Genomic DNA, 117,399 nt, shown 5'->3' with positions numbered 1-117,399 from the left:
AGTACACTGCTGAGGATGTGGTTTGGGGGTAGAGCTCTAGCCTCGCATGCCACGGGCTGTGGGTTCAAGCCCCAGCACCACAGCGGGGAGAAGAGAAAGAACACAGGTCTTCACTGTCTGCCGCGTGTGCTCCGCGTCAGTTAACCATGACAGGAAGGACTTTTTTAGTCAGTGTTCTTAGTGAGCTCCGTAAGGAACCACAACTTTTAGGAGACGGTTCAGTCAGTAAAGTGCTTGCTTCACAAACATAAGGACCTGAGTTCGAATCCCCCGACCCATATAGAAGCTGGGTCCAACAACCTTTCACCTACACACACACACACACACACACATACACACACACACACACACACACCACAAAATAAATAAAGAAGCCTGACTCCCAAGCCTCTATCTAGCTCTAGCGCCTTCTTAGCATAAACTCTTAGCACTTAATGGGATGAATTGATGACCTTTGAGATGTGAGTTCCCACACACACGACTACTTTATATGCTTCCAAGATCGAGGAAAAGCAGGTTCTCCCATGAGAAGTGCAGAAGAAGCTGAGAGGGCTGGGGACATCACAGGGGTCAGGAAGGAGATGGAGACTTCTTGCTTTGTCCTGCCCAACTGCCTAATGAGACCTGATCTGTAGCATCTCCTGTAAGCGTGCCTGATCGGCACAGACCCGCCTCTCCTAACCTGCCTCCAATTCATTACCCTTCACCCGAAAGTGCAAGCCATGCTTACATGAGCCCCTTCGTTTTACCCCTGGATCTTAGCACTTGCTCAGTCTGCTTGAGACTGTCCTGCCGCATCTATCAGAACTTCACCTGTTCCTTACATGACCGCTCAGCTGGGCTTCCGATACACCACCATCTACTTCTTTCTCTGTGGCGTCCTCCATCTCCCATGCTAGTGACTCTTTTGGAACTTCAGTCGTTGCCTCCTACATGGTTTTATTTGGATGCTCAGCTTTCATAGTATGCCACTTTCAGACTTAACACAGCAAGTGTAGGAAGGGTAAGAAGAAAGTCACAGAACAATTGCGAATACCTCTATTTATAATGTCCCATGTGGTTATAGTCTAGTCTTGGCTGTGACACATAGCAATGTGAGAGAATTCTCTGGTCCAGTTAGGTTAAGTTGTTCTGTCCAGACTGAAGTATTCAAAGACTAGTGTGTAGTTTTCATTTGGAGACCCACTAAGTCAGACTTGGCCTTCGCTAGAGTCCACTCAGAGCGAAACTGTCCTCATTACCCAGATGATCTGGGGGCCCTCAGGAAAGAAGCTAACATGTTCCTGGGTACATTACTCCTACAGGTGGTGAACCTGTTTTGCTAACACCCTGGCTTTAGGATAGAGCTGAAGAGCCTAGGCGAGCCCTGGGAAATAGCAGGTGAGACCTTGAACAGGGAAATGGACTGCCCGGGGTGTTGTGCGCATCAAGTTATCTACTGGACAGTTAGACCAGGAACAAGGGGATCCTGAGACAAGTATCTATTTAGTTCTTAGGGTTTTTGTTTGGTGGTGAGGGAGGAGTTGACTCGCTACACGTTTTGTAATTCCATTTCCCCCTTTCATTTCTAGATCTGGGATGAGAGTGAAAAGCTACCAGACAACCCTTCTTTTCTGGAACATTGGTCAGTGTTTCCGTTTCATTTGGCTCTTATCTGAAGATGGTTCCTTTTTACTCAAACACCTGCCTGGAAGAAGTAGCTGGGCAGCTGTCCCACAGGGTTAAACCATTTGCCTGCTAAACAGGTGGATGAGACCCCCCAAATAGTAAATGGTTGCCTTGGATATAGTCTTTCAAATTTGGGCTCAAATGTCCTATGCTCCAGAACCCCTGAGCATCCATCCTAAGAGTGAGATGCTCTCAGCACTGTCTCTGCCTGTTGTCGCCGCATCTCGCTCTGAATTATTCAGTCACACCAGGTCTCACCCTGCTCAATTTCAAGGCCAGCCCTTAGAGATGATGCTTATCTTTGGCTCCTAGGCCTTTCACTGTTTCTCATCTTGAGTGGATGTTAAAGGAATTCTAGACTTTGGAAAGCCTCAGGGAAGGTCTTGTCCTAGCTCTGCACTCCAGCCAAGTTTAAACCTTCCTAGCACAAGGTTTCCCCACCTCTGCAGGATCACAAGTAAGGCACACTGTCTGTATCCCTCCAAACACCACTGATTCTCACCTGCCCTCCAGCTCACTCCTCTTCGTTTTCAAACTTCAGTAACTACTCAGTGGCTTCATCTCAGCCAAGTTCCCTGTGTATCAAGCTGTGTTAGTAGATTATTAACCTTGAAGATGAGTTAGTGAATTTATATTGCTTATGACTACATTTTGAGATAAGGAAGAGAGAAATTGGCTTTTTTTTTTTTTCCGAGACAGGATTTCTCTGTGTAGTTCTAGCTGTCCTGGCACTCGATTTGTAGACCAGACTGGCCTTGAACTCACAGATCCACCTGCCTCTGCCTTCTGAGTGCTGGGATTAAAGGCGTACGCCACCACCACTGAACATTGGCTTTTGATCAAGATCTTTGATTTCTAATCTAGTAAAAGTATTCACCAGCATTTGAGTGGTAACAACTAGGACTTAAATGTTCATATACTGGGATGTTCTTAAACAAAAAGATCCAGACTTTTGATCTGCAGCTATCAGATTCATTTTAGTGAAATATCTCATCTATATTCTACTTTTTTAAAAAAATGATTTATTTACTTTATGTGCATTGATATTTTGCCTGCATGTATGTCTGTTGATGTCGGATCCCTGGAAGGTAGAGTTACAGGCAGTTGTAAACTGCCATGTCGGTGCTGGGAATTGAACCTAGGTCCTCTGGAAGAACAGCCAGTGCTCTTAACCACTGAGCCATCTCTCCGACCCCTATTCTACTTTTAATAACAAAAACATTGATCATTTCATTTCCTCAATTTTATGCTCATCAACAATTTGGGAAGTTAGGATTCCTTCAAGATCACAGAAGGTGAAATAATTTGTTGAAGATTAAAAAACACACACATGGAAGAGGTAAATGGACACCAGCCAGTCTCAAAACTCAGTTCCTTGTCCTCTGTGGGACCAGGCCTGGATACTCTCTGTCAGGCTTTGTCTTGGGCTAGTTATCTTTGGCTCCCGTGACTTTCACTGTATGCTTTGGACACTTCATCTGGAAGGGATGTTAAAGGAACTCTAGGCTTTGGAGTTACACTGCTTAGGAGAACCATGGCAGGGTTTCGAGAGCTTTCCAAGGTGAGGGTGAGGCCCCTTCCCATTTTCTGCCCTGTAAGTACCCCAGTCTCCTATACTAGACCCCTCCTTTGAAGGCTTTTCTCCTCAACAAAAATCTACATGGCTGCCAGTCATCTGACATCATCTCCTCATCTGTCTCTCCTTTTCATCAACCCCCACACCAGGGAAGTCTCTTCTACCAGAGACTTCTTTATTGCTCTGGAGATTTTGACCCACTCAAGGATGTCTTCTCTGTCACTGGGATGTCAGAGTACAACAGACCAAATCCTTGCCAGGATGTATGTTTTCCTTGTACAGACAGTCCTCATGGTTGAGCCATTAAAGCAAGACACATTCACTCTTCTCTCGTCATAGACTCTTGTTACTGTTCCCTAGAATTGGAGGAAACGAAGAAGGCTCTCACTTCAAATTTCTGAAGTAGAAAAACAGAATCCATGTTCTGTTTAAAGAATATGTTTCCTGCTTGCTTGGGTGGAGACACATTGTTCTAGTTGATTCAATGGGTAGAAGTCATTCACCGATTCAGACTTATTGGCCACTTATCAATCCAAGAGACATCCCGAGAAAACCCAGCCTCACCTGTCTGGGCAGAGTTAAGGGTGGAGGGTCGGTAGAAAGTGCTGAAGATGTTCCTGAAATAGATATTGATAGCTTCCATCATGACATTCATTGTTCTGGACTGGGTTCCAGCCTGGCTGGGAAAGGGTTGTGACCCTCAGAGCCCCGAAGAGGATACACTCTGCTTGTCATCTTCTCCAAAGGATGCAGTCACTGCCAGGGTTGTGACAACCCCCTTTGGTTTCAGCATGTTGCAATGAAGTAAGACAGAAGACAATTACTAGTGGCAGTACCATCTTGACTGAAGTGCCAATCTGTCCTGCAATCTTACATCATGGTGCCTCTCAAAGACATTACTTCTTTTTATGATGCTCGTAAAGATGCATATGCTGGATGAAATGAACCAGCCTTCTTGGTTATTTGCCTCCCAAGTAGGAAAAAAAGGCAATGGAAAATATTGGTATACTTCTGAAAGGGATTACTTTCCTATTTATTGATAGTTTAGAAAAGGAAATAATGGGGTGAAACTTCCTTCTTTTTTTCTAGAGTTAATAGAAAAACAGATCTCTCTCTCTCTCTCTCTCTCTCTCTCTCTCTCTCTCTCTCTCTCTGTCACACACACACACACACACACACACACACACACACACACACACACACACACACACACACACACATTTTCCATGGGAGCCTTTGCCATGAAGGGTCTTGCAGGTGCTAGGAAATTCCAGCAGAGGGCAGAGTGGAGTTATTTATTTCTGAAACCAATGGGATCCCTGGAGCAGTTGGTGTCCCCACCTGGCTTCTAGGATAAGCTGCAGCTTTGGAGGTGAATTGAAGTCATCTGCTCCTCCATGCCCCTTTCCAAGTTTCACACTATGTATGAAAACCAGTCTGTACTGGAGAAGAGCTTCAAAACCGGTAAGGTATTCTCTGCACGGACATCAGATTTCCATATACTGAAACATCCATTTTATACCTGTAATCCCAGGGCAAAGGGCCCTTTGTGCTCAGCCTAAAGGGGAAATTGGGAAAGCCTTGCTCTGTTCATTGGGGTCACCTGAAAGCTTTGGCCTAAATTATCTAGTTCAAATTTCTTTCTTCCTTCCTTCCTTCCTTCCTTCCTTCCTTCCTTCCTTCCTTCCTTTGAGTTTTGATTAAAAGTGGTACAAGAGGAAAAGCAAATTTGCAAATTTTCTGAAGAAGAGAAGCAACAGGAGTTGTGTAGGTCAGTGCAACTGTGCATAAATCTACATGCTTGCATGGAGGCCTGAGAAATCAAAACGATGGCAAGCTTTAAGTTGTGCAAAGATCCTCAGTGTAAACACAGATTCATAGCAGGTAGAGCCAGGGAGAGTTCAGATACTGTCCCATTCTCTTCACAGTGCATTCAGAGAGACCAAAGCTTGGACATCCACCCAAGAACATTCTGTGTATTAACCGTGGGCTTGATTCAGGTTGTCTCTTTGCTTATAGTCTGAAGGGTTTCAGTGACATTCCCCAGTATGTCTCAAAGATGTGAGCCCATTGCTTTGCTGAATTGGCCACCAGACAGCTCACAATGGACCATTCCAAAATGATGACACGGGGACCTAGGAGCCCAGTTGAGACTGGGCAAATAGTTCAGTGATTTCTCTGTCTTAGGGTGATTCCAGATGCTTCCCATGGAGACCATTTTGGAAGGTGCTGGGTGGTTCTGTGTTCAGCACAGATTCTGATGTGTCCTGGTGCCTCCTGTGGTCACCCCATTCACCTGGTCTTGAGTCAGTCTGAGCACAGTAAGGAGAGGGCTCCATTGATTATTTTCTGTTACAAATATCTGTTACCTAAATAAAGGGGATAAAGTGCCACTGGAAAGGACTGATTGCAGCCTCTCCTAAGATGCACAGCCCTGGAGTGACGAGATTCCTCCTCTTGTGCTGAGGAAGATGCTCACAGCTCCACACGCTGGCATCTTCATACTGAACTCTGGCTATACAAGGCCATCTTCACTTTTCCCCACTTCGAACATTTTTCCGGTGGGAAAGGACAAACCTCAGATGAGAGTCGCCCACTCACGGGGCTCCCACTGCTCAAGATTTCCTGTAAACAAAGGTCCTGTGCCCCCTTACCCAGAGTTGAAATGTAGATTGTCTTTTTGGATCTCACAGTCCAAGAGGAGGCAAGGCACGGACCGGTTGACCTTGAACCTGGCGGGATACCAGCAGTTCAGTCTCATCCCTCTGGCTGCACAGTGCATCTTTACTCAGAACTCATGGTCTTTGTCTTGGCTTCCTCTGTTTTAGACCCATCTAGGCATTAGCTTCGATGCCACAGGGGAGAGCGGAAAACTCCCCAGGGAAAGTGCATGGCAGGGGGCAGGTAGGCATCATCTCATCATTCCACTTCTCCATCCTGCCCCTGAGCTCCCTAGCTGATTGTCAGCGATCGATCTCCATCCTACCTCTAACTCTGACCCAAGGCCAAGACAGTAAAGTGCTAGGACAGAAGTGCCACGCCTGTGCCCTAGCCACAGGCTGCAGGACTGGGACAGGCTTTGTGCCATGGGTAGGATGGTTCTGTGCATATCCAGACCTGTCAGCGGGACTCCTTCTTCCAACTCAGTTCATCTCAGTCCCTGTCTCTTCCCCTGGAGTGCCCTGGCTAGTCTGGGACCCTTCTGGCACTTCAGAGTTAGAAGGAAAGAGAAATATTTGTCTAACTTTCCTACATGTTAAAGCTGTGCAAAGCATCTTAAAAAAAAAAGACTTATAAAAATATAATGGGGTCATTCCCCCAAGCTTCCCATGTTATGATATATGAAATGTCAAAATATAATGAGTGGACTTTCTAAATATCATTGTCTCTTCCCACCTGTAAACAGAATGGGCAGCAGCAGCAGCAGCAGCAGCAGCAGCAGCAGTATCGGTGGCTTCCCTTTCACATCTTCAAACTGGATTCCTGCCTGGCATTTGGGGCCTGTTTCAGCCAGACCCACCTTTCCCATAATGCGCCTACTTGCAGTTCCAAAGAGACTCTCCAAAAAAATAGACATTTGGAAAAAAGTTCATGGGTTTACACTCAGTCTCTCCCCATATTGTTTCTCAAGATTATTACTTTTTTTTAAACAATAAAAAAGATTGCATATTGGTAATACAACGAGAAGACCATGGCGGCCGTAGAGCTGGCACTGAGTTGGGCTGGCGCTGAAGCGCAGAAGCAAGAGGGGCAAGCTTGGTGCCCTGTGGGGGGGTTCCTGGGTTCTCCATCCCCAGGCTTCTGCAATGGTCCTTCTCCTCAGTCACTTCCTGCTGTTGGTCCACCTTTATCCATCTCCACGACCCATGCCTCTGTCATGTGACCCCCTCGAAGCAGAGTCGGAATGGCTTTTTGGCATGTGTCCACCGGGGTCAGTTTGAAGACAGACATGGCATTTGTAAGGGTGTGATGTGGGCACATACCACAGCAAGCTTATTAGTGACTGTTTCTACTCTGGGAAAAGTTGTCCATCACTTTGGGGATTTTAAAAGTTTAAGCAGTTACTAGGCTGATTTAAGAGACGCGTCTTTTGTTCTTGTGGGATTTGCATTAACGTTAAGCATGGTTATATGTCATATATTACACTGCTTTCCTGCTCTGGGGCAGGCGGCACTGACCTCCAAACAGGAGGACCCCCCCCCCCAATCAAACCAATGGACTTGAATTTTGAAAGCTGTGATTCCCCAATCCCCCTCCCTCACCCCCACCCCACCCCTCATGGTCCTCAGTTGCTGTATTTGAAAAGCACCCCCCAACTCATGCCCTCGGAGGCTAGATGAATATTGCCATACCCTGGAAGTATCCACCCCTGTGGTCTCTATTGCACTTGGTGGAGGGAGATGGGTGTGCACTCTCCCTCTCTCCCTCCTCCCCTGGCTCCCAGCCTCGGTGCTCCTCCCACCACCCTCTCCCAACCCCCCACCCCACCCCAGAGCCTTCACTTGTTGTGGACATCCTCCCTTCGGACGATCTTGTAGATGATCCAGTAGAACATGTTGAAGATGAGGAAGGCCATGGGGAACCCAATGCGCGATATCTTGTCGATCTTCTTGGCTCTCTGGATGAAGAGTTTCCGCATCTCCTCCGGGGACTTGGACGGTGCAGGAGGGGGGTTGGTGGTGTTGTTGTTGTTGGCACCCTTGACAGAGATGCCATCCTTGGCCTGCAGACAGGCTGGCCCCATCCCATAGGCGGAGAAGTTGAAGCGGCCTTCTCCACCCTCATCATCCTGAAACAGATTCAGCATGGGGCTCTACTTAAAATAAGACACGGGCTGGGCACCCTCCCTGCAAGGCACTCCCCTGGGGGACCAGGCCATGCCATCTGATCCTCCCTGTCTCTTAGGCTTTGTGTTCCCAGTTGCTGGAGGCAGTCTGGCTGGCTGGGGAGTTCAGCCAAGTAGAGGGGCGCCACTCGCATGCTGAAACAGATGCAAGCCAGGGGATGGGAATGGGTACAGATTCTGAGGCCCGAACTCCACACCAGGCTGTGGGGCTTTGTCATTTACTGACTTGTGACCTCATACTGGTAACTTCCTTCCTGGTGCCTGAGAATGATTTCAAGGTTTCTTCTCAAGGCTTTTTAACCACTGGAGACTTCACTGAGTAGGTGGCTCCAAGCTGGCCTGGGTTTGGGTTTAGAGTTTTGGAGAGCGGTTTGCAGACATCCCCTGCTTTGCCTCTGTTGCATCCTTCCTATCTTCCCCACCCCGTGATGGCCCGGGAAGGAGCAGAAAGCTCCTGGCTTTCCCATGTTATGAGTCAGGGAAGCCATGGCTTCTTCCTGCCTCAAGTTCCCACGCCATCACCTCTAATAGTCTTCTGATTTCCATAAGCTTGTCACAGGCTCTTTGTCATTCAGCTCCAACTTACCTTTCCAACCCCACCCCACTTCCCATGTGATCTGTACCCCTGCTGGCTTTCTTGGCCTTCTCCGCCTTCGTAAAATGTTTGATCCCGGATCCTAGTGGTTCAGCCCTTTCCCAGCCAGCTCCATCATGCCCTGGTCAGTCCCCTTCACCTGCAGTTCCACAACAGGACCAAAGGCCAAGGTGTTTGTTTTGTTTTCTGTGTGTATGTGTGCTCACAGGTGTGTGGGTACATGTGTGCATGTGTGTGGGACATGTGGAGGCCAAAAGTTGATGTCAGGTATCTTCCTGGATTCCTGTCCTTCTTTGTTGAGACCAGGTCTCTCAGTTGAACCCAGAGCTCGCCAGTTCAGCTAGTCTCGTGCTGGCTGGCTTGCTCCTGGGATTCCGTGTCTGCCTCCCTTGAGCTGAGATCACAGTCAGGTTACCCCACTTGCCTGGCACTTCTGGTTCTCACGCTTAAGCCAGAAGCACTTTAGTGGCTGAACCATGTCCCCAGGCCAAGGCCAGTGTTTCAGCTGCAGCTGAGCCACCAATTCAGTGTGTGGTGCTGGCAAGGTCCACCAGCTCACATTGCCCTCCTGGATACCAAAAACTTCCAGGAAAGGAATTCTGTCTTGCTTTTCCCCCAAAAGACAGTGCCAACGAGAATAAGAAATGTAATACAGGATCTAATACCCTGGTCTTCCCATGCCTCTGCCACCCTTGGGCATGCCGCCATCTGGCTGACCTGGACGTCTCAGTCTTCCCGCCTCAGTATACCAAATGCTGGGATTATGGGTGTGTGCAACTATGCCTTGTTCTACTAAGAACTTTCTAGCAGGCTGCTGCTGACCTCAGGATAATTAAATTCTTCCAGTGCTTAAGAAGGCCTCAGATTCCCTGGCGTGTGTCCACCTGTTCCGTCTCCCTTCATGCCATTTTCTGTGTGACATTATTCTTCAGTCACCCTGAAACATTTCCTCACGTTTGAGGATGTTGGGCTGAATTCCTCTTTGGTTCAGTTCAAGTTATTCTCTCTGCTTTGCCTCTGCCTCCAAAAATGGGAGCCCTGGCCTCCCACTTAGGTGCCCCTTGAGCGCCCAAAGACAGGCTAGCTGTCATGGAGAGTGCCCTGTGAGTGACCCTGAGGAGAAGCTCCGATTCCACTGGGTTCTAATTCCTTTGCTAACCTTGCCCCTCCCATTAGATCAGCAGTTCTCAACTTGTGGGCCTTGACCCCTTTGGGGGGTGGTTGGAAGGAGGATGACCTTTGCACAGGGGTCGCCTAAGATCACCAGAAAACACAGATATTTACATTAGGATTCATAACAGTAGCAAAACTACAGTTATGAAGGAGCAACAAAAATCATTTTGTGCTTGCGGGGTCCCCACAACATGAGGGACTGTATTAAAGGGTCATGGCATCAGGAGGTTGACAACCACTGCCCTAGAGAGTAAGCTTTGGGAACAAGCAGCTGTGGTGCAGCCTGTCGACCCAGTGTTTGGAAGCAGAAGCAAGAGGATCAAGAGTTCAAGATCGGCTGAGCCACACAGACGGAGGTCAGCTTGACGTACACAAGGCCCTGTCCCCCAAACCAGCAACACCCAGCTCACAAAATGCACCCTGAAACAAGCGCTGAACAGACAGACATGTTCTTTTGGTGCAGAGGCCCAAAACCTAGCAATATTATTACTTCAGTAAATGGAATCTTCACCAGTCCCAGCCTCCTTAATTGTTTTTCTTAGACTTATTTTGTGTGCATGGATGTTTTTCCTGCGTGTGTTTATGTTCTAAGTGTAGGCTAGTGCCTTCAGAGGCCAGGAGAGTGACAGGTATCCTGGACCTGGAGTTACAGACAGTTATGGGCTACCATTGTGGGTGCTGAGAATCAGACCTGGGTCCTCTACAAGATTAGCAAGTGCTCCTCAATGTCTGAGGGAGCTCTCCAGCCCACCCAGCCTCCTTTGACATATTTTCTTCTCTTCATTCCTTTGGTTTATCTAAGTGGGGTTGCATTCTGCATCAGACACATGACTAATGACCGGGAAATGTTCCGTGAGTGCATCTGGCTCAGCATTCACCGTGGAAGAAAGAGAACGTGGGTCACATACTGAGGGCAGACAGGTGCAAAGCCAACACTGGAAGGTGGTGGAGGCTTCACACCAAGGCCAAGAAGAGGAATGTGGGAGCCAGCACATTCCTGGACCCAGGGGCTGGCAAGGGACCTGGGACTTCATCACATCTAAATGTAGCTGAAGTTTTTCTGTGTCCCGTTTGGTCCTCAGCCACTCAGACCCAAGTAAACACATGGAGGCTTATATTGATTAAAACTGTTTGGTCATTAGCTCAGGCTTTCCACTGATTAGCTCTTACATTTATACTTAGCCCATTTCTGTTCATCTATGTGTTGCCATGTTTTTCATGCCTTTACCTGTGTGCCATTATATGCTGCTCCCTGGATTGCGGGCTGGCATCTCCTGACCCAGCCTTCCTCTTCCCAGAATTCTCCTTGTCTGCTTATCCCACCTATACTTCCTGCCTGGCTACTGGCCAGTCAGTGTTTTATTAAATCAGTGTACAAAAGCATTATCCCACCGCATCTAAACATAAACTTGCCCTTACTGTTAGGAGGCAGAGAATAGAGACTGTTGCTTTCCCTTTTTTATGGCTGTTTTCACCACACAACACAGCCCCAGTGCTGACAGCGTGGTAATGGACGACACAGAAGTGTAAATGGTCTCTACACGTCTGCAGCTCTAACTCAGAACTAACGCAGCTAGCGCTGAGCATCGCTGATGCTCTAAGAAAGCAGTCAGGCTGGAGAGATGGCTCAGCACTCAAGAACACTGGCTGTTCTTGCAGAGGACCTGGGTTTGGTTCCCAGCTCCCACATGGTGGCTCACAACTGTCTCTAACTCCAGTTTTAGAGCCATTTTTTTTGTCTCCTTTGGCACTGGGCACATACATCCACACAGACAAATATTTATAGACATAAAATAAAAATAAACTTTAAAAAGATTTAAAAATGAATAAAGAAGGTATGGGCTGATAAGATGGCTCAGTGGGTAAGCCTGGAAAACCTGGGAATCCCCAGGACTCACACAATAGAAGGAGAGAACAGATTCTTACAAGTTGTTCTCTGATCACTGTATTTCTGCATATGTAGACATTCATGGACATTTGTGAGTGTGTGTACACACACACACAGACACACACAGACACACACAGAGTATTCAAGGCCAGCCTGGGCTACATGAGACTGTCTCTAAAAGCAAATAAAGAAAAGGAAAAACTTGGAGTGACATTTGCAGTAAGTGAGTAGTAAGTACGTCGTGTACATAATTAACCGTCTCTAGACACAGAGGAGTACCACCACAACATAAATCCCTACCATATATAACAGACTCTCTTGGTATGGGAAACACCATATTAGCTTTCCCAGACATTGTCGGAGATTCATGCTCCACCTTCCTTATCTGTTACTCATTGGCAGGGGAAGAGGTTTGGCTCCATCTAGATAGACAGCGGCCCCTTGTATCCTGGAGAAAGGAAATGCCTGAGGAATGACGGGCAAAGGCTTGCTATTCTGACTACAACCAGCAGATGACAGGACAAGCATGTTCATCTGCCTGGAGATGCTTGGGGATGGAGCAAGAAACTGGGACATAGACTGTGGAACCCACCCGAGGGATCTGGAGCATCTGCTGTGTCTGGGCCCCACAGAAGCTTCCTGAGGACCCTTCTAAAGAGGTGGGCTAGGGACTTGGAAGACTGGATGCTTTCTGCCCAGCAAATGAGGTAGCCTTTGAAAACATGAAAAAACAGTGGGTGTTGGGGAGCCTGGCCCAGATCACTGGCCGAAAGAAATCCAGCCCAGAGCTAGTTCCTTGCCACTCACCAGCAAGAGCTCCAAAACCTGCTCAGGCTTATTACTCAAGGGAGGTTTCCGCAGCCCAAATCTGCAGGACTTCAGTGCAAGCCACACCCAGATGCCAAAGGGAGGTCTTCCGTAGTGTGGGCCCAAGTAACCGACATTGGTCTCATTTATTTATTTATTTATTTATTTGTTTGTTTGTTTATCTATCTATCTATCTATTTATTCATTCATTCATTTATTTATTTATTGGTCTTATTTATTTATTTATTTATTGGTTTTTCAATATAGGGTTTCTCTATGAAGTAGTCCTAGCTGTCCTGGAACTCTCTCTGTAGACCAGGCTGGCCTTGAACTCACAGAGATCCAATTGCTTCTGCCTCCTGAGTGCTGGGATTAAAGGTGTGTGTCTCCACGATCCAGCTCAGCCTGTGTTCCTAACCACTGTACCAGCTCTCCAGTTCCTCTCTTCCTTTATCCCTTTCTCCCCCTTTCTATTTCTCCCCTCCCTCCCTTCCTTCCCTTTTTTTTCTTTCTTTTCTTGTAGCCAAGGCTAGCCTTGATATCTCTACCTCAACAGTGATGTTATTGGGCTTACTTACAGGGCTGGGTGAAGGGTTACTCACAGGAGCATGGGGGCCTCCAAAGCAGCCACAGGGGGAAGTCTTCGCCCAGTCTGGATGATGGCTTCCCCATGGCTGCCTAGAGGATTTCCCTCCTTCAGTTAACTTTTCCTAGCTTTTAACCTTGAGCTTTTGATCTTCCTGCCTCAGCTTTCAGAGTGCTGGGATTACAGTGGAAATCACTGCACCTCATTTTATCTCAGATTTTTTTTTTTTTTTGAGAAAAGATCTCATGTAGCTCAAGTTTCCCCTTGAACTTGATATAGCAAAGGATGGCTTTGAACTTCTGATTCTCCTCCCTCTACCTCCAAGTGCTGGGGCTACAGATGTGCTTTCATGTCTGGATTTATGCAGTGTGAGGTATGGAATGGGGGGAGGGGCTTCGCAAATGCTAGGTGAGCACTCTACTCCAGGCTCCCCCCCCCCCTTTTTTGTGACAGAGTCCCATGCTGTAGTCCAGGCTGACCTTGAACTCCCGATCCTCCGGCCTCTGCACATCATACCCAAGTACTGGAATTGCAAGTATGCACTACAGTGTCTACAGATGATTACTACTCCAAAGGAGGGACTTGGTGCCTAAAGGGCAGTAGGTAGGGCTAAGCCTTCTAGGAGGTTCCACCTAGCCTGCCAAATCTTTTCCAGTATAGACATAGAAAGACCTTGTTGTCTGGACCCGCCCTAGAAGATCGTCCTATGGTAGAGTTAATTGAATCATGTTGCCAGTGTTTAAATAACATACTAGTGGGGAGCCGTGTGTGTGTGTGTGTGTGTGTGTGTGTGTGTGTGTGTGTGTGTGTGTGATAGTTTTCATCCTTGACGCTGGTGTGGCAGGGACAAAGTTGAAAGCTTCCTTGGAACCTCTGACTTCACCCTCAGCACAGTCTCCCACCAAGCCAGTCTTTGTAGATGATGAAGAAATGGAGCCCAGAGCCAGGCCGGCTTGACGTCACATTGCAGAAAACCAACAGCAGGCCTGCCCCAGCCTGCCCTGTCTGCAGGATGAAGCTGGTTATCGTCTTGACTACGGGCATTTGCTTCTTGATGTCACATGATCCCTACAGCACCGATGCTGTGGTTAAGAGAGGCTCTTGATAGCCAACTAGGTCATTATTCACAAGGGGAAAAGTCAAGCTTTTCAGGATCCCTCACACTTGCCTTGCCCATGGGGACAGCCCAATGAAGCAAGGGTCACCGGACTGCTCAGAGATCTTCCTCTGTCCACCGGATGCTCCTCCCTAGGCCACGCCCCAAAGGCCTACCTTGTGATGTCGCCGCTTCCTCCTAAATCGCAGCAGCTCCTTGTGTTGCCGAGACACGAAGTTCACCGCTGCATATTCCAGCAGAGCCGAGAACACGAAGAGCAGGCACACAGCCATCCAAATGTCAATGGCTTTCACATAGGACACCTGGTGTGAGGATGGGAGAGAGCACAGGGAGGTGAGCGGAGAGGATAATGTTCTGAAATATTGCAGCTTGTAAGTTTTAAGCCATACACCGTTCTGAACAATGTGATGAACTCTTGCATCATACTCCTCCATCCTGCTAGTAACATACGCTGTCCTTTCCCAAGTGTATCCACTCTGTATACACTGCAGACGTCTACCAATCACTGAGTAGGCATGCGCATTATCAGATTGACTGTGGCCAAAGCACAAGTATTATTTACTTAATAATGGCTCCAAAGTGCAAAACAGACAAGCAGGGAATTTGGATATGACAAGAAAAGCTACAAAAGCCTCTTTTTTGTTTGTTTTTTGTTTTTGTTTTTTGAGACAGGGTTTCTCTGTGTAGCCCTGCGCCTTTCCTGGAACTCACTCTGTAGCCCAGGCTGGTCTTGAACTCACAGAGGTGCACCTGGCTCTGCCTCCGGAGTGCTGGGCTTAAAGGCGTGCGCCACCACCGCCCGGCTTACAAGGCTTCGAAGTTCTCAATTTAATACGGAAAGAAAAATATCCTTTGCTGATATTGCTAAGATCTACATCAGCAACAAATTTTTATTTAAAGAAATTTTTAACCTTATTATTATTATTATTATTATTATTATTATTATTATTTTTGGTTTTTCGAGACAGGGTTTCTCTGTGTAGCTTTGTGCCTTTCCTGGAACTCACTTGGTAGCCCAGGCTGGCCTCGAACTCACAACGATCCGCCTGGCTCTGCCTCCCGAGTGCTGGGATTAAAGGCGTGCGCCACCACCGCCCGGCTTATTTTTTATTTTACATACTTAAAAAAAAATTTTAAATATGTAAAATTTTATTTGCATATAGGTATTTTGCCTGTGTGTATGTCTATGCATGCAGTTCCTGAAGAGGCCAGAGAGGGCACAGGATCCTTTGGGACTGCAGTTATAGATAGTTATGCGCTACCCTGTGGGTGCTGAGGATTGAACCTGGGTCCTCTGGAAAAACAGCCAGTGCTATTAACCACTGAGCCATCTCTCCAGCCTAAGAATGCATTTTTTCAAAAAAAGATTTTTTGTTTTTTGGTTTTTCGAGACAGGGTTTCTCTGTGTAGTTTTGCACCTTTCCTGGAACTCGCTTTGGAGACCGGGCTGGCCTCGAACTCACAGAGATCCGCCTGCCTCTGCCTCCTGAGTGCTGGGATTAAAGGTGTGCACCACCACCGCCCAGCTTGTTTTTAGATTATATGTCTCTGTGTATATTTGCATGTGAATGTAGCATATGAGGAGACCAGATGGGGTCACCAGATCCTCTGGAGCTGGAGTTTATATAGATAGTTGTGAGCTGCCCAGTGTGATGCTGGGAACTGCACTTGGGTCCTCTGCAAGAGCAGCAAGCACTCCTAACCACGGAGCCATCTTTTCAGCTCCGCAGCAGAACACACTTGTCTACACAGTTATGGTGTGTATAGGAAAAGAACACGGCACACAGGGTTTGGTACCACTGTCGTTCTATGCAGTGGCTAGAGGAAGAGTATAGCGGAGTGTCCCTAGAATATGACCCCTGTGGATAAGAAGAGATTGTTGTGCCAGGCGTTGTGGTGCACGCCTTTAATCCCAGCACTCGGGAGGCAGGGCCAGGCGGATCTCTGTGAGTTCAAAAAGCGATTGTTGTATTGAGTGTGGATGGGACATCGCTGATCTTCAGTAACTTTCCCCACTGCCACTGCTCCTCAGCTGGGGTATTTGGATGGAAGGAGCAGAGGAAGCTAGGAAAAGCATATTGAACAAGCTGGGCAGAATGTCAGGGAAAAGAGATGATGCTTACGAGAGAAGGGATAAGAGGAGGATGGTGCACCTCCATCGCTTCCGTTTGTGGAGTGGAGCATAGCATGTAAGTCTGAGAGGATGCTGGACTGAGCGTTAGCGCGAGAGGAGGCTGTTGGTAAACAGCACTGTCAGGACCCCGGGAAACTGTCCCTTCACAGAATCATTGAGCGCACTGGCAGAAATTGCTACAGTCACGTGACCTAGAGCTCTGTTAACTACCAAAGGCTCATAGCAATCCTGTGAGAATTTATTCAAGAAAAGCAGTTGATGGCTGAGAGATGACTCAGCAGGAGAAAGGGCACTTGCTGACAAGCCTGATGACCTGAGTTCAAACCCCAGGACCCATGTGGTGGAAGTAAAGAACCAACTCCCCTAAGTTGCTCTCTGACCCCCCCCCCACAGACTCTGTTGCTTATATGTGCCCCCTCACACCCCCAAATGAAGAAAAAAGTAACAACAACAACAACAACAGCAGCAGCTGGATTTTGGAGAGAATAGCAAGTTCATAGCATTGTTTTAAAACTGTTGAAAACTGGTGTCAAAGCTTCTCTACTTCCCCAACCCTGAAGATCAACATGTTTCTGTGGCTTTTCTGTTCTGAACATTCCAGAATTTCTTTATGAAATAATATTAGCAGCATGTGTCCTTCCGTGACTGGTTTCTCCCACTTATAATACGTTTGCGGTTTATCTTACTGTTGCATTCAACAACAGCAGTTTATTTGCATTTATTTATTTTTAAAGATTAATTTTATATTTATTTGTGTGTATGTGTGTGCATTTGTACGTGTAGACGCACATGTGCGCAGGGTCCAGAAGATGTCATCAGTTCCCCCTAGAGCTGGAGTTACAGGTGGTTGTGCACTGCCCTACCTGGGTGCTGGGAACCCAATGGCGGTCCTCAAGCAAGAGAAGCAAATGCTCTTAACCGCTGAGCTGTCTCTCTAGCCCCAGCAGTTTATTGTTATGCCTTAATAATATTCTATGTATGGATACATCGCACTGTTTTTGTTCATTGGATGGTGGATATCAATCATCTCCATCTTTTGGGGGAATAAAGAGTGATGCTATAGAGTGGCTGTATGCATGAATTCATTTCCCCTGGGGCTTCGGGCGCTTTAACTTGCTCTGCTCCTATCCTAACCCTCCAGACCACAGCAGCCTTGACAATCAGCAGCCGGAAAAGCACAGTAATAACCAACCACCAGGCAGCCACTGGAGAGGGCAGAGGAGCCACTTCAAACCGGTTCCCTGGGCCCTGCCCTCCTCCTTTGACCTCCTTAGCTGTTCACTTAGAACTACTCACAGGCTGCCTTTATTTGACCTGATTTGGAGGGGGCCCAGTGGGAACAGTTTTCATTTGTATCTTTTTAATCGGGGGGACATTTGTTGAAAACAATTAGTGGCAATTGCTATCAGAGGCACTGAGGCAAAACGACAGGTTAATCAAAAAACTAAAGAGGGGACTGGGGACGGACATAGCTCAGTAGTGGGGCACTTGCCTGGCAAGCTCAAGGGCCTGGGTTCAAGATTTTGCAATGTTAAATGAAAAGTTCAGGAAAGTGAGCTGTGTCATGAGATGCCACAGCAGACTAGTCTGAGAGGGCTCACAGAGGACCCAGGCCTCCCTGAGCCCTGAGCAGGAAGTAAAGGCTGAGGCCAAGCTGTAAAGTGCCTGACTAATACTGACTCTAACAGACTCTCTCAGGAAGAGATGGGGATGCGCATAGGATCTGGACATTCCCTAAAAATCTGTGTGGTTTTTTGCGTGGCCACTAGGCTGAGTGAGCCAGACTTCAATGGTTGACATAACCAAGAAGACAGGGTTCACAAAAACAGTTCAGACAGAGTTAAGAACAGACATCAACAACAAGTCCTTAGGGGGTAGAACCTGAGTTCCAAAAATTGCCCTGTTGTATTATGTAATATGAGCAATTTATAAGATGTGCAAACAAACAAACAAAACAAAACAAAAAATAACTCTCCCACCAGAAAAATGACCCAGTTACAGGAAAACAAGGTGGGTCAAAGGGGTGGCACCTGAGGACACCAGATCTCAGACGTAACAGAGACTTAATTATTTTATTTTATTTTTAGTTACATGTATATATTATGTCTGTGTATAGGTATGTGCACAAGAGACTAGAGACATTGGATCTTCTGGGGTTGGATTCCTAGGAGATTGTGTTGTGGGAACGGGGAACTAAACTCAGGTCCTCTGTAGGAGCAGCGAGTGCTTTTAATCTCTAAGCCATCTCTCTAGTCCCTTTATTTTATTATTTTTAAAGACAGGATATTATATAGCTGGCCTTGAACTTGCTGTGTAGCTGAGGATGACTTAGAACTCCTGATGCTCCTGTCTCTGCATCCTAAGGGTATGTGTGCCACTATCACACTGGGTAGACAAAGACATTGAATTAGTTAATTCAATTAGCTTAAATATATTCAAGCAATTGAAAGAAACTGAGTATAGGAGTCTGAGCATGGTGACACACACTTGTATTCCCAGAACTAAGGAGGCTGAGGGTGGAGAATCGCCCATGTGTTTGAGGCCAGCTTGGGCTACAGAGTGGATTCTGTCTCAAATAAAACAAAAACAACACAAAGAAACTAAAGGAAAATTTGAGAACATTCTCTCACCAAACAGAACACATTAATAAAAAGATAAAAATGATAAGAGAACCAAATGAAAACTCTGACGTTGAAAGTAAATAATGAAGATGAGAATTTCACTGGAGGAGACAACAGTGAATCTGAAGAGGCAGAAGAAAGATCCAGAGAACGTGGAGCAGAACCAGCAACTTGAGATCATGAGTCTGAGGGACAGAAAGAGGGAAGAGGAGCGGAGCCACAGAGACTCATAGGAAACACCAAAGCCACCAACACATGGTGACCAGGGCCATAGAAGAGACAAAAAGGTAGAATAATTGACCAATTATCTACCCTATGCCTATCATCTATTTATTAATCATCTATCAACCTATTAATAACCTATCATCTATTTATATATCATTGATCTTTTATAACTTCTTCCAACTGTCTACTTACCATCTATCTATCTGTCTGTCTCTCTATCTATCTGTCTAGCATCTATTTACCTATCCAATTTATCTTCTATCCTATCTCTATCATATATGTATTTATGTATCTATCATCTATAGACCTATCTAATGTATAGTCTGTCTCCCTCTCTCTTCTATCTATCTATCTATCTATCTATCTATCTATCTATCTATCTATCTATCTATCTATCATCTATCTATCTATCTGTCTATCTATCGTCTGTCTTCTGTCTATCTGTTCTTGTTTCTTTATTGTTGCTGTGACAAATGCTCTGACTGAAAGCTACTATGGCTGACACTTTCAGTTCACATTTCATTATTGAGGGAAATCAGGGTGGGAACTCAGAGAGGTTCTTGAAGCAGAAACCATGGAAGAATCATGCTTGCTCTCTGCTCACTTGTGCTCAGCTAGCATTCTTATAATTTATTTATTTCTATTTTATGTGCATTAGTGTTTTGCTTGCATGTATGTCTGTGTGAGGATGTCGGATCCCCTGGAACTGGACTTACAGTTGTGAGCTGCCATGTGGGTACTGGGGATTGAACCCAGGTTCTCTGGAAGAGCAGCCAGTGCTCTTAACCTCTAAGCCATCTCTCCAGGCCCTAGCATTCTTATATAGTTCAGGACCACCTACATAGGGATGGTACTGCCCACAGTGGGCTGAACTTTTCTACATCAATTAACAGTTAAGACAATCCATCCATAGACATGCCCACAGGCCAATATGATCCATGCATCCCTCAGTTGAAATACCCTTAGATGACTCTAGGCTGTATCAAGTTGACAGTTAATGCTAGCTAGGAGTGTATGTATGTATATAAGTATGTATGTATGTATGCGTGTGTATGTATATATTTATGTCTGCATATATGTCATTTAATATATCTTATCTTGTTTACATGTAGCATCTATCTATGCTATGTGTCTATTTATATATTTCTATCTCTGTATATAAATAAAACAAATGTGGCTAAGTACTAATAATTGGTGAATGCAGGTAAAGGTCATGGAATACATCTTGGATATTCTTTCAGTGTCCCTGTGCTACATCAGAGGTAATGTGTGGTCCTGACTGGAAACAGTGAAGACACTGTGTATCACCAGCACAGGTGTGGCATGAATAGCAGAATACAATGCTGTGTTTGGTGCTGGTGGACAGAGTGGGAAGTGCCTTGGACAGTTAGAGTGAATGCAGCAGAAGTTGGGCCTGGCGTTAGGGAAAAGCAGAACAGGATGAAGCAGCAGCAATGGACATCAGTGGGGAGCAGCATGGTACTTCACAGGAGGGTGTCAAGGAGTAGGGGCATGGCAGTACTGTTATTCCTCGCTAGGAAGATGTGGAGGGACAGCAGTGTAGGGGACAGAACACTATGTTTAGTGTTAAGGGTGAATTAAGCAGAGTCTGTGTTGAGTCTGGTGGGAGGACCGATGAGCTAGAATGCTGAGTCAGGCGAGCACGGACTAGCTTAGCAACCTGGAACTCCACACACCCTTCCCCAAACAATGCATCTAGCAACCTAGGGCCCCCACCTACATCATGTTGCATGCCCAGCATTATCCAACTGTGGGCAATGGATAATGGTCATGAAGAACTTCCCTTTTGTGGATAGTTCCTATTCAAATATCCTTCTGGATGTATCTGCGTACAGGAAGGAGGGGGCTGCTCCAGTCTGAATTGGTTTGGGAAGCATGAGCAGTGAGGCATACTGCGTCTTCTGAACAAACTTGTAGGGAGAATTCTCCATTTACCGTATTTTGTTGCTGTTCTTTGTTTTGAGACAGGGGCTCACTATGTAGTCCTGTGTAGTTGGGAATTCATTATGTAGACCAGGTTGGCCTGAACTCAGAGATCTACTTGCCTCTGCTTGCCAAGTGCTGGGATTAAAGACATGTGCCGCCACACCCTGACCCTTATTTACTGCTTATACCTATGCATAATTGGGTGTGCATAAGATTAAAATCAGATGCATCATGGGAAAGAGCATCCACAATAAAGCGTATATAACTCAAATCTGTCAATCACAACAGAGAGCCACCCAGATCATACTCTTTAGCCATCAGTCCCTCCTTCTTTCAGGCTCCATAAAATTAAGTCCCAAACAGTAAGCATACCCTTGAGTTCTCTCTTGCTCTGGTGGCCTGCTGCTGTCTTTAGCAGGATGCCTGATTCATACTCTTCATTTTTTGTTTTGTTTTTGTTTTTTGAGACAGGTTTTCTCTGTGTAGCTTTGGAGCCTTTCCTGGAACTTACTCTGTAGCCCAGGTTGGCCTCAAACTCATGGAGATCTGCCTGCCTCTGCCTCCCGAGTGCTGGGATCAGAGGCATGCGCCACCACTGCCTGGCTCTGATTTATACTCTTGATTTGCTCATGAATAAAGTTTTCTTGCTATTTTGCAAACTGTATGCATCTTCCCTCACTCCCCAATTCTTTGAATAAGATGCCAAGAACCTAGAAACTGTGGTCCAGGCAGCAACTTCTGGAAACAATGCCATACGCAGTATGTATATACATGGTGACATACACTATATGTTCTCCATGTCTTAGGCATGGATGAAGGATGCTGGATTCTTCTCTGTTCTGGGGTTCAGTACTCCTCAATGGTGCTACTCACCTTGGGTAGGGAGGCTCGGGAGCCAGAACTCTGTGTGGTCATGGTGAGCACAGTGGTGATGCCCAGTCCCACACGAGCTGGTGCAGCATCCATGTTGATCCAGAAGGAGATCCAGGACAGGATGACAATGAGCAGACTGGGAATGTACATCTGGATCAGGTAGTAGCCCATCTGCCGCTCCAGGTGGAATCGGGCCTCAATGCAGGTGAATTTACCTGCAAGGAATGACAGCAAAGGAGCCATGGAACATGCTAGAGAGTGGCAGTGGTATTAGGGTCATCTTGACTGGAGTTCTGGTCCAGCCCCAGGCCATCTATGCTCATAAACAAGGGCTTGACTTGTTCTTTGCCTCAGTTTCCTCACCTAGGGTAAATGAGGTAACACAGTTGACCCTCCATATCCATGGGTTCTATACCCATGGTTTTAGCCAAGTGCAAGTAGAAATGTTCAGGAGTTCATCTCTCCTGAACACATACAGGCTTTGTTCCTGTCCTCACACCCCAGACAACAGGTGAACATCTGTCCACACAGCATTTACACTGAGTTAGGTATTGTCAGTCATCCTGAGATGACGTATGCAGAAGGGTGTGTGTATGTCACATACAAACACTGCCCCCCTCTGCCAAGGGGACTTGAGCATATTTGGCATCTTTGCATCTTGGTATCTGAGGGGGTCCTGGAGACAACCTCCTGGGAATACTAAAGGATGACAAAAATTAAAAAAAAATAAAAAACATACTTCATATGGTTACTCTTTTTTTTTTTTTCCAAGACAGGGTCCCTCTGCGTAGCTTTTGGAGCATGTCCTGGAACTTGCTCTGTAGACCTGGCTGACCTCGAACACACAGAGATCCACCTGCCTCTGCCTCCTACGTGCTGAGTTAAAGACGTGCACCACTACCACCTGGTTTGGTTACTCTTTTTTAAAAATTACATGTATTTATTCATTTGTGGTGTGTGAATGCATGCACAAGTGGACATGTCATACCCTGGTCCTTGTGTGGAGGCCAGAGAACAACTTGTGAGAGTGAGTTCATTCTTCCACCATTTGGGTCCTGAGGATCAACCTATGGTTGTCAGGCTTGGCGGCAAGCACCGTTACCCTAGGAGTCCCCTTGCCAGCCCTTACGTAGAAGCTCTTACGGTTTTTGTGGGGTGAAATGTGCTTATGAAGAACTATGACAGTCCTCACATGTCGTGAACGCTCAGCAGCATCATTTGCCACCACCACCATGACCATTATCCCCATCATAATTATCACCGCCACTATCATTTCTGTCACCATTGTCATTGCAACATCATTACCATTATCATCATTGCCACCATCACTGGGATCAGCATCATTACCATCTTCATCATCACCATCATTTTAATTATCTTCACCATCATTTGGGTTCTCCCTTCACCCACCATGGTTCACCGAGAATGGGCTGATTTCTAATGGTTACTAGTTACCAGTTAGAACCATGGCCTCCCAGCTCCCTCTTGCTTGGGTCCAAAGCAAGCACTTTGCTTCTGCACTATCAGAAACACAAGTTTCTGTGTGGCAGGGCCCACCCTGCATCAACCAACTCCCCCTCCTTGCCTCAGCAGTAGGACCCCTTGCCCAGAATAAAGAGTGTTTACTAGCTTCCCTGCTAATTAGGTGTGGCCCAAGCTTAGGTGAACATCCCCAGGACTCACAGAAAGGACATCTCAGTGGCATTTTTTGTTTTGTTTTGTTGTTGTTGTTTTAAACCTATTCCGTTAACCACCAGGTAATAAACACGGAGCATGCAGTTCTGCAGCTAAACGGTGTCTGAAACGACCTGAGGTCCCGGAGAGCACGGTGGCCACTTGCACCCACCTGTGTTATAATGCTTGGTGCAGTATCTCAGGTCCTTCTCCTCTTTCAGGATAAACTGAGGCAGGGTCAGTCCATCTGCCACCTGCACGGCTCCCTGCTCCTGCCACTCAAAGATGAGGTCATTCATGGTGTATCCAACTGGGAGGGATTGGAAGAAGGAACGGGTCAGCAGGTCTCCGCGATATCCTTAGGGTCGGGGGTTGGGTGAAGCCCCAGACCGTGGTGGAGGTCAGGGAACTCCATTGCCTTCTCTTCTCTACCCGCCTCGTAAAGGAGGTGAAACTTGGTAAATTGTAGAAATTTATTCCCCAGCCCTCCCACCTAGGTTTGTCCTGGGGCTCCACCCCTCACCCCATGATGAAGGGTGATTGACACCAACACTTCTTGCACATGCCACCTCTCGAAAACGTCCCCCTTTGTTCCCCACAGGTTTTCCTCTGGGGAGTGAATCTACCACATGCATATGTTGGAAATGGTGGCCTAGTCGAGGCAATCAGATTTCTGCTCCAGGACCAGCTCCTTTTTTATTTTCTTGAGACATGGTCTCGTGTAGCCTAGGCTAGGCTCAAACTCACTATGTAGTTAGATCTGTCTTCAAACTCACAATCCTTCTGTCTCAGCCTCTTGTGGCATACACTGTGTAGCTATTTCCTACCTTGTGTGTGTGGTGTGACATGTGTATGTTCCGGTGTCTTCCTCAATTGCTGTCTGTGTCATTTATTTTTAGAAAATATCTTATTGTTATTTTAAAATGTGTGTGTGTGTGTGTGTGTGTGTGTGTGTGTGTGTGTGTGTGTGTGTGTGATGTCACATGTGTGCAGATGGCCTCAGAGGCCAGTGGTGCCAAATTTTCCTGGAGCTTGATTTTCAGGTGGTTGTGAGCTGACCAGTGTGGGAGCTGGAAACTGAATTTGGGTCTTCTGCAAGAGCAGTATGTGTTCTTCTTTTAAAAATGTTTTATTTATTTTTATTTCATGTGGATTGGTGTTTTGCCTGCATGTATGTCTATGTGAAGGTGTCAGATCCCCAGAAACTGGAGTTACAGACAGTTGTGAGCTGCCATTTAGGTGCTGGGAATCCAGATCCTCTGGAAGAGTAGCCAGTGCTCTTAAGCGCTGAGCTATCTCTCCAGCCTTGCAGTATGAGCTCTTAACCACTGAGTCATCTCTCCAGCAACCACCTTATTTTTTGAGACAAGGTCTCTCACTAAACACGGGACTTGTTGATTCAGATGGGTTGGCTGGCCAGTGAATTCCAGAGATCTTCCTATCTCTGCACTTCTGGCCATGCTGGGCTTTGACATGGGGCTGGGGATCCAAACTCAGGTTCTGATGCTTGTGTGGCAGGCACTTGCCTGGCTGAGCCTTTCTCCTGGCCCTGTTTCTGCTTCCACCAAAACACTCCACTGGTTCCCCTTTGCTAGAGTGACCTGTGCGGTCAGTTGTCTACCTCAAGTGAGCATCCTCAGACATGATTTCTCTAGACTATTTCCCTTCATTCCTAGCAGGCACATTCACAAGGGACTTGGCATATTGCTTCCTCCTGGGAGGATGCAGCTGATGACAAAGTCTGCGCCCCAGTGAGACAGAGCAGGGTGAGTTATATTTCTAATGTGTATTCTCCAAGGAAACCCTCTACTTGGCACTTGGAGTCATAAAAGTACTCTCCCGGGATTCAGTGATTAGGGAATTTCTGCCTGGCAATGGGTAAATAGGAGCCTGGCTCCTTTAAAAAAAAAATGATTCGGGCAAGGGACTCACAGCTTTCCAGTTGCATGATACATGTCTGTACATCCATCGGGAAGTTCTTCAGGTCCATGGGGCAGGCCAGCGTCAGGGTGATCCTGAGAAGAGAAGGGACTGGGCTGACACGGGCACCACATTCAGGGAGTCTGTGTCTCCAGGCTTTTGCCAGTTGAAATCATTGTTTCATGTAGGGACCAGAGACCAGGGGACCAGTGCTTATAGAATAAGCGTGTGCACATTTCCAAATTCCTGGGATGGTAGAGGAGGCTCCGTGATGGAAAGGAGGTGTCCCAAAGCCATCAGTCAGAGGGACTTCTACATTTCTCTGGAACTTTCTTGGATGCTAGTGATTGCTTTTTAGCAGATTGCTGGGGTGCCGGGTGTTGCCCCTATGCCAACTCTTCCCTTAGGGAGATCCCAGGTTTTCCAGAGTCCCCAGACTCAGGTACTCCTATGCTTCAGCAGTAAGTGTTGAGCATGGCTCTTGGCTGCTTCTGTTCACACACTGGGCCTGTCGAAAGCAAGCCCAGAGCCCCCACCCACTGTTGGCTGTTCCCACACCGCTGACTCACATCTGTGGCTTCAGGCAGGGGCAGGTGTAAAGCAGTGGGTCAGTTATTTGTTTTGGGGTGTTCAACCCTTATAAAGGCTTCAGCCCCAGAGCCAGAGGGAGCCCTTCTGTAACACCTCAGGCTGGTTGTTGAGTCCAGATGGAGTTGGCTGTGGGACTGGCTGGCGTGCTCCCTGTTGTCTGGAAGCCAGGCCCACTTCTTGAGGTACCCAGTTGGAGATGTCTCCATTGAACATAGCTACCGCCACCACCACCCCAGCTGCACACCTGGCCCTTTGTGAACGTCTCTTCCAGCTCATACCACAGGTGTGTGTACTCTCCTCTAAGGACATCAAATAAACAAACCGGGGGTGGGGGTGGGGTGGAGAGGAAGAGGGGGGAGATGGGAGGCAGAGAAGGGGTGGGAGGAGTGAAGAGAGAACGAGCGAGCGAGGCCCATTTCTGAAGCTAAAAGCTCTGAAGTGGGGCAGCTGTCAGGCTGGGTTAATTTCCAGCTGCTGAACGACCTTGGGACCATCACTTTCTGCTGACCTGTCCTTCTGTCACGTTGCACTGGGACTCTGCTTCCCAGAGACATGAAACTGTCCTGGCAGCAGCGAATTCCAGGCAGAAGTGACCCTCCCTCCAGCAGCCCACCAGGGCCTTGGTGGCTGACGCCGGGCCCCATGCCATTCTTCATCTAGATGTAGCAGGTAGGGCAAACTCAATCAGCAGAGCTTCCACATCCCTACCCCTCAGCCTGTGGAGGGACTGAGCCCAGTCCCCTCTGAGGCTCAGAATCAGGCAAGCCTTTTCCCTTTCCGCCCTGTCCCATCCGGGATATGTAAGGCTCTCTCTGAATGGGAGATAAGATTTCTCTCCCGTTGAGGAACTGAAGGTGGGGGGTGGAGGGCATGGTCATTTAACACTTTGAAGCTTCTTTAAATCAGAATGCATCCATTCATTATTATGTATTGATGTGCAGATGTAAAGTGGTGGCCGGTGGCCATTCTGATTCTCCAGAAGTCCCGAGACCCAACCAGAAAGCTGTGGCTCTTTTGATTCTTCAGATGGCATGGGACCCACACTGGTACCCCCATCAGAGCTTACTTTCTGACAGAAACCATGAAAACTTGGGAAGGTTTCCTAAATTTCCAAACCCACACTTTTCTGATGTACATAACGGGGATCATCAAACCTAGTTCATGAGTTATATAATGATGTAATACATGAGAAGTGTTCTGCATAGTCCATTCTCCGAGTTGCCAATGCTGCAAGTGTGAGTCCATTTCTCCACTTGTATTGTCCACTGTCCCTGTGTCCTGGGGAAGGAGGTCAGGGACTAGGTGTGTGTGTGTGTGTGTGTGTGTGTGTGTGTGTGTGTGTGTGTGTGTGTGTGAGAGAGAGAGAGAGAGAGAGAGAGAGAGAGAGAGAGAGAGAGAGAGAGAGAGAGAGAGCTGGTGTCACAGAACACTCTGAAAGCTTAGCACCTATCTAATGTCTACAGGCTACATACACAGGGAGGGGTCCTGCCTCCCGAGGCTTAATACAAGGTAAGTGGAATTCAAAGCAGGGAGGCAGCAACCCTGGCTTATCCTCTCAGACTGTGCCATTTACCTGGTGGTCCCATTTACTGCCAAGTCGCCGAATCTTGCCAACTTTGTCCCTCTACCCTGGCTACTGATCATGTCTGAGAAGTCTATTTTGTCTTCGTTGAAACACAGGGTGACTGAAACTCCACCTTCCCTCACAAGCCTTTCCCATCCTCTCTTTGTGCTTATGATGAAACCCACTCCTGGGACTCCCTGACCTTGTTGTTGTCTCCGGAACTCACCTGATGCTGTAGAGGACATTGCCATTCCTGGAGATTCTCAGCAGTTTGTTGTCAGTGGTGATCTCATGGAAATGGGCTCCCTTCTCATTGGCAAAGAACAGGTCCGGCTTCCAGATGGAATCCAACATGGACGGGTCAAGGTCCAGAGAGTCGTCAGGGTATTCATTGTAGGCCAGACGGGGGTCATTCCACTGCTGCCTCAGGAAGATGTTGACCCTGTAGTCCTGCAGCCCCAAGACAGCAGTGGTGGTGGGGTTAGGCTCTGGGTGCCAACTCTCAGAGGTCCCGGGTGCTTATGGCTCATGGGCCCCCCCAACCTGGAAGAGGCTGAGTGTGGCTGCCTCCCCTGATGTGACTGGGCACCGGGGGACCAACAATTGCTCCTCTCTATCCTCAGCTAAGTACACTTAAATCTGACCTTTAGAAGAAATGTTTTATTTTGAAGGAATTTCAGCTGAGCGTGGTGGCTCACGCCTGTAATTCCAGCATAGGAGGTTGAGGCAATGTGTCTCCCTTCCTTCCTTCCTTCCTTCCTTCCTTCCTTCCTTCCTTCCTTTCTTTTCTTTCCTTGTGTGTGTGCAGCGTATATGTGATAGCCTGAGGACAACTTGTGGGAATTAACTATCTCCTTCTACCATATGGCTCCAGGGGACTGAACTCAGGTCACCAGGCTTGACGACAAGCACCCTTGCCTTTTTTTTTTTTGACACAGGGTTTCACTGTGTAGTCCTGGCTGTCCCGGATCTCACTCTGTAGACCAGGCTGGCCTCAAACTCAGAGTCCACCTGCCACTGCCTCCTAAGTGCTGGGATTAAAGGTGCGTATTGACACATCCAGTTTACTCCTCCACATTGTAAATGAATAAGTGTAAAAAAGGAAGTTCAAGGTCATTCATAGCTCTGTAGTTCGAGGTCTTGCTGGGATACAGGAGACTCATGCAGGCCAGGGCAGGTCCCACTCCAGCTTTGCTCCCCAGCTCTCACTGATTGGAGAGTTGTGGAGAGGCCATTTTATTTCCATTCATGCCTGGGAAAACTGTCAAGACACTGAGCAGATGGAGCTAAGGAATATTCCCTAAAAAAGAAATATTTCAGTAAGAAGTCTTTTAGGGGCTAGAGAGATGGCTCAGCAGTTAAAAGCACTGACTGCTCTTCCAGAGGACCCAGGTTCAATTCCCAGCACCCACATGGCAGTTCACAACCACCTGTGACTCCAGCTTCAGGCCAATCTGACATCCTCTTCTGGCCTCTATCAGCACTGTACACACTCACTCACACACACACAAACACACATATAAAAACGAAATAAGACTTAAAAAAAGGAAAGTTTTAATTTTGCTGGAGAGGTACTGTAAACTTGGGGTCCATTTGGGGTGTATTTCTGTTTCCCAAGGCAGAAAGGAAGAACATTAGTGTTGGGCTCCCCAAAGGGCATCACTCTCCCAAAGATTAATGACCCCAAGTCTAACTTTTGGTGCCAACCTTCAAGAAATAATACACACACGTACATAGTACATACACACACACACACATGCACACACCCACATGTGTGCATACACCCCTCTTACATGTACATCCCCCACATTCATGCACCCACCCATACCCCACACCCATGCACACCCCACACCCTTGTGTGCATGCACACACATATGCACACACCCATATGTGTGCATACCACCCATGCACATCCCCCCATACCCATGCACCCACCCATTCACCCACGCATACCCACACCCTTGTTTGTGCGCTCACACACACATGCACACACTAGAGATATCACTCTTTCCCTGGGGGTGCCACAAAATGAGGCCCCACTGTATTTTCTTTTGGGATGCTGCTTCTGAGCCCCCATTAGTCTTGATCAGTCACTAGCAGGGATGAATGCAAACAAACGATCTTCCCATGCTCACTCCGCCCTGTCCACTGCCTCCCATGTGCTTCATTCCAGTGGAAATATCGACAGCTTCATAAACGTTCCAAAGCATTTTATAGGATTTTCCTATAATTTAATTGCAGCCTGTCCCTCAAGCCTCATAGAAGGTGACGTTTGGTCTCATAATCTCAGGTCTTATGAGTCCCAGGATGGGGGCTAGGCCTGCCTATTGTTTAAAAACTCCAGTTCCAGGGTATCTGACACCCTCTTTCGGCCTCCACAGGCACTGCATGCACAGATGTACATGAAATGAAACACCCATACTTATCAAATAAAAATAAAGAAATAAAAATGAAAAAAATGTCTAATTATATTTGTTTAGTCTGTGTGTGTGCGTGCAAGTGCATGCATGCGCGTATGTGTGTGTGTGTGTGTGTGTGTGTGTGTGTGTGTGTGTGTATCTGTGTATGTGTGTGTGCATGCACAAGCATATGAGTGAAGATGTGGGGGTCAGAGGATATGTTCCAGAGGCAAATTCTTTCCTTCCCCTATGTAGGACTCTGGTCTTGAACTCGGGTTGTCAGGTTTAGTGGCAAGTACCTTACCCATTGAACCATCTCACCAGCCCTGGAGGTTGGGTTTTGTTTTTCTTGCACTGGTGGTGGCATCTCTGAAGCTCGGCCCTCCTCTCCTACTCCTTTGGAGCTTACACAGAGAGTGTGTGTTAGGATGGGTTCTGGGAAAGTCACCTGGGAAGTGAACAGACTATGAATGACTGGGCAGAAAAAGCCTCCAGTCCCCAAATCCCAGTCATAATTTTGATGTTCCTGCTAGTGACATGTCAAGACTGTTCATGTAGCTTCGAGGAAGAAAAGGAAGTGACATTTCTTAAAATGTTTTCCATACTGTCACACACATTTAATTCTCACTAAAGCTCAGCAAACAAACACCCAGATTCCTCCAACAAGGGGAAGAAATGGGCTTAGAAAGGCTGAGGGATGTGTCCAAGAACAGGGTTTAAGAGTTGGGGAATCTAGGGCTGCAATCCCATTGACCTAACCCTCCAGTGAACACTTGCCTTGGATGGAGGAAGTTGGTTCTTGCTTTGGATGCTCTGACCCTTGTTGCCTAGCAAATTCTGTGAACTTAACTTAAGCCCCACCCCCTTTAGGAGCTAGATGCACTAGGTACCCCCTGGTTTTCTTGCTGAGCTCCCAGTAGGATGGAATCCTCAGAAACACCCACGTGGGTGCTTCCTCCCCGAGAGCGGCTCCTCTCCCAACCGTGATTGGCAGGAATTGGAAAGGATGACACTGAACTTGTGTTTTCCCTGCAGCATCTCTGCTACCCCAATAGTCCTCTCTTACTTTCGTGTCTTTTTTTTTTTTTTGTCTTTTTGCAGAAATAATGCATGCAAACAAATAGAATGGTGCATCATTTGAAAGAAGGAAATAAGCCCCACAGGATCTCATTATAAAATGACTAGTGAGAGTCACAGCAAGAGACTGGGACAGCATATCGTGGGGTCCCCATGCCTGACTTCTTTTCTGGCCCATGGCCTCCAGGTCCTGAGAGCTTCTCTGGCTTCTGAGTTCTCCCCATGACCATTGGCTCCTCTTGGAATCTGCTTCCCAGACAGGTTCCCACCATGGAGTTTTCCCTTCAGGGTTGGTAAAGAGTTGGGAATGAAGCTCAGAAGGGATTGAAATGAGTGGTTCAGTGGGTTGAAAGCCAAGTGCTGCTTCGGTTTCTTAGCCTTACACTTTGCTGGCTTGGTGTTTGGCATATGTGAAGTCCATGTGCAAGTTCAGGAGCCAGAGAGGCAATAGTGGAATTCTCCAGCCAAGGACTTAAGGTCTCACTTTCATAAAGGCAGCTCAAATCCCTGAAATGGGGGCACTCAGAGGTACAGTCAGTCCAGTTATCTTCAGCATCAACTCACCCAGATTGCAAGACTTGAGATTCCTTGACAATCTTATCTCTGGTAACTGGATAACTAGTTGCTTTGCTTATAAGACCAAGAAAGATATTAACTCACCCATTCATCCACCCATCATCCATCTGACCATTTATCCATCCATCTACCTACCCATCATCCATCTACCCATCATCCATCCATCCATTCACCCATCATCCATCCATCCATCCATCCATCCATCCATCCATCATCCATCCATCCACCCATCATCCATCCATCCATCATTCAACAATACTTCATCTATCCATCTATTCATTGTTCACCCATCCATCATTCATCCATCCATCCATCATTCACCCATCCATTTATCCATCATCTATCATCTATCCACCCATCCATTCATTTATACATTCATATTCTAAACATGTGATGTTTTCTATTTGTCACTTATAGTTAGATATCTCCTCTTTCCTTCCTTTTGTTGTCTAATTTAACATTCTAACATCTAATAAGCTCCTTTAAATTCAGAATTGGGGTGAAATAGGAAGCTCAAAATGTTTGAACAGGAAAGAGCTCGGAGCTTGTGAGGGTGTGTTATTAGAAAGGAGATGTGGAAGGCAAGAGGCCCACTTGCTATTGTCAGAAGCAAGAGACACAGCAGTAAGGGGTGGGTGGAAGAAGCAAATTCATGTTCCTATTTTTCTTTTTATGTGTAGCCCAAGCTGTCCTCAAACTCTCCATCCTCCTCCAGCCTCCTGAGTGCTGGATTATAAGTAAATGCCACTATACCTGACTCATGTACCTTTTAAAAGACAGCATTTTATTACTTTTTTGGGTGCATATGTGTTTGCGTGTGTGTGCACATGCTATGGCATGGATCTTGAGGTCAGAAAACAATTTGCAGGAGTTGGTTCTCTCCTTCTATTGCATAGATTCTGGGGCTCTAACTCAGTTTGCGAGGCCTTGTGGCATTTGCCTTTACCAGCTGAGCCGTCTGCGGCCCCCTGTGCACATTCTGAAGTCTTAGTTTTCAGTTCTCAAGGAGACAGCTGAGTTTTCCTTTGCTGAATTCAAATAAGCTCTTACCATTGATTGCGCTGAACTGGATACAGACTAGCAGAAGCAGAAGGAGAGGCAGAAGGTTTTGGTTTCTGCACTTGGGGAACTTAGGTTATCAAGCACACAAGGCAAGATGTGGTCACAAACATCCATTATAGGAAGCTCAGACTATCCGTGGTCTCAGGATATACTAACAAGTCGTTATCAGATGCAGCCCTCAAACCATAGGGGCTTGCTCCCAGCAAGGTTAGATGAGAAGGTGGCACCTGAGATGTCCATTTCAGTTGGTCTTTCCTCTTGAAGCTTGTGTCTCAGAGCAGCTCTTGCACCAAGATAAGGACAGCGACTGCTTATGGTATCTGCTTAGCCGGGAAAGGAGCCAACAGCGCATGAGGACAGAGGTGATGTGTGAACACTGAGAGCAGCCATGAGGAATGGGGCCATAGCTTCAGGGTGTTTAAGATTAGAATGAGGAGAGTAATCAGGGGTAAAAGGGATCTCATGCAGAAAACAAAAAACAAAAAACAAAACAAAAAAAAACCCCAAAAAAAGCCCCCCCAAAACCCAGCACAGACAGAGCTATGTAGGCAGGGGCATTCACGTTTACTCAGCCTAGCATAACAACAGCCTCTCCCTACTGAGCACCTCCTGTGAGCCGGGCATTGTGCCTAAGCATGCCACACAACTTGGTTGTTTTTTTTTTTTTTCCTTTTGAGAATAATCCCATGGCATAAGTATTTTCTAATCCAATTTAAAGAAAGTGTGTACGTATTGGTGTATGTGTTTATGGGTGCATATGTGTGGCCATTTGGATGACAAACATCCCCTACAGGCTCATGTGTTTGAACACCTGGTCCCCAGCTGGCGATACTCCCTGGGAAGGTTATGGAACCTTTAGGAAGTGAGGCCTTGCTGGAGGAAGTATGTCACTGGGCTTTGAGGGTTTATAGCCTGACTTCACTTCCTGTTTTTTTCTGATGAGTGTGGATCTAATGTTACCAGCCAGCTTCCTGACCTTGTTGTCAGCACGCCTTCCCCACTGTGATGGACTCCATACCTCTAGAACTGTGAGTCAAGATAAATTTTTCTCCCTTTTGCTTCTTGTCAGGTTATTTTATCACAGTGACAGAAAAGAAATGAATAGTGTGTGTATGCAAGTGCAGTTGTGTGGAAGCCAGAGGACAACTACCATGTGTTGTGGAATATGAGTGTAAGATGTGATACATTCATTTATGCTGTGGAATATTTGTTTAATGATGCAAAGATATGTTGCATTTTTTAATGGTGCATTTGTTTAACTCTGTGAAGCTGTGTTACTTTGTCTGCCTAAAGCAACTGATTGGTCTAATAAAGATCTAAAGGGCCAATAGTTAGGCAGGAGAAAGGATAGGCAGGGCTGGCATGCAGAGAGAATCAATAGGAGAAGAAATCTAGGGAAGAAGAAGGAGGAGCAAGAAAAGGAGAAGGAGAGGAGGACGCTAGGGCCCAGCCACCCAGCTACACAGCCAGCCATGAAGTAAGAAGGAAAGAAAGATATATAGAATAAAGAAAGGCAAAAAGCTCAGAGGCAAAGTGTAATTAAAGAGAGATGGGATAATTTAAGTTAAGAAAAACTGGCTATAAACAAGCCAAGCTAAGGCTGGACATTTCTAAGTAAGAGGAAGTCTCCATGTATTTATTTGGCAGCTGGGTGGTGGGCCCCCAAAGAGTTTAAAACAAACAAACAAACAAACAAACAAACAAACAAACAAACAAACACCACTAACCACCATGTTGATCCTCAGGTGTTATCCACCCTTTCTTCTCTCTCTCTCTCTCTCTCTCTCTCTCTCTCTCTCTCTCTCTCTCTCTCTGATTTATACCCCCCTCCTCTGTCCCTCTGTCCCTCGATCTCTCTTTCATTCTCTGAGACAGGATCTCTCACTGACCTGGAACTTGTCAAGTAGGCTAGGCTGGTTTACCAGTGAGTTCTAGGGATTCACCTGTCTCTGTCTCTGTCTCTGTCTTCTAAAATGTGCTCTGGGGACCATCCTCAGGTCCATGCTTGTAATGCAAACACTCCGCTATCTGAGCCAGCTTCTCTGCTCTCAATTTGATTTCAAAGACAAAGAAGACTCAAGGAAATAAGTATGCTCAAATCACATGGTTGATAAAGAAGGGTTGAGGGGGTGGAAATGGCTGGAGTTTGAACCTAATTTGTCTGATGATATAAAATTCACACTCTTATTAGACAAGAGAAATTAGACAAGGTATATGAAGTAGGAAGTCCAATTGTTTCTGTTTGCAGATGATATGATTCTATATATGAAAAACCCAAAGACTCTAACAAAGGTTATTGGAAGTAATAAATGAATTCAGTACTAGGATACAACACCAACAAACGAAAGTCAGTAGCTTCTCTATATACTAGCAATGAATCTGCTGAGAAAAAATAATCAGGATAGCATCCTATTCATAACAGCTACAAAACGAAACAAAGAGCAAAACCCTAGGAGTTGGGTAAGTAACTCTGCAGATTGCTTCCCTAATATACACGAAGCTCTGGGTTCCATTTTCAGCACCGTATAAACCGGGTGTGGTGGGGCACACCTGTAACTTCAGTACTAAGGAGATGGAGGCAGGAGGATCAGAAGTTCAAGGTCGAGGTTGGAGAGGTGGCTCAGCAGTCCAGAGCACTGGCTGCTCATGTAGAGGATTCCCAGAACCTGCATGGTGGGTATCCACGGTCTGTAACTCCAGTTACAGGGGATCTGATGCCCTCTTCTCACCTCCTAGGGCACTGCATGCATGTGATACATAGACAAACCTCAGACAAACACTCATACACATAAAATAAATTAATTAAAAATCCAAAGAATTTCAAGGCCACCCTTTACTTCATATAGAGTTTGAGGACAGTGTGGGCTACATGAGACCCTGTCTCAAATATAGCACGCGCTCCCATTCCAGTTTCAGGAATAAACTTAACTAGGATGTGAAAGAACTCTTCAATGAAAATTACACAACTTAAAAAAATAATCTGAGGATACTGAAAGGTGGAAGGACCTTCCATGTTCACAGACTGAAAGGACCATTGTTAAAAGACTCCTGCCACACAAAGCATTTACAGAGGTAATGTAACCTTCATTGAAGCAACAGAGACAGGCTTCACAGAACTTAAGAAAAGAAATCCTAAAATTTATACGGAAGCACAAAAGCCCAAACAGTCTTGGTTGGAAAGGACAAAGCTGGAGAGTAATGGTACCTGATTTCAAGACATCCCACTGAGCAATAGTTAAAAATGGTGCGATATCGGCACAATTACAGATGCTTAGATCCCTGAGGTAGAACGCAGTACCCGAAATAAATTCAGCATCTTCAGCCAACTGCTTTTGAAGGTGCCAAGAGTGTACTGGAGAAAAGACAGCTTCACCAACAAATAGTGCCGGGAAACACTGGACATCCAGACGTAGGACACTGAAATCTCTTTGTTTGTCTCTCACGCTGCTAAACAAATTAGCTCAAAATAGATAAGAGACCTTCATGTAAACCCTGAAACTTTGAAACCACTGGAGGAAAACATTGGGGGAATATGTTGAGATTGTAGCATGGGCTGTGGTTTCCTGGACGACTCCAAAAGCTCAGAAAACAAAAGCAAGAACTGACAAACTACTAAATTAAAAGGTTTCTGCACAGCAAAGAAAACTGCCAACAGAATGAAGAGACAGCCACAGACTGGGAAGCATTATTAACCACTGAGCATCCTCTCTAGCTCCTAGAGATCTTTAAATATCATTGCCACCATTTGCACAGGTGTTACTACTAGCTGTGGAGACTTCGGTCTCAACTGCATATTACACATAGTCCAGGGGAGCTAAGCAGATTTCCCAGGATGCCAAGCAGTGCCATGACTAAGGCAAGGCTTACATGATGTGATGGTTAGTGTTAAATGTCATCTGGACAGAATCTAGAATCATTTGAGAGAGGGGCCTCTAGACATGCCTGTGGGGTATCTCATCTTGATTGTGTAAATTGAGTTGGGAAGGCCTGCCCACTGTGGGTGGCGCCATTCCCTGGGGAGAGCATCCTGGACTGTGGAAGTGGAGAAAAGGAACTGAGCAGCAGCATGCATTCACTGCTCTCTGCTTTTCTTCTGTTCAAAATTATTTATTTTTAATGTGGATGTGCAAGTGCCCGCATATCTGTGTATGCACCATATGTGAGCAGGTGCCCGTGCAGGCCAGGAAAGGGCACCAGATCTCTTGGCACTAGAGTTACAGGTTATTGTGAGCTGCCATGTGGGTGCTGAGAACAGAGTCTGGGTCCTCTGTAGGACCAGTAAGCTCTCCTAACCACGGAGCCGTCTCTGCAGCCCTCTGACTGCTTCTTGATTGTGTGCGGCTGTATTTTGACTAGGTGCTCTTATTACCTTGATTTCCCCACCATAGTAGACTACACTTTTGAAGTGCGAGCCAGAATAGAGCCTTTCTTCCTTCAGTTGCTTCTGTCAGACTATTTTATCATAGCAGTGAGAAAGGAAGACACATGGGCATTTGACTTCCACCTCGCTGCTTTTCCTTCTCTGTGTTGTGTAACTTTGGAAGTTGTCTCATGGTCAGGACCACTTGGTTCCAGTCAGTGGCAAAGCTGGGATTTGAACCCAGGAAGTTAGTGCCATCCAAGCATTTAACCAGGCCCTCTCTCTGAGTTCATGAACCCTCAGTGCTATTGGGTATGACAGGGAAGTGACACAGAGGGCAAAGGACAGGAAACCTCTGTCCTGGCTGTGTGCCTTCCTCAAGTCCAGAGCGGATGGGTGCTCCATCTTTTCCTGGTGTCCCTCCAGCCTTTCTTGATGTCCCTCATCCTTTCCTGATCTCCCCCATTCTTCCCTGATGTCCCCCATCCTTTCCTGATGTCTCCATCCTTTCCTGGTATCTCTGCAGTCTTCTCCATAGTCTCTATTCAAGAGCGTTAGAGGCCCATCTCACTGTTGTGCCATGTGCTGTCCCCTTTCCAGAAGCCCGATCTGAACCTTCATCTCCTCTAGGACACCACGCTACTGAGCATTTTCCCAGTTGGTGATCACACGCTCAGAGTTACTTTTTGCTGTCAAGAGCCAAGAGCGTGCTTTGGATAAGTGAAGCTAAGGATCCTTGCCTGTCTTTATGGGATCAAGAAATCCCAGTATGACTCCAAAAATCGTATAAAAATACTGACAGCATCTACTTTGATTGGATGTTGAACATTTGTTAGAACTTGAGATGAGTTGTGTCTCTAAACTTTTTATCATGCAGGCACATGGGCCCTGTGATACCCATTTCACAGGCAGGAAACAAATTCACTGGATTAAAGCAGAGCTCAAGCTCTTGTCTAGTTTTTAAAAATACTTATTTGTGTGTGTGTGTGTACATGTGTGTGAACATATGTGTGCCACAGCACACACGTGGATGCCAGAAGACAACTTGGGAATTGGTTCTCTCTTTCTACCACATGGGTTCAGGGAATTGAACTCAGGCTGTCAGATCTGCCTGCAGGCACCTTGAGCACCTGCACCATCCTGAGGTCAGGTTCCTACCTGAAGCCACACAATTGCTGAGCACTAGGCTGTATATATGGGATCCAAGACTTTTGGTTTTCAGCTCCACACTATCTTGATAATTGTGTAATGCACTTTGATCTCTTTTTCATAAAAGTAAAACTGCCAGGTGTGGTGGCACACACTTTTAAATCTAGCATTTGGGCTACAAGGTAAGACCTTGTCTCCAAAATATTTTTTTAATGGTTTTTTGAGACAAGGTTTCTCTTTATGGCCCTGGAACTTGCTCTATATGCCAGGCTGGCCTCAAACTCACAAAGATCCACCTGCTGTTGCCTTCCGAGTGCTGGGATTAAAGGCATGAGACACCACTGCCTGGCTCTAAAACATTTTTTAAAACTAAAAAGTTTCGTCTACTTAATCTTAAATCTATTTTCAATATTGATTATTATATTAAAACATTTAAGTGTTTTAAAATTAAATATTTGCTATTTAAATATTAAATATTCTGTTCAATATTTTAAAATGTTACTCAATATGGAATGGATGTAAAATTTTTTTTAAAAAATTTCCTGTCGGACATGAAGGAAGGAGTTGAGTAGGCAGGGTCTAATGGGACCCAACTGGCTGTGTCGCTGGCGGGGTCACAGTGGCCGATAGTTATCGGGGACTATGGGGGTCCAGCCCCTCGATAGTCCCCTCCCAGGGTCCGGGAAGAATCTACAACCAGCTGATAATTAATCTTTGATGAAAAGAAATGAATCTATGTCCACGAAACTCCTTAGTCTATACACTTTATTATTGTCAGTTCTCTCTACAAGCTTATACTCTGCTCTCGTTTTTAGCTCCTTTTTAACCCAATTTCTCTTTACATTTATCTGTTGTTCCCTCCAGGTTCTATCTTAATTCCTTCATCTAGTTCTGCCCCTTCTAGGTTCTCATCCATCTTGTTCCTTCCCATATCATCTTTTCTCCCATCTCTTTCTCTCTCCTCATCTTGTTCTTCCCCAGCTAGTACTTCCCCATCTGGCTCATCCTCATCTTCCATCTCATTCCTCTAGTACTCTCTTCTAGCCCTTCAATCTAGTTCTTCCCCATCTCAGTTTGTTCCTCTCAAGTTCTTACCCATCTAGTTCTCCCATTCTCTTTTCTATTCTCCATCCTCCATTCTCCATGTTCTACCTAAGTCTCTCCAGAATCCAGTTATATCAAGCCCCTGGTTGAGCAAGGTCACCAGGCTTGAATTCTACAGGGTCATAAAGGCAGGTAAGAATTTTCCTCAGGTAGTGACTACCAGGCTTTCTTTTACAACCCCAAATGGGAGTGGTAAAAGAGGAGGTCAACTGAGTGCTACGCAAAGGGGATCTATGTGCTCAGTCTACATGGCTAGAAGTGGTTAGGTAAGAAGTTAGGGGTCTATTAGCAAGGTTGTATAAGAAAGGAGGGTCCAAGCTAAACTGTGTAAAGCTATTATTTAACATCCACCTGACCTAGGTGGTGTCTCCTTGTGGAATTTATCTTAAATCAGGAGACTTGCATGTGGGCAATTATCACTGTTAGTCCTTGGAAGTGGCTAAGGGAGATATCTGATTCCAGAGAAAGCCTTTCCTGAGGCTGTTTTCCAAATACCTGGAATGTATATGTCCAGAAAGTGATCAGTCCACACTGTTAGCCCTTCTTAGGGAAAAGTCAATTGGGAAAACTATGAAGGCACACATGATTTTCAATAACAGAAGACAGCTGATATATAACAAGCCAAATAACACCAAAAACTCCTTGGAATTTGGCTTCCTCTGGAGGAATTCCCTGATCCCTCCAGGTAGTGACTTTGCCAGAACCAGCTGAGTTCTTATGATATGTTCTTGCAGCCCGCAGCAGATGGTCAGTGTCAGGAGAACTTGTTTGGGAGACTGAAAATATGGGTGGATTTGTAAGTGGCTGTTGAAGGGTGTAAAGTGAAGGTTTGTTAACCTTGAAAGACAGTCTCCAATGGTGAGACGTGTCACTGATGCACTTGGAAAGGAAATCACCAAGAAGGCTGAATGGAGGTCAAGGAGGTTGCTCGGGAGGTACGGTGTTTGCTTCACAAGCACTAGGACTTAAATTTGGATCCCCAGTATCCCTGTAAAAGCCAGGCACTGTGCTGTCCATCTACAACCTTAAGGCTGGAAGGGTGGAGACAGAAAGATTCTGGGGATCCACTGGCCCGCAAGCCGAATTCTAATGGCAAGTTACAGGGTCATTGAGAGGCTTCCCAGGCACTCACACCGGTGAGCACATGTATGGGTGCTGCCCATTTCCCCAGGGCAGAACAGAAGTGCCCAGCATTCTTCTCTTCCGTAAAGAAGGACCAAGACATACTTGCTCTTGTAAGGAGGAAACAGGAATTAAGCAGGGGAGAGATGAGGGTCTTGAGAGTCATAGAAACTCAGGAGGACAGTCTAGAGAAGCAATGATGTCCTGATCTGTGACCCTGTCTTCCCAGTCAGGATTGGCTTGGAGTCAGGAGGAAGCCAGGGCTCAGGGCAATGGTCAGCAGATCTCTTGAAGTGGCTCCTAGCCACAGGGGAGTCCCACAGTCCTCAGCTTTGGAGTCTATGCAGCTTCAGCACAGCCTCGGAGGTGGAGTTCCTACAGTGTCGGCTCCACGCCCTTGGGCTTGAGCTGCTGTGTTTCAGCATCATCTTGAAAACAGAGCCACCACTTCGGTGTGCCCTCCACTTCGACAGCACCTCTTCATTCCCAAGGCTTCACCAGCATCCCGTCATGCTCACACACATGATGCCGGCCAGGTCCAAGACGATAATTGTGACCCTGGAACCCAGCCTTATATGGTGCTGTGCTTTCCAGTGGACAGGTGGTCCAGTTCAGCACTAACACCAGCCCAAGACTGTGGAACCTGAGCATCCGAGGTCTGAGGTCATGCTCAGCTAGCAGCCCCCACCCCTGCACAATAGTGCCCCCTATCATCTGGAGCCCAGGCCCTTGAAGAACTTACTAATCTCAGCTGGTGTTGTTCTGAGACAAAATCATGTAGCTCAGGCTTGACTCCAGCTGGTTGTGTAGCTGTGGATAACTGTGATTTTCTGCCTCCACCCCTGACCACTGGGATTGCAGATAGGTATCACCATACCTAGTTTATGTGGTGTTGGAAATGGAAGCCAGAGCTTCAGACACTTAATCAACTGAGCTCCATCCCCAGCTGAGTTATTCTTGGGGGAATCACATTAGGGAGGTGACCCAGAAGCAAAGCCTAAGCACCCTAGACAAACCAAATCCAGTACTCTTTGTAGGACAAAGTCTCTACACAAGCTTCTCCATAGAGCTGGAAGATATGGCTGTCCCATACGATGTTCAGATATCGATGCAAAAACTGAAGAAACAGGCTGAGCAAGGGAACACGGCAGGTCTAAAGGAATGCCACGAGAAGCTAGTGACTGCCACCAAACACAATGAGGCTCTAGTTACTGCCACAAAAGAAAAGGAAATCAATGAAATGCCTGGGAAAGGGATACAAAATAATGACCTCGGGGAAATGCAGTGGCATGAGAAAGAGCACAGATACGTAATGTGACCAACTCAGGAGAATAGTTTAGTGTCTGGGAGATGGTATGAGAAAGTCCGCAAAGAGGAAGTGGTCCTGAAGAAAGAACTCAACTGCCGTCTGTGCTTTGAAAGATTCCATCAATAAGATGAAGATGTGACTGAATCAATAGCAGACTCAATGTACCAGAACTAAGAAAGAGGAAAAAGGAATGACAGGACTTATGGGACCAAGTCAATGAGCAGAAATCTGCAATGTGGGCATTCTGGGAGGAGGAAAAGGCACAGAGAGGCTGTTTAATGTAACACCAGCTGACGCTCACCAGATCTTGGGAGAGATGTGGACTTCCAGATCCATGAAGTTCCAAAGTTGCTAAATAAGAGGCTGGGGATACAGCCATGCAGTCGAGAGTGCATACCGCTCTCCCAGAGGACCAGAGTTTGGTTTCCAGCACCCACGTCAGGTGCAGTACTTGCACTCATGTGCACAGACCTGCACAAAGACAGGCACACATGCGTGTAATTAAAATAATAAAATATGTATATTTTTGGGAGTGGGGCGATGGCCTGGAGGGTGAGAGCACTGGCTGCTCTTCCGGAGGGCTAGGGCCTGATTCCCACCACCAACACAGCAGCTTAGTAACTCCAGTCACAGAAGATCTGACATTTCTTCTAACCTCTGTGAGAATCAGGCATTCACATGGTGCATGGACATACATGCAAGCCAAAACCGGTGTACAGATGATAATGTGAAAGAAAACGTTTTTGAAGTCTCCAAATATGAGGTGGTTCCGTGAGTAAAGGTGCTTACAGCCCAGCCTGACAACCTGAGTTTGATTCCAGGACCCACACAGTGGAAGGAAAAGACTGACTTCTTTGCAAGTTGTCCTCTGACCACCACAGGAATGCTGTGGTGCTCTGACTCTCACAAACAAACAAACAAACAAACAAACAAACAAACAAACAAACTAATGAAATAAAAGTCTCCAAATAGACACAACCCCCCAAAAGTCCTTTCTGGGTTATTATAGCAAAGACTGTCAACAAGTCAGACAGAGCCAGATGTGGTGGTACATGCCTTTAATCCCAGCACTCAGAAGGCAGAGGTAGGTGGATTTCTGTGAATGTGAGGCCAACCTGGCCTACATATTTTATAGCTCTATTTCCTACCTGGTAAGACTCTGTCTCAAAAAAATCATATAAAGAATTCCATAAACAGTAGAAGAGAAGTATCAAGTATCATAGGAGGAAATCCCCTTAGACTAAATGTCGATTTTTTTTGCAGCTTGGAAGGGAATGGGATGACACGTTCAGAGCAGAAAAGAAGGCTACTCTTGGAGAGTCAGACTAATAACTGAGATGCATATGAACAGACTCGGTGAGGCCCAGCCTCAGCCATAGTCATCTGTGGCTTCTCTCAATGTTTGTATACAGGAATTTGTCTTCTTGAGACAGGGTCTCATGTAGCCCAGGTTGGCCTCAAACTCCTTGAATTATTGTTCCTCCTGCCTCCACCTCCAGAGTGCTGGCATTCTATGCCTGAGCCACTATGTCTGATTTTATGTGGTGCAAGGGATTGAATTCAGGGCTTCACACATGCCAGGCAAGCACTCTATGGACCGAGCTACACTCCCAGCCCCTTGGGAATGTGTTTTAATTTAATAAGGAGAACCCAGATGCGTCTCATTGTACAGGATGATTTTGTAGACGTGCTGGGGTAATTCTGTAGTACAATAAAAGGAAGGTCATGGAGCAGGGATTTGGCAATTAGGGATGTCGCTTCATCTGAGGGTCAGGGTCTCCATGTCCCAGTGGACACTAACTTATATATGATTACAATGAATATGTGTGTTGCACATGTTCAAGTGTGTGCATGCATGTACATGTACACCTGTTTGTGTACCCGTGCATGAGGAGGTATGAGGATGGTGTCTGGTGCCTTCTTCCATTGCTCTCCATCTTATTTGTTTGAGACAGGGTCTCTTGCTGGGACCCAGGGCTTCCCAACTAGCTGGCCAACAAGTCCCAGGGATCCTCCTATGTCCACCTACACAGCACTGGGATTATAGGTGAGCTATGCCCATCTTTTTTTTTTTTTTTTTTTTTTAAAGATTTATTTATTTATTACGTATACAGTGTTCTGTCTGCACATATCCCTGCAGGCCAGAAGAGGGCACCAGATCTCATTACAGATGGTTGTGAGCCACCATGTGGTTGCTGGGACTTGAACTTAGGACCTCTGGAAGAGCAGCCAGTGGTCCTAACCGCTGAGCCATCTCTCCGGCCCAAGCTATGCCCATCTTTTTATGCTGATGCTGGGGGCTGGAACTCAAGTCTGCATGCGTGCGCAGCAAGCATTTTGCCCACTTTCTTTGTTTTACAATTTTATTTATTTATTTTCATGTGTTCATGCATGCGCTTGCCTGAGTTCATGGGCATCACATGTGTGCCTGGTGTCCACAGAGGCCAAAAAAGGGTACAGGATTGTCTGGAACTGGAGTTGCAGGCAGTTGTGAGCTGCCATGTGGATGTTGGGAATTGAACCTGGGTCCTCTGGAAGAGCAGCCAGTGCTTTTTATCACTGAGCCATCTCTCCTTCTTGCCATTGGAAAAGGGCTACTGGGTGGTCAGGTAAGATGTATTTTAGAATTGTTTCTTGGGCATCCTAGTGTATGGGCAGTGGTGGCAAGGGAGTCCTTTCGTGAGCATGTGAGCATGCCCTGGTGCACTTGTGAGCACACAAGTAAGCTCCATTGTAAACTGGAATAGCTTGGCAGTCTGGTCTCTCTACTTCAGTCTCTTTTGGATTACATGGTTGAGTCAACTCTCCCTAAGTTTGGTCTGATGGAGAGCTATACTCTGGGCTGTCACTAACTCCTGGCTGTGGCATCCTCCTCAGTGGTGGACTAAGGTTAGCTATGAGAAAACACTTCCAAGACTGCCTCATTTTGTGCCGGTTGCAGAATCGAATGGCCTCTGCCTTCTCTTGGTCATCAGTGAGTATTGAGTGCCTCTGTATGTGCAAAGGATGCACCATGTTTAGAAAATATTGGAGAGACGTCAATCGTTTCCGTGTGAGTTCCCATGAACTCAATGCCATCCTCGTTAGAACTGGAAGAGAGTTTTATAGGCCTCAAGATGTTGACTGAAGTTCACTGGGAGGAAGGGTGGACTCCATGAGAGCATGCTTATATGAGTGTTGAATGATATCACAGCAAAACCCAATAATTTATATAATCAATATGCAGCAATAACTTTCACACACACACACACACACACACACACACACACATACACACACACACGTGCAAGTGTGTGTGTACAAACAAGACAAAGTAATGCAGAGTAAAGCATTGCATTTGGGTACTGGAGCCCATCATGGTGACACCCTCCAAATGGAGGTCATGGATGCTGTGGGGGAGAGAGTGATGTGGTATGAGGCCTTATCAGTGATGTACTGTAGTGGGACTTGCAAAAGGTGCTGGAACACAGTGACAAGGTATATGAGCAGCTGTCCTTATACCTTCAACTGAGAAATGTCGTTGAGCAACTCCAGGAAACTAAGCACTCGGAGTTATATATACAGGTGGATTTGGGCTGGCAATTCTGTGTTGACACAGTGGTCCCAGATACTTCACACATTTGTGTGGCCCGGGGATATGTTTTTTTCCTGGAGTTGATACTGGCTGAAGCTCTCAAGTTCACTGACTGGAAGAGTTCTTTCCTCACAGAACTCAGTGACGGCCCCACAGAGGACCCATGACTATGAAGGCCCATAGCCACATGATGCTAGAGAGACTTAGAGAACTACAAGGCCTGCAGAATTTCCCAGAGCCATCTCCCCACTGGCTGCTTCTCCCCGTCCTCCAGGACTGAAGAGCTGGAATGCCTTGGAATCACACAGCCCTTCTTTTTCCTCTAACTGTCACTGATTGACAAGTGCCCCAAAGCCCAGAGTCACTGGAAGACCCACCCACTCTGTAGAACCTCGAAAACACTCCAGAGGTCGTGCCCCTGACTTGGGTTTCTCACTTGACCTTACGCTTTGCTCTGTTTTGTCACCTTGTGACCCCTGACCCGCTCTCCTCACACTTTAATTCCTTTCCCTAGACATTTGTATCTGTATCCTTTCTATTACCATAAAGAATGGACTGATAAAAAAAATACCATGCATACAGAAGCAAAAATGACTAGTTGGGTCAAGAAAAACTTTGTAAGAGAACAACAGAGGAGTGTCCCTGGCCGGCCTTGTTGAAAAATGACAAGCTCCAGGTGCAGTGAGAGACCTTGTCTCAAAAAAATAAGGCGGAGAGTGATAAAGGAGGGTGTCCAATGTCATCCTCTGGTCTCTGGGTATGTATGCATGAATACACACACACACACACACACACACACACACACACACACACACACACACACCCCTGTACATTATTCGAAATGCCCAATCAATATACACAACGAGGCTCACATTTGCTAAGAATCAAGAATGCAAATTAAAAGTGACAGTGAAGTACCATTTTGAAAGTCATATTTGGTGATGACAGAAAGCTTGATAATATTCTGGGTGAAGGATGAAGAGAAATGATCATCACAGTGCGTGAGGCAGGTGATGATGGAGGCTTCTCTAGAAGAGGGATGGACAATAATATTTCTCAAAATACTTTCAAAAAGCGCACTCCAGGGCTGGGGAAATGGCTCAGTGGAGGAGATCCTTGCTGTATAAGTACAGGGTCTGAAGTTTAGTTCCCCAGCACCCACATAAGAAGCCAAGTGGGCGGTATGCACCTGTAACCTCAGTGCTGGGGGGTGGAGACAGGATGGTTCCTAAGGCTTGCTAGTCAGTCAGTCTAGCAGAATTGGTGAACTCCAGGGTCAGTGAGAGACTCTCAGAAGAATAAGGCAAGAGCTGGAAAGACAGATCCACCAAGCCTGCATAAGCCTGAAGACCTGTATTCGATTCCTGGAACCCATATAGAGGTGGAAGGAGAGAATCCACGCTTGAAAAACGTCCTCTGACTGTCATGTGCACGATGTGGTACATGCATGCATGTGCATGCTCACACACACAAACACTCACACACATTCACTAAATAAATATTGCAATAAAGTTTTCTAAAAGGGAAGAAGAGACACTGGGTCCCTCTCTTTTACTCCCTCTCTCCCTCACTCTGCAGAGGGAAGAGACCTGAAAGGATGCAATAGCAGACAGAAGATAGCTCTGTCTACCCACCAGGAACCCGTCTCATTGGAAACCAACCCTGGTAGCACCTTGACCTTGGATTCCAGTCTCCAGAACTGTGACAAAGTCAATTGCTAATGTTTGGGCAGCCCACTCGGTGATGTTTTGCTGAGGAATACAGCAATGCTCAGCCTTGCAACGCATCACATCTCCCTGACTACATGTGTTGATATGGAAACCGAGCGCTGAGCTGGTACCTGAGGACCAGAGCCCCGGAGAGTCCTCTGATTCACAACAGACTCTGGATGAGGGAGAAATGAATCTCTGTTTTTGAAGGCACATTTGTTGGCTTCCTCATCCTAGGGAAGTCTAGCCTAAGAGAGGTCAAACAGAACCAGGGCCCTAGAGTTCAATGTCACACTTAGCACACACAGGGTTGTAAGTGGGGAGGAAAGAACACAGGAATAAGGTCAGGACAGCAAACAGCAATATGCAGAAAGGTATCTTTTTGTACTTCTGTGTTGGAGTCCTTGGCTGATAGCTCAGTGGTTAGTGATGTCTTGTACTTCTGTAGCAGTCAGAGAAGGCTCGCACGTCTAGTGCTCTGTGTGAACCTGTGGCCCACTCGTAGAGGCAGGTGCTCAGAGGGAGCTGCACTTCAGAGGTGTTTCATGGTGGCTTCCTTTCTGTGCTGTGATAAAACCCTGATCATAATCAGCTTAGGGGAGGGAAGGGTTTATTTCAGCTTAGACTGCCAGGTCACAGTCCACACTAAGGGAAATCAGAGCAAGGACTCAAGGCAGGAACTTGAAACAGAAACTCATGGAGGTGCTGCTAACTTAACAAAGCTAACTGAGATCAAAATACATTGTACAACCACATGTACACACCTCTTCATGTATACATATGGGCCCAGTGCACACGCAATCACAGCCATATTCCTCATGGGCACGTCTCTTTGATGTTACATATCTATTTCAAAATGGTACACGCATGCACACATGCATGTTTGTTAATCTACGTGGCCCCATAATCCCACATGCACACAAATACTGCACATGAACACAGGTGTTGCACTACACACATGCAACCTCATGTGCACATGTGTATGGGAAAGCTAGTTGCTTCCTGCTGGCTTCTAGATCTAGATCAGTGGTTCTCAATCTTCCTAATGCTGCGACCCTTTAATACAGTTCCTCATGTTGTGGTGACCCTCAACCATAAAATTATTTTGTTGCTACTTCATAACTGTAATTTTACTACTGTTATGAATTGTAATGTAAATATCTGATACATAGGATATCAGATATGTGACTCCAAGGGGGTCACAACCCACAGGTTGAGAACCACTGGTTTAGATGTTTCTCTTGTAGATAGAGAGTTGCTGTAGAAATTTGCTTGTAGATAGAGAAGTTGCTGTTCTCTTCCCCACTCTCCTTTTTTCCCCTGCCTTTTGAGACAGCTCTGGGAAGGTTGGTGAGGGCTAACCTTGGCAGGATGAGTAGAGATCACTGTGGTCTTTCTGTCCTTCCCTGATCTTAGGTCTGTTAGCCTGGTGAACAAAGTCAGGCTCCCTGATGGAAGAAGAAGGAGAAGTAGGGAGGAAAGAAGGGAAGGGATGGAGGGAGGGAAGGCTTGGACTGGACCCTCCAGTTGCTTCTAGGGCTTCAATACTCTCCCGATGTTCTGCAGAACCAACAGAGCCTGAAAAGGTTCTGACATGGTGACTTCATCTGTACTGCTATAAACCCTTGGTGCCCAGGCAGCTCTTGGTGTGGAGCCAGGGGGATCGGTGGTCAAGTGCAATCCTCTCTCTGGCCTCCCATTCATTCCCTGTCAGTCAGTGAGCTCCCTCTCAGCTCGGATGCCCCCAGTGAAATGAGACAAGCAAATCTGGATGATCCCATGTATTTAGGAGAATATAAGCTTTGAGGTGAGAGAGAAAGCTGAGTTCTAATTCCACCTTGGCTACTTACTAGCTATCTTTAGGTAAATACCCTAAGGTTTCTGACCCTGAGTTTCTGCGCTTATTACTGGGAGTGACCTTGCCTACCATGGGGTTTGCTGGGAGTCTAAATGAGATAACAGAGGCAGAGTGCTCTGCTCACTGCCTAACACACAGCAGCATCTCGAGGGCTCTCGTGAACAAGCTGCCACTCTTGCTGTTAACAGGAACTCAGGCTGGCTCTGCAAACATACCCTGAAAGGCTGGGAAGGACACGTGCATGGGGAAGTTTGGTAGGATCTAAGGCAGCGTTGCTCAACCTGTGAGTAGAGATCCCTTGGAGTGGGGGTTTGTTGAATTACCCTTTCACAGGGGTCGCCTAAGATCATTTGAAAACACAGATATTTACATTATGATTCTTATTTATTTATTTATTTATTTATTTATTTATTTATTTATTTATTTATTATGTATACAGCATGTATGCAGCAGGCCAGAAGAGGGCACCAGATCTCACTGTAGATGGTTGTGAGCCACCATGTGGTTGCTGGGAATTGAACTCAAGACCTCTGGAAGAACAGCCAGTGCTCTTAATCTCTGAGCAAGATTCCAGTTATGAAGTAGCAATGAAAATAATTTTGTGGTTGGGGGTCACCACAAGATGAGGAACTGTACTAAAGGGCCGCAGCGTTAGGAAGGTTAGGAACTGCTGCTTAAGGGAAGAGAGTCCAGGGAGAGAAACTTTGGCTGCCGCACAGAAATCCGCCTGGGTTTCTGGAACACTGTTTTGTGCCATGTGACCTTGCCTAAGCAGCCTCAGATTCACAGAGATCAGCTTGCCTCTGCCTCCCAAGTGCTGGGACTAAAGGTGTGCACTACCATGGTAGGCAATTTCTACAGTTTTTCTCTAGGTCTGAGATTTTAGATTTCTAAGTCATATACAAAGTAAATTAAGCATATACATATACAGGTATATATACAAATATATATATATATATATTTAGGAAGACAATGAAAACGTATCATAGTATTCTAGAGTGTGTGGGCTGGAAGGAGGAGGGTGCCTCTGTCTTGATTGAGAGACAGGCAGCAGGACCTGTGCCCTGTGGGTCATCCCAAGGGACATGTATTGCCAGTCCTTTCATTCTGCTCTGAATACTGACATTTCCTTGGACTCCGACCATGGGCTGTTCCCAGAGTCCTCATCTCCGGTTTTCCCCTTAGGTACCCTAAGGTTGGTGTGCTTTGTTGGGTTTCCATCTTGTATTTATGTCTGTCTGTCTGTCTATCTATCTATCTATCTATCTATCTATCTATCTATCTATCTATCTATCTATCTATTTATCTATCTATCTACCTATCTATTTATATTTGTGTGTCTGTGTTTGTGATTGTATCCTTTCTTACAGAGCTTGCTCATTTCCATAAGCAGGTGGTTCAGCCACTGATTTGTTTAAGTAATTAATCAGTCAACTAATATGCACATGTAGAGGCTGTAGGTTAAACTTAGATATTGCTCTTCAGGTGCAATCTACATCCCGCCCCCCACCCCTGCCCCAGGGCTCACTGAGTAGGCTCTGCTGGATGCCAGTGAGCTCCAGGGATTTGCTTGTCTCCACCTCCTCTGCACTGAGACACGTGTGCTGACATGCCCAGTTTTTAACGTAGACTTTGGGGGACTGAATTAAGGTCCTCATGTTTGTGTGGATAACACTTTTATCAACTGTGCCAGATTCTCCCTAGCTCAGTAGTCTTTTGAATGCACAGCGCACCTTCTTGACTCTGTCAAGACAAGTTTTCTCTGCAAGAGAGCTGACTTTGGTCCCTTCGCCCCATGAAGATTTTTGCAAGTCCACACCGGGAGGAACAGGTCCAGTGTTTGTAAATGTTGAGGACCAAGCAACAGCTGGGCTCGGTGAACAGTGCATCTGCTTTGACTTATTTATGTAACAAAAGGATTGAGTTTCTGCAGCTGCACTGCTGTGTTGGCTGCTGAGGTTGGTCACTTCCGGAAACAAGGATTCAGGCGGCCATGAACTTGCAGTACAGTCTGAGAGGGACGAGCAAACACTGGTGCAGCGGTAAGTGCGGCTGTGGGAACTGAAGAGCGCTGAGACTCCAATGAACGCTCCTTGAGGTGTTTGGCTGGCTTTGAATTTGCCATGTAGCATGAACTTCTGATCCTCTTGCCTCCATCTCCTGAGTTCTGGGATTAGAGGCATGAGGTAGCACACACAGTTTATGTGGTGCTGGTGGATCAAATCCAGGGAATCCTACAAGCTAGGTAGGCACCAAGCCAATTGAATTGTATCTTTGGCCCCACATACGAAATTCTGCTCCTGCAGACAGTCATGGTGTAATTGTAGGAAACAAAGACAGTGTTTCCTACTATCATTTTTGAGCATGCACATTTCAAATCAGTATCTTTGGGTTGCACTCGGTTGGAATGTTTGATTTTGCAAATTGCTGTTTAGACTGCTGACTTGAGTTTCATTAAAAAAAAAAATAACAGAATGTGCTTTGGTTTGGGATTAGGGCAGAATTTCCAACAATTTCTGAAAATGTCTTAAACACACACCTGCCATTTTTGTATTGTGTATTGATGTGATGTATATTGATGGCTTTTGGCACTGATGGTTCTGAATCAAAATATTGACCAACTCTGGAAAATGCTGACAGTGTCTTATATCCTACAGCGTCAAGTATCTGGTCAGGATTATATTTTAGGGGCTGGGGAAGAGTGATTCCTGTGCAAGCACAAGGACTTAAGTTCGAATCCCCAGCATTTAAATAAAAAGCTGAGCATGAAAGGCTGGTGTGGTGGTGTACGCTTTTAATCCCAACACTCAAAGGCAGAAACAGGCAGATCTCTATGAGTTCAAGGCCATCCTGGACTACATAGGAAGTTCCAGGCTAGCTAGAGATACACAGTAAGACCGTTTTTTTCTTTTTCTTTTCCTTCCTTCCTTCCTCCCTCCCTCCCTCCCTCCCTCCCTTCCTTCCTTCCTTCCTTCCTTCCTTCCTTCCTTCCTTCCTTCCTTCTTTGCTTCCTTCCTTCCTTCCTTCCTTCCTTCCTTCCTTCCTTCCTTCCTTCCTTCCTTCCTTTCTTTTTAAAGCTAAGCAAGACTAGGGGAGCATTTGCACCCCTAGCATTGAAGGGGTGAAGATATGAAGATTCCAGGAGTTTTCTGGCCAGCCAGCCTACCCCAACTCTTTGAGGCCAACTTCCTGTTCAGGGAGAGACCCTATCTCAAGGCAGCAAAGCAGAGAGAGATAGAAGGTACCCAGTGTTCTTTTCTGGTCTCTGCAGTTACATATTCATGATTTTGTCCACCCCCACACTCACATACTCACATGCACTACACACACACACACACACACACACACACACACACACACACACAAGCACACCCATATATAGGAATGCACACACACCAAGGCATACACACAGGCATACACACAGGCACACACACACACACACACACACACACACACACACACACACACACAGGCATAGGAGCACATACATACACAAAATTTTAATTCACTTATGTAAAAAAAAATAAGTGTATCTATTGCTTTAGTATAGACATTTGCTTTGTCTTTAATAAATGGTAAAATGACATGCATATTAAATAACTGTCTTAAGATGAGTTTCTGTATGATTATCAGTAAATATTTAATTTGTGTACTTATTTTATATACTTACATACTTGGGATCATGTAAAAATTTATTGGGCACGAAGGGGTTCTATGTAGAGATAATTTAAGTAGCTTTGGCAGAGAAGATGCAGAGGTGGGTGGCAGTGGACTGGGGACATGAGGTGGCAGCGTGTGTGTGTTGGGGGGAGCCGAATCTTACTCTACTCACAAATTGACTCCAGGCTGTTTTTTTGTTTTTTCCTACAAGCTAGATCATTCCCTCCATATGAGTACAATTGATTTATGTTTTGTTTTGAGGGACTAAGAAAAACCTTTAAACTATCATCTCACACATTTGGAATTCCTAATGTCATATCTCCTTTTCACAGAAACGTGAAAGATGGAACAATGCTGGCAGAATAAGATAAAAAAATTACCCATAAGTCTTTGAGTCAGAGATGATCGCTATTAACATTTGCCAATCTTTGCCTTGTGTTTTTCCCCTGAGAGCAACCGATTTATTTATTTAGAACTTTTTACTATAGAATTTTAAAGAACATAGTAAACAGAGAGCAAATAACACAGCTGGCCCAGAGCATCGTTTCAGCATCTATAACTGGCGTGTTCCTCCATTCTCTGGGTAAACTGGAAAGCCATCAGCAGGATTTCACTTTTATTGATTTATTTTTGAGACTGGGTCTTACTATGTGGCCCAGACTGGCCTTTAAGTCATTATTCCCCTGCCTCAGCTTCTTGACGATTATACAGCCTGCTGTCATTACAGGTGTGCACTTCCACAGCCAAGCATATTTTCTTTTAATGTTATTTGATGTGTGTGTGTGTGTGTGTGTGTGTGTGTGTGTGTGTGTGTGTGTGTGTGTGTATGTGTGTATGGATGTATATGTGTGTGTTTGTATGGATGCATATGTATGTATGTGTTTGTATGGTTGTATATATGTGTGTGTGTGTTTGTATTTGTATGGATGTGTATGTGTGTGTGTGTTTGTATGTATGTATATATATGTGTGTGTTTGTATGGATGTATATGTGTGTGTGTGTAGGCCAGAAGTTAACCCTGGGTGTTGTTTCTTAGGAGTCATCCATCTTATTCTTGAGACAGAGTCTTTCACAGGAACCCGGGGCTCCCCATGAGGCTAGTCTGACTGGCCAACCAGTTCCAGGGATCTGCCTGTCTCTACTCTCCCTGGCCAGTGCTGGGATTAGAAGTCCATGCCACAGCACCATCTTTTTTATAGGTGGATTCTGGGGATTAAACTCAGGTCTTCATGCTCCAGTGGCAAACACGTCACTGACAAATCCACCTCCTCAGCCTCGTTGTTTAATTTTTAAAACATTTTTTTTGTTGTTGTTTTGAGACAGGGTCTGGGTGGCCTGGAACTCACTCTACAGGCTAGGCTGGCCTCAGACTCATAGACATCCTCCTGCCTCTTCCTCCCGAGCCTGGGATTGTAGGCATGAACCAGCCTCCATTGTGTCATTTTCATACACACAGATATAATGGATTTTAATCATATTTCTCCCTTATTACACTATAATTTTGCTCTTGTGATTCTGGAGGTTTGTCCTGTGCTAACTTTATTAGTAGCTTAACCCTCTTCAGATGTTAAATGTTTACCCAAATCATCGAATTGGACAGAAAAAAACTATTTGAGCCTTCAAGAGACCCAACAAAAACACCAAATTCTGTGCCTTCTTAAGGGAACCTGGTGCAGCGAAGAAACATTCCCAGGGCAGAGACACCGACTCCAGAAACGATGGTCGCTATAACGTACTCACCATGGTTGTCTCAGCAATGGAGCCAAAGCTGTTGATGAAGATGTTGCAACTCACGTTCACAGGGGGACCTACCAATCAAGAGAGAGTTTCACTGAGTCTCAGGCTGTAGAGAAACTAACTTCAAGGATAGACCTCCCCACAGGGCCAAGGAGCCCCCTGCTTGTTATCCACCCACCCCTAAGTGTCTGGGACCTCCAGCTTGCATTTAGCATCTCTGCCAGACTAGACTCCCCAGCTTCCAGGTAACGGGCAGGTACACCTCACAGGAGGCTGAGCCAAGCTGTACATTCATTAACACAAGGTGATTCATCATCCTGCCATCTGGCTGAAATCCCTTCCCCAAGCCCCATCGGTGCCTTCTAATTTGTGTCTGAGATATATTTATGGCTACAACATTTGGAGGCCATCTCAGGAATTGCAAGGAACAGCAAGTTCTTTGCCTTGAACTTATGAACTGAGAATGAAGAGGTGATGATGGGAATTACCAGGCGAGGGATCTGGAGGGAGCCTGATGGACAGTCCACAAGCCTTTGTTAAATACTTTGTGGACAAGTATTTTTTTTCCAGCCTGCTATGTCCAGAAAAGAAGGGAATGAATGCCACTGCCTTGGTACTTGTTTCTGGGGGGTGACTCTTCCTGGTTGAAGCCGGGATCCTTCATTTCACACTGTGAATGGCAACAGTTACCAACCTCTGAGCTGCTTCAGTGAGACCTTGCCTGTCATGATCTCACCGTGTCCTCCCAACAGCTCTGTGAGAAGGCTGGTTGTCACCCACACTGTGCAGAGTAGGAAACTGAGGGTGAGAGGGGCCAAATTACTCGTCTATGGCCACACTGCTAGAGAATGGTGAAGTCAGGCTTCTAGTTCTGATTTGTCTAATTCTTAACAGCTATACCATGGGAAGCAAGTTGAGAGGGAGGAAGAAGCAGGGTCATGTAGCCAGGGGCAGAATCCAGAACCAGTGTGTGTGTGTGTGTGTGTGTGTGTGTGTGTGTGTGTGTGCGCGCGCGCGCGCGCGCGCGCGCGCGCGCGCGCACAGGTGGAGGTCAGATGATCACCTTGGTCATTATTCCTTAGGTGCCTCCCACCTTGTTTTTAGAGACATGGTCCCTCACTGTATTAGTTACTTTTCTGTTGCTTTCATAAAATACCATGATCAAAAACAATTTCTGGATGAAAGAGCTTGTTTGGGTTTATGGTTCCAGTCAGATAAGAGTCCATCATGGCAGAGGGGACATGGCATCAAGGGGCAAGCATGGCGGCATGGTAGCAGGAGCAGACTGCCAAGAGATTACAACCTCAAGCCTGAAGCAGAGAGAGAGAGAGGGGGCGGGACAGGGCAAGGCTATATGCTCTTAAAAGCTGTCTCCCAGTGCATATTTCCTTCAGCAAGGCTCAACCTCCTACACCTTCCCAAACAGTACCATCAACTGTGCTAAAGCCTATCGGGGGAACATTTCTCATTCAAAGCACCACCGTAGGCTAGGCTAGCTGGCCACCAAGCTCCAAGGACCCACCTGTCTCTACCTCCTAGCACTAGAATGATATGTCTGGTTTTTGCCTGGGTGCTGGGGATTGAACTTAGGTCCTCAGGCTTGCAAGGCAAGTGCTTTACAATTTAGTTTCCTGCCCAGATTTCCCCACCCCATTTATGACACAGGTCTTGTCTTGTAGCCCAGGCTGATATGGATCTACAGTGATTCTCTGCCTCAGCCTTCTGAGGGCTGGGATTTCCAGGCGTGTTCTATCAGGCCTGGCAGAGTCTAGAAGATTCAACAAGGAGTTTCCATATAAACAAGCGTGAAACGGCTAGAGAAAGGCATAGGACCATGAACAAGAGGGGTCAAAGGAGCAGAGTCCAGCTCAGAGAGGGTCTGAAGACTAAGACAGGAAGACCTGAGAGGGGAGCTGACCTTGGTCTGACCTTGAAGGTGCTTAGGACTTGGATAGGTCATAGACCTTCACTTGAAGGGTTATAATTATGAATGCTTCCAGGGCTTATCCCTTGTTGATCCCAAGAGGTGCTGAGACAGGAAGAGCATAATTGTCCTCATGTCTCAAAGTCACTTATCTGGGCTCACTAGGTGGAAGGCAGTAGAGCCACGACTTGAGCCCAAGTTTTCTGATTGTGGAAAGAAGAGAGTGGACAGCTTTATGTCCTCTGGTACCCAATCCATCATGTCCATCTTCAAAAGGTAACCTATAGCTTGCTCACAAACGTAGCTAAGATTCTCTTTCTCTCGGAAGGCTTGATGGATAGGAGGAAACTTTCTCTTGGGATGAGAATTCAGGTCTTCCCTCAAAGCAGTAAGTGTCAAACTCTGGGGTATACGTACAACCCCAGACTCTCCTGCTGTTGAGGCAAAGAACAGACTTCCATTTTCTGAATCTTAGTCCCCTCAACAGTTTGGAGGGAAGGCTAGATATTATTATTATTATTATTATTATTATTATTATTGCTCTTCATCATCATCATTGTCCTCTTCCTTCTTTTTCAGGAGCAAATTTATCAGAAGCTGGTCTATATAAATACTAAGGAAATCTTTATCTCAAATATCTATCTTCAAGAGCTCAGGGAGTATCAAGAGCTTTTAGGGATACAAGGGGTTATGGTAAGACAGTGGGTGGGAAATTCCAGGGGTAGGTGAAGTATTTCTCATTAAAGGGCCTCTCTCTTCCTCCTTTCCCCTGATACCCAGTGCTGAGGATGGAACTCAGGACCTAGCCCATGCTAGGCAAGAACTCTACCACTGAGCTGCTCTACCCTCCCACCCCCTATCCCCGCCCCCACTTCTTGAAAGTCGGTCTGCTTCTGGCCTCCTGAGACATCTGCATTTCCTTTTCAGATGAACCAAGTCATGAGAAGAAAAAAAAGGGGCGGGGCTTCCAGAGAACGTTACGGACAGCTAAAGATAAGGGAAAGGTGGCAGCGAAAGGGTCAGGGGACAGCCTGAGTGAGGCAGAAGCTGGCGAGGGAAGCTAGGTGGCCTGTCTTAGCTCTAATGGCATCCTCTCAGGGAAGCTAGCCTATAGTCTAGATTGCAGGCTAGTGGGGCTGGGGTCCTTTCCAGCACTTCATCAACTGCTTTCCAGACTTGTGTGTGGCTGAGGCTAAAACCTGAAAAATGTCAGTTGCAGAGCCCATGAGCTGTGGTGGCCTGTGCCTGTGATCTTGATGCCCAAGAGGCAGATATAGGGAGGCCAGAAGTTCGAGGTCAGCATGGGCTCCAGAGCGAGATTGCTATCTTAAAAAAAAACAAAACAAAAAAAAAACAAAAACCAAAAACCAAACGAAAACAGAACAAAAATTGCAGGGCCCTTGGCTCAGCCCTTAGCAGCGACTCTTAGCACAAGGCCTATTGTATAACAAGCCACCTGGGTGATTTGAATACATAGCTGGGTTTAGGGGTTGCTGGGAAGGATCACATCCCCCTTCAGAACCCAATGCCTTCATCGCTGGAAAACTCCGCATATTAAAAGTATTGTTTGCCTATGTTGGGCGGGAATTACTGCTTGTTAAGGTCACATAAACTGATGCTTATTTCCCTCATTCATTTAGCCCCAGATCCAGGTTTTTCTTTTTATTTAGCCTCATATCATTTAGATGCCCCAAAGAGTTACTGCCCATGCCTTGAGGTGATGCACCCAGGGCTGCGTGCATCCGGCACTGTGACTTCCATATAAATGAGATGCTGATGTATGAGTGTGAGAGGGCACCAGCCAAAAAAGACCCCATGGGGAGGTGCGATTCATGGGTATAAATCTGAAATTAAATTATCTTGAGAAAATTACAATCCGGTTGCCGTTGGCAGCAGGATAATGTATATATTTCATTAAATATTAAAGTTTAATTTTGCTTTTGTGTATGTGTTTGCATTGGGCTATGCCCCTGATCCTGGAAGCTGCTGCAGAATACAGAGCCTTAGCTGAGGCAAAGCCTCAGAGCTGGGAGGGCCTGGTCCTTCTCCTTGCATCCCTCTTTGGAGGCTAAGACAGGGGCTCAAGCCCAGGAAGGGATCTCTCAGGAGGAACATAGGTTGGATAAGTGGTCTTAGTGCTATTTACTTCCATACTAGAGTGTGAACTGACTTTGGGCTCTGCAGACCAAGCGTCTTGTAGCTCTTGGCCACCTCAGACTTCAGACTGGCCAGAAGCAGGTTGCTCGTGTTGTACAGGCAAGCTGCTGAGGGAAAAACTGCTGAGGTTTCAAACTGTGTGTGTGTGTGTGTGTGTGTGTGTGTGTGTGTGTGTGTGTGTGTGTGTGTATGAGTGTGTGTGTAGAGGGCTTTTAGAGTCTGGGCTGCATGGCCATTTTAGGAATGCTGAGGTTTTCCTGGGCTTTGGGGAGTCTTAAATCTTTGAGTCTGAAGTGGGATAAGGAGAGGAGACCAGGTACAGTAGGCTTCGCTTTCTGCTTTAATCTTAAGGGAGAGGAGCAAAGCCCTACTCCTAGCTCCTGGGAGGTGCACATGAGACAACCTTGCTTCTAGTCAGGCATAGGCTGAAGGGGAGCCCAGTGGGAAGTAGGAAGATGTCTAAGAGATTTTGTAGTTCTATAGATTTGGGACTCAAGTGTTCTAAGTAAGATTTTCAGAGAGGCACAAAGGTTTATGCTGTAATCTCAGTACTTAGGAGGCTGAGGCAGGAGGATCTTGACTTTGAGTTCATGTAGGTTATACAAGCTTATTGAGGGCCTTCTGTGTGTGAAGTATGGTGGCATGCACAAAGAATAGCCCTTGAACCTTGGAGGAACTCTTTGGAGCATCTGTATAGTATGAGGATAAATAAAAAGAAAAACCTGAATCTTGGCCTCAATGAAGGAGGAAAATAGGCCTCTGTTTAGGTGACCCTACCATTTGACAAAATGAATCCTGGAGAAACAAGACCGTGATATGGCGAAGTTCTGAAAGAGTCCACCAGGGGGCGTTGTGGACTGAATTCCTAAAAAAAGGCTAGCTAGGGGCAATTGGTGCACCCTGGTGGCTAAGGTCCGTTCCCTCCTCTGCCAGAATGTGTTTGGCTTAGCCAATGGTATTCTCAAGAGATGTTATTTAGTGTCAGTTTCGGCGACTTTGACATAGAACCTCAGACTTAAGTCCTGTCTTGGAGGACCTGACTAACCACACAGTTTTCACTCCTTCCTGGAAGCCCTGGGCAGGCACTGAGGAGGAGTGGACCTTGCAAGGGACTTGGGTTTTCTGTATTTTACTTATCCATTTACTTGGAGAAAGAGAATAGAGAAGGGGGAGGTAGAGGTTGGGTGTCTCTGACTATTGCTCGAAACCTTATCTTTTGAGACAGGGTCTCTCAGGGAACCTAGATCTCATTACCTGGGTGCTGGCTGGCCGGACATCTGCCTACGTCTGCTTGTCCAGTGTTAGTGTTGCAGCCAGTGTGGCCGTGCCTGGCTCTTACATCAGTGTCGGAGATCTGAACTGCAGGGACTTTTAACTCACTGAACCATCTCTCTAGCCCCCCAGTTTTCTATATTTTTCTTATCTTCACCACGTTCCACCCTTCTTGTAGCATATCTGCCTGTCACCTCTCCAGGTGTTTGAGATTTCAACTTGGCAAAGTACTCCAGCCAACTGGACTACCAAGTGTCCTGTCCCTAGGAGAACCAAGATGTGCTGGCTAGTTTTATGTCAACTTGACACGAGCTAGAGGCATTTGGTAACCTCAGTTGAGAAAATGCCCCTACCAGATTGGCCTGGGGTGTATTTTCCTGACTAGTCATTGAAGTAGGTGGGCCCAGCCCACTGTGGATGATACCACCCTTTGGAAGGCAGTCCTAGAGTATATAAGAGAGCAAACTGAGCGGGCCAGTAAGCAGCAGTCCTCCATGGCCTCTGCATCAGTTCCTGCCTCTAGGTTCCTTCCTGGAGTATCCACTCAGCTTCCCTCAGTGATGGACTGTGATGTGGAAGTGTAAGCTGAACCAAATTCCCTTTACCCTGCCAAGCAGTTTTTGGTTATAGTGTTTATCACAGCAATTGAAACCCCAAGAAGCAAGACTGTGCTAATGATAATGGAAGGGTGGTTGGGGGCCAGGGAAGGGGCCGTCAGGGAAATAAGGCTGGGAGGTAGGCCTGAGCACAGCCGCCCAAGCTTCTCCCAGATGGTTTTCTGTCTGCAGAGACTTGTGGACAGAGCAGTCAGAGAAGGGAGTGTGGGGAATGGGATGAGGGGTGTGTGGAGACAATATAGGTAGACATTAGATAACTGGTCCCAGCTGTCAAACACATCTTTGCTCTTGGACTTGAGCCACAGGAGTGACAAGGAGAAACACCCAGAAACAAGAATTGATCTCATGGCTGTCGGTTCTTGGAATAATATTTTTCCAGGGTGCTGTGTGGAAGATTGGGGTGCACAGAGTCCCAGGAGGCTCTTGAAGCCAGGTCTGCAAGATTCATGTCACTGAAGACATCATTCAAAGGCATCAGAGAACACAGAGCCTGATCTCCTTTTGTTATTGGCACTAAGGTTCCAATGGGACCATGAATGCAGAGAACTTTGTCCAACTGCCTGGACTAGCATGTGCAATTTGGCAGTGATGGACCCTGAACATGTTTTGTTTGAATTTGCATGATCCAGGAATTAGGAATTTCTTGTAGAGCTCAGTTTGGGGTCTTCTTGGACTATTGGCTCATCTGGCCACATGGGGCCCACATTCCCATAGGGGACCTACAGGCTGGGGGCAAGGGGAGTCATCTTCATTCACAGGAGCCTGTGGCTCTTTGTATCCACTGTCTCTACCTGGTGGTGTCTGACCTTTGTCTGGGAAGACTCATCCTGAATGTGGGCAGCCCCACGTCATGGGCTTCCATCCTGGACTGAACAAAGAGAAGCAAGGCGGATAAACCCCAGAGATCTCTGCTTCCAGATTCACCCTGTGACTGGGTCTTCACCACCAGATGGACTGTGTCCTCAGACTGTGAGCCCAAACGATCCCTCCTTCGCCAGGTGGCTTTTTGTCACAGCAAGGAGAAGAGAAATCAGGACTCCCCCAACTTCAGTGGGCATGTGAAAGGAATTTGATGAATTGTTTGTTAGTCCGTGGGAGCCTCCTGCAGGTGGGTTTGAGTAGGAGGGCCCCTTCTAGAACAAACAGAAGTGATGCTCCTTGGGTCAAGGCCAAGGTGGACCAGTTCCTCATCTGTGTCTCAAGACTCCTGGCAGAAGCCTAAAACCCCAAGCATCATGCCTCGTGACTGTACACGTAACCAAGCCTGCATTGCAGAAATGTGAAAACTGAGACCCAGACAAAGGGAGGCGCTTGTCCCAGCTCACAGAGGAAGCTCGTGCTCCAGCCAAAACTTGACCCACATTCCTTGTTTGACCGTCTATGACACTGGACATAGTGAAAAAGACCTAACTCACTTACTGACTCCCAGAAACCAGAGGTGCCATTGAGTCGAATTCTCTGAGGCTCTGTCTGGACTTGTTGGGGAAAGAGATTGCATCGATTAGCAATGTCTGCCTTGGGTGGAGAAGACAGTGTGTGTGGGAGGGTCACAGCATGTGTATATCATGGGAGAGCATTTCCTGTGAATACGAAAGAAGTGTTTCCCTACCTTTAAAGTTGGGCCTGATCCTGGCGTCATACCCAGAAGTCCTCCCCATGAGCTTATCCAGGAAGTCTGAGGGCGACATAGGCTTGGGGGCAGAGCGGGCAGCGTCAGCCTCCTTGGAAGCAGCAAGGCTAGGAAGAGAGAGAGAGAGAGAAGAAGCACAAGGTTGACGGTGGCTCTTCTCCATGCTCTGATCAGACCCTAGCCTTGTTCAGCCATGTAAAACCCCTGGAGTGCTCTGAGCTTGAGCGAGGTCTTTAAGGAGGAAGGCACAGGCCACACTGTTTACCCAGCTCCCGTGGAAGCCAGCATCTGACAGGTTGAGAGGTCTCCGACTCCTCCCAGCGTCTGAGATCATGAGTCATCACAGAGGCTGCTGGGTCTCCTCGGGAGAGGAGACTGAGGGGTTGGATCTGGGTCTCCCTTGAGGAGAAGAGTGAGGGGTCAGTCTGGCTGCCTCAGCTCTGCCTCGGGTACCCTGCCCTCTCACAAGTGCGTGGGCTATTGAAGGATCTCAGAGATAACCATTTCCTTTCAAGTTCTCTTCAGAATCAGCTATCGTAAAAATAAGTAAACAGATAAAAAGTTGCTACAGTCAAATGCATTTGGAAATACAAATTCAACCCCCTGACTTTTTGCAGGCTTATACACTTACGCACACGAATGCTTACATTACAAAATAAGCGTTTTAGAAATCCACCATTAGAAACTGGAGGTGGTGCATGCCTGTAACCTCAGCACTCTAGAGGCTTAGGCAAGAGGATTGCTGTAAGTTTGAAGCCATCTTGTGCTACCTAGCAAAAACTACCCTGCCCCCCCCACCAAAAAAAAAGAAAAAAAGTGACTTCCTTGAGAAGCCCACCTCCACGCTCACGGGTGTCCTTCTTCCTGAGCACTTCTCTTTTTCTTAACTCTGTGCTGAAAGTCTAGACCAAAATATCTTCAATAATTCACATCACTGCTAACAAAAAGTTGGGGGTGGGGTGGGCAAAGTTGAGGCAGGGTGGTGGAAGGTTCACCACGAGTTCCAGAGTTGATCAGTTAATCCTTGGTACCAGGAGTTGGGAGGTTAAAAACCAAGTGTCTGGTGAAACCAAGTGTCTGGTGATGTTCCAAGGTATTTCTGTCAGGCCTCTTTTCCCTAACAAGGCAGGTTAGTAATGTCTAAGCAAAGTCCCAAAGGTGCCCAGATCTCAGTGCGCGTCATAGTTGGAGCCATGAGGGTTGAAGAGCAACCACTTGGGTTGCTTTGGGTCCCTAAAAGACCTGAAGTCTGCAGCTATGCTTACATGGAGGGGTCCATATGCTGCCCTGGCAGAGGCTTGTGGGTCTTCAAAGATGGAGGAAACACAGAAGCAGGGTGAGGTGCGTGTGTGTGCATTAGCTATGTGTCCCCCAAGTATCCATCCTGAACTGGACTCATTCTCTGCTCGCCCTTCTTTCTTGAGTCTTTGTCTTCATTGCTGGGGACTGACCCCAGGGTCCTGCACACGTTGGGCGGGCATTCCACCACTGACCGCCTCATGCCTCACCCTCGCCCACCTCCTTCTCTGTTGGCGTTCCTGCTAATTGTCTAGTGATCTGCTGTAATGGCTGCTGCTGCTCAACTCTGTGCCTCACTGCGGCAGGGCACGTCCCTTTTCCTTCATGTCCTGCTGCAGCCCAAGTTTACCCTCCAAACTCCAGGCCACTGCTTTTTTCCTGACTCTACCACCATCTCTGCTTCCTAGGACTCCCAGTTGGGGTCTCCTGTGTCCGCATCTTCTTCTCTTCCTCACTCACCATGTCCTGTTAAGCTATGAGACAGCTGTGGTACGTTTATTTGCAGGGTTGTGTTTCCTGCCTCAGCTTCCTGTATGACGGGATCCCAGACATGCACAGTTACACTGACTTTAGAAGTTAAAATTACATTTATCTATCTATCTATCTATCATCTATCTATCTATCTATCTATCTATCTATCTATCTATCTATCTATCTATCTATCTGTCTGTCTGTCTGTCTGTCTGTCTGTCTGTCTGTCTGTCTATCTATCTGTCTATCTATCTATCTATTTAGTGTGTGTATGTGTATGTGCATATGCATGGTGATCCAAGGACAACTTGAAGAAATAATTCTTTTTCTGTCCATCTTGTGGGTCCTGGGGATCGAACTCAGGCAATCACACTTGATGACAAGAACCTTTACCCAGTGAGCCACCTGCTAGTCTCAACTGTTTGTTTTTGAAACTGTATCTGTTTATATCCAAGGGTAGGGATCACATAATATTCTTTTATTTATTCCCTATTTGTTCTCTAATCCCCCAGGTGTCTACCCTGACGTCTCAAACTTAATTGGTGCTCAGCAATTGCATGGTGACTGAATGATGATCGAGACACTCATTAATTAATCAAATATACCTGCTAATAGGAAGTGTTTGTAAATATTGGTACATGGGTTAACAATTTAAAAATGATTAGACTATTATACACAGTAATAAAAACACAGACACAGTCTGGTGTTTCTTAGGAGATTTTCAAGGTATGCTGGGATTTCCTGGACATCTTTGCTCAGGCTCTGAGAATGCTCTATTCAAGTCTCAAAGAGCTGTCCTGGACTGATGAAGGACGTTGTCATTGTTTGTATGTGGCTAGTGGTGCCGCTGGGGTTCTGTGATGGGATAGCCTTCTGCATGTGTTGATGGGGGTGCCATGTATCCCAAAGGAGGGTGCGTAACAGCTATGCACAGAGACTAGAGTGTGGATGTGGAGCAGATAGCATCACAGAGCTTGGTGTGTGCAAACATGAGGGTACCTGTATCCATGACAGGTTAGGGCCATCTGTAGTCACGTGGGGCGCAGTGTGTACAGAGACGGGTGAACGCTGACAACTGTTGATGCATGTGTTACACATGTTTGTTTTCCTATGCATTGTAATATATGATGTAGTAATGGCTTCCATACCTGCTGCCTGTGTCACCCCAGGAGGGAGAGGCAAGAACTGAGAGAGAGCGTGCGCGCGTGAGCCATGGAGGAATACTGCTTAGTGGCTTGCTCCCCATGGTTTGCTCAGTTTATTTTCTTATACACTCCAGGACCACCTGCCCGGGGATGGCACTGCCCATGGTGGGCTGGACCCTCCCATATCAATCATTAATCAAGAAAATGCTCCATAGGCTTGCTGACAGGCCAATTTGAGGGAGGCAATGCCTCAGTTGAGATTCTCTTTTATTGAGTGATTCTAGGTTGTGTCAAGTTGACCGTGAGACCTCACCAGGATAGGGACCGTATCGGCCAGGACAATGACAGCCACATGTCATAAAGGGGAGCACTTTGTGTACTGGTGCCTCTGCTGATTGCCATTGTTTACAGCCTGAGGTTGTCCTCGCTGACAGGGGAGAGCTGTGCAGGAAACGTTTTAGATACACTCAGACCTAGTGATGACTGACTGTCTCTGAGACGATGGGAGCATCTGAGAGAAAACTGATTCAATAATGACTCAAGCTGGCTATGGTGCTACACCCCTACAATCTCAGGGCTTGAGAGGCTGAGGCAGGGGGATTGTTACAAGTTTGAGTCCAGCTTGGCAGACAGAGTGAGATCCTATGAGGGGGGGGGGAGAAAGAATGGGGCTAGAGCTGGCTCAGCCGTTAAGGTACTTCACTGCTCTATCAGAGGGCCCAAGTTCAGATACTCGCGCCCACATCAGGTGGCTCACAACTGCCTGTGACTCCAGCTCCTAGGGATCCAGCACCCTCTACTGTCCTTCGTGGACACACATACATGTAAAATAAATCTTAAAAACCCCCTCCCCCCAAGCAAAAAAGACACAAGCAAACAAACCAACAAATGTAAGTTCAACATTATTGTGTGTGTTCAACAACAACCTCCGAATCTCCAAGGTTTCCTAATATTTCTCCAGAAACGAAGGATCCATCATTGATGCCAAAGTGGTCATTTCCCTGTACCTGATAATCCTCATCTATTTCTGCCTCTGTTTGGACAGTGCAATTTGCACAGGATTATTTTAAGCCTCTCTCCCATCTTCAGTGGATCTGTGCTCTGGGCATCTGTGGATAGTAAACACACTGCATTTGGAGTCACTGTCTCTGGGGATCTACAGAGGCGGGACGAGTCTGACAATGAGGCACCTGGCCATGTATAAGTACTAGGAAGCAAGGCAAATTACTTCATTTTTTAAAGAAAGATTTACTTTATTTTAGATCGCGCGCGTGTGTGTGTGTGTGTATGTGTATGCACGCGCGCACGTGCGCGCGCATGCACACACACACACACACACACACACACACACACACACACACACACACATGTGAGAGCAGATGTCCATAGAATCCAGAAGAGGGCATTGGATCCCTTAGAGCTAGAGTTATAGGTGAGCTGCCTGACAGGGGTGTTTGAAACTGGACTAGGGTCCTCTTTGAGAGCAGCAAATGCTTCTTAACTCTGACCCATCTCTCCAGCCCCCAGACAGATCTGATGAGTCCTAATTGACAGAAGGTGAAGGCTCCTCTGTCCCATGGAAGATTTTTGCAGTAGATGCATCTTTGGACAGAACATGGGGAATCTGACATCTTCTGTTCAGGGCATGTGTGTCCCACCAGGGGCCTTAAGGCATCTTAGTTGTGACTCCGAATGGCAGATACCGTGTGCATCTGTTTGATTCGTTTTTGTCAACTTGACACAACCTAGTGTCACCTGAGGAAAGGGACTCTTAACTGAGGAATTTCCTCATTAGACTGGCCTGGGGCATGTCTGTGGGGGCATTTTCGTGATTAATGATTGATGTGGGAGGGCCCAGCCTGTCGTGGGTAGTGCCACCCCTGGGCAGGTGGTCCTGGGTTGTATAAGAAAGCAGGCTGAGAAAGTCAGGGGAAGCCAGCCAGCCAGCAGTCTTCCTCTATGGCCTCTGCTTCAGTTCTTGCCTCCAGGTCCTGCCCTGAGTTCCTGCCCTGGCTTCCCTTGCTGGTGGACTGTCATTCTGTGAGCCAAATAAGTCATTTCTTCCCTCAAGTTAATTCTGGTCAGAGTTGTTTATCACAGTGACAGAGAGAAAACTGGGCAGCATTGGAAGGCTTGAGCACAGTGTTCAAGCTGTGAGGCAGGGCAGTGGAAGAATGTGGGGACTGTGGGACCTTGGCTGAGTCACTTCTGATTTTCAGGTCCCTATGATCTGAAATGAGTGGCTTAGTATGATTTGAGGAGAGCCCGAAGCCCCAAAGCACCATCTTATGAGTTTGCAGTATCATATAACTGGTCTTGGGGTGGGAACCGGTCCTGATTCCTTTGGGGGATGCACACACACTTGTCCTGGCTCTTTCTCATTTAGTGTCAAGATGTCTGCTCAGTGAGCCAACTCATTTCTCAAGGATTTTTTTGGAAGAAAGGCCGGACTGATGTCCAGAGTCTTATTCTTCAGGTACAAGGAAGAAGGAGTATGGATCTGCATTTTAGATAAGCCAGGGTTGACTAGGACATGGAAACTTCCACTACATCATATGTAGTACCATGCCACCAAGAACTGCTTAGGGTTAGCAGAGGGTGGTCCTCACAGGGCTCCACGCATTCCATTCTCCTAGCTCACTATAGGCAGAGGAGGCCTAGAGGTAAGGGCAGGCAAAGGGATAAGGATTAGAGGTAGTCCAGGAGAGAAATTAAGAGGCCCAGGTGTCTGAGAGGGGGATTCTGGGAACTGGAGGAGGAAAGGGAAGCAGGAAGGGTGCAAAGAAGAGGGGACCCCAAGGGTGGAAGTCTTTGAGGGTGATTAATGGCTGCTATCAAAGGACTGGCTAATGTAGAGCAGTGGTTCTCAACCTTCCTAATGCTGCGGCCCTTTAATACAGTTCCTCAGGTTGTGGTGACCCCCAACCATAACATTACTTTCATTGCTACCTCATCACTGTAATTTTGCTACTGTTATGAACTGTAATGTAAATACCTGTGTTTTCTGATGGTCTCAGGTGATCCTTGTGAAAGGGTAGTTTGACCTCCAGAGGTGTCGCAACTCACAGTTGAGAACCACTAATGCAGAGGTTGGGCACCCAATGAAGTTGTGGGAGTCGGGGCAGGCAAGAGGGCTTGTGGCTGGAATGACATTGGCGCCCAGACTCCTAGGCTGGTGTGGGGCTGCCTTGAAGACACAGGGGAGGAAAAGTGTGGGCGGATCAGCTTATCTAAAGTCTGGAGGTAAGAGAGAACTTGGGAAGTGGAGAGAAATTGTGTGTGTGTGTGTGTGTGTGTGTGTGTGTGTGTGTGTGTGTGTGTGAGAGAGAGAGAGAGAGAGAGAGAGAGAGAGAGAGAGAGAGAGAGAGAGAGAGAGAGAGAGAGAGAGAGAGAGAGAGAACAGTGGCAAGAGGGTAAGCGATGAAGGTGGAACACAACACAGGTTGGAGTTACAAGGATGGGATCCGTGGTCTATGTCCTTATGGTGGGTCTAAAGTTAAGGGAAGTGGGGGCCTGGGATATGGTTCAGTGGGTAAAGTGTTTGCTATGCAAGGATGAGAACTTTGAATTCCTAGAACCCATATAAACCAGGGCACATAAGCCAGGCACGGTGGTGCATATCTTCAGTGCCGGCACTTGGGAGGCAGAGGCAGATGGATCTCTGAGTTAGAAGCCAGCCTGTTCTACCTTCTGGTTTATTTATTAATACATACCCACTGTATGCATCAGGTGTGTGCTTGTGGCATGTGCAAATAAAACTGTCACTGCCAACCAGGATAATTTCCCATACGAATGTCCCCTTCAGTTTCTGGCACAAAGCAAGGACCCTTTGTCACCCAATGGAGCAGTCTTTGCCTTCTGTTTTTCTTCGTGCATGCGTGCGTGTGTGCGCACGCGCACAGGTACATGTGCGCGTGTCCATGTGTCTATGTCATTCTCAATTGCTCTGCACTTGTTCTTTTGAGACAGTCTCTCACTAGTGAACTTAAAGGCCACTGATGAGGCTGCGGTGACTGGCCAGTGAGCCACAGGGGTCCTCCTGACTCCGCTTACCCTGGGATTATAGTTGTATATCACCCCTCTCAACTTTTTCATGTGGCTTCTGGGGACTGAACTCGGGTCTTCAGACTTGCAATGCGGACACTTTTCCCACTGAACCAACTCTTCAACTTGCCCTCTGCCTATTGATTGTTCAAGGGGACAGAGCTGGTGAGATACTGTAGCTTTTAGGAGAGGAAGTTACCATCTGGCTTAGATGGCACCATCAGATGCCATCTAAGAAGGCAGTATTTGGTTGATCAGAGACATTGTCTGAGTTTTTAGTGATTTAAGCCTCCATGCACTATTAGAAAGACCCGACAGACATCTGCCACTGTCCAAGCTGTGCTTTTGAATGAAGGGTATGGCAGATGGTAGGGAGGTGCTGTCTTCTGGGCTCTGGGGGAGAGGTGCCTAAGCCAGGCCGGTGTTCTTGGCTTGATGAACTGAACCGATTTCTGTCCCGGGTTTTGGCCCTAGCAAGTTTGGAGACTGTCATAAGCAAGGATATGGCCGGCCACCCCCAGCTTCTCCTGAGTTGCATCATCAGGTCAACATCTGGCTTCCCCTGGCCAGCTGTGCAGTTCTGATTTTATTTGATTGCAGTAAGGGGCTTAAGCTGGTGGGGGAGAGCCTGACATTTTATTACCCTCACTTCATGATCTGCTAAGCAGTCCCAGGGAGCAGAATGCCACAGCCATGTGCGTTAAGTTCCTCTCCCCAGGGTCTTAGGGAACAAGATGCCCTTGCCTCATCCTGAGTTCCATGGCTGCACATAGGAAAGAGGCACACGTATTTCAATGTGATTCTCTTCTGCTATCGAGATAAAAGTCTATGCTCAGGGAGCTGCAAAGAACTTCGGAATTCTTCCGGTTCTGGTCATGCGCTCTGTTGTCAATTCTAGCCTGGTGCTCTTCAACAGCGTTCCCCAGCCTTCTGGGCACCAACTCTCTTTCTTTCAGTGTCCCCACAGGGCAGGGCCAGCCACAGAATGAGTTCAACGAGAGGGCTAGCAAAATTTAAGGAGGCTCTCCCTCTCAGGGCTGTGGAAGTTCCAGGCTTTGTCTGGCAGGGACCTCAGAAAGAAAGCGCCTCCCTTGCTCACCTCACCTTGGTCCTGGCATCTTGGAGCATCTTAGGTCCTCCAGCCTGGTCTCCTCAGGCCACAATTTCTCATACATTGTCAAGTGCATTCCCCCAAAGGGAGTGTGTCTGTCTCTCCCACAGTCCATCTTATTTTCAGAAAGCTTCCCTCGGTGGCAGGAAACATCATGAACTGAACACTGATTGTGACTGACTTGCATGTGAACATACTGCATCTTATTTTGTAGAAAAGTCTGATTCATTTTATATATAAGGAAACCGAGGCTGAAGCGCATGACTTGATCAGGCCAGCTTCTGCCCTTCCATTGGGTACTTGCTAAACAACGTTCACGCTTTCCTTATTCTCACCTCCTCGCACTTTCCATGCATGTGTCAAGGTTTGGGTCAGGGAAGTCCTCATTCTCTGGTGGTTGGAGACCAACCCTCAGCTTTTCAACCTTCCTTCTCTGCAGAATAGGAAAAATTGGGTCTTGTGCAGACAGGAGTCAGAGCATAACCTCATAGGTTAGTGGACATGGCTTTCATGAAACAGAGAGCCAGGTGCATGGGAAGGACCCCAGAGAGACTTGTTAAAAAATATACATTGAGGGCCGGGCGGTGGTGGCGCACGCCTTTAATCCCAGCACTCGGGAGGCAGAGACAGAAGGATCTCTGTGAGTTCGAGGCCAGCCTGGACTACCAAGTGAGTTCCAGGAAAGGCGCAAAGCTACACAGAGAAACCCTGTCTCGAAAAACCAAAAAAAAAAAAAAAATATATATATATACATTGAGATTCTGGATAAAGCTTTAGTTACCTGTGTAGTCATATTTCATTAGGGGTTCAATCAGTCTGAAGTCCCCAAATCCCTAGGCTCGTGGCTGTAATTCCAGCACTTGGGAGACTGAGGCAGGAAGATTGCTATGAACCTGGGGCTTCATAGTGGGTTTGAGGCCCCCCTGGGTGACAAAATGAGACCCTGTCTCAAACCAACCAACCAACCAACCAATCAACCAACCAACCAACCAACCAACCAACCAACCAACCAACCAACCATAAATTCTGGCCCTGGTGTCTTCAGTCAGACCCTTGGGAAGATTCTTTGTGTGTGTTTGCATGCTTGTGTGTAATGTAGAGGCCGGAGGTCAATGTTGGGTGGCTTCTTCAATTGCTTTCTCCCCTATTTTTGAGACAGGGTCTCTCACTGAACCTGGAGCACATGACTTTGCCTAGACTGACTGGATTCTCCTGTCTCTGCCTCTCTGTCATTGGGTTATAATGATGTGCCGTAGCACCTAGGTTTTTCTCCTGGGTGCTGGGAGTCCAATTCAGATTCCCATGTATGCATGGCGAGTACATTACTACCCAGGTCATCTCTCCAGTCCAAATTCTTAATGTTCTCTGGGAAAACCCAGGACAATGAAGTAGAAGCCATTCCTTTTTTTATTTCTGGAATACTCATGAATAGTGCATGGAATGACAGGGCAGCTCATCACAAACTCATGTCTGTGCAGAGGCCCCATATTCCTGATACCTTATGTCACTAATTATAATTCCGCATCAGCTACTTCTCTTGTCTCTGACTTTCCCTGTGTATCTCACTGGATCGGGGTGGGGTGGGGTATCGGTTGGGGTGGGGAGGGTGTTAAGTGGTCCTGGATGAGACAGGGACATGGGGATTCAGGGAACTCTTTAGAGGCTTTTGTGTTGGGCAACAGGTCTGGGGGAGGGGTTTGCTGTAGCTGAGTCCAAGCTCTTAGCAGGTCTGGTATCATCAGCATGCACACCACGAGTCAGCCTCAGCCGGGAGAGCGGACGGCTCTTATTACCTTCAATGCGGCTTTCTGTTTAATCAGATAAACCTCACTGGAGAAATGTGTGTGTGTGTGCAGAGAATGGAGCTTGGGCTTCTGAACAGAAAGTTTAGGGAAAAGAGATTGAACAGATGAGTAGAGCTTGGTCATTTGAGGTCACAGGTGGAGGAATATAAACACAGAGGACAAACAGGACTGAAATGGAGATGTGTGTTGGAGATGGCTGGGGCTCCTGTTCACTAGGCACTCTGCATGTATTAGCATATTCAGTCTCCTTAATGACCCCACAAAGATGACATCATCATCCCATTTTACTGATGTAGAAGCTGACGCATTCCCTCTCAGACATTTAGCCAAGACTGCCTCTAGTGAAGAGCAAGCCTAGGAGCCCAGGCATCTCTTCTGCCCACACTGTGGTGCCCATGCTTCTGATGACCAGCAGCTGCTCTTTCATGTTAAAGTTTCCACAACTCTTTGGAACTGTAGATGAGAACCTGGGGTACTCGGGATTGAAAAGACATGGTTTGAGAACAACATGGACGTCATTCTTGACCCGTGATCATCTTGGATCCCCATAGCACCCCCACAACAGCATCACCAGGGAAAGAGACTTGTTCATGGTCCTAGATAGTAGGGTTGTAAGGCCACTGAAGGGTCCCTGGATCTGATGTGGGACATTTGTTTGAAGATTTGCTCATTCTCAAAAGGTAGTAAAGGGATGGGTGAAATATTTCTTTATTACTTATGAAATAATCTCTACCAAAACTTGTCCCAAGTAAGTCAGCAAGTGGGCAGGCATGGTGCTGGGGTTGGAATACAGGGTAATCCCAGCACTTGACATGTGGAGACCAGAGGATTATGAGTTCAAGGTCAGCAGGAGCTACAGAGTGAGAGCCTTTCTCAAAATGCCAAGGGCCCAAGCATGGGGTTCAGTAGTAGAGTGCCTGTCTGGCATATGCAAAAAGGAAAAAAAAAATCAAAACAGCCCCTCCCCCCACTTGCCATTCATCTTACCCCTTTCCATCCAGTTCACTCATTGTTAAAGCACCATCTGCCTTTACAAAAGGCAGTGACAAAAGGTCCCAGTGTTTTATTTTGTTTTTTAACCAATGTTGTGGAAACAAATGTTAATTTCTCAGATTAGTCAAGGGTTTTCTTTATTAGGTACTTCAAGTTAATAACCATCGCATTTGAGATAGTGTTAAGTTCATTAGTTCATTTATTTACTTACTAAAAATAATTATAGAATACTTATTACATGTCTGAATAGTCTGTGTTGGAGCAGAGTTTAAAAACAACAATATCCGCTAGTCCTTATCGAGTGGCTATAAAGCACCAGACATGAAATTAATTATATTATGGCTGGAGAGATGACTCAGGGAGCAGAATCACTTGCTGTACTGGTGTGAAAACCTGAGTTCGAATCCTCAGAACCCACATTAAGCTAAGTATGGTTGTGCTTATCTGTAACGTGAGTGCTCCCGTCACAGGATGGGAGGTGGAGACAGGAGACTGCCTGGAAGCATATGGGCCAGTTGATCTGGTACATGCAGTAGCAAATCAGAAGAGATTGTCTCAAGGTAGAAGGTAAGGACCAACACCTGAGGTTGCCCTCTGACCTTCACCCATGTGCTGTGGCAAGTTCGTGCCTGCACCCACACACTGGAACAAGCCCGTGAACATATACATCACACACACACAAAAGGAAGAGTATCATATGGGCTATCCGCTCTTGTCTACAGCTAAGGATGAGGAGGCTGGGGGTCCTAGAGTTTTAATATCCCACCCAGGTCCTCTCTCTTACCTGTATCAGTGCCCAACTTGTGACAGTCAATGCATCCCCAGGAACTCTCAAACTAGTAGGTGGAAATCAATCTGTAACAAATAAGAGCTCGAATGCCCATGGCAACTCCTCCAAGGCTCAGGGAACATCGTGGAAGTGGGAGCGGAAGGAATGGAAGAGCTGGAGGAAGGGCTGAGCTGTGTAGAATGCTGAATTCCGGGCCTGCCGTGGCTGTTGCACTCTTGGACTCACAGTAGTTACGATTTCCTGTACAGATTCTGCACTAGGTAACTCCTCGATTATTTGTACTAGTTCCTTTTCTAGGACTGTGATAAAATACCCTGACAATAAGTAACTCAGGTGAGAAAATGTATTTTGGCTTACATTTTCAGAGGGATAGATGAAGCCCATGGAGGTGGGGAAGACATGGTGAGTAACAGGTGAGTGTAGTATATGAAGGCAAGAGCTGGAGCGGGCTGGTCATACTCTCCTCCACTCTCAGGAAGCAGAGGGAAAACAGGAAGTGGAGCCAGGCTATAAATCCCCAAAGCCCACCCAAAGCTGCACTAGTGTGAGAGCTGAGTTTGAATCCTCGGAACCCATGTAAAGCTAATCATGGTTGTGCTATCTGTGATGATCACACACACACACACACACACACACACACACACACACACACACACACACACACACAATGTGCAACTCGAACACACATTGTTTGCAGTTTCGCTGCAAACTCAGTACACACTGACTCAACTCAACTACACATTGCTTTCGTTGCCAGCTCACCTGTGCTTCAGGATGAACCTCTATAAAGAGTGTTTACTTAGACTTCAGGAGACAACTCAGTAGAAAGGTGAGTGTGTGGGGTTTGAGAGATGGAAGGATGGCCATGGATGATGTGGGGGAGGGCAAGGTACTTGTGTCCTTCCTTATCTCAGGACTCAGTATCTCAAGTCTGTATTTTCTCTTTGGCTTTCTTTCCTTTATACCTCCTTCCTATCTTTGGGATCTTACGGCTGAGTAACCTCTTCGGAGCTCATATGGGAACCACACAGGGGTCTGGGTCTCAGGGCTTCTTCATTCTTTTATGACTTAGAATCAGAGAGAAGGCAACCTAGAAAATGGTTGAAGCTGTGGCTGGCAACTCAGAAGTCTTGGGTTTGATGTCTGCCAGCTGCGATTATTTCTCAAATGATCTTGGACAATCCTTTCTAAGTGTAATCATTAGCTCCCTCAGCCAGAGTGTAGAGACTTCTCTGCAACTTATTAATGATAACTGGAAATCACTGAGGGATGGAGGTATAGCTCATTGGCAGAGTGCTTGTCTAGCATGCATGAGCTGCTGGGTTCATTCCTTAGTATACACACACACACACACACACACACACACACACACACACACACACACACACACACGTTGTAGACAACATAATACACTATACAAATAAAAACTACTTTTGGAGCAGAACATACTTTCTTCCTCCTACTGCTTCTCTCTCTCTTCCCCCAGAGCTATGAAAAACAAATGTGTATTTTGTACCTCAGGGTGTTTTGTGGTAGCAGTACAAGGTGACTAACACTCTGTAGGTAGATCATGATCGTTCTCTTTCTCTGTCTGTCTGTCTCTCTGTGTGTATGTGTGTATGGCATGTATACTTGCTGTTAACTGGGGTGGGGTGGGTTTTACAGAAGAAGTATTCTTCTTACAATTTGTATTATCAATATGAGGGTGGTCCCGTGTCATCAGCCTTAAACAGCTTTCATTGACTCAGAGTTGGCTGATCTGGGCTCTGTGATGGTGAAGCATGGAGGACCTTCTAGAAATTTCTGGAAACTTCTCTGTGCTCTACACTGGAATCTACTAGGGCAACTCATGTTCCCATCTAGAAGTATCATGCATCCCTCTGATAATTATTCTGCTGCACCCTTAGTAATTTCTCTGCAGTAAATTAATAGCCTTACATTAGCATTTTGATACAAAGGGTTAGGATGTGATGGTAAGAGGGCAGTCATTGCGCCCACACAGACGGATGCTGTCCAGTGGCAAAAATGTCCAGCCACTAGCTGGCTGCTGGCCTTCAGACCAGAGCTCTGCAGTACTTTTAAAAACATTTTTTCCAATGATAGAGGCAATAGATGTACGTTGGCAAAGTACAATGAGGATGCAATAGAAATGAAACCCACCAGCATCCTGTCACTTGGGTCCTATCAGGAATCCTCTAGATGACATACTGATAAATTTCTTATAGTTTTTTCTTTCCCCTATATAGATAGCTTTTTTTTTTTTTTTTTTTTTTGAGACAGGGTTTCTCTGTGTAACAGTCCTGGCTAAACCAGGCTGGCCTTGAACTCACAGTAGAGACCCGTCTGCCTCTGTCTTAGGTAGTTTAGTTTCTGGGTTTTTCACGGAGGATTCTGAATGAGCATTTCTAGAAACATAGTTTTAAATGACAGCACACACCGTGTGTGTTCGTCTTTGTCTTCACTCAGTGGTCCTTCTGTGGATGGACCTCAACAGTGTTTTCCAGGGCCACACCATTTTGTAAGGTGCCTCCATTTTGGATAAGCCATGACAATTCATGTAGCTATGCTAATTATTTAGTTTCCAATCTAGAGTAAATTGTTTCTCTAGATTCTTGCCTCCCTCGGCCTGTGGAAAGATGCCTGTCAATCATCTGGTTCTGATGTTTCTTTTTTTTTTTTTTTTCCGATTTATTTGTTGTGTATACAGTGTTCTGCCTGCAGGTCGGAAGAGGGCGTCAGATCTCATTACAGATGGTTGGGAGCCACCATGTGGTTGCTGGGAATTGAACTCGGGACCTCTGTAAAGAGCAGCCAGTGCTCTTAACCTCTGAGCCATCTCTCCAGCCCCCATCCGACGTTCTGTAACTGACTACTCATTGGTTAACCTCTACAACGGCTGTGGGCTAAAAACCGGGCGAGTTCAACCTCCTCCCCCTTCCCTTTGCTCTAAAATGCACATACAGGAAGGGGCCCTCCCTCTGTCATGTGGACCTGAACCCACCTCAGAGCCTCCATCATGCTGCTATTGTCTGTCCATCCATAGCATTAATGACTTCTGATAAATCTGTTACCCAATTAGCCATCTGCCTCAGTATCCCCCTTGAACTCCAAACCAAAACCCTTTGGGCAGCATTTTCAACTTTAAGTCATGCTGAAAGTCCCCCTGTGACAAATCTCTGCTCCTGTTGTAGAAACGAAGCTGCCGAGTCCAAGGCTGGAAATGTTTCTGTGGTAGCCGGCTGTAACAGTGAGGAGGAGCCCTCCGCACCATCCGACCTTCAGCACCATCACAGAAACCCAGAAACAGCATCTTCACAATGCAGGTTGTGAGAAGTTGACAAGAAGGAAGACAGTCCCCTACCTTCCCTTCTCATGCACCAGCTCCCACTGCCCAGGTAGCCACAGTCACTGATGCATGCTGGTGGGAGCCAGAGGCCTCTGTGGCAGGTGGTTCGGATGCCCATATGGTGTGGCACATTGTGTTGCTTTCTCTACTGAGTCACTCTGCTTGTGTGTGCTGCCATTTACATCCTGACAGTCCTCATGTCCTTGAATGCTTAAGACACAGGAAGACCATGGGCAGAACCCAACACAGATCCTGCCTTTTATCACCCAGTGACCTTGGGCAAGTCCCTGGAGTCTCCAAAGGACTGTTTATTGGGAATAAAAGAAAGATGCTCACGGAGCGCCCTCGAGGATGGCTAGGGTTAAGTAAGAAAAGACTTCTTAGGTGCTGACTGTCCTATCGGCACAGGCACAGAGCACTTGTTTTGTCTGATAGCCATCATCACAAGTCTAGACTCCTGCAGAAGGTATAGGTGGCCTTCACTGCAATTTGATCCCAGTCCAGATTAAGACTCTTCATTCTGCGAACCCCAGAAGAATGTAAAGCCTGTAAGAGGCTGAGGGACTGCTGGATGTGGGCTGCACTTCAAATCTTGGCTAATTTATTGTGTTCGGTTGTAGGCCCTGCATTTTAAGAGGGATATTAGCATCTGGAACAGGTCCAGAAAGGAACAACTGGGCTGGTAAACAAACTTGAAATTGACCTATAAGGAATAATTAAGGACTCTGGGTGTTTGGCTGAGAGAAGATTTAGGCAAAAGGGACCAGTGTGCTGGGCTGTTGTGGGGAAGCAGGGACCTGACTTAATGAAACAATGGTCTGGAAGTCTTTTTCTATTTTTCCAGGCACTGAGCTAAGCCGTTTGCAAATATTAGCTATTTTTCTTTTGCAAGATGCTCTGTGAGGTATGTGTTTGTATTCCTGTTGTAGAAGGAGGTGACTAAGCTTCAGGAGGCAGAAAGTGATGTGGCAGGAAGGTACATGGCCTGTAGGTGGCAGGGTAGGAGCAGGGCCAGACAGTGTGTGTGTGTGTGTGTGTGTGTGTGTGTGTGTGTGTGTGTGTGTTTGCGTGTGTGTATTTATATGTGTGTGTTTTCACACACATGTGTGAGTTCACATATGTGTGAGTATATGTGGAGGCCCGAGGCCAGCCTCAGTCACCGTTCCTCAGGCACTATCTACCTTGTTGTTTTGAGGCAGGGTCTTATTGGCCTGGAGTTCAACCAGTGGGTAAGTCTAGCTGGCCAGTGAGCCTCAGGGATCTGCTTTTCTCGGCCTCTTCAGCGCTGGGACTACAAGTGTGTGCCATCATGCAGGGCTTTTTATGTGGGTTGTCTGCACCACACCCTAGGCCTCTATGCTCACGCAATAGGCACATTACTGACTGAGCTCTTTCCCCAACCCTGAGGGTTCTGCTTCTGGAATTTCGTAGGCTTGTTCCAAGCAACCAGGCAAGGCGAGTGGAGCTTTCAGAGTGGGCTGCTTCATGCACGTGAGGATGGGCTATTCTGACCGTCAGAGCTTTCTTGTAATGGAAAAGGCTGCCTGAGACAGGGTGAGTTTCTGGCCAGTGTTCAAGCAGAAGCTGGAATTTTCCTTGGCCCTGTGATCTACAGGGCACAGCTGGGATGGTGGGTGCTGGGACCAGAACTCTGTATGCACTTATGTATTTTTCTAATAAATTAATTAAAAATGACTTTTTTGAGGGGCTGGAGAGATGGTTTAGTGGTTAAGAGTGCTTACTGCTCTTTCAGAGGATCCAACTTCAACTCCAGCACCCACATGGTGTCTTACAACTGCCTGCCATTCCAGTTCCAGGGAATCACACACTTCTGACCTCCTCAGCCACCAGTACTGATATGTTCATACTATCTCCCCCTAACTATGTGATTAAGAATGAAGTAAATCTTTAAAAAAATATAAACTAAAGAGTAACAGTTTTTGAGACAGAGTCTCAGTGGTAGCCCATCCTGGCTTCAGACATAGTATGTAGCTGAGGATGGCTTTGAACTCTTGACCCTCTTGTCTCAGCCTTTCCAGTACTGGGATTATAGGTACTTAGTCTATGTGGTGCTGGGGGTCTGACCCAGGGGCCTGTGCATGCTGGGAAAGCACTCAGCCAATTGAGCTACCTCTTCAGCCCTCTTTTATTTTTTATGAGTCTTTTTTAAATAAAATTTTATTTATGTGTGTGTTTTGCTTGCATGTATGTCTGTGCACCATATGCATGCCTGGTACCCAGGGAGGCCAGAAGAGGGCACTGGGTCATTTGAAACTGGACTTACAGATGGATGAGAGCTGCTATGTGGGTAAAGGGAACTTAGCTTGGGTCCAAATCTCATGGTGCTAGATAAAGAGGAAACAGCAGCAGTCCAGGGGTGGGGGTGGGGGAGAAAGTCTGTCACCAAGTTACCTTCTTCTTTTCCCACCAGAGAAGTCTGTGATTTGGGGTGAGTCCCTTACCTTTCCTCCTCAGGGTCTCTCCTTTCTTCCTGTCTTATTGAATGGTCTTTTGTGTATAATAAAACACCAGATTCTGAGGGATAATGACTTTTCCATATGAACCCTTTGAATTGGATTAGATAAGCTGGTCTAAAGGAGTCCCATGTCAGTAAAGATGCTGGCTCTTCATCCGCAAAATGGGGTTTGTCATGGTACCTACTTCATGGGGTTGCTATTAAATCAAGAAGTTGTATACCCAGAGCACTTATCTTCTTAGGGTACTAAGAATTGAACCCAGGGCTTTGCATATGCTGAGTAGGTGCTCTACCACTGGGATACACCCATGTCTCCTCACCTGGAACATTTAGAAATTTCCCAGCATATGGTAGGCTATAAGCATGTGTTATTTGCTAATGCTACTAATTATAAGAATTCTTACTTAGAGGAATTCTTGTCCATAAGGCAAAGTTGTCATTCTAAAGTGAAATTCATGATGATGAGAACAAAATTATCCCATACCATTGCAATTTATCTGCACGTCACCAGCAGAAACCTCATTCGATGCCGGGGAATGCTGTCATGGGAATGAGACATGGAGTCCTAGGCTCTAGTCTGGTCTGGACACTAATCCATTGTGACTTTGGAGAAGGGTCTTTCCCTGCGGCCTCAGTTCTCCCTTGGAATGGGAGGCACTAGACTTGAGAGTTCTTTCCCTCTCCAGCTTAGTTCTCATTCCACTCCGCCGTCTCCCCCCTCCTTGACGGTTTTCTGAAATAGCCCTCCATATTGGGTAAGACTCTAGTTACCCGTTGAGAATGTGTCTTGGCTGTCACTTTCTTCTAAATTTTCCAGTAAGTCTAGTGTTAGGGGAAATGGCTGAGTTGGTAATGTGCTTGTTAATGCAGGCATGAGGAACAGAGATGGACTCTGGAACCTATATCAAAAAAGGCTGGGTGTTCTGGCAGGTGCTTGTCATCCTAGCCCTGGGGAAGTGGAGACATGGGGATCCCTAGGGCTCTCTAGCCAGCCAGCCTAGCCTGACTGGTGAGTCCAAGGCCGATGAGAGAGCCTGTCTCAGGGTCCCATAGACTCTGAGGAACTAAACTAAGATTGTCCTCTGGTCTCCACAGGCATGTGCACACATACCCTCCCCCTCAACTCGTATGTACACACATACACCAACACATAATAAACAAATTAAAAACCCAAGTCTACAGCATAAGTCTGGCCTTCCATCTTCCAATGGCCTTGTACTTCCAGCATCATGATTTCAATGGGGAAAACAACATCTTCTAGTTGCTCAGAAAATTCCCTGTAAACATATCACAAGGTCTCAGCCTTTAGGCTCATTTACTCCAGGGTGAAATGCAGTCAGCTCAGTCATCACCATTTTGTGCCTATCTTTCCCCTCTGCGGCTTAGGGTGTCTTTACCCTCGTAAGGTGTACTCCTGCCTTGATCACCTTTCTCTTGTTCTCTCTGACATTCTCTTCCTTCAAAAACATTTTGTTTTCACATTTAAAAGTACTTTGTATTATTGTGAAACATCCAAGCATTGCTGAACTATTTAATGCCAGAAATAAGAGTCTCCCACAGTCTCATTCTCAAGAGATAGTGACTATAAACAGTTTCGGGTCCACATCTCTGCACTCCCCCACTTCACATGAGAACACTTATCCACATTAAAAGATGAAAATTGTCTTCTACTGAATATACTTCTTTGATGCTTGAGTTTTCCTAACCCATTCAATCTCGTCATTTACCTTGGGTATTAAAAAGATGTTTTTATTACATTTCCTTTATTTGTTTATGTGTGTGCAGAGGTGTGTATGGAGGTCAGGGGACGACTTAGGAATCATTTTTCTCTTCCACCACGTGGGTCCTGGGGATCAGACTCATGCGGTCGGGCTTGGCAGCAAGCGTCTTTACTCACAGAGCCATCTCATTGGCCCCTATTTTGGATATTTTTTACTTTACTCCATGGAATGGGATCACTTTGTGCCTCTTTCTGGTCATGTGACATGGGTCTCCTGTCTGGCTTTGAGCCTCCTCATCTATAGGAAAATACGGTTTCCTCCCATCTGCTCATCTCCCCGTGTTATAGGTGCAATGAAAAGAGATGTATTGGTGAATGAGTAGGCACTTGGGGGCAAACCTTTGTGGATGGAGCTCTGGCCGAGTCTCCTGTTTTATTGGTTTTGTAATGCTACCAGACTCTGGAGTTATTGTATGTGTGTTATACACCCGTTCTTGCGTGTGCATGTGTGTACGTGCGTGTACACATGTGCTCACCAGAGCAGAATGTCTGGTATTTTCCTCAGTCACTTCTCCACATTATTTTTTTGATACGGGGTCTTCCACTAAACTTGGAGGTCATTAGATTGGCCTGAGTGGTTCGCCAGTGAGCTCTGGGGGTTCTCTTGTCTCTGCCTCCCCTGGGCCGCAGACTGTACCCAGCTTTTTATGTACATTGAAGGGATCAAAGGCAGGTCCTCACATTTGTGCAGCAAACACTTTACCGAGCGAGCCACAGACTCTGAAATTCTCATTTTCTCATTTGTCCCTTTAGCTTGTTATTTAAGACCTTCTAGAAGGAAAGTGTTCTAAGGCCAGGACTCTCCTGTTTGTTTCTCCGTGTAACTTAGAACAATGGCTGGCCTCCAGTGGGAACTGGTTTTTTTTTTTTTTTTTTTTGCGGAGTGAAGAATTGACCCACTTTCAGCTGAATAGAAGGCCACTGGGAGGGGATAGGCAGAGTGTGAGCTGGCTGAGCCTGGGTGACAGGGCCTAGAACTGTCCACCCTCGTCCTTGGGCTCAGGGTCACTCTTTCCCTTTTATCAGCCCCACTCTCTCTGTATCCATTGGTCCCTGTGAATTAGTCATTTCCCGTGGCCCAGTTTAATTATCCTGAGCCTCATGAAACGGTCTTCATTTTTAGACTGTCTCCTCGTCTCCAGACAGCCCGTCAGACTCCTCTGTGCTTTGCTCACTCTTGGCACCTGGCCTTCTTTAAATGGCTGTTGTGTGGCTTTCTTGCTTTGCATGATATCCAGGTGCTAGAGGTAGGACCTACACTCTGTTGGCCACCTCATTCAACAGAAATGGTGATCTGTCAGGGAGGGATTACTATTTCCATGTCACAGAAGAGGACAGTGGTGGCTTCAGAATCCTTGGAACAATCTTGCCCTAAGTCTCACAGCTAACACATGGCATTACCAGGATTCCAGACAAATGAATCTCCAACCCTGGGGTCTCCTGCTGGCCAGCTTAAATGAAGCCTTATGCATGGCAGCTGGAAGGGCCATCATCTTATGTAGTCTCATCTCATCTTAGACATGGAAAACCCGAGACTCAGTTACGACCCCTGTGAAGCAGAGGACTGGGGAGATAGGTGGCTGAGCAGGCAGAGTGCTTGCCTCACAAGCACGAAGATCTGAGTTTCATCCCCAGAACCCACGTTAAGAAAAAGCTGGGTGTGGTGGCCTGCGCTTATAATCCTAGCACTGAGGAGGTGGAGACAGGAGGATCCCTGAGACTCATTGGCCAGCTAGTCTAGTCTACTTGGGGAGTTCCTAACCCATGAGAGACCCTGTCTCAAAAAGAGGATGGATGGTACCTGGGAAACCTCAGAGGCTGTAATTGGGCTTCTATAATACATGTACACACACACACACACACACACACACACACACACACACACACACACACACACAAAGAGCAGAGCTTGCTAGTGGAGGAAGACCTGGCTAGCTCTGAACTCCAGACCAGCCAACCTGAGACGGTGGATCCAACCCATCTTTTGCTTGCTTTGTTACTATCTTTCTTTATGTGTCAAAGCCAACAAACCCACTTAAGCCCCCCTCTCCAGACATGATGTGACCCTAGAGACTTTTTTTTAAACTAGTAGCTATTTTGGGTTGCAAAGAGGAAGCCATCTCCAATGAAGTCCATACCTTCTTCACAAATAAAACCATTTCTGATGAGATCACATGCCTTCAGGGTACTATGGCCATTGAGAAAACCACCTTAGAAAGTTTGTCCTATTCCATGGAAGGGACTTTGCTGCAGGCCTGGGGGCATGCTGGGAAGCAACCTTATCTTATCTGCAATGGCTCACAAGTTTGGGGAGGCCCAGAGCTCAGACATGCTAGGCTAAGGCTGAATGACTTCCCGCCTCTGTGTCAGAGCCAGGACTGGGCCACCACTTTCAAGTCATGCTCTCCCTGTGACTCATTTATTGGAGCAGAAAGGGGTCATGGTGAGACACAGCAGTGCTTCAGGGCTGGTTGGGTGGAACCCACCGGGTCCTGGACTTCTGCAGAGCCAGTGACAGGAGGCTGTGAACAGACACAGAAGGACAGAGCAACAAACACTGTGTGCAATGTACCTGAAGCCACAAGGATGGTGCAGCTCGAGAAGGGCACGAGGGACAAGTGAAAACCTTGGGAAGTACCAAGAGAGACAGTGTGGCTTTTGAGGGGTGTGTAGTCCAGTGTGGAAGCTAGAAGAGCTCTGTATGCAGATAAGCCACTTTGCTCGAACTGAGGGCCGAGGGTAATGCCTCCATTTCCAAAGACTTTAAAAAAAGTTTTATTTTTACTTTTTGGCTTGTATTATTTTTCATTAAGTGTATTTGTCAATGGGTGTTGGGGTGCCCACACAGGCCAAAGTGTCAGATCCCCCTGGAACAGGAGTTACAGGTGGTTATGAAACACTTGATGTGGGTGCTGGGACTTGAACTCAGGTCCTTTGGAAGAGCGGTGTGTGATTTTCCAACAGGTTAAGCCATCTCCCCAGCCTGTTTTTCAGGAACATTTGAAAGGAGAATTCAGGCTCAGTTGGTGGTAGGGACAGTGGTTACCCAGGGGATGCCCTTGAAAAAAGTGAAGCTAGAGACGGATCTTTAGGGGTATGGGTAGGATCTCAGCCATGAAGAGGGAATTACTGCCTGTTAAGGGTTTGTGTTCTCCCACATGAAAGACTTTAAAGTGTTTAGAATGGACCCCAGTCACTATTTCTAGCTTTTAAAATCGTTTTTGAGATAGTGTCTCACATAGCTCAGTCTGGCCTGGAACTCATCATGTACCCCAGGCTGACCTGAACTCCTGATCTTTCTGCCTCTACTTGCCTGAGTGCTGGGATGGCAAGCTTGGGCTACAAGGCCAAGTTTGTGTCGTGCTGGGATGAAACTGGGAGCTTTGTGATGGCAGGCAGACACTTGACCAACCGAGTTACATCTCCCAGCTCTCTAAAGACAGGAATCTTGAGATGGAGAAAGGCTGAACAGCTGCCAAGATCCTTCAACAAGGAAAGCAGGATCCAAACCGCTGCACCCCAGTGCAGGGCTAGCTGTTTTGAGCGCCTCTTAGGGGTGTGCCATTACCAGCTTTATGGACGGGGCTGGGGGCCACTGAGAGTCCAGAGCAGGGACTTAAGGACACCTTTGGCTTAGGATTTGGTTTGTGTGATGTAAAGGAGATAGAAATAGAGGTGGGGGCTTAATGGGGGCAAGCTGGGAGATTTAAGTGTCAGATAAAGACATGGTGTGCTCAAGAGAAAGTCAGCACAGCTCCTGGAACCATGCTGGTCCTGCACATCAGGACCACAAGACTGTGGGCTTGAGACTAACTCCATCACTGTATGGCACAAATCGCATCCCCATAGCAGAAAAAGGGTTTCTGGAGGCAGACCACTTGCATCTCTGTCTAGGATTGCCTGGTCCAGATTAGGTGGTTTTAGGAAGACTCTTTAAGCTCATCCATACAATGGGATAAGTAACAGATTTTGCTTAACATATAGCTCTGAGGAGCCCACAGGCTTACTCATATTCATCATTGAGAATAAAGCCAGGTACAAATGCATCAACATTTTGGTGACTGTTGTGGTATAAAATTCATTGACAGGATGGGTCTCAAACTGCTAAATGACTCATTCTGGGGAATAAGATTCCTGTGTGTTTGGGTCCTCAACGTTTCTTCTTTAGTTGCTTCACTCAAACCAATTACAAAGTTTCTAATGTAAAAAGATAAAGGGAATGAAAGGAACCCAGCAGCAGGTCTGTCTCAAAAGTTGATTGCTGGGGACTTAGCGTGTATTGATTCTTTTTCCTCCCCTGGCTCTGGCCTGCTAGAGGCATATGGGCGCACGTCTCTGTGTCACATGCTAGGGACAAGTGGCAGAGCCAGGGTGACTCAGAAGGGTCACCTGTGGCACCTGGTCACTCAGCCTCCTGGTCCAGAGAGGTTCTGAGGAGACTTTCCTCTCTGTTTTCTGACAGCCCTATGGGAGCATGAGGTGAGGTGAGGTGGCCGGCACCTGAGGCAGAACTCTCCAAACTATTATTCAGAAGGAGAGGGTACTTGGTCCCCCATGTTGGGGTTAGACTGTTGCTGCACTGTTAGATGGTCTGGGTACAGGGGACCAATAGTTCTTAATATTCTGTTCTTGGGCCAGAGTATGCGCTGCCCTGTTTGGCCTCTCAATCAGGAACGTGCTCCCACCATCTAGATAGCTCTTCCACTCAGGTGATCTGGGGCACACAAGAAAAGGTGTAGTGGGGGGAAGCATCCACACTCTTAGGAAGGACTTAGCCCTTCATGTGGGGCTGGAGGGTAGCCAGCTCCTCCCTGTGGAAGGGATGGAGTTTGGAAACTTGTGTGTGTGTGTGTGTGTGTGTGTGTGTGTGTGTGTGTGTGTGTGTGTGTGTGTGTGACGGAAACTGTTACTATTTACATCTGCCTGCAAGGAACTGGCTCTTGATTCTTTTGAGAGACAAACTTGCCTCCCTCATCTTCCTCATCTGCCTCAGTGTCTCCTGGTGAGTGTGGAAGGATCAAAGATATGGAATAATTCGGAGGGCTTCCTTCCCTGCCTCTCCTCTCCTCCCCTCTCTTCCCCTCCCCTCCTTTTCCCTCCCCTCTTCTTTTATACCTTAGGCTGGCCTGGAACTCACTATACAGTCCAGATTGGACTACATATTTCACGGTAATGCTCCTGCCTCAGCTTTCCAAATGCTGGGGTTACAGGCATCCTCTCTTGTGGTCCCTGGTAGAGAGGTAAGGCTACTAGCGTGAGAACCACAGCATCTTCCCAGGGATATATATGGCTTGGAGAGATTAAAAAGTCACCGTGGTGATTTATAAGCAAGGAACTCTGGCTTCTCCCTAGCATTGCAATGTCTAAAGAAGGGAATGTGTGCATAGATCATATGATTAAAATGATTAAGAGGGGCCGGTGAGACGGCTGAGGTGGTGGAAGTGTTTACCACCAACCCGACAACTTGCGTCTGACCCATGAGACCCACATGGTGAACGGAGAGAACAGATTCTTGCATGTTGTCCTATGACCTCTACACCCTGTGCTGTGGCATATGTGTAGTGGGTAGCCATTCCAACCTTGATCTGGAAGTTCCAGCCCCCATTGAGGCTTCAGTAACTGTCACGCCTACAAGGCGGGGCCAAGAGAGGACCCTGAAGACCCGAGATCGGGATGCGCGGGCTCTCTTGGTTTCTGGACCCTGGACACTAGAGGTAGACCAAGCAGAGTTCTCCAGAGAACACCACCGGACTGCGACACACCTTTCCCAGACCCTGTAGCCTATCCCTTTATTTGTAAGTTACGCCACTAAATAAACCTCCCTTTTAACTACGTGGAGTGGCCTTAATAATTTCACCAATACATATGCACATTTGCATACACATGTGTGCACACAAAATAAAAAGTATAATTATTTTAAAAGCAATTAAGAGAAAGGGAAGGAATGCCTACCTGCTAAGAAGAATAAATAGTACGGTTCTGTTAACTCCAGGGTCTGATGGGAAATTGCCAGTTCTCTTCTCCTAAGATTGCCCTCACCCCAGCCTCATTGTGTAGACCACGTTTGGTTTTGAACTCATGTCCCTTCTTTTTCAGCCTCCTCAGTGCTGGGATTACAGGCATACATCACAGCACCCGGCTTTCACAGAAAGGGAGGACTACCAGCTTGATACCGTCCCGGAGACGTGAACCAGTGTGGTGACTTAGCAGCCAGGGTTTGAACCTCGGCTTTACCTATGATTATCAGTCAGGTTTCTTGCATCACCCAAAGGCCCATGATGGTTCTCCTCTAAACCTCGGTTCTCTCAGCTCTAGAATGGGCTAGGTACCATTGTCCTAAGTATTTTTAAGGCGATTGGATGATCAGGCGGCTTACTCTGCAAACTGAAGTGCTACTGCAGAAGCAGGGTGGCTTGCTGCAGTCCTCTGGAGCTGGGGAGGGTTGCAGAATGGAGCGTGCAGCAATAAACACACACTCTCAAAAGCCAGAAGAACAGAGCAGTGGCTCTCATGGGTATGAGGTAGCAACAGACTCCCTGGAAAGGTGGGCAAGTCAAAAGTGTGTAGAAGGAAGGACATGGTCCTGAGGTCAGAACAATGATGGACTGATGCAGAGTCTTCCGAAACTCTGGGAGTCCCAAGCAAGCATCTAGGTAATGCCGGTTTGAGAGTATCAGGTGCTCAGGAAGATGGGTGAGTGAGATTTTAAAGAAACCCTATTCTCTGGAGTCCCTTCTGACATCAGATCCACTCCTCCCTCAGTCCCTACAGATGCTCATTGCTGTGCCTTAGGCCTCTGGGGCCAGGATAGCATTCCCATCCCTGGATGCCTCTCTCTGTCTGCATCCTCTCACAGTGCAGGTCTGGTGTGTGAGTGAGAGCTGATGGTGCACCAGGACTCAGGGACTGCATCCCCATCTCAGGGTGGGGCTGGCTGCCCAGGGGAGGAGCTATCTTTTGGTGCTTATGTTCAGGAGAGGGAGCCAGAACTGGCAAGGAATGAAGGGGGACATAGAGGCATCATCAGGGTACACAGGCTTTGCAGACAACACATGGTGAATAAGTTTGGGGAATGATGCATGACTGATGCTTTGGGGAAGCCCTGTCCTCCTGTAAGCAACTTGCTTATATTTTCTTTTTTATCTGCAAAGTGAAAGAGCTTCTCCACACATGGCCATAGTTGGGATGACCCAGGGCCTTGATGTTCCCCACTTCCTATCCATGTAAGTCTCTGTGTCGTGAGAGGGCTGGCAGAAAGACTGACTCTCATGCCCCAGATCTCAGAAACTGAATCTCCACAAGACCCTTGGCACTTGCTATGCGCCTGAAGTTTGAAAAACTTCAACTTAACAGCCTTTTCGAGCATTTCAGTCTCTGGTCCCATCCCAGGAGAGCCTGGTTCTGTAGTCTGGTCTGAGTATCTGTATTTTACCATTAAAACGTTGCTACTTTGTGGCACTAAGGACTCCACCCAGCATCTCATCCTCGGTAGGTGCTCTACCACTGAGCCACTTTCCACGCCTGACTATTTAATTTTTTTTTTTTTCGAGACAGGGTTTCTCTGTGTAGCTTTTGCACCTTTCCTGGAACTTGCTTAGGAGACCAGGCTGGCCTCGAACTCACAAAGATCCGCCTGCCTCTGCCTCCTGAGTGCTGGGATTAAAGGCATGTGCCACCACCGCCCGGCCGACTATTTAATTTTTAAAACTATCTTTAATTATGTTTGATTGACATATGCAAAGCCGTACATACGTATACAGCAGTGTGTACTTGTGAGGCTATCTCCACCATCAATCCCCCATGTCTCTCCATCACCTGCAGCATTGACTGGTGCCTCTTCACATGCTATGGTTCAGTAATAAGACACTGTATATAAGTTTGAACCGCTCACATTCTTGGGATCCCTCTCCTTGGCAAGCCCCTCTCAACTAGATTTGACAGGTTAGATTCTAGATCTGCTCAGAGCTCAGGCTACTTCAGACTCCTTGACTTGGAGGGACAGTGTGACCTCCCTGGAGTGAATGGGTGGGAGGTCTGAGGATGCGGCTCCTGAGGATGGAATTGGGCTGGGGTGTCCTGTGGGCATCTGCTGCCCACTTCATGGCTGGGATTCTCAATTGTCAGCAGCATCCCGTTAAGACGGTAAACTCATCTAGTAATAGATCCTATGAAAGGCTGAGAGTGGTAATCTAATTGTACTGAATTAGCTTCAGACAATATCAACTTCAGAAAGTCACAAAGGGACCTTTAAACACGATTTCAAAAGCTTTGGTGCCCTGGGCTCCCCTTTTAAGGGATCACATTCCAAAGCCTGGGCTCAGTGTGGCTAAACCCCCTCTCCTAGCATCCAGCCACTGTTCCCTTCTAACTGCTGTCTCAATAAGTTGCTGGCACCCCGTTGTGTCTTTGGTTGTGTGTTAGGCTTAACAGGGAATGGGTTTGTGGGAGACAGCTGGAGTTCAGGGCAGAGAGGCCTTAAGTGCCAGGAACAGCAACTGTGACTGTGGCTTTATTTGCGGACTGGTAAATTTTCTGCTAGGTCCTTCTGGTGCATTCTGAAGCCCTTTTCCTTCCTTAAATGCAGGGTTTTTTTTTTATATAACTGAGGTGGCTTCCTTTTAATAATCTTTTGCTACATTGTGTGGGTAGGTTCACTGCCCATTTTAGTTATTATCCGATCTACTTTGAAGAATGAGAAAAATACCACTGAGTATGTGCTCTTGGCTTGATTTAAAGCCCACAAATTTCAGGTGGCAATTTAGGAGTCAGGACAAAAGGTGGGGGGTGTAAGAATTGTCAATGTTATCTCTGATCTGCGTTCCATTTATTCTTTTGCAGGAAATCACCCACAAACTCTCATAATCTATAGAAGAAGTGGGAAATTCTATATCACCCTGGCAGGTAGATTTGTATTTCCTGCTTACACCCTTCTTCTGACCGTCATGACCACTGTGGCAGCCCCTGCACCACTCAGTAAAGATTCCAGAAAGTTCCTAGTTCCCTTGAGCTAGAATTTCTGTGTGCATTAAAGTAAATCTATTCTTTTGCAGTCACAGAGGTTAAATCAAATCTAGTGTTTCCCAATGTGGAAGCCGTGGGTACGTCAGAGGTACGGGCAGTCTTAAGGAGGTCTTGGAATCTACTTAAAATGCTTCAAAGACTAGCCAGTGTGTGTTTACCTCTGCCCACACCATATGGGCTGACTAGGCAGCACCACAGGTCCTTACCACATTTCATCTTAAATAAATTCAGCCAGGGGCATTGCTTGTGCTGTGGTGGTTGGGGCTTCTGATAGTTGTGTGTTCTTCTGACTAATGACAATGGGTAGATAAGGCAAGGATGAACAGCTGAAAAATAGGCTTTATGTGTGCACGTGGGTGGCGGGAAAATGTTCAATAGAGTTGTTGACAGAAAGTAGAAAACCTTTGATTTCTCAGATGGTTTTCAGGTGAAGACAGTGGTGGAACAGCATCCCCTCTCACCTCTCTGAACAGTCCTTGGGGTGGAAAGGGAAGACGGTTATCATCTCTGTCAGTCATCAGGTCCATCTTAGGGGAACTGTTCAAAGAGGGGAGTAGCTGGGTGAGGTCCTCATTTTTTTTTCTGACTTCTGAGTCTGGGAGTAACTGGGAACAGCTGTTATTATTATTTTGGTAATAGCTGAGACACACTGCAATCACTTTAACCCAATCTGAACTGTTATGGGGAAGAATGGGAAAAGGTCGGCACCAACAGGAACAGCTAAAAATAATTTTCGAGAGTGTGATTGGTGGAGTCCTTTCATTTTACAGGTAGGCAAAGTGAGACCCAGAAGGGTCACAGACTCTTCTCAAGGTCATACTACTACAGTTAAATTCCAGATCCCAGGTCTGCTGCACACTAAACAACCTGCAGTAGAGCCTCGAGATGGGCAGACAGGAGACAGTACCATCCATCTTAAAAATCATTTTGGCTTCTGCTAGCTGATGAAGGAAATAAAGTTAATGACACCCACATCAGTGTGATGCTGTCGTAGGCTCTGTATACAGGCTGCCCGGAGGCGAACACTGCAGACCCTCTAATGCAGGAGAAAAAGGTTTCTTCAGGAATGGCATGTATCCCTGCAGAGTGCCCAGTTTTGAACTGGACACACAATCACGTAGTTAGCTAACACCTGGTGAAGGGATGAAGGCAGGGAAGCCACTGGGGCCGGCTCATCCAGAGCCTTTGTGCAAACGGGGTCCTGTCTTTGCAAAATGAGTTGCTCAGAGACTGAAGGGAACTCACAAGGGTTGGGTTTAGCCATCTGAGTAGAAAATTAGAATAGCCATACGGAAGGAGCCTTGTTATGGCTGTGCCGCAGGAGGAGAGCTGAGTTGACTCTGGAAGTCAGAACCCGTGGCCCATAGCTGTTCTGCTTCCACTGCACCGCATAGCTGCGGCCTTTCATAAGGCCATCTCACAGATAAATTCCCCATGTGTCCTCGGTAGGTCATTCCCAGTTTTGCAAATATGCAGATGTTACGTGTGGATTTATAATTCCATTTATTGGCTTTGGGTCCCTGTCCAAACTGCTCCTTGGGAATGAAAACATGAAATTTCTTTTCTATCTTTCCTAAGCCTCCAGAGGGCAGGCAGGCTGATTGACATTTTGGTTGGCTCCAAGGCAGACTTGCCCTATGGGCTTAGTTCTTTAGGAAAAAAGTCCTTGGGCCATTTCAGAAACTTCTAGATGCGTTCCGCAGTGCCCCCAAATACAGTGGGCAGGACTCAGGCAGAACATAGCTGTTATCGGGGAGAAAGACCAAGGTGGTTGTCTGTCCTTCCTGGTAAGCTTGGGAACCTTCCCAAGAGGGTCTGTCTCAGGAAAACACTCATTTGTGATAGAGATATTAAACAATGTCTTTTCCATGGTCTTTCTTGTCCTAGAATTGATGCAAACATCTGCATTTCAAAGTTTTGATCAGCTTTCTTAGCAAGTGACTGACACACAGAGTCTAAAATCTCAGCACAAGGTGTCATCTCCTGGGATGGGAAATGGAAAAGGTACACACGGAAAGGTGGTGATCTTGTGGGAAAACCACTCGGTTCATGTCCCTCTGTGTTCGATCCCTGCTGAAGCACAAGCGAGATCCCTTTCTGTCTCAGCGGGACGTGCTGTGTATTCTCCCAGGGGTTATGTCCCCAGGCAGATTCGACTTTTTCATGATGACAATTAGTGCATCAGAGAAGCTGATTAAAAATTTGGGTTATTTTTATTGTCATTCACAACTTGGGCAATTCTGTCCCTTCTCACTGTACCCTGGGTTAGTTTGCAGTGTTTGGAGACGTTTTTGTTTGTCATGACCAGGGAGAAAAGATGCGACTGGCACCAGACAGGCTGCTACAATGCACAGGGCAGACGTCATGACAAAGAATTACAAAGGTCAAAATGTCAATAGTGCAGAGGCCGAGAGGCATCATTATAGATCATGTCTGTCTGAGTTATTAAGAAGGCAAGGAACTGTTGGGGTCATACTAGTCCCATCCTTGCTATAAGCCTTTGCCAAGACTCTGGGGGGATCAAAGCCATGTCCCTTTGGTTTAAAGTTGGGTTGAATGGAATGCATTTCCAGCGTTAAATAAATAAAGAAAAATTGAATATTAGTTTTAGCCCAAGTGGATATAAGGCCCCAACCTCCAAGTGACACACAATTTGTGTTATTGGATTGCAGGGTGTCATGTATGAAACTTAAGAACGCCAGGCTGTTTACCACGAGAGCAGGAACTTCAGTCACATTGCTTTCACGCATTTGTGGGGACATGGCTGATGAACACTGCAGTGTTGCTGGTCTCCTAGGACCCCAGTCTGCCTTGCCAATGCCTCCATTCACTCCCCGCAGTGGTAGTCTGTGAGGCTCCAGCACTGCTCACTTCAGTTTTTGTTTGTTTTGCTGTCGATGTCACTGTTTCTCTGGTTGCGCACAGATGCGATGCAGCAGCACCTTGGGTAATGCCCTGGTGCCCCCCCCCAAGATTTTCAATAATTTCAAACAGGTGAGCCACAGGCCTTACTCAACCTAAGAAGGGCCTGGGCCCTGGGAATATACACTGGCTCATCCAACCCTCAGCCTGTCCCTTGGTGAGAAGGGCTGGTTACTCCCCTATAACCTGTAAGGGAGCTGCTGGCCTCTGTTTACCCTACGTTCTAAGGCTGTTGTATGTCTTACCTAAAACTTGAAAGATGAAAGTATCAGAGATGCAAATACCATTTGAGCAAGGACATCTTGCTTGGTTAACCCTCTCGTGATCCCCTTTGCTTCATTTATCTGGAAAACTGCAGAGGGGTGAACATTAACTCCTAAAACGAAGCAACCATTCTCCTGCTTTGATAGTGCCGCAGCACCAGCATAAGCTGGATCTCTCTAGTCATGCCTCTTGCTTCCTCACAAACACATCGAGTTCTCGATCATGTCTATTGCTGTTTATGTGTGCCTTCACCCATAGAGGGGAAGGGAGACACAATGAGACTCTCTGACGAGCCACCACCAGTTCACTTGAGGAATTAACACAGCGGAGTCTCACCCTTATCTAAGCGATTACAATGCAGACCTTTTAGACCGATTCCCCTTTTTAATGAAAGCTTATGTCTGGGAGAGGCAAAATCAAGGGTTGCATCAAGAAAAAAAAGAATGGGGGTGGGCAGAGTGATAAGACACTTCTTGCCTCCCCCCATGAAGTAGGTAAATCTCACAAGGCTCTGGGATGTTGGACTTAAGAAAATACTTGACTATTTACATTCTAAGCTGTGACTGGGGCAGTGGCATGCTAAAGAAGTATTTTAAGAGGGTATTAAAAGCTTTAGCAGTGGGTAACCCTGGGAAGGGAGGGGTTCTCTTGTCTTCATCATCTTGAGAGAAAAAACACAAAGAGAGACTCAAATTCAGAAACTGTCACTTGGGAGAGGAGGCCTCATCCATATCACCAGCCAGTGGATTAGTCAAACCAACAACTCTTGGCAGTGTAATAAAATCACGATTATGTGCTGTTTTATGATCAGAGAGGATCTTATTTGGTGGTCATATAGTTTTTTAGAACAACCGGATTGGTTTTTTTTTCCCTCAAATGCCTATTAACTCACTACAGTGGTAAAACACGAGAAGCAGACACGCTAGGATGAGGAAGATTAACGATCTCTGCAGAGCCGGGAAGAATATTTTTCAATTCATATAGATGGAATTTATCATCACCACCTCTGAAGATGGCGTGATTTGCCCACTTACAAAAGGCCTATCTGTTTCAATACTTCCTAAAGACATGATTTTTCACTTTTCACTTGGACTAACACAAGAATGCTCAGCCTGTACGCAGAGAATTAGGAGTCAATGGATGGGTGTGGGGAGCCCAGCTATGGCGGCAGGGATAGGCATTCATTCATAAATAAGAACTGCCCTTTAGAGCAGGGGAGGGTCGGCTGTAACAGAGTTCAGAAAGAAGTGTGTCTCAGGGAGGGATGGAGTCAAAGTTTTGAAAGGAAAATGTTTCTCAGTGTCTATGCGTAAATAGGCCTGATCTGCACTCAAGTTAGGGCTTTGCAAGCTGAGGTCATAACTGCGTTATCCCCTAGCTTCAAACCACAGGAACCTTGACACCCCCCCCTCCAGAAAAACAACAAAAAGGGAGACAGAATGCTCTGTTTTGTGTCCAGCCAGTCCAACTGCAACCTTCCGCGTCACCGCTAGTTGTCACTTCGCTCCCAGACGGGAGACCCGGGGTTTCCAGCACTGCGGTTTGAGAGAATGCGGTCCCAATTAAACTAAAAAACTCATAAAGCTTCTCCTTAAGTCCTCAGCTGAATGAAGGGTAACGAGCAGAGGGGCCAGGGAGCCAGTATCGGGGGGGAGTGTAGCAGTCAGATAGACAAACCGCAGGAAACAGGCAAACCGCTGCCGCCAGAGCAGCCACTGTCTGGGACCTACACGCACCAGCCAGACACCCTGCGGGTGGAGGGGGGGGGGGGGAGGAGGGGAACAGAAAGGCCTTCAGCACACAGCACCCCCTCCCCAACTGATGAGGCCGCGACAGAGTCAGCCTCTTTACTTCACCTGAACCGCATTTGCACATAAGGATAGTAGTGGTCAGTATAGAAAATCGCGTACCTGAAGAATACAATGGTCTCCCAAAGGTAGAATCGCAGAGTGTTGAAGCTGTACATTTTCCAGATTCTTGTGCTGTAAAGTCCACGAGTTATGGGGGTGCAAAATATTTCCGATGGGCACCTATGAAACCAGAGAGCGCCAATGGGGAAAAATAATCCAGATGTTCAAGGGAGCTGGGAAGTAGAGGGACGAGGTGGCAGAGCCGGGGAGAATTGCAGCCAGGCGCAGCTTGGGTACCGCGGACAGCGGCGGCCGTGCAGGTTCAGCACCACGGAGAGCGTCCAGCCCGGCTGCGGGCGGGAAGAGCGCTGCTGGTGCTCAACTCGCTGAAGGCTCCCTGCGGCGCTGGGAGGCACTCTTGGGGGTGGGTATATTTTCTTCTTTTCTTTTCTTTCTTTATTTTTCTCTTTTTAACCCTTATTTTTATGTCGAGATGGCCAGCTTCATGCAAACAAGAAATCCGTGGGGATCAGAGCCCTGGCCTCGGACCTTTAGACCCGGCTGGCATCTTCTTTCTGGCCCTGGGCTGGCCCGAGGGGTTTTAGGTTTTTTTTTTGTTTTTTTCTTTTGTGTGTGTGTGTGTGTGTGTGTGTGTGTGTGTGTGTGTGTGTGTGTGTGTGTGTGTGTGTGTGTGTGTGTGTGTGTGTGTGTGTGTAGGTGGTGGTGGTGGTGGTGGAGCAGGTGACGGTGCTGGCTTCAGTTAGATGTCGGAGAGTGTGCCAGGCTGGCGCAACACAACCGAGTCCCTGAATCTCGTTCCCCTGCCTCCGTTCCAGTCTGCTGTCGCCTTGCAGTCCGTGTTTGCTGGTGCCCTCCGAATAAGTTGGAATTGCTGCAGGAACGGTGTCCCATTGCTTGGGGCTGCAGGCGCAATAGAGCCCACCACAACTTTCAGGGGCTGCTGGGGTCCATGGCTTCCCAGCAGGGCTCGGGAGCTCAACCTTTCAGAGGCAAGTCGGGTTTCTGAGCTCACCCATCTTCTGGCCAGACTCCCTCAGATCTTCAGACTGACTTTCTTACTGCATTAATTTAACAAACTGGCGGCGTAGAGGAATGGGGCGGGGGGAAGGGCCGACAGGAGGGGGTGGAGAGAGGAAAATGGGGGGAAAAACTCCTTAGAAGCTTCAAACCCTCCCACTCGAGGTGTTCATTGGCCCGCGGCTGCAAAAACCATATCTTCTCTCCAGGTTCGGCCAATTGTGTGTTAGGCTCTGGGCTGAGTTTAACCCTTGAAGTGCTGGCAGAGACCAGCTTCCTGCACTTCCCAGGCCCCAGCGTCTTTGCAGGTCTTCTGTCGCTCCAGGGAGTTCATGGAATTCATCTTTTGAAGTCTTTAACATCTTAACCTTGATTTTTTTTTTTTTAAAAGAAAATAGCTGTATGTAAGTGAAACACCATGAGCCCCAGTCCAGATGTGCTTAGGGGACTCAGTTTATCATTTTAAAAGGGTTACTTGGAACCAGATCCCTCAAGTTCTTTAGAGTGCTGAAGCTATAATAGTTGGGCCCACAAGACTTAGAAAAAAGTCTGAAAGACAGAGTAAGTTTCCTTCCAGGGTCACTGTGGTAGGGAGTTCAGGAAAAAAGCCAACTTAGTTTCTAGGGTCAAAGATGAGTGATCTGCCTGGTCCTTTTGAGAGAAACAGAAGACACACTCCTCCATCTGAACAGAGGAAGTTTGAATCCCATCATACAGGCTGGGGATTCTGGCCTCCAATGGCAACGCCAAGGAGTGCCTGTATGGATCTCGGTCCTGTGATGCTCAGTCCTCCCCTTTTCTTTCACCCGCCTTCCTCTGTTTCTCTACCTTATCTGACTTTCAGAAATGAGATATACATTTCACTGTTGAGCCCATCTGGGGAGGTAGAGTTAATCAGATTTTCTCCCAGCCAGGGGACTTTAGTGGATTAATAGCCTCTGCAGGATTTTCTGGCCCGCTGGAACTGGCTGGGACTCTGGGGGCTCTCCCTTTCAAAGCTGCTAAGAGGGGACAAGCCTTTCATTCACCAAGCATATTCAGGAATTCTTTTCTTGGGGCAATAATTCCTCACATCTCTATTCTCTGCAAGTTCAGGTCTTTTCCCAAGTGAAGCTTCCTTTCCCAGCTCAGGAGCAGGCCAGTGGAATCCCCTCTCTCCTGTACTGCAGAAGCATGTCCCAGAGGGACTCTTTCATGGCTTCCCCATGCCAGGGTTCCCAAAACGTTTTCAGTAGTGACTGAAAAGGAGATTTGCTATCCACAGTGGGTGCTCAGGAATCTGATACAAATGTCTGTGTAGATGTACCATATTGAATATATGCATGTAAATATGTAGCATATGTAATCAAAAGCTGACCATTAGCATGCCAGGAGACACCCCATATGGCCTCACTGCTCTCTAGTCACACCTTAAGGTAATATCATCGTCTTTGTGTGCATATGTGTGTGTGCTCTTGAAAGTAAACTTATTCTCTCTCTCTCTCTCTCTCTCTCTCTCTCTCTCTCTCTCTCTCTCTCTCTCCAGGCAGTTTCATTATGTTGCCCTGATTGACACAGAAGTGAAACTAGATATGTAGACCAGGATGGCCTCAAACTCATAGAGATCTATCTGTTTCTGCCTCCTGAGTACTGGGACCAAAAACATGCACTTCCATGCCTGGATTAATAAGTGTGTGTCCTCCCATGTGTATCATTTTTGGTTTATAGTCTGCATTGATCCTGAAGTGAACCTGAAGTGTCTATTTATATTTGTATATTTCTGTTTTGCAATTGGTTTCTGTCCACATAGGCATGTATACTGATACCTTCCTCTATGTGTCACATTTATGCATCAACATGAGTCAGTGTGGTGCCTCAGAGACAATAAAACAAGTAACAAGTTGGTAACTGTATCCTAACCTCGTCTGGCTAGGAAACACTTGCACAGTCAGATATGAATGCAATGTCTACTGCTTTCTTTTACTCCTCCCACAATGGAAAGTGTGTGTGTGTGTGTGTGTGTGTGTGTGTGTGTGTGTGTGTGTGTGTGTGTTGCTGTTGCTGGTGAGTGTGAATATCTCTCAGCTTGTGGTAAAAGAAGAGAGTGACTATGGCACAAAAGAGGGGCACGTCTGCTTCAACAGGTTTCTATTTGTGTGAGACTGACACTTTCAATCAGTTCACACACATGAATGGATATGTCCCAAGCATGGGATAACAGTGGTCTGAACTCCTGGGATATACACTTACTTCAAAGACTACTGAGAAAAGCCAGATAGCTAAGGTCTGTCCAGTTCATTAACTTTTCCAAAGAACCAACTGGTTGGTTTTGTTTGGTTGATTTTGTTTATTATTGTTATTTTATTCTCAATTTTATTAATTTCTTCAAAGACATAAATGGATGGGACTATATGAAAATAAAAACTTCTGTACAGTCAAGAAAATGATCAGCAGAGTTCACAGACAATCTACAGAATGATAGAAAATCTTTGCCATCTACGCTACAAACAAGAGGCTACTATCCAGAATTCACAAAGAATGGCAGAACATAAATCCCAAGGAAATACAACTACTAATCAGCAGATAGGTGAATAACTGACTGACTAGGCGGTTTTCAAAAGCAGAAACACAAATGGCCAATAACTGTTTTAAAAGGTATTGAGTATTTCTAGCTGCCAGGGATATGCAAATTACAACTTCTTTGAGATATTACCTCACTCCAGTCAGAATAGTTATCATCAACAACCCTGACAACAAATGCTGGAGAGGATGTGGACAGAAAAGAACCCTTATTCACTCTTGTCGGGGGTGTGAATTAATACAGTTATTATGGAAATCACTTTTGAGATATTTCAAAAATTAAAAATAGACCTGTCATATGACTCAGCTATTTTACTCTTGGACATATACCCAGAGAATTTTATACCCTGCCACAGAGATATTTACAACCCTGTGTTTATTGCTGTTTTATTCACTATAGCCAAGAACTGCAATCAACCTAGATGCCCATCAACAGATGAGTGGATAATGAAAATTATCTATCTATCTATCTATCTATCTATCTATCTATCTATCTATCTCTATATCTCAAAAGTTGTTCACTGACTACGACTATGTGTGAACTATACCATGTGTGTACCCACACACATGCACCTCCCCTTACACAAATAAAAGAATAAAAATGTAATACAGTTTTAAAAGAAGAAAGTTAAGGAGTATATAGTAACATGGAGACAGACTTTTAGATGAGGCAGCCAGATCAGGGGATGTTCTGAAAGGAGACATGTGACCAGCCTTTGAAGAAAGTGAGGAGTGAGACAGAGGAGAGTTTTTCAGGTGAGGGGAGAAAAAGCTGCAGGGACACAGAGGAAGGAGGAATATATTGGAGTGTGCAAGCCCCTGGTCCAGTGTGCCTGAAGGGAGGAGAGGGAGAAAGGCAGAGGGACTTTGGGGCTGGACTACTTCCAGTCCCGGGGGCTTATATTACCTCCAGGATAAGGATTTTGAGTTTTACTTAAGTGAGGCAGGGAGTCACTGGAGTGTGTGTGTGTGTGTGTGTGTGTGTGTGTGTGTGTGTGTATGATGTATTTGTGTGTGTGTGTCTACATAAATCAAGGCAGGAGACACTCACCAGGAGCAGCTGAAAATATTCTTAGTGACTGGCCTTTTGTTCAAGTGTTTATGTACAGAAGGGAAAAATTAATCCAGGGAGATTAATCAACTTCCCCTTAGACCAGTAGCAGTTGGCAGAAGAACATGGGGATCTTAATTATAGCTAAAATGTCTTTCCAGTGCTTTTGCTTCAACTAAGAGGAAGGACATACAGAAAAAGGATCAAGGTAATCTAGAAGGGAAGAGATTCTACCTGGATTACTAATGATATACAGATAAATACTATGTATTTAGAAAATGCACTTAATACTCTTGCCATAGCAAACAGCTTAGTTTAGACTGGCTTACCTTAAACACAGGCAGAACTCTTACATTTGCCTACAGTTGGGCTACACCATCAAGCACAATGCTCATTTGATTGTAGTCTGTCTGCACACACACACACACACACACACACACACACACACACACACACACGTACAAAACATAGGAGAGGCTCAGTAAACATTTCTTTCAAGGATGAATGAATAAAGAAATAAAAGAAAAATAAAAAGTTTCAGGCAGAGGGCTTAAAGAGAGGGAAGGAAACAAGAGTGTTAATCAGGTGAGGTTTATCATCATGTAACACCTGGTATTAACAGCGTGGGGGTGGGGTGGGGTGGGGTGGTGGTGGTGGTTGGCTGTCCCACACTGCTCTCACAGGCATCAGTTGTGCTCTGTTAATTAACAATGAAATAGGGCCTAGAAAGGTGTCCCAGAGGTTAAGAGCACTTGCTGCTCTTATAGTGGACCTGAGTTCAGTTCCTAGCTCCCATGTCCAGTGGCTCAGAACTGTAACTCTAGCTTCAGAGGATGTGTTACCCTCTTCTGGCCTCTGAGGGCACCTCCTGCATGAACCAGGGTGCATACAGACAAGCAGGCACACATATATAGGCAATTATATACACATAAAAAGAAACAGGCATGGTGATGGATGACTTTAATCCCAACACTTGGGAAGTAGAGGTAGGTGGATCTCTATGAGTTCAAAGTCAGCCTAATCTACACATGAGTTTCATGCCAGCCAGGGGTACGAAGTGAGACCCTGTCTTAAAAAAAAAGAAGGGACCCCAGAACTCCAGAGAAACTCCCCAGATCACTATCCTGAGGAACAGCTGCTTACAGTACTAAGAGACCTTTCTACCCAGTGCTCTGATTAGGTGCTCAGGGCTCAGGCGAGCAGCATGACTGACTCATCTAGATCTCAGAACTGGAGTCTGCAGGGATGTATCTGAAGCCTGCATTCCAAAACCTAGAGTGGAAGGAGAGAAGGAGGCTCTGCACAGAGGAAATGAATACCTGCTATCAATGCAGATCAGACCCCGGCTTCCTGCCCCAACCGCTTGACATCCACATGAGATCCTGCATTATCTTCTGAGACCTCATTTCCATGCTTCCCTTCAGCTGCCTCTCCTTTCTTCTCAGCCTGGCTTTAACTCTTCTTTCATCTTTATTCAGTCAGTTCTTCTTGCTTAGCCTCTTATCTCTTAGAGCTTCCACAAGGACTTTGCATATTACGGAGTCTTGGCAGAGGATACGTTTTTTTTTTTTCTTCTTCCCGAGTCTGCTCTTTTACTTGAGTTCATTCATTTGTTTGGAAAAACATGCATGTCCTGAGCTTCATCTGGGTGGGATACTGTATTGAGGTTCTTTCCCCTTTTTAGCTGGTGTTTACTGAGTTGTTGTTGTTGTTGTTTTTTTTTTTTTTGGTATGTGCCAGGAACTGTGTGAAATGGTAGCAAAAGAGTGTTCATCCACTTGAAAAGAGGAGGGTTTAAAAAGAGACACTTGCAGTTCATATTTTAAAATGACTTGAAGGCCAGGCGTGGTGATACTTGACCACAATCCCAGCACTACAGATGCTGACACAGGCTTAGTTCAAGGCTCGCCTGGGCTACTGTATGTTACTTCTCTTGTCATTCTGTCTAAGTACCTGAAAAGAAGTGACTTAAGGGAGGAAGGACTTGTTCTGACTCACAGTTTAAGAAGGGATGTGGTCCATCATGGTGGAGAAGGTGTAGCCACAGGCTGCTCCATGGCTGCAGAACTGTGAGGCTGGCTGCTTGTTCACATCTCAGTGGGTCAGGAAGCAGAGAAAGGGAGGATGCTGGTACTTGGCTGGTACTCTCTTCTTTGCCTTTTAATTTATAACCAGTCTATGGATGGTGCTGCCTACATTCAGGGTAGGTCTTTTTTCTTTAGCTAATCCTCTCCAGAAATGCACCCACAGGCACACCCAAAGTGCATCTCATCAATGTCATAGGGATTTCTTGGTGTGTGAGTGTGGGTTTTTTTTTTTTTTTTTTTGAGACAGGGTCTCCTTATGCAGGCATGCCTGGAACTTGCTATTTAGACCAGAATGGCCTCAAACTCACAGTGATTGTTTGTCTATGCGTGCTAAGTCCTAGGTATGCAGGTGTGAGCCATCGTGCATGGCTTTGAATGCATTTTTTTTTGTTTGTTTTTTCTTGAGACAGAATTTCTCTATGTAGCCCTGGCTGTCCTGGAAATCATTCTGTAAACCAGACTGTCTTCAAACTCACAGGGATCCACCTGCTTCTGCCTCCCAAGTTCTGGGGTTAAAGGTGTGCAGCGCTCCCACCTGGTTGAACGCATTTCTTAACCCAATCTAATTGACAATGAAGATTAACTATGACAACCACATATCAAGTTACAGGCCAGCCTTGGCTACATAGTCAGCATATGACAGCATAAACAAGCAAACTATAAACAAGCCACCACTTAAAATTGAATACACAGGGGAATATTTAATGGGAGTAAGGTAATCAGTGAGAGATGGAAGGAGGGAGGAGAGGGCAATGAAGTGAATATGAACAAAATACATCCTTTATTTTGTATTCCAATTATTAGTAAGGGGCTGAGGAAATGGCACAGCTGGTAAATACCTGCTGTACAAGCATGAGGTCCTGAGTTCAGATCCCCAGCACCCACACGAAGGCTGAGTACTGTGGTTCAGCTCTAAAACCCTAGTGCTAGGAGGTAGGAGTGGAAGAGACAAAGTAGATCCCCAGAGTTCATTGGCCACCCAGTCCAGCCAATCAGTGAGCTCCCTCAGGTTCAGTGAGGGACCCTGTCTCAAACAATAAGGTGGAAGGTGATTGAGGACGTCTTCTGAGGTTGACTCCTTATACATGTACACACATGTGCACATACCCAATATGAGCATGTACATACACTGCACACAATTTAATAAGATTGAAATACATAATATGTATGTGCATTTTGAAGAATTATTTATGACAGGAATTGCCATATCACGCTATAGAACACTACCCTAATCCTCTGGTCTGTCTCATATCTAACCCCTTGTGGTCCCTTGCATATACACACTATTTCTTTTGTTTCATTCACATGGAAACATCTTTGCTTGCAAGAGGGCTTGGCCTGTAACTTTCCTTCTTTGAAATACCTTTCTCAAGTGTTCATACAAAATTGCTGTTTTGTGGCGGTGAATGTTTTTTCTCTTCCTTCCTTCCTTCCTTCCTTCCTTCCTTCCTTCCTTCCTTCCTTCCTTCCTTCCCTCCTTCCTTCCTTCCTTCCTCCCTCCCTCCCTCCCTCCCTCCCTCCCTCCCTCCCTCCCCCCCCCCCCCCCCCCCCTCTCTCTCTCTCTCTCTCTCTCTCTCTCTTTCTGTGTGTGGAAGTTGTATGTGTGTGCTTGGGAACACAGAGGCTGGTGGAGGACATTGGGCATACTACTCTGTTGTTCTCTGCTTCATTCTCTTGAGACAGGGTTTCTTATTGAACCTAGAGCTAGGCTGGTGGTGGGCAAGTCCCATCGATCCTCCCATCTCTGGCCTGTGCCCCCAGCACTGGGGTTACAGGCACATATACAGTCATGCCCATCTTTATATGTGGGCACTGAGATCTAAATTTAGGCCTTCATACTTACGCAGCAAGTGCTCTTACCACTGGGCACCCCTTTCACCCTAAAGCATCTTAATTTTTTTGTGCTAAGGTTTCAAACTTGGTGCTACATGTATGCTAGGCAAGTGTTCTACCACTGAGCTACACTCTCAGCCTTTCTTTCCGTTCTATCATCCATGCAAGACTGGGGTTATGTGGCTGGGCAGATGTCTTGGTGGTTAAGAGGGTTGCTGCTCTTCCAGAGGACCCATGTTCAGTTCCCAGCACCCATGTCTGGCAGCTCAAAATCAGCTGTAATTCCTGCTTCTAGGGGGTCTGACACCTTTTTTTGTCCTTCAGTATTCCCATGCATGTGGCATACACTCATAAAAACACTAGAGATACAGTTTGGTGTCATTTTTTTTTCTTCAAATGTTTACAAGTGTCCACTCCTGAAATTCTTTGGATGTGCAGGTTTTTCTGTGGAAGGCTTTCACTTTCAGACTTGCACTTTTACTAATTTTTAAAAAGCAGATAAGGGATCATTCCAAGTTCATCTTTTCTAATAACTTTCTTAATAAGAAGTGTATTTCTAGGCATCCATCCATCTTGTTTATAATGTTTAAATTTATTTGCATAAGATTTGATGATCCCCTGATTTTGTTAGTGTGTAGAGTCTTGTGACCTCTTTCTTTGTCATCCTGACACCATGTGCTCTCTCTCTTTTTCTAGATAGGTCTACGAGAGCAGCCATTTTATTAGTCACTTCAAACAAACCTTAATTTTTTTCCTGTTTTATAAATCTATTTTCTGTTATGTTTTGGGGGCTGTCATCTTGTTCATTTTGTGGGGGTTAAATTTAATTATCTCTCTTCTGACTTCTTGGATGAACAGTTGTATATCTGACTTTTGAGCTTTTTTAAAATTTTCTATTTAGTTGTTAAATATTTAAGACGTTGAATTTCCCCTAGGCTTTGTATCCTCAAAGTTATGGTAAGTTATATTTCAAAAGCTTTGGAGACAAAGTTTCTCACTGAATCTACTGGAGCTCACTGATTGGCTAGGCTGGCCAGCCAATAAAATCCAGGGACTCAATACTGTCCCAGCACTGGGGTTATAGACCTGAGCCATAGCACTCAGTTTTGATGTGGATTCCGGGGATCTGAACTCAAGTCCTCATGCTTTAGAAGCAGTTACTTTACCAACTGTGCCAGCTCCACAGCCTCATGTTGGATAATGTTATTAGTTAATCAGTGTAGTTTGCTCATATTCAGTCTCATTGTTCTCTCTCCTACTAGTTATGTGGTTAAGATGTTTGCTGGTTTATATGGTGCTTTATTATTTGGTCTTCAGAGATATTTATTTATTATTTATTTGTTCTTTTTTTTTTTTGGGGGGGGGAGGTTGACCACAACATCACCCATATGGCTTTGTAAAAGCATATTTCTTTGTCTTTTTTCTTTTTTGAGAACAGTGTGTAACCAACTATGACCTCACACTTCTGATCCTCTTGCTTCCAGCTCTTAAGTTGCTGGGATGACAGGTGTGCACCACCACCTGGTGTATGTGGTCCTCTGATAGAACCAGGGCTTCCGGTATGTGAACAAGCTCTCCACCAACCCAGCTACATATCCAACCCTCTTTAGAGTTTTTCCCCCCAAGTATCCAGTTTTATCTCTTCTTGGCCTTTTGGGCTAAGCTCATGTGTATACTGTTTGAAGATGTAGGTCCATTTTTTTCCTGGATTACACCTTATCTTGAAAAAATTTACAGTGGGCTTTATCTGATCTTTAGAAGTCGTTAATCTTTAGTTTTCCTGGTTGTTTTTAAAGTTCTTCTGTTTTTGACCTATAATCAATTTGATGTGAGGTAGCCAGGTTGGATGTGTTTTATAAATATCCTACCTGGGACTCACCTAGCTTTGTGGACACGGGTCTTGGTGTGTTTCCTCAATGGCTCCTCTTCACCTCCTTTCCTCTTCTCTGGCCTCACTATCTGGGGGTCGATTATATGTGTGTTAGACCTTGTGACCCTCTGCTCACTTTGCATGTTCCATTTTCTCTTTCTGTCTTTCATCACTCAGCATCACTGCTCCTTTTTTTTTTTTTTAAAGTGCCATGTTCTGGTGTGTTTAATCTGATTTACACTTTCTGTAAAGTTAATTTCAGTTATTATAGCTTTCAGCTCTAGTATTGTCACTTGGGCTCTTCCTCCCTCCTTCCTCCCTCCCTCCCTCCCTCCCTCCCTTCCTTCTTCTCTTCCTTCCTTCTCTAACATTTCCTCTGTTCCCTTCCCTCCCTCCCTTCCCTTCTCTCCCATCTACATTTACTTTTATTTTTATTTATGTGTCTCTGTGTGTCATGTATGTATGAATGCTGGTGGAGGCCAGAAGGGGTGTTAGATCCTCTGGAGCTGGAGTTACAGGGAGTTGTGAGCCTCCTAACATGGGTTCTGGGAATTGAATCCAGGTCCTCTGCAAGAGCAGCGAGTGCTCTTAGCCACTGACCCATCTCTCCAGCCCCTCACTTTTACTTCCACACTCAGTCCACAGTCTGTGCTTCAAACAGTGCTGAGAGTAATTCCCTCCTCTTCTTCCTCCTCCTTTTTGTGTGTGCATGTGTGTGTGTGTGTGTGTGAATGTGGGTGTGTTCACAACACTGTGCATGTGTGGAGGTCAAGGGATCATGTTAAGTGTCACTCTTTACCTTTAACCTTGTTTGAGGCAGGGTCTTTTTGTTGATTTTCTATTGCTTATGCCAGTATAACTATCTTACAAACTTTCAGGGATTCTTCTGTTCCTATTCACACTGCATCCCATCTCATCATAGGAGCACTGGAACTACAAATGCAAGCTACTGTGCTTTATACAGGTTCTGGGCCTTTAAATTCAGGGCCTCATGCTTTTTTGAAGCAAGAGCTTTTACTCACCGAGCTCTCTCCTAGTCACAAGAGTAACATTTAAATATTCAATTTTAGTATTTCTCACTGTATCCCTTGTGCACACAGAATGAAATACAGCTGATCACACAAACCCACATGATGGGCACTGTACCTCTGTCACTCTCTACCAAGCTACAGATCTTTGGTTACTCTTTTTTTAAAAATATATTTTATTTCACTTTTATGTGCATTTGTGTTTTTGCCATGGGTGTGGGGGTCCCCTGAAACTGGAGTCACAGACAGGTGTGAGCTGCCATGTGGGTGCTGGGAATTGAACTCAGGTCCTCTGGAAGAAGAGTCAGCGCTCTTAAGCCCTGAGCCATCTCTCCAGCCCTCTTTGGTTACTCTTGTTTGAGTCCAGATACTTACCTGGTTGTTTCCTTTCAGCATGCAGATCTCAGAGAAAACATGACCTCTCCTCTGACCACTTTTCACAAAGGGTCTGTTCCCAACTGCCACCATTTGCTGTCTTATTTTTCTCCACAAGGATCACCCTTATTTAACTTTTTGTGAACTTAAGAATTTCTTTTGCATTTTAGAATATAAAAAGCACAATAAAAGGCATTTTATCTCCCCAAACTTACTGTTGATTTATTTCCCGCTGCTGTGATAAAATGCTCCAACAAAAGCAACTTAAGTGAGGAAGGTTCATTTGGCTCATTCAGTCATGGAGGGGAAGTCACAGCAACAGGATTTTGAGAGACTCAGTCATGGTAAGTCCACAGCCAAGAGCAGAGGGCCATGAGTGAGTGTGTGCACACTAGTGTTCAACTTGCCCCCTCCATTTTACACAGCCCAGGATCCTCTGCTTAGTGAATGGTTCTGCCCACAGTTAAGATGGGTCTCTCCACAGTAATTAAGACAGTTTTGCACAGATATTCTCAGAGGCTGACCTTAATGTAGGCAATCCCTCATTGAGGCTCCTTTCTCAGTTGGATCTAGGTTATGAAGCTGACGAAACACCACACCATGGCTACAGTAGATCATAAACACAACAAGCATTAAGTGGATGAATGGAACTTCACAAGATTTACTTTCTGTGTTGAGCTGTGTTTCATGGATCTGTTCATAATGACCACATAACACAGAGCCCTGTTGTGTCCTGTTTACAGAAGAATCATGTTGAAGGTGCAGAGAGACCAGTTTCCTTCAGTTATAGCAGGAAAATGGTGGACCTGAAGGTTCAACTCCACCTTTACCATCTAATGTCAGGTTTTAGACTTATGATCTGTATCACGCATTGTGAATTATTTGTTATAACCAATTACACTTTCTCTCTGACATTTTCATGGGGCCTCTTTTCTCAGTGCAAGGATGACTTCATGTAAGAAGTATCAGTCTGTGACTGTAATATCAGCCCTTGGAAGGCTGAATTAGGAAGGTTGTGAGTTTGAGGCTAGCCTGGGCTATGCAGTAAGACTTGCTCAGAAGAATGCTTTCCATGTTAACAAAAATGTGGCTTTCTTATGGTTTTTCACCATGTCCCTAATTACAGTTTTGTGGGAAGAGATTTGAGGAGAGATAGCTGCTCTTTTTTGCTTACCCAGAAGACACATCACTCCCCCGGAACTCCCACTGGGACTCTCCCTGAGCAATATATCTCTCTCACCCACTGCTACTGTGTTCGGTGTGGTACGATGCTCACAGTGCTGTGACTGAATACCTGACACGGGGCCACTTCAGGGAGGGAGGATTTGGTTTGGATCAGAGTTTGAGGGTGTGGTCCATCATGGCAGAAACTGCTTGTCTACAGGTGGATACCACAGCTGTGGTGACAAGCTTGTGAGCCTGCTAGCTCATATGTGGATGCATCAGGAAGCAGAGAGGGAGGGGATTGTGGTACTTGTCCCTTTTTTTCCTCTTCCTTTTTTCAGTTCAGTTTTGGACTCTAGCCTGTGGGACAGTGCCACCCTTATCCTGGGTTGGGGGGGGGGCTCTGTCTCCTGATTTAAGCCTCTCTGGAAATGTCCTCACAGGCACACACAAAGTGTACCTCACTAATACCTTAGGCGTTCTTAATCAAACCAAGTTTATAATAAAAATTAATTATCATATAGAAGGTTATCCAGAGATTCCAGGGTAGGGCACACAGGGCTGTCAATCAATACACTCCAGTTTCTAGCAGGTGCTTGATCGGGATAAACACATGATGCCGGTCCGCTCACTATTTTAATTGTGAATCTTTTATTGGAAAGAGACTCACTTTAAAATGTTTTTCTTTCTCTTAATTCTTTCTTTTTTTTTTGACAACAGACAGGCTCCAAGTTCATTCTCTTGCAGCCTCAGCTCTTGGGTGCTGAGATTGTAGGCAAGTGCCACCACCCTGCCCAGCTCCTTAACTCTTAACTCTTAGAATATATACATAGGAGAGCCCAATATACCCTGCTCCACAACCGAAACAAAATAAAAAGGAAGCCAATGCTGAGGAAATGAAAACTTAGAGCTTGAGTGAGTCAGATTCCTCACAGTGCGCCGTGAGTGCCTGTTTCTAGCCGGTCTCAAACCATCATCTCCCCCGGCCTTTTCAGTTAAATGGACCAACTAATTTATCCTGTGCTCAAGCCAATTTTAGTTGGATTTTTCTTTCCATTACATTGTCAAGAGTCCCGATTCATAATGCTCCATAAAGGCTGGTTGATGTTTGATTGACCGTGGGTGTAGACTTTTGCCTAACTTAGGACTCTATAGCCTGATTAGAGGCATAGGGTGTTATGAATGACCTTGAGGAAGCCTTCCCCTGCCTCTCCTTCCACAGCTTTCTTCTGTGCGTTTCTGTCTGTGGTATCTCAGTGGAGAGAAAGAGCTCAGTGGAGGGGTTGCTGATGCTTGGATGTCAATTAGGCAGAAATGAGGATAATAGGGAGATATCCTTCAGTACAAGATTCCACATGGCCAGAGCTGCTGAAAGGTGAAAGTGGTGTCTTCTGGAGAAACTGAGGCATGTGTCACTGATGATATGAAGGCAGATTTGGAGTCATCAAGTCACAATTCGAGGATTGGGAGGAGACATCAAAGCTGGTTCAAGACACTTAGGATAGACCATGCTTCCAGGCTCCCTTCCCACTCACAAACAGCGTGTAGGAGCCTTTCAGTGTAGCTGGCTTTTGCTGATCTTGGAATCAACCTTGTACTTGGGAGGTAAGTCCCCATTCATTTGCTATGCATAAGGCAGTAGGGGCAAAGTACATGTGTGTGGGCTTTTGAAGTCAAATTTGGGCTTTCCTACTTTCTAATGGTGACCTTGGCAAAGTTAATTACCACCTCTGTACCTTTGTTGTCCAATGTATAAGATGGTGGTGACAGTAACACCTATCTCATTAAACTATGAAGTTTAAAACACTTAGAACAGCCACAGAGAAGTGTGTGAATATCAGCAATGCCCCTACTCCACCTTCACATCCTAGGCAGTCCTTGGTCTGTGTACTGGATAGTTTTACGTCAACTTGACGCAAGCTAGGGTCATCAGAGAGGAGGGAGCCTCAATTTTGAAAATGCCTCCATAAGTTAGGGCTGAAGCTGAGCCTGTAGAATTTTTTTTTTAATTAGTGATTGATGGGAGGAGGGCCCAGCCCCTGGTGGGTGGTGCCATCCCTGAGCTGGTGGTCCTGAGTTCTATAAGAAAGCAGTCTGAGAAAGACATGAGGAGCAAGTCAGGAAGCAGCACTCCTCCATGGCTTCTGCATCAGCTCCTGCCTTCAGGTCCCTGCTCTGCCTGAGTTCCCGTTCTGACTTCCTTTGGTAGTGAATTGTGATGTGGAAGCGAAAGCTGAACAAACCCTTTCCTCCCCAAGTTGCTTTTGGTCATGGTGTCTCATCATGGCAATAATAACTGTAACTAAGACAATCTGTCCTGCGTTCCTTTGGGACTGCCTTGGCCAGTCCTTCCTAGTGGCATCAAAGGCTTCAGGCTGGAGGGTAGGGCAGGTCCCCCTGAGGCCCCAAAGCCTATAGAACAGTTAAAAGATAACTTTGAGGCTGGAGATTCGAGCCATTGAGGCCTCTGGCTAATTCCCAAAGGCAACAATATTAGATGAAAATTACAGTCTCCTCTCTCTGGTCTCTTCTGGGGTCCTGGCTGCTGGCGTTCATTAAAGGCAGTTTTCTCCGGATTTTAGACAGTGTTTTAAAAGCTTAGAGTCAAACACTGGTCTCCCAAAGGGCCGGATACAGTTTCTTCAGTTTTCCCCCAAATCCCTGACCTGAATTTCCAGCAGCTGGGTTATTAGTGCGTCAACAAAACATGTGCCCGGGGGATAGAAAATCCATTCTTGTCCTTTGGTCATTTAGAAAACATCAAGAAGAGAGAGTTCCTGCTTCCAGCATCCTCTGGGCTTTACAGCAGAGTCGCACCCAGAACCATGCTCTGGCCTACCGTTTTGGGATTTAATGAGAGTGCAGTAAAATTTACTCAGAAACTTCCTTCTGTACACTTTTATTCTGTCTAATGATGTCATCAAGGAGACATCGTTAGACATTGTTATCATTTTTAATTAGTGTTCAAAGTGATGGGTTTCATGTCTCTTGATCATATGTATCCCTAAATCCCCTCTCCCACAACTACACTCACATGCACAACCTGTCCCTCCCACGTACATAATCAAAAATAATAAAAATAAATATTTAGAAAGCTGTCCTCATCACTCAGCTTCTGTAACTACTTTCAAAGCACTTTCAGTGGTCCTTTTGAAGTCTGTCAGTGATACGAGCTTGGGAGCGCACTTCTGGATTCTGCTTACAGCCCGGGAGGTTCACCTAACAGTTCCAACAGTGAGGCACACAGTAAACCACAGGCTGCCTGTCTCAGCCGAGGGAAGTCCAACCACGGCTCTTTTCCAGTCTCCCTGCCCCCGTCTCCATCTCTCTCTACATCTGTAACATCTATATCTCTATTTGCTCTGCCTCATCTTTCCAGATCCGTAGGCTTCCGTGGCCACTCACCGTCCACTCTGGTGCCTTTCTTCCCTTCTTGGCCATTGTTCTAGTTTTATGTCCATTGCTGTGATAAAATAGCCTGACAAAAAGCAACTGAGGGAAGGATTTTCAATTTCAATTTTGTGTTGCTGTACATTACTTTGGGGAAGTCAAGGCAGGAACTTGAAGCATTGTTATCCACAGTCTGCAGATGGAGAAGAAACACTCTGACTCTTGCTCACTTGCTTAGTTTTATACTCAGTCAGTTTTCTTACTCTTACCCAGTTCAGGGGCCAGCCTGTGAAATGGCTGATTGCGCAACATAGAGCTGAGGCTACCTATGTCAATTAACAGTCAAGACAGTCTCCCACAGACATGCCCACAGGTCAACATGATGTAAGCAGTTATTAAGACTCTCTTCCTAGGTGACTCTAGGTTGTGTCAAGTTGACAGTTAAAATCAGTCAGCACAGACATTCACTCAGCTATCCTGAAGTATACCAGGCACCATAGTCACCATAGATGAAAGAATTCATCTGAAAACCAGTTCTCTGAACCCTGTGGTATTCCATCATCCCTCACCTTCCTCAGTTACCTCAGATCACAAGCTGACTGTGTCTTACAGATGTTTCTAGTAGCTTCAAGCTACTTTTTATGGAACAAGATCAACATCAGGTTGTCAGCCTGGCACGGAGATTTTTGGGGTCTTTGGGGTCAGACTGTATGTGTTTAAGGGTCTGTTTTGTTCCTTGTTATACAAGTGATCTTGGGAAAGTTCATGAACTCCCTTTTGATCTTGGTTTCCTAATCAGTTAAATGACATAACTTCTAGGGTTGCTGTAACAATCCCAGGAGACAGGTAAGCAGGTGTTTAGCAGAATGCATATGGTGTTTGAGTATTAATTGGAATGGCAAGTAGGCTTGATATTTTATTTCACTTTTTAAAAGCATTTATTATATTTTAAATTGTGTGTGTGTGTGTGTGTGTGTGTGTGTGTGTATGTGTGTGTGTATGGGTATGTGCATGTGAGTGCCCACAGAAGTCAGAAGAAGACATCAGATCCCCATGGAGCTGGAATTACAGGTGGTTGTGAGCCATGAAACACAGGTACTGGGAATAGACTCAGGTCCTTTGCAAGAGCATTACACTCTCAACCTCTGAGCCACCTACCCAGCCCCTAATTTATTTACTTAACTTAAAATTAAATTTTTTTTGTGTGTGCACATATGTGCACATGTGTGAGCACACATATGCCTCATCATGTATGTTTAGGTAAGAGATAATTTGTGGGGTCTAGTTCTCTCCTTCCACCAAGTGGCTCCATTAGGTTTGACATCAGATGCTTTTGTCCACTGAGTTCTCTCACTGGCCCCAAGGTCCTACATTTTAAAGAGTCAAGGGCTCCTACGGTTTATTTTAGGATCCAGCACAGGTGAGGCTCTCCATCTGTAGTTATCAGCACCATCTACTGAGTACTTTCCTTGCTCCTGGTGTGTGGTAGGAGTTCACCAAAGGTTTGTTATTGAATCCTCTCAACATTTCCCAAGAGAGGTGCTCTGGCCTGCTTGAAGACACCATATATGGTAAAGCTAAAGCTGGGCGAGCTGAAGCAGCTTAGCTTCAGTTTAGTCTGTAGAGGGGTAGAGAGCATTGAAAACCATGATGTCTGACTTTCAAGCGTGCATTCACTGCTTGTCCAGTGAGAATCTGTTCATTTGTACAGCATTCTTGGAGCATCTCCATAAAGGGAGGCTGGGTGTGGTGGTTTGAGCTAGAATGGCTCCCCTAAGCTCATATATTTGCATGTGTGGTGGCCAGCTGGTGGAACTGTTTAGGGAGGATTAGGAGGTGTGACCTTGTTGGAGGAGGCGTATCACTCGGGGGTGGGCTCTGAGGCTTCAAAAGCCCACACCAGATCCAGACTCCCTTTCTCTCTGCCGGATGCTCATGAGTCAGGATGGAAGCTCTCAGTTATTGCTCCAGAGCCATTCCTTCCTGCCTGCTACCACGCTCCCTGCCATAACAACCGTGGACTAACTCTCTGAAACTGTAAGCAAGCCCTCAATTAAATGCTTTCTTCCATAACTTTCCTTGGTCATGGTGTCTCTTCACAGAAAGACATTAGTCAGTGCTGGGGACACAGTGTAAAAGATGGTATGATGTCTGCTCACAGGGGATCCATCAGCTAGGAAGCAAACTCCTATCATGTGGGGGAGGGATAGAGGATAGGTACCATAAAGGGACCTGTGGAGGGCAGGATGGCACCGACACATCCAGAGGTTTTGCTGCCTTCTCTCTGTTTCTATGAAGGAGAGTGTAAAGGACAGAGAGAGACTCTTACCGTGACTTGGGCCTTCCATTTCTGGAGGAGATGGAAGCTAGACTTTGGAGATAGGCAAGTGGCTCACAGAGGGGGCAGGCATTCTAGACAGCAAGCTTAGCCAGGTTAAAAGGGTGGGAGTGGAGCTTCCTGGAAGATGGACGACTGCCTTAGGGTTTCCACAGAGGGTATGCAGAGAACAGGGAAAGTGAAGACCGGTCTGAAGAAAGTGTGGGGGAGCACCTTAGGGAGGTCACGGCAAGGCAGGTAGAGCAGGGTCAGCAAGAACCAGGGCTCAGGACGTGGTGCTGTGGCATGAGAAGGCTGTATGAGTCTGCAGGGATTTTTATCCTCTCACAGAACAACTGTCCAGGTCAGAGGAGAAAGCTGACAATTCAGAAATGGCTAGTAGGTCACAAGAGGTCACCTTAAGAGGTGGGGATTTTGGGAGTTGACTCCTGTTGCACCATGGGACTCAGGTGTCCCATTTCCCTTCTCTTACTAGAGGCCGGGAACATGAAATTGGTAAGGTGAGCCCTTTTTGAACCTCAAAGTCTGTGTGTCCTAGGGGGTGCCACTCATCAAGGAGATGCAGGAAGGGGAATTGTTCCTCAGATGGTTCTGTCAGGGCCAGGCTTCCCAGCAGTGCCCGGGAGAGGGTTCCACAGGGCGCTCTCTACAGCTGCACTGCAGCAGTGATGCCTTCCATTGTCAGGAGAGAGGTCATCAGCCATTGAATCCCCAGGGAGCACTGCAGGAGGGAGGCAGCTCCACAAGCTGCATTTGCTTCTCCATGATGAAATTGCAGTCTGCAGGGGAACACATGCATGTGTGGACTTCCAAATGAAGGCAGAGGGAAGCCACTGGGTGCAGGACACTCTCCTCTTCCTTTCCTGAAAATTGACAATAACACCTACTCACCGGGCCCTGGTGAAGATTCAGTGCTCAAGAACTCACTTTATAAATAGAGAAAAACATTATGAAAGTGAGGTTTTTGTAACTTTCTTTTCTTCTTTTTTTCATTTTGTTTTTTCAAGACAGGGTTTTTCTGTACAGCCCTGGTTGTCCTGGAACTTGCTCTGAAGACCAGGCTGGCCTTGAACTCACAGAGATTGCCTGCCTCTGCCCCTTGAGTGGTGGGATTTTAAAGGCATGTGTCAGAATTGCCTGTCTTGAGATTTTTGTAACTTCTAATAGTTCTGATTAGTGGGTTTTGAAAAATATTATGTGCTCATTCAGGGGTGCTGGTTTTGGCTGTTCATAACTTAAAAAAAAGATGATTTTATTTTTAATTGTGTCTCTGTGTGGAGGTATGTGCACCTGTGAGTGCAGGTGTCCATAGAAGCCAGTAGAGGGTGCTGGATCTCTTAGGGCTGGAGTTCTAGATGACTCACCTGATATGGGTGCTAAACTCAGGCCCTGTGCAAGAGCAGTAGGTGCTCTTAACTCCCAGAGTCATCTTTCCAGCCCCATCATCATATTTTCTGATGGACTCTTGAAACTGCTTCTATTTTTAAACTAAGGACTGATTTTTTCCCTTTTAATTTTTTGCATCCAATACTTCTTACCTCACTGTTTTCCACTAAATTCTTTTCTGTTTTTCCTTTACTGGTAATTAAAAATCATCCCTTCAATGCTTCAGTCTCCTCTGTTTCCTTTGACTGTCTACATCTTGGTCACCAGACCAAACTCCAACCCCTACTTAGTGAGTCTCTCCTCAAGAACAAATCATATTTCAGGAACTACCTCATACCCAAAGCAGTCAGAGCATTCCACCCCTGACTCCTCTGAACCTCTATTTCAGGAGAATCACCACAACTCCTCTGTGTCTTATCCAGGTAGGATTAGCTGACGCTGTGAAGGGGATGTTTGCATGAAAGTTCAAATATGATGGAGAGAGACCTTGGCTGGTAGGAGCTGAGGAGGTCACTGGCCATTTGTTGAGCACTTACTGGGTACCAGACATTGTGCTGGGGTGTTTTGTGTTCACTTTCTCTCTTAGCATTTGTTCCTGTTGTCATCTAAAACACCCTGACCAAAGCAACTTAACAGGGAAAGGGCTTATTCCACTCACAGCCCAAGGGCACAGTTTATCAGGAGCCTGAAGCATCTGCTCACGTTCATCCACACTCAAGAAACAGCACTGACTGCTTCCCAGTACTCAGCCTGCTTTCTCCATTTTGTGCATTCTGGAACGCTGTGCCTTGGGAATAGTCCTGACTATGGTCAAGATGGATCTTTCAACATCAGTTAACACCATCAAGTATAACTCCCAACAGGCTGCCTAGAGGCCCATCTTCCAGGTGATTCTAGATTCCATCAAGTTTACCATTAACACTAACAACCACTGTGTCTCATTGGATTCTTTCAGTACTGGGAAAGAGGGAGATGAGGTTATCTCCATTTAAAAGACTGGAAAGCAGGCTGAGGTTGAAGCCACTTGGCCAAAATCTCCCGGCGGGAAAGTGATGGTGATGAGATGGTCTCCACCCATGGCTCTTGAGGAACATGTAGGTATAACTATAATCCTGTATAGCCGATCTTTCAGGGAATATTTTCCCCAACTTAATACCCTGTTCCCAATGTCATATGTTTCCCTGTGCAGTACTTATGACACTCCTCTCCATCTGCTGGTTTTGTTATTTGTCTCCCCAGCTAGACCCCATCTTCCTACTCTTTGCCGTACTGTACCTCTTGCTAAGGACTGGTACTGAGAGGGAGGCTGCAAGTGTTTGTAAATGAATGAATGATGGAGCTTAATGAGCGTAGGTGCTGCTCGGAGCCCTCACGTGGAATCCATGGGGAAGGAGAATGATGTACTTCTTACCAGCCACAAATTCCTCTGACACCAGCAAAGCCTTGGGAAAAGAAAGGGATGGGGAAATGGGAAGAGTCAGAGCATTCATTTAGATTGGAAAAACAAGGCAGCAAGATTTATTATTTAATTTGAGAAAGACGTAGGAAAGAAGTTGCCTGCCATGTATTTCTTTCCAATTAATCCAGTGTTTCTCCAATTTTAGCTTTTCATATTTCATCTTAATGATCTCATATCTGAGATCCAGCTCTAATATGATTTACTTAATATTTTCCCTAAAAACATCCTGCCTTTCAAGACATGCATGTATTTATTGTGAAAGGAACCTTTATAACATGCCGGTAAACATGAAGCCATTATCACTTGCTTTAAAATGTGGGTGGGATGAAAATAGGTGAGGCAATAACAGAAAAGGTAATTACGCTTTAGAAGATTACCATTTGGCCACTGAAGGACGCGAGTC

General features: G+C 46.3%; 1 protein-coding gene and 1 pseudogene across 2 annotated transcripts; one reads left to right on the top strand and one right to left on the bottom strand.

Annotated features, from left to right (window-relative positions):
* Positions 1-7,531: 7,531 nt before the first annotated feature.
* Positions 7,532-96,551, bottom strand: Glra1 (glycine receptor alpha 1). Of its 2 annotated transcripts, none has more exons than XM_052757643.1 (9): positions 95,479-96,551; positions 62,081-62,208; positions 54,505-54,572; positions 28,032-28,255; positions 25,663-25,745; positions 23,903-24,040; positions 22,057-22,271; positions 14,412-14,558; positions 7,532-8,057 (listed from the first exon to the last, which is right to left on the bottom strand). In XM_052757643.1, exons 1-9 carry the CDS (start codon positions 95,532-95,534, stop codon positions 7,743-7,745), a joined length of 1,374 nt encoding a protein of 457 aa, XP_052613603.1. In that variant the 5' UTR covers positions 95,535-96,551; the 3' UTR covers positions 7,532-7,742. The 2 variants fall into 2 exon arrangements, with proteins under 2 accessions (XP_052613603.1, XP_052613604.1); XM_052757644.1 differs by having other exon boundaries at positions 7,532-8,033.
* LOC128121441 (protein UXT-like) lies at positions 42,504-45,817 on the top strand (annotated as a pseudogene).
* Positions 96,552-117,399: the final 20,848 nt, after the last annotated feature.

Source organism: Peromyscus californicus, unplaced genomic scaffold (assembly GCF_007827085.1).
Source record: "Peromyscus californicus insignis strain IS unplaced genomic scaffold, ASM782708v3 Scaffold_3__1_contigs__length_106647218, whole genome shotgun sequence".
Lineage (NCBI taxonomy): Eukaryota > Metazoa > Chordata > Mammalia > Rodentia > Cricetidae > Peromyscus > Peromyscus californicus.
This window is presented reverse-complemented; position numbering and strand designations above follow the sequence as displayed.

What these genes read in the sequence shown, in the direction of transcription:
- Glra1 (XM_052757643.1), bottom strand. Translation starts at nt 95,534, where the DNA reads ATGTACAGCTTCAACACTCTGCGATTCTACCTTTGGGAGACCATTGTA. An exon ending in CCATTGCTGAGACAACCATG is followed by an intron (nt 28,256 to 54,504) that starts GTGAGTACGTTA and finishes TTGGGGCTGCAG; the next exon opens with GACTACAGGGTCAACATCTT. An exon ending in GGAAGCGGCGACATCACAAG is followed by an intron (nt 8,058 to 14,411) that starts GTAGGCCTTTGG and finishes TATTTTAAGTAG; the next exon opens with AGCCCCATGCTGAATCTGTT.